This window comes from Trifolium pratense, linkage group LG7, assembly GCF_020283565.1.
Source record: "Trifolium pratense cultivar HEN17-A07 linkage group LG7, ARS_RC_1.1, whole genome shotgun sequence".
Taxonomy (NCBI): domain Eukaryota; kingdom Viridiplantae; phylum Streptophyta; class Magnoliopsida; order Fabales; family Fabaceae; genus Trifolium; species Trifolium pratense.
Window position 1 is genome coordinate 16,747,485 of NC_060065.1, and position 138,702 is coordinate 16,886,186.

The following is a 138,702-nucleotide window of genomic DNA, read 5'->3' on the forward strand; positions in this document are numbered from 1 at the left end:
ACCAAAAGCTTAGCAAGACCCACCTTTGAGCATTTGATCAGCAAGTTGGGCATGATAGATATCTATGCACCAACTTGAGGGGGGTGTTGGAAAATATTTAGTTTCCTAGTTTGTTATTTCTAGGAGATTCTAAGCTTATCTATTATTTCATTTTATGTTTGTACTCTTCCTATTTAAACCAGCCTTGAGCTGAGGAATAACACCTACCAACTATTTATGCATACAACCAAAAATAGTCACGGAAAATTACCAAATCTGACTTATTACTCATTCAAATTTTAGATGATGATGTTAGAGTTAGACATAGAACTAAATAGAATTCACATTCCTCGTGTAAACACAATTGTACATTGAGCCACAACATGGCTGCAAAAATCATTAGGGTTCAATACTCAGGAAAGCATTGCAAGAGGAGCACGGAGCACCTTTGCAAAATTAATTAGTTTATAAAAATAAAAATAAAAAAAAGCCCCCAAAATTCATAATATGCATGCATTCTCACATCAGAGACTTGGCAAGAGCCAAGTTCATTATTCACACGCTGCTATTAGAACTGTTGTCCAGCTTGATTACCAAAAAGGATACAAGGAGATCTAACACACAATAAAATGATAAACATATCAATCAACCTCTATGTATTAAATTAGATCCGCATTCTTGATAGTTATCACTTCTCCTAATCCAATCTTCCATTTGACTCCTTCTACACAAAGGCTTCGAATTTTTTGAAAATATGATCTATTTCTTTTCAAATTATTCCTTAAATTTAGTCAATCACAGGTTCGTAGATTTATTTTATTAATGATGTCAACACTCTTCATAAATTATAACCATTTACATATAAACATGTCCATCTCTTTCATAATTTCATATATTTTATAACCACAGTCGCTAGCACAAGATTTGTGATAAAAAAAAGTATTGAAAAATTAAGATTGTAAGCCATTGATGAAGGATACCTTGAGAACAGGATCAATAGGTTGTACAGGAGATGTAGTTTTTGCAAATGGAACTTTAATGGAGGCATTGACGGAGCCTCTACTAGAGGGTCCTGATGATTGGAGATTGCCTATAAAATTAGATGCATGGTGTTGAACAAAATTTGCGACTTGCTCAAAGTTATGAAATAAGGCCTGTACCGGATTCTCAGACATGTTATACCTGAGATTCGATTTGGAGGAAAAAAGACAATCAAATCAATATAACAGTCAGCAAAGCTCGATTCAAAATAAAATTCGAATAAAAGAAACTACTCCCTCCAGTCTTAATTATAAGCAAAAGTTCACGATAACTGATGTATCTGGACTATGTATATGGACTAAGTTCAGATACATCATTTATTCAATAAATCTGAAAAGTGAACTTTTGCTTATAATTAAGGACGGAGGGAGTAACTATATAAAAGCAAATAACTACAATGTGAACGCACCCAATAACTTCAAATCATCCAAAGCTTTTTGTTTCCAAGAATAGCTTGCTCACACTGAATTAGGATATGAAAAACACAGAACCTGAAATTATACATGTTAAACAAAAATGAATTTATCACATAATAGAACAGAGCAAAACAGAAGACAAATTTGTATAGCTATCAGTGATGTCAATCGCTGAGCATGGAAAAAAGCAGTTTATTAAAATTTCACTACATTACAGTGCGCATCACAATAGCATTATCTACTTAACAATACTTTGCATTAAACAGCGTATTACAGAACAATAGGGATTTGTTCAAATTTTGCTACCTATAGCGCCACAATAACCACTGTTTGAAAACATTGATAGCTATAACAAGAGCTAAGTTGAACAATTGATTAACCAGAGCATGTATATCATTATTAAATCCCTATCTCTAAATTGAAATTCGAATTTATTTCTTACCGATACTGTTGGCTTTCCAACCGGCGATGAGCAACTCCGGCTGCGTTTTCCGGCAGTTGAATTGAGTGCGACTCTCACTTGTTTCTGATAGACACATAGCAAAGCGGATTTGTCTCTTTGGAAGTTGATTGGGCTTGGGAGTTGGATTTTTTTTTAGAGTTTATATGTTTGACAAAACAAAACTTTGAAATTTTTTTTTTTTTTTACAATACAAAACTTTGAATTTTTTTTGTTTACAAATGAGATGGGATTGAATCCAATTCTATAACATACTACTCGAACTCCTCGTTACTAAATCAAATCTAGTAGCTTCAAAACTTTGAAATTTAAAATATTACTCTCTCCCTCCCAAAATATAAGAACTCGTTGATCATTGCATGTATGTCATTGTCAATACATGATTTTGATTCTGAATATCTTTAATTGTCTATTAGTAAAAATTATAAAAGTTTGATATTTTGAAAATATTCTTCGAAACAAATCAAACAAGATCTTATATGATAATATTTACATTTATATATTTTTAGAAAAATACTATCAAAACAAGACATATAAATAGTACATTTAGTCAAACTATATCTTATAAAATGGGACGCAGGGAGTAAGTGTGTATTGAAATTTGTCAATTTGATATTAAATGTATAATTATTTAATAAATAAAATGTATCATTTTTTCTATCAAAAAAAAATGTATAATTTTTTAATAAATAATTGTTGTTTTTCAATAAATAGTTACTTTAACATGTGCAATATTGTTGTGTCAAAAAAAAAAAACATGTGCAATATTGCACATGTTAGACAAGTCTTATAAAAAATATAGTTTTACTTATCCAACTACTGAACTCTAGATTATTTTGATCTTTTCCCGTTAAATAAGGTTTTTGTTCTTAAAATTCTAGCAATTTTGATTTTAATCCCTACAAATAAAAATATAATGTTTCCTCTCCTACAATTTTTTGTTTTCGTTTTTTTGTCTGTAATAAACATAATTTTTACACGTTCTTGACATTCTTGAACATAATATGAATATAGAGGTTCGATATAATAGATTGATATAACATGGACATATCGTTTCCATAAAAGGGTCATATAGATTGACATTAATATAAACCGGTCATCAGAAACCAAAATCGAACCAAAATTTTTGGGAGGATGATCTATTTTTATTTCTAAGAAACAAAATCAAAACTCGTTATATTTTTAAGGACAAAAAACTTATTTATTTATAATACAAGGATAACAAAATGAAATTTAAGGAACAATCCTAGGGAAAACTATCGCACTCAATGTTTTAAAAATCGGACCGGTGAAGGTACTGGGTCACTGGTTCATTGGTCGAACCACCGGGTCACTGGTCGAACCGCATGACTAAATCAGATCAAACCGGATAAACCGGTGGAATGAACCTACCTTTATAATAAAATTATATAGTTATTAAACCGGTTGTGATGGTGGTCGTGATGTTGGTGTTTCAGAAGATGCCATTTAACATGGTGGGGAGGGAGAGCTAGTAATCAAGGAATTAGATGGTTAGCATGGGATCGTATAACCATTCCAAAAGCTCTTGGAGGTATGGGCTTTAGAGATTTGCATGCATTTAACTTGGCAATGATAGCAAAGCAGGCGTGGAACATCATGACAAAACCACATTCTTTGGTGGCCAGACTTTACAAAGCAAGGTACTTCCCTAATTCTTCTCTTCTTGATTCCCATATTGGTCACAATCCGAGTTATGCTTGGTGTGGTATTCGGAAATCTCGGCACATATTAATGAATGGGTGTAGGTGGATTATTGGGAGTGGTACAAACATAAACGTCATGAAGGACCCTTGGTTGAGAGAGAAAGGTGGAACTTGGATTCATTCGCCGCAAGCACAAGGTGCGTACAATATTAATGTTAATAATCTAATGTTACCAAATATTAAGAGATGGGATAAGGAGAAAATTGAAACTTTATTCACCGATGAGGTTGCAAAATGTATTCTTGATATTCCATTGGTTGATACGGTTGAGGGAGATAAATTGATTTGGATTGATAATAATTATGGTCAATATAGTGTCAGAAGTAGTTATAATTTGGTGATGAATAATATAGGGAAGATGAAGAACACGGTACAACAAGAAATTGGAATCACATTTGGAAAATTCATGCTCCACCGAAGGTCAAGCACCTACTTTGGAGGATTTGTAAAGAATGTCTTCCAACACGTGTTCGTCTTCATGAACGGTGTGTTCCTTGTATATGTCCACTTTGTGATCTTTGTAATGAGGATGATTGGCACATACTATTTTCTTGTAATGTCAGCATGCAGGCGAGACATGCGGCTGGCCTTGAACTCTCTGTTTTAAACCGTATACAACAGATGAGTTCTGCCAAAGATATCATTCTTTCCATTGTACAAACGATGATGCTGACACTGCTGGAATGTTTGCTATGTTGTTATGGGTTCTCTGGAATAACATAAATAATAAGGTTTGGAATGATTCACAGGAGATAGGGCGCAACCTTGGTTATCAAGCACGACAACTATGGCTGAAATGGTTTTCTATGCAGCGTTTACAGCAGGGAAGCACGCATAATGTGCAACAACAGGTTCTCTCTTGGCAAAAACCTCCCACAAGTTGGCACAAATGCAATAATGATGCAGGTTTCCATAATAATTTGAATAAAACTAGTGATGGGTGGTGCTTGCGTGATCATTTAGGCAACTTTGTGCTAGAAGGAACTAATTGGAGGGAAAGACAATGCTCAATAGTTGAAGGGGAATCACTAGCACTTCTTGAAGCAATGAAGGCCATAGAGCATCGAGGACTCACTCATGTTATTTTTGAAACGGACTCCCAAGATTGTGGCTGATGTGATTCATTAAAAGTGAGCTGCGATGATGTGCAACTGTTATAGGGTTTAGCTTTTCTATTTCTATCATTTATCGGACACTGTTTGTTTTAGTTTAGTTTTTTCTATTTCTTTTTTCGATTTTTAGCGGTTCGCTCCGGTCTAACTACATTTGAATCAGAACAACGACCCCTCCGGTTCGCAGTTCGACCGGTCGATCCAGTCTGGTTTTTAAAACACCGATCACACTACAATCATCATCTAAAAGACCTTTTCAAAAAATCATCATCTAAAATAAACTTTAAGAAATGAGGAAATTGAGACACTTCCGTGGTACGACGATGAAAAAGGAGTACTGTAATGCAATGAGTTGAGCAGGAGGTCGTCGAAGTGGATGGCAGTTATAGTGGTGATTGTTTTTTAACAATGGCAGCAGGTGGGAGAAGGCAGATGATGCTTTTCGTTCTTACCCTTTTCATCAATATCTTTTGAAGAAATAAGACACATGACACCATTGATCTAAGGGCTCATAAACATGTAAAGTCACCTGCCTTTTGTGCTCAAACGGCAGGGAATCTGTACCCCCATCTATAATACAATGACTTATTCCATAACACGTTTGGTCAACAAAAAAAAAAACTTATTCCATAACAAGTGTTTTAAAAATCTTGGAAAAAAATTAATGATAGACTCGTTTATATTTTTGGTACAATGATAGACTCAAGTTATTTTCAACTTACATAAATAAACTTTCCAAATAACTTAGTGTATATTTGGTTTCAATTCTAGAGCGGCCATAATTAATTCTGGACATGTAGAATGAATTCTGACTTGTTTGGTTCCTCAAAAGTAGAATTGATTCTGCCTCCAGAATGGATTCTGCTTGAAGCTAGAAATTGTAGCTTCTCATTCTAAAATTGATTTTTACACTCAAATTCTTTGTTCAACTCACTTTTGTATGAATATATCCAAACATAAATCAATTCTATCAAACTTAATTTTATCAAAATCAATTCTGTCAAACTCAATTCTATCAAACTTAATTTTATCAAAATCAATTCTGTCAAACTCAATTCTATCAAAATCAATTATATCCACCGCAGAACCAAACACATACTAAGTATAGTCTCAGACACAGGTATTAACAAATCCAAACTAAATATATAACTTGTTGTATACATTCATTCTTCACATACATTACTAGTTACTAGATGAGTACAGGGTAGCAAAAATTGTGTCTATATGTGATGCAAGCCTTTTGCATTCAGAAGTCATACCCCTCAATAAGTGTAACAAATTACAAAACTTGTGCCACTGGCCTAACTCTACCAAATCAAACACATTGAAACCTTTGGTTGAATTCCATCTATATAAACAAACAACAAAACGTTTCCAAGCATGACCAAATTAATCATATTTGTACAGCGATAGAACCCACCTGATTAAAATTCGCTAAGCAATTCTAACTTTAAAATTGAGGCAGGCCCAGGGGAAGAGAGGGAAGAGTGTGGCAGGGAACGACAGTGTCGTGCAAGAATTAACAAAAGTAAAAAAAGATTGAGAAGAAATTACTAAAATGTATTTTTAGATAAAATAATTTACAAACTTCAGTTACTCGTCAGAAAGCTCATCATAATAAAAACCATTACCATTACTCTCATCAAACAAAGATTTACTTTTGGTTTTTGACGATTTGCTGGATTTTGAGGGTTTCTTGACCTTTTCTGCCTGCAACTCCAACACCTTCTCTGATGGTTTCCGCTTTCTTTTAATTCGTGTTCCAACAGCATCATCTGTAAATGATGTTCAAGGTAAAATGTCAAAAATGCGAACACGTTAGTAATGCTCTTAAAATAACAGAATCAATGTATTTCAGAGATGCAACTTCTGAGAACATGAGGAAGAAACCTACACTCAAAAAGACCTGACTAAGTCATTCAGTAGTTCATTTTAAAAAATTAGGATTCTTAAGAATGCAAATACTCTGTTACAAGCATATTTCGCAAGGCGTGACATTACCTTCAACTGGACTTGAGGCATGATTCATCATATGTCCATTTGCTCCAGTTTCTTCTGAAAATGTTGATTCAGAGTTATTGCTGTCCGCCAGCTTTGAAGAACTTTCTAAGAACTTGTCTTGCTGTTCAGGAACATCACGACAGGGAGATGCTGGAAGGAAACATAACTCTTCCTGGGACATATCAGAGTCACTGAAAGCAGGATCCTTCTCCACTGTCACAATGTCAATTTCCTCATCTTCATTGACATCGGATCCTTTTACCTGCAAGGATATGAGCTTGAATCATAAAATGGAAAAGGAAAGAATAATAAGACCTACATGACCATACAACACTAACATACCTTCTCAGACTCGGGAACCAAATCAAATTCATCTTCTCGCTCCACATACTCCTCGTTTTCCTCAAGCTCTTTGAAATCAGGAGCAAAAGCACTCCAGTTCTCAGTGTAATCTTTGGCCCAGATATAAACTATGCCATTCAAAGAAACAGATACGACAATTGGACGTACAGGATGCCATGCTAAATCAATAAGGGCTTCCTTAGGCCCTTCAAGGATTTTCACAAGATGTCCAGCTCTATCCCATATGTAAATCTTGTGCTCTCCTTTGCTAGCAGAACCACCAATAACCCACTCACCATCACCACTGAAACAGGGTGCTTTCCAGTGCACCTTTGTGATTGCATCTTGAAACTCACGGAACAAAGTTAAACATTTTGATCCTAGAGCCGTCAACTTCTCAACACCATTTAGATTACTGAGGCTCTCATTCAGTTCATTTAGTGCTCTAATTTCATCTTTTGGGGGAAGAAGATTTTCATAGATCCTGATAACTCGATCATTTGAGTTCGTTAGAAGATATTGTCCGTTCCTGCTGAATACAATGTTCTTCACTACTGAACCACCAGAGATGGGAACCATGGCACGCACCTCACCATCTTTACTGTCAATTACAAGAATTTCCCCTTTTGAGTTTCCCACGTAAACCAGGTTTCCATGCTTACTAAAACATGCTGCAGTAGGCGTGAAAGATGTACTTCCATCAGAACACTTGTTACGTGAGGCAGGGTTTGGTTCAGTTGGTTTCTCAGAGACAGAAACTTGAAGATAAGTTGTATCTTTGGTGTTTAAGTCAACAATCATTGGAGTACATGAGAGAGGACACGCCAAGCAGATAGATGGTTTGGAGGACCCTGGATGGAGACGAGCTTGTAAAGGGGTTTGCTGCAAAACTATTCTTGTTATCCTCTTACCACTCAAAACATCCCACAGGGATAACAACTTGTCAGCAGCAGATACCAGAATTCGATTACCACACTTTGACCAACATATACTGGTAATGGGAGAGGAACAATCATTATCTCGAAGCTCTTTAGCAATGCCCCTGGTTTCAAAATCCCAGATAACACAACTTCCATCATTGCAGCCAGCTGATTCAATTTATCAAATCAAGTATCATGAGTGAGAAAGTTGATAATGTAAAATATCTCAAATGAATAATTCATAAAAGATCAATACTTGCTATAGTTTCAAAAAATAAATAAATAAAGGTTATATGCTTCAAATGCATATATAAAATAACTGTAATATAAACCAGAAAGAAATACACAAAGAATAACTCCTGAAATCTAATCCCAGAAAAAACATAAATAAAGTACACTCAATATTTTTAATGATAAATACTTGAAAGTATTGAATTTTTCTTTTACATTTAGATTATATGCAGCACAAATACATGTTGACCGAACTCATCCAAAAAGAATTAGGTAGTTGACAAAAAAGCAATAGGAAAATTAAAAGTCAAAACAGATTTCCCTCTGTAAAAGAATGGACAATTAAAAGTATGAATTCCACTTATAAAGCTATACCATGATACCATCATAAACTAAAGGTTGAAACAAGAGAGTGAGAACATGGAACCCCATACATGATCTCCCAAAACAGTGTCATGTATTATAACCCCTTTCAAGAAGATCACCTGTTGTACAAGATAACTTTACATTATCCATGTATGTTTACCATCGACCAATAAGTCCAAGCATATGAGCTTCATAAGATAAATTTTAATAACGAACGCTTCATCACATCACTGTTGAGTCTCTCGCAAATTGCAAAACAGCAAAAGTAGAAAGAAGAAAGCAAAGAATCACATGCTTTAGCAACTGGACCAGAAAACAAGATGAAGGTATAATCCTTATTGCTAAACAATCAATCTCTGTCCTAGTATCAATGTGGTATAGAGTGGATATCAATAAAGAAACAAATTATCCCATGCCCTGCATATATCCGGGAGACATACACTCTCCCTCCTTATACATACTATACAAACCAAAAGAGCCCTCCTTATTTTTCCTTTGTTGCCTGTACTCCACCTTTGCACTACCCACATGGAAGAATTTCATCCTCTTCTTCAACTTCATCAAACATTTTCAATCTAAATGGCCATTTAGAACATGTGGTCTTTGACATAACATGGTGACCTCCATATGATCTAGATGCGCTGCTTCAGGGACTGGCCAGTTTGGAAGTTCCAGTTATGATCCTGGTGGTTTTTTGATCAAAAATTGACTCATATGATAGCCAGAAATTGAGACCTTTCAGGGAAATTGGACTCAGGGCAGAGGATTAGGGATTTTCGGTTGGAAACAAGCCTAATTCATCATGAAAACTGAAAGTGTGCTTAATCCGGCATCAATTATAGCCATTAATTACAAGAGTATTAATCTGTCATAGGCAAACTTTTCCAAACATTGTTCCTAATAAGGTCAACGAATCGACCTTAGATATACAAATTAATTAAATACCCAAACATTCTTAGATCTATGTAGTCAAATGAGGGATAGTGGAGTGTAAAAGCAACCACCAAAATGCTATAGCTGTATAGTGGGTAGCAGTATGGCCGCTACTTTGAAGTTTAAGGAAACAATACAAGAAATTTATACTGTTAGAACACATACATGAAAACTCAAAAATAGAAGAATACACAAAATTAAAGACATTCATAACTAATAATCAAACTTCAGTATTATCAATATTCAAATCCATTATAAAGTCAAAAACGTTTTAGGGTAAAAGGGCCAAGAAGTCCAAATAAAAACAGAGTGAATGGCAATAAGATGATGGCATATTTGGGTGTTCACAAGAACTTCACTGTAGCAACTGCTCCAACTGTTATTCATCTGCTATGCTATTTAGTCGCTGCTGAAAAACGCTACACAACGCCGCTAGTGGCCGCTGCAGCCACTATATACTACATAGCTAAAGATAGGTCAACAAATTACATCATTCACGCAATTCTTTTCCAAAAAACAGGCAATAAAAATTTACAAAACCACAAAAAATCATACATTCAGCACAAAAAAACATACCAGGTTGCTCTATTTGCCAGAACAGGAAAGCAAAATACAATAAAAATTAACTTCAAAGTTCTAACCAAGTCAAACTTCCAGAATTTGAAACACACTCATCATCCTTGGAACAACCCAGAGAATCCTTATGCTTCTACAATCGCAACGCTACTGCGATCGCAGCCACATCATTTGCCCTAATTCTTTACAATATTAAGAATTGCAACAAGACCACAATATAAAACCTCGGAAAAACCCTATATATCAAATTGTGCATGACTACTACTTACAACTAAACCTATTTATTTTCTAATCACAACACCACTTGGATCGCAGCCGCATCATTCAGTCATTAACATGTGCAATTTTTTTAAAACAGCATTATTTGCTTAAAAAAAATAGGGTAAGTGGCAGTTACCAGCAAGAAGGGTACCGCGACGATTGAAAGCAATACATTTCATAACCCCATGTTCAAGATACTCTTCTATAACTTCAGGAAAATCACCCTGCAACGGATCTTCAATATAAAACAGTATAATGTTAATGTCAGAACTTAGAATAAGAATAAGAAAAATATGAACTAAAAATTAAAGTGACCTAAATAAACATTAGGGTAAACTTGTGAAAGTTTAATTAAATGTTCGTTGAAGAAACAAAAAAGTGTGTAGCAAATTATAAAGGAGTTATTATGACCTAAATAAACAGTAATGAGGTTAGTATCGTAATAATTTGATGAAAAGAGTGAAGTGAAGGAAAAGGAAGATAGTGAAATCGGAAGAAGAAGAGTAGAGAACTAACCGATTATGGATGTGTTCATCGTTTCAAGAAACTGGAAGGGGTTGGAAATTATGGAAAGAGGAAAGGGGATGCAGTAGAGAAGCAAATGAGAGAGGGGGAAGCAGAAAGGTGAGAAATATAACAACTTTAACTCTCTTCGGGTTAGTTTCTTTATTTAAGTTTTTTTTTCTAATTTAAGTTTATTAGGTATGATAAAAAAAATTTAAACCAAATGTATTTTTCGCGCGCAACTGCAGAGTATGACTATTTGAATAAACTCGTTTGAATCTAATTCGCTCTTTTTTTTTTCCCCAATGGCTGAAGTAAGGAATCATGAATTCGAACCCCAACCTTAATAATTGTTGGGTCGCGAGGGGGCAGCGGGGTATCTATCTACATTGGATTCAGAGCAATTATACAAGTGAATTTGACATAACATCTTAACCCAAAACCTTAAGACATTAGTTTTATGTGTCATCTCACTTATAAAGTGTCCAACCTCCACTTTTCTAAGCAATGTGATACTTAATTCATCTCACACTTCCCACAATAGTAATAAGATTTAAACTATTTTTAATGTTTTCATAACAACTTTTTAGTATGCATGCAAAACATTTCAAAAATTCATTTCACTAATTGATTCGAAGATACAGATAGGAAAACCATAGTTCGATCCTACTGCTAATGTTTTTCGTTTTCCTTTAAACAATATAGCTACGACCAACATTTTTTTAAATAAATAATAAGGATAACCATATTGAAATTAATTAAGTACTTAATAACTTGTTAAAGGAGACATCATCATCATTCTTAAGTAAATAATGTTAGAAAAATATGACATAGAATTATTTCAATACAATAAATCAAATTAGTACAAATAAATATGATACATCATAGAATAAAATTGATAACATAGTAAAATAAAATAGAGAAGAAGAAAAACTTATCGATTGACTGAGGCGTGCAAATGCACTGGGCTTAAGAGTATTTCGCCACCACAGGTAAATTATCTGGTGCAGTTGGTCTCATAGCTAATACCCCAGGATACAACAGTCACTTCTTGCTAGCACTGCACGTGAATTAGCAAGGTCTCATAGAACTACTTTTGGATGCTCGAGGGAACTTAATATTATATTATTTTAGTAATAGAATTTGTTGTATCTCTTATTCATCTTCTTCTCTTCACTCTCCTCTCACTCACCCGAGATCGTCCTTGTATGTATACTATTGCCAATCAATCTCATCAGACAAAACCATAATTCTTAATTATTAGGATTAAAAAGCAACGTTACAATGTTCTTTAAAAGCATAACTGAAAACCCACCCTTTTAATTAGGAATGATAACAATACAAAGGAATAAATAAAAAACGTGAGATAATTAATTCAAAGTTAAATTAATTATATAATAATTAACTTTAAAATAAATTATTATATGAAAATATCCTACAAATAAAACACAGTATAACACCATTCTAGACTTTGATCACTATTGATACCATAACACTTCATTTTTGACATAAAAGTTGAATAAGTACTAGTAAAACAATGATAATTAACTAAACTCTTGGTCACTTGTAACGGATGAGATTTGAGGTAAGGATATTTTGGCGAGCGGTTATGGTGCATAAGCGAATTCCTTATACAACATGTATAAATAACACACAAAACCATTTCACAGCAAAATGATTTTAGATTACAACCTTCTGAAACCATTCCGCAGACGGTTATGGCATGATTAAGTACATCTAATGTGAAACCATTCCACAGTAAAAATAATTTTGGCATGATTTTAGTTTAAAACTAACTACGAAGCAATATGATGACGTTCAGGGATTGTTGTTGTTGATTTGGGGGTGGGAAATGATGCGTTTGGAGATTTGTTAGATTCAATTTGATGGTAGAGATTTGTTTATACACCATACATAAGTTTATTCCTTGTGCATCATAATAACTCATGCCGATATTTTGGTATATTTCTAGTTAAACGAGAGGTAGCAAAATGAAATAAGGAGGTGGCAATATAACATTTGGCTAAATCATAATATCAATCATGTATATTTAGTAAAGGAAGATACATATGTAATGTTTATACTACCCCAACTCTATGATGTTTTCTCTTCCCACCTCCCATGAATCTTTTATACCCCTAATATTCCAATTTTGTCCTTGCAGAAAAATTCGGTTCGCAGAAACTGAATTTTTTCTAGTGCAAATTCAGAGTAAATTTCGGTTTTTAAAAACCGAAATTTGTTTTCAAGGCAAAAAAAAACTTCGGTTTCTACGAACCGATGTTTTTTCAAGAGCAAAATTGGAAATTCAAGGGGGATAAAAGATTCAAGGGGGATGGGAAGACAAAACATCCAACTCTATTTTCTTCATTTTTTTTTTTTGATAAGATAAGGAATATAAAAAAACTAAGGACCGACTATTGAGGAACAAGCTCCCCTTAAGTCTTTATCAAAAAGCAAATTAATACTAGGACTAATAACATCTAAAATAGAAGGGGAAAAATCCGCTTGATGACCCCTTAAAGCAAGAGCATCGGCACAAGTGTTTGCTTCACGATGAATGTGATTTATACGAATAGTCGACCCTGAGAGGTTGATAAGGTTTATAATCTCCTGGAGTATAGGTTGGAGATGAAAAATGGAGGTATGACGATTCTGGATCATATTGATGGCATGTATGGAATCTGTTTTAAGAATGACATTTGTAAGTTGCATCTCTCTCATTATCTGAAGACCAAGGAGAATTCCTTTTAATTCTGCAAAGAGAGCATTTCCTAACCCAAGCTTACACATGAAACCTTTAACAAAGTTTCCATTGTGATTTCTGATAATTCCTCCGCAAGCCGCTTGACCGTGTACATACGATCCGTCTGTATTTATTTTGAAAAACTCAGGAGGAGGCTTTGACCAATGCATGTATTTCCGGCACGGGTTTACAGATCGAGATGCAAGAGGGGACTTCATCTCTTTTTCAATCTGATAAACTATGTCTATTATTTTTGAAGTGAGATGCGTTGCAAGCTCTGTCTCTCTAGAAAATACTAGTTTATTGCGATCCTTCCAAAGAGACCAAACCGAAACACCAAAAAAAGTAGGCCAATCCGTGTTGCTAGCTCCAATATGTTTAGTAGTGATGTTCCATTCCAGCCAACCGTACAAGCCAAGACTGAAAAACTTGGCCCAATTATCTTCTGTGATGAACTGGTTCCAGTAGTTTTGAGCGTCCTCACAATCTCGAAGCATATGCATTATGGTTTCCGGGTAAGATTGACATCTGGGACATGTATCATCTGTTGTCATCTGGCGGTGCGCTCTGACTGCATTTGTCAGCAATGATCCATGGGCTAGCTTCCAAAGAACAGCGCGAATCCTATTTGGACCTCGCCACTGCCAAACCTGATCAAACAAAGGACTAACATTAGTATTATCATTATCATTACTACTAAGAAATTTATAAGCTGAATTTGTACTAAAATTTCCATCCGTGGATATATTCCAATTGGGAATATCACTATTTCCAACAATAGGTGGCTTCAATTTTGCAATCAAATTACAAATAGACTCTGGGAGATGAGTGGCCAACATATTCCAATTCCAATCCCCGTCTATCACATAACTAGATACAGAATACTCGATTTCACCCATAGGAATAAGGTTTGAGTATTGATCCTCCAAGACACCACAATTTGGTATCCAAATGTCCTTCCAGAAACGAGTTCCATGACCATCATTTATCACCCATCTGATGTGAGGGTTGACATGCTCCCATGCTTTAACAATAGCTTTCCAAATGTTTGAAGAGTTACTTCGAGCAATAATATTAGGGGTAGACAGGAAACCACAATTATATTTGGCTCTCATAACTTGAACCCAAAGCTTATCAGGATCCGCAACCATTTGCCAAGCCAATTTATGTTTATAAACTTGGTTCAAAATCCGGAGATTTCTAAAACCCAGACCACCCTCCTCTTTGGGACGACAAATCTTCTCCCAAGAAATAAGATGACATTTACGGTGTTGATTGGTTGAACCCCAAATAAAGTCTCGACAAATTTTCTCCGCTTCTTCACAAATTGAAGCGGGAATATTTGTTGTTTGCATGACATAACCTGGAATACAAGACAAAGAAGACTGCGCTAAAGTTACTCTTCCTGCAAAAGAGAGACACTAGTGCAGAAAGGGGATTCCACTACCGGCCAAATAGGGATTCCACTACTGGCCGCGGCCGGTAGTAAACACACTCGTCGTTGTAAGTCAATACTTTCCACGACGGGTCTTTTTATACCCGTCGTGGTATGTCAGGTTTCTACTGTATTATTAATTAAATTTATGAGGATTCCACGACGGTTTTTACAAATACCGGTAGTGGTATGTATGAGATTCCACTACGGGTATTTTCAATATCCGTAGTGGTATGTATGGTTTTCATTTTTTTTTTTTTAGAGTCTGGGATTCCACTACCGGTATTTGTAAATACCGGTAGTGGTATGTATAGAATGAAAACGAATGAACAAGAATGAAAATGAATGAAAACGAAAACGAATGAAATTTGGAGGAAGTTTGATTTATTCATACCTTTACCGAATAAAAACGAAGAAATTTGGAGGCGATTCAAGCATTCTAGGGTTTGGAGAATGAAACCGAATGAAATTGGAGAGATTGGAGAATGGAGAATGGAGAGATTGGAGAATGATTGGGAAATTGGAGTGTTTGATTTGAAGAACTTGGGATGATTTGGAAGAACTTGGGACGATTGAGAATGGAGAGTTTGCAGTGGGAGGGAGATTGAACGCGTATGAAAATTGGGAATGAAAATGACAATATGAAAAATATAATAACACTATTAGGATTCCACTACCGGTGAATCCTAGATCGGTAGTGAAAAGTGGGAATATGAAAAAAATAATAACACTATTAGGATTCCACTACCGGTGAATCCTAGATCGGTAGTGGAAGATAATTAAAACAAATTTGTACGTAATTACGACATTGCCACCGTGTCTACTTTCCACTACGGATTTAGCAAAGCCGGTAGTGAAATCCCTTGTCTCTGAACTTTCCACTACCGTTTTAAAAATATCAGTAGTGGAATCCTTTGGTCAAATGTATTTCACTACTGGTATTCACATACCGGTAGTGGTATCTCCAAACCAAAAGTCATTTTTCTACTAGTGAGATTATTAGCTTTCCAAGTAGATAATTTCTTTCGCATTTTATCAATAATAAAAGTATAAGAATTGCGAGAAATTCGTTGATGTATCATAGGGGCACCTAGATACATTCCTATATCACGAGTTTTCTCAATTCCTAGACCATGGCTAAGCATAGTAGCAGCAGAATCAACGATATTCCTAGAGAAGAAAACTTTAGATTTATTAAAGTTAATTTTCTGACCAGAATTTAAGCAAAATCTATCTAGAGTATCTTTGATAAGAATGACTTGATCCATATTTGCTTCAGCCACCAGGACTAAATCATCGGCAAAACATATATGAGAAAGTTTAGGACCTCCTCCTCTACCAAAATATAATGGTTTCCATCTACCTTCATTTACCCTATCCTGAATAAAATGATTCAATCTTTCTAAAGCAAGAACAAAAAGATAAGGGGAAAGAGGATCTCCCTGTCTAAGCCCTCTAGAGGAATTAAAACTAGAAGTGGGTTCTCCATTCCAGTTTATACTCATAGAGGCGGATGAAATACAATGTTGGATCAATTCTCGAATATTATTAGGGATATTTAGAAGAACCAGTGTTTCTTTGATGAAGCTCCACTCGATCCGATCATATGCCTTCTCCATATCAATTTTTAGAATCATGAATCCTTTTTTTCCATGCATCTGATTCAAACTATGTATAGCTTCCTGCAAAACAAGAATATTATCATTAGTACTTCTACTTGGAATAAAGCTACTTTGATTATTAGAAATAACATAAGGAATGATAGATCTAATTCTCTGAGCCACCACTTTAGTTACAACTTTGTAAATAACATTGCAAAGAGCAATAGGACGTAAATGTGTAACTTTAGCTGGTTCGTTACACTTGGGGATCAAAGTAATGAGTGTTTGATTCACTTCTTTGATCTTGCTTGGGTTGCTAAAACAATCAGAAACAAATTTTGTAATTGAGGTTCCAACAATATCCCATTTGCTCTTAAAGAATAAAGGATGAAATCCATCGGGTCCTGGGGACTTGTAACTTTTCATACTAAATAAAGCTTTACGAACTTCTTGAGAGGTAACAATAGAGCCAATATGCTCAAAGTCTCCTTCTCTAATGACAGGGAATGTAGAAATAGTTGTGAAGCTTGAGTTATTCAGCCCCTGGCTTGTGTAGAGGCTATTATAAAACTCCACCACATGTTGTTTCAACGTATCTTCATCATAAATCCAACTATCATCATTTTCTTGGAGAGCCACAATTTTGTTTTGGCGTCTTCTCACTAAGGTAGATTGATGAAAGTAACGAGTATTGTTATCACCCAAGGTTATCCATTTACTCCTCGCTTGTCTTCTTCATTTTTTGACACTTAACCAAATTAACACCGTAATTGTCAATTTTGAACATTTTCATACCTATAAACAAACTATGTAAACAAACTATTAAAATAATCAACTATATTCATTCATTTAAAAATAATAATCAACTATATTTATTTACATTTATGGGAATGAATCCAATAAACATGAAAAAATAGCAATTCCAATTTCTTTTTATAGTACTAATTTGTGCGGGGACCTATATTTATACTCATATATTGATATGCGGGAATTATATCTATAGAGAGAGGTAATAATTTCTACGCGGACCTATATTTCTACTCATATATTAATATGCGTATCTATTTTTTTTTATAATTTTTATGTGGACCTAAATTTCTACTAATATATAAATATGTGTGTGTAGTTTTTTATAATTTGTTGTATTTCTATTTAAAAAATGTTCTGTTTTAATTAAGAAAAGAAAATGTATTTTTGTTCCAATTAAAAAATTATGTTCCGTTTAAACAGCAATACAATTTTGTTCCAATTAATAAAAAATTATGATCTGTTTAAACATAATTTTTTAATAGAAATACAACAAATACCCCCCCCGGCTTGGTCTTGGGAAATCTCAACAGCATTTCCACTTCATCGGACTTTAGGGGGCAACTTTATTCTTGCCCACCCATAACAAATTCCACTTTCGACGTAATGATCTTAAACAAACTTCTTAACAACTTCAGTTGGTTCTTCCAAGTGTACGCAACTTTCTACTACTTATCAATGAGTCTTGCATTGTCGTGTACTGTTTGCAGACAATTTAGCTTGGTTCTAGGGTCCCAAGACAGTCACCACCTCCTTAATAAAGGGAATGCATCATGTACCGTACGCGGCAGAAGGGGTAGAAGCGGAAACCTATTTGCATAGGGGAGATTATGAATGTATCCCTGTTTCCTAGCCGCAACACAAAAATACTTCGAGTCCACATACTCTGGCTACACATCATATAAGAATCTAGAAATGGTCTACCAAACACCTTTCGATGCTAATGCCACATTCTCATAGTAGAAGTATAGCGGGCCGATGACATTTTCAGGCAATCTCCTACGTGTTGTTGAGGCAAAATGCAAAATCCCAATTTGATGTTTTAAAGATAACAAACATCTTAATTATATTTTAAATGTAATTCTAATCTCATTGTTATCTAACAAGTGCTCTTGAGTGTTTTAATTAGTCAGGAACAATTAAGCTTCTAATCTCAATGATATTCATTATGTTTTGGCAAAAAGAGAAGCTTCAGGATCAGTCTGAGAATGATCTCTGGTTTAATTGCAACATTCTCCTCATGAACAAGAATAAATGCAAAAGCACTTATTTCATTAAGTCAACCATATACAAGACAAAGAAGCACTTTATCTTGGTTTTAACTCACAAGATCACAACAGTTCATGAACAATTAAGGCAAGGAATAATTGGAAGAAAAGTGACTTTCCTCTTTGGACAAAGTTAATGATCAAGCATGTGCAACATGATAATTTCTCAAGGCATCATCTAATCAGGTGTATCAAGAGTGTTTGGACAAGAATTACATAGACCAATAAGGATGAGACAACACACACTCAACTCATAGTTGTCATGTACCTTCAATGTCAATATTTAATGAACATTCTCCAAGAGATTAATTCTTAATCAAGAAAAGGAAGTACATGGAAAGGACAAGTGAATAGTTATGCAAGGACATCACAGCTGCATTCCCTTCACACTACAGCTGGCCACAGTTCTGCATCATTCTCCATTTGAAGATCAAGTGCAAAATTCGCCCAGATTGGAGAACGATCTCAGAATGATGCTGAGAATGACTGTCCTTTGCTTTTGAAGTTGCAAGCTCATCTACAGCTGGCCAAAACGTGCCTAAATGGTCTATAACGGATATACTTGGTGAGGAAGCAATGAACAACTATCTACAGCCCATTGCAAGCTGTCATTTTGGCCCTTTTAAGTGAAAATATGAAGAACAGCAGGGAGAACGTTCTGAGAAAGATCAGTTTGAGCTTATCCACTCAACAACTCAGCATGAGCTGTCTTTTTTGAATCAACTAGCCGTTGGAGAACTTCCTTTAGGACCAAGGAACTGAAGACTCAAGGTTCAACTATAAAAGGAAGGCTTTGGCAACATTGAAGAGCAAGAGTTTAAGCTACAACAATCAATCTACTTGTCTTTGTGATACAAGTTTTCAAGCTCTTCTTTGAAGATCTCTTTCACTCCATATATTGTAATATCATACTAGGATCAGTATCCATTTTGAGTGAACAAAGAGAGATTTTATTGTAACTAGCTTTTCAACTTAGTTTGAGTGAGAAAGCTTTAGATCCAAACCATTATCAAAATTGTAAAGATTGGCTCAATTCAATACGTAACTATTGATTGAGTGACACCTCATAAAGTCTAGGAAGACTTAGGTAGATCAAGCAAGTGAAGCTTGGAAGATTGTGATCTTGGATTAGATCAAAGAAGAAGTGTATCTTGAGATCGGTAGAATCTCTTAGTGGACAATCTCACAGGAGCGTGGGGACTGGAGTAGCCCATACTATTAAGGGGTGAACCAGGATAAATTTATTGTGTCTCTTCTCTCCCTTAAACTCATATTAATTTTATGCAAACACAAACACACACAAGTCACTTATTGTTTTGTTTGCAGCTTAGAGATCGTTCTAAGATCATTCTCCTAACTTATACTATTTATTCTGAGATCATTCTAACTTATGTTTTGATATCTAATCTTTAAATGGACAATTTTTAAAGGTTCACAATTCAAACCCCCCTTTCTTGTGAAAAACTTTGCTACTTCAATTGGCATCAGAGCTCTGCCTCTAAGGTTGAGCATCTAACAAGTGCTAGAGGAAAAGATTCAGGAAGGAAGTAATGAATAAAAGCGCAAAGTTTATATCAGAAGGAGGATCTTCACATAGGCCACCACTATTTGAAGGAGATGACTACTACTATTGGAAAGACAAGATGGAACTATTTCTTAGATCACAAGATACGCACATGTGGACAGTGATTGAAGTTGGTGACTATACTCCATTAGTAAAAGACTCTACTACTCCAAAGACAAAAGATGAAATGACAACTCAAGAAGCAGATAGGGTACTTCTAAATACTAAAGCTCAATTATTTATTAAAAGTGCTTTGTGTAGGGAAGAATATGACAGGATCATGGAATGCAAAACGGCCAAAGAAATGCGGACAACACTCCAAACTCACCATGAAGGAACAAGTCGTGTCAAGGAAACAAGAATTGACATTGGTGTTAGAAAATTTGAGCTATTTGAAATGAAGGAAGATGAATCAATTGATCAGATGTATGGAAGATTTACAATTATCATAAATGAACTTAACTCATTAGGGAAGAAATTCTCTATACATGAAAGAGTGAGAAAAGTGCTTAGATGTTTACCAAAGAGTTGGAGACACATAGTAACAGCAATCACAGAGTCAAAAGATCTCACTGAGGTTAAATTAGAAGATCTCATTGGATCTTTAAAAGCTCATGAGTCCATTCTCCAGGAAGACAAACCTATGAAAAACAAGATGATTGCATTAGACTCACAGACTAAAGAACGTTCTAAGAACAAAGAAGCAGTGGAGGAAGATAACAAGTTTCTTCAAGAAGATGATGAAGAAGAGTTAGCATTCTTATCCAGAAGGATACAAAAGCTAATGATGAGAAGAAATCAGATTAAGAAAAACTTTCCACCAAGAAGAAATGGATCTAAACCAGAAGTGGATATCAGCAAAATACAATGCTATGGATGCAACCAATTTGGACACTACAAGAATGAATGTCCTAAACAAAAGAACTCTCCTTACAAATCCATGATGGCAACCTGGGATGAGTTGGATGAAGTACAAGAAGCAGAAGAAGAACAAGAAGCTAATGTATGTCTCATGACAAATGCAAACATTGAAGAGGTAACTCTAGATCCTTGTTCATCTTGTCAAAAAACTGAACATCTCTTTGATAATCTTTTATATGACTCTCAAATTCTAAATTCTAAAAATGGTCAACTTAGAGATGAAGTCACTAAGTTAACTAAAGAAAGAGATGAATATAAATCTGATAATAATATAATGAAAGAGATAATCAAAAATATGCAACTTGCACATGATGGACTTTCTAAGCAAATTAAAGAACTTAGAGACAACAATAAAATGAAAGAATGTTCTATGATTCAAAAAGAGAATATCATTTTAAAACAAAAAGTGTCTAAACTTGAAAAAGATTTAACAAAGTTTGTCAGTACCACAGAAACTTTTGAAAATATATTGGGATCACAAGGTAATTCATATAATAGAACTGGATTAGGATACAAACCTTTTCAAAATAAGAAACTAATTGAAAATGTTTTTGTTCCTCATAAAGAAAAAAGATTTCAAAAATATAAATGCTCATTTTGTCATAAGGATGGACATCTTGAACCATTTTGTTTTAAAAAGAAATCTCTCTATAGATCAGAACATTCTCAGAACAATCTAAAAAGAAATTTTTATTCAAAACCTCCTTATAAGAGATCATCTTATCAATATAAGAAGATGCCTTATAAGAGTACTAACCTTCAAGGACCCAAAAAATTATGGGTACCTAAGAATTTATTAAATTCAAATACAGGAATGTCATCTAGCAATGAAGAAAAAGCCTTGGTACTTGGACAGTGGTTGCTCAAGACATATGACAGGAGATAGACAAAGCTTTCTTTCATTTGACAAGAAGGAAGGAGGAACAGTTACCTTTGGAAACAATGAAAAAGCAAGTATAAAAGATAAGGGAATATTCTTAGGTTACTCTCTAACCTCAAAAGCTTATAGAATATACAATTTGAAAACACAAGCTCTAGAAGAAAGCATGCATGTCAAGTTTGATGAATATGAAGATATATCATATACCAACACCTTTAATGATGAAGAAGAAGTAAGAAATGAACAAAGTAATAATGAGAATCAAGAACCTACAGCTCAAGGACCTCCAAAGACTTGGAGAACTGTTGGTTATCATCCACCAGAACAAATTATAGGAAATACTGAAGATGGTGTAAGAACTAGAAGGGCTTTACTGAACAAGGAGAATAATCTGGCAATGATCTCTCAGATAGAACCAAGATCAATAAATGAAGCTATCACTGATGAATCTTGGACTGAAGCCATGAAAGAAGAACTCCTGCAATTTGAAAAGAATGAGGTTTGGAATCTAGTACCACTTCCACAAAATCACTCAATCATTGGAACAAGGTGGGTCTTCAGAAACAAACTTGATGAAAATGGTAAGGTAATAAGAAATAAAGCTAGACCTGTAGCTCAAGGATATAATCAACAAGAAGGTATTGATTATGATGAGACTTTTGCTCCAGTGGCTAGATTAGAAGCCATTAGAATTTTACTTGCATATGCTTCACATAAATGTTTTAAACTTTTTCAAATGGATGTGAAAAGTGCTTTTCTAAATGGTTTTTTAAATGAAGAAGTTTATGTACATCAACCTCCTGGGTTTATTGATCAACATAAACCTAATCATGTTTTTAAATTAACCAAAGCTCTTTATGGACTAAAACAAGCCCCAAGAGCTTGGTATGAAAGATTAAGCTCATTTTTACTTAAAAATGGTTTTTCTAGAGGAAAAATTGATACTACACTTTTTTAAAAAATTGATAAACATGATTTACTTATTGTACAAGTATATGTTGATGATATTATATTTGGTGCTACTAATGAAAAGTTATGTGAAGAATTTTCTGAACTTATGCAAAGTGAATTTGAGATGAGCATGATGGGAGAACTTAGTTTCTTTCTTGGCTTGCAAATCAAGCAACATGAAAATGGAATCTTCATCAGTCAAGAAAAATACATAAAAGATCTTCTCAAGAAATACAAGATGAATGAGGCCAAGATAATGTCAACTCCAATGCATCCATCAACAAGCTTAGACAAAGATGAAAAAGGAAAAGATGTATCTGAAAAGGAATATAGGGGAATGATTGGATCACTCCTATATTTAACTGCAAGCAGACCAGACATTGTATTCTCAGTGGGTCTATGTGCTAGATTTCAAACATCACCAAAGGAATCTCACTTAACTACAGTAAAAAGGATTTTCAGATATCTAGTTGGTACACCAGATGTTGGTCTTTGGTACCAAAAGAAATCACATTTTGAGTTAAAAGCTTTTTGTGATGCTGATTATGCTGGTGACAAAGTTGAGAGAAAAAGCACAAGTGGAGCATGTCAATTTCTTGGAGAAGCTCTTGTAAGTTGGTGCTGCAGAAAACAAAACACCATAGCACTTTCAACAACTGAAGCAGAATATGTATCTGCAGCAACTTGTTGTTCTCAGGTAATATGGATCAAAAATCAACTTGAAGACTTCTCATTAAGGTACACAAAAATCAAAATATTATGTGATAACACTAGTGCTATTAATTTGTCAAAAAATCCTATTCAGCATTCTAGATCAAAACACATTGAAATCAAACATCACTTTATTCGTGATCATGTCAACAAGAATGATGTTGAATTAGTTTTTATTGATACTGAAAATCAGTTAGCTGATATTTTCACTAAGCCTTTGGTTGAGGAACGTTTCAATGTTATCAAAGAAAAATTGAAAATCATCAAAAATCCAAACCAAGTGTGAAAATTTAATTTTTTCATTCTTTAAAAAACATTCTGAGAACGTTCTCAAATCTGGGCTTAAGGAAGTTTTTTTAAAATTTTCTTTCAAACGGTTTTTCCTTGGTTTTAGCTTTTTAAATTAATGATAAGCATTAAAGAAGATATGTTCACCTTCTCCTCATTGGCTTACCACGTTCAGTTTCTCTTTCTTCCCTTTTCTTTTCTAAAACCAAGTACATTAACTCACTATTCATCTCTACCCTCAAGTACACCTAGTCTACTACACTCTTCCTCCTTCCCAAGCTTCCACCTCTTTTTATACTCACCTAAACTCATCATTTCATCACATCACTCTCATCCAATTATCTTTTCTTCTTCTCCAAAAATGGCCCGAACCAAAAATCCAGGAAGAAGAAGTACAAGAGTTTTACCTCAACCTCAACCTTCATCCTCATCAACTCCTCCATCTTCATCTTCACAAAGAAACTCTGATTTTTCAAACCCTCAAACTTTTGATCAATCAAATTTCTATGATTCATCCGAACCCCTAGATCTTCAACCTCTTTCTCAAATTTTTCCACCTAAATTGATTGAACCTCCTGTAGAACCTGTTGTTGAACCTTCTGAGAACGATCTCTCAGAAGAAGAAACCATCGAACTTACCCTGAATCCAAACCCTAAAACTGATGGTACCACCACTCCTAAACCCACCATTGCTGTACCAAGTCAAGCTGAAACTCCACCAATCATTTTCAAATCTAAGAAAGCCAAATCCTATGATTCCTCAAAAATTAGAAGATCATCTCGCATTATGTCTGGAATTGGTACAGGAAAGAAACCTGTTGTTGACAACACTGTTCACACCATTCATGATTCAGATTCTGACAAAACCATTTCAGATTCCGAACTTGAAAAAATTGTGCTTGAACCTCTCACCTCATCAAAATCTGTACCTGCAAAACATTCACCTGTTTCAATCAAGAAGGGTTCTGCTACTGCTGTCAAAGCTCCTAAGAAAAAGAGCTTACCTAGAAGGAAAAGACCTCAAGAAGAGCTGCTTGAAGTTCCACTCATTCATCCTGAAGAAGAAGCTAAGTTTGATCAGTATTGGAAAATCAAACCTGTTGCTTCTGGAAGAGTTTATGATTTTGAAGAAATTGCTAAGGGAGGAGTAGACTTGCTCAAGTTTGTGGAACCACAAGGTTGGAGAAAATTTTTCCAGATGAAAGATACCATCATGCCTCTGCTAGTACAAGCATTCTACTTCAATGCCAAGGTGCATCCTGACAAAGACTTGATCATCTCCAACATCAAAGGAGTTGAAATCCATGTTACAGCAGACTCAATTAGTAAGTTACTTGAAGTGAAGAGAAATGGAGAAACTTTGTATGGAAAAGACTGGTATGCAGCTCAAAACATAAGCAAAGATGCTTTGATCGTTGAAATGTTTACTGATGAAGGAGCTCATAGGGAACAACCACCATCATCTCTGCTTAAGAAGGAGTTTAAAATCCTCCACAACATGTCTCAACATTCCTTCTTTCCTAGGACAGGAAGCAAAGATAAGGTAACTGATAATGATTTACTAGTCATGTATCATCTATCTAAAGGTATTCCACTTGATTTACCTTATTTGATTCTTCAACACATGATGACAATTGCCAACTCTGGAATCAAAAAGATAGCTTTACCTTATGGAATGTTACTCACTAGGATTTTTAGAGATAACCATGTAGATGAGTCTAAACAACTCTTTGATAATCAATGGTTTACTTTTGGAACAAAAAATCTGAGTCACATGAAAAGGGAAATCACTCCTGGCAACATCTCTACTGATATTGGAAACAAAAGGAAGAGAATTGATCCTGATAACAACTTGGATATGCTTGCTAGAGCATCTGGAGAACAATCTGAGAATGTTCTCCCAACTGGTGAAAATGTGGATATTCACACCACCATCTCTGATACACAGCCAATCAATTTGAATACATCATTGAATCTAGGACCAACTTTCTCTAATGAAGTAGAAACTTCATCTCAACAAGCTGGAAAGATTCTCCAAGGGTTTCATTCTACAACCGCTCCATTCAATACCTCTGTGTTTTCACCACTTATGTCATCATCTCATGGAAGCCTGCAATCCATGTTTAACACTGATTTTGTAAGGAATTTAATGACTTCCAACAGCCCTGATCCATCACAAATACCTGTTCCCATCTTCTCTGCTGGTACACTACCGTCTTTACCAAACTCTTTTGCAACTTTGGACTCTTTTTGCTCCTCTGCAAATGCTGCTGCTGCTGCTACTTGGTCTATGCCTGCTGGTTTTGAAGGAAATTTTCAACAAGAGGCTGGTACTTCCACTGATCCCAGGCCTCCCAAACGTACCAAGATTGAAAAGAGAGTGTCACAGATGAGAAAGGATTTAACTCAGCTAATGAGAGGAATGTCAATGCAAAATGACATGCTTATGTACATTATGCTTGAGTTTCAGATCATGCGAAATTGGCTAAATGAATGTGTCTGCACTCCTCTTCAGATTGTTCCACCACCTCCCAATCCACCACCACCTGTTGAGCCATTCCCATAACCTGAAAACTCCACATCCTCTGATGATTCCAGCCCCACCATTCCTGAATAACTTCTGCTGCAACCCTTTTTTTTTTTCTACCCTTTTCAATGATGACAAAGGGGGAGAATGATTTGAGAAAATGAGGGGGAGATTGAACTTGTCTTTTTGAATGCTTAATCATGTTTTAATTTACCTGTTTAGAGGATTAGATATTTTGGGAAGTTCCTTTTGCTGCTATAAGAACTTCTCCTACTATGTTTTTTATTTTCTAAACTAGGATTTATGTTTTATCTTGTGCTTGAATCATTATGTGTTAATCATGAACTAGAAATCATGTTGGATTCTCACTTTGTGAGCTTGATGATTAATGAAATCTATTTTCATTCATATTATGTGTTTTTGCTCAATTCTTTATGCTTAAGCAATTATGAAAATTGGATGCTTGAATTGAGGGGGAGCTTGAAAATTAAAACACTAAAACAATTTATTTGTGTTTACTAAATTGATTATATCAGAATCCCATTTTTAAAACATAATTCAAGAAGTTTGTCATCATCAAAAAGGGGGAGATTGTTGAGGCAAAATGCAAAATCCCAATTTGATGTTTTAAAGATAACAAATATCTTAATTATATTTTAAATGTAATTCTGATCTCATTGTTATCTAACAAGTGCTCTTGAGTGTTTTAATTAGTCAGGAACAATTAAGCTTCTAATCTCAATGATATTCATTATGTTTTGGCAAAAAGAGAAGCTTCAGGATCAGTCTGAGAATGATCTCTGGTTTAATTGCAACATTCTCCTCATGAACAAGAATAAATGCAAAAGCACTTATTTCATTAAGTCAACCATATACAAGACAAAGAAGCACTTTATCTTGGTTTTAACTCACAAGATCACAACAGTTCATGAACAATTAAGGCAAGGAATAATTGGAAGAAAAGTGACTTTCCTCTTTGGACAAAGTTAATGATCAAGCATGTGCAACATGATAATTTCTCAAGGCATCATCTAATCAGGTGTATCAAGAGTGTTTGGACAAGAATTACATAGACCAATAAGGATGAGACAACACACACTCAACTCATAGTTGTCATGTACCTTCAATGTCAATATTTAATGAACATTCTCCAAGAGATTAATTCTTAATCAAGAAAAGGAAGTACATGGAAAGGACAAGTGAATAGTTATGCAAGGACATCACAGCTGCATTCCCTTCACACTACAGCTGGCCACAGTTCTGCATCATTCTCCATTTGAAGATCAAGTGCAAAATTCGCCCAGATTGGAGAACGATCTCAGAATGATGCTGAGAATGACTGTCCTTTGCTTTTGAAGTTGCAAGCTCATCTACAGCTGGCCAAAACGTGCCTAAATGGTCTATAACGGATATACTTGGTGAGGAAGCAATGAACAACTATCTACAACCCATTGCAAGCTGTCATTTTGGCCCTTTTAAGTGAAAATATGAAGAACAGCAGGGAGAACGTTCTGAGAAAGATCAGTTTGAGCTTATCCACTCAACAACTCAGCATGAGCTGTCTTTTTTGAATCAACTAGCCGTTGGAGAACTTCCTTTAGGACCAAGGAACTGAAGACTCAAGGTTCAACTATAAAAGGAAGGCTTTGGCAACATTGAAGAGCAAGAGTTTAAGCTACAACAATCAATCTACTTGTCTTTGTGATACAAGTTTTCAAGCTCTTCTTTGAAGATCTCTTTCACTCCATATATTGTAATATCATACTAGGATCAGTATCCATTTTGAGTGAACAAAGAGAGATTTTATTGTAACTAGCTTTTCAACTTAGTTTGAGTGAGAAAGCTTTAGATCCAAACCATTATCAAAATTGTAAAGATTGGCTCAATTCAATACGTAACTATTGATTGAGTGACACCTCATAAAGTCTAGGAAGACTTAGGTAGATCAAGCAAGTGAAGCTTGGAAGATTGTGATCTTGGATTAGATCAAAGAAGAAGTGTATCTTGAGATCGGTAGAATCTCTTAGTGGACAATCTCACAGGAGCGTGGGGACTGGAGTAGCCCATACTATTAAGGGGTGAACCAGGATAAATTTATTGTGTCTCTTCTCTCCCTTAAACTCATATTAATTTTATGCAAACACAAACACACACAAGTCACTTATTGTTTTGTTTGCAGCTTAGAGATCGTTCTAAGATCATTCTCCTAACTTATACTATTTATTCTGAGATCATTCTAACTTATGTTTTGATATCTAATCTTTAAATGGACAATTTTTAAAGGTTCACAATTCAAACCCCCCTTTCTTGTGAAAAACTTTGCTACTTCACGTGTAACTACAGAGCTCGGCTCAGTGGGAATCCCAAACTCCATCATCGGATTAGGCAGATTAAGTGTTTGAGCCTCATGATCCTCTTCACAAAGTGCTCTCTTCTTAATAATCGTTAGTCTCTTCTTTCCCAACACTTAATATTCATAAAGACTCCGCTTTTTTAATTTTGAATGTCTGCCGCTTTGTGGCTTATCTTCAGGAGGCAGAAGGACATCTTCGCCTTTCACTAATTGATCAACACCGATGAAATCGACCAGGTCATCAAGTGAGGCATCTAGACCTAATCTTTCATTGTTTAACAATTTTTCACTTATTCATTTTAAGTTTGAAATTTTGTGGTTGCTACATAACTTGACAATATAAAATAAAATCATGTATACTCACTAGAGGAAGATATATGTAATGTTCATACATGATTTTAAACAAATTAAGGGCTATAATCGTCAATTTTGAACATTTTCATACACTTAATCAAACTATTAAAATAATCAACTATATTCATTCATTCAAAAAAAATTATCAACTATATTTATTTACATGTATGGGAATGAATCCAATAAACATGAAAAATTAGTACTTCCAATATTTTTTTATAATACTAATTTGTATGCATTGACAAGTAAGTATATAACGGGACTAATTTCGTACTATACAATATTCGACCTATTATAATTTACTCAATTAATATTTTTTGCATTATCATAATAGATAAAGTTTAAATCAAAATTAAATTATGTAATGTAACATTAAACATTATTTCAACTTATTTCTACTTACTACAATATCGCTCTACCATAAAAACTTAGAACTATACTGATAAATAAGTATAATATATACTCTTCCTTCAAATACGATTTCATCAAGCTAAAAAAACAATATGTCAGCCAATTCAACGGTTCTTCTAGATGCAGAAAAGAAACATGAGAAGAATCACTTGGTTGAGGATTGGTTGATGAAGCTCCACGATGCGCTATACGATGCAGAATGTAACAACCCGAATTTTTAAAAATTAAATAACCAAAAAAAAGACTTTATTTCCTTAAAAAGTATGACTAAATTTTTTTTATAAAGAAGAACGACTATCTGAGATTACAAGTGATAAAATATCATAGACTCTAAGACTCATTCCCAAGTGTCACAATCAGAGCGGACTTCTCGAACTCAAAAACTTGACGACATGTAAATATTGCGATTTCACAATCGCAGAGTCAAACCAGACAACACAAACAACAAAGGGGTGAGAATATATTCACACAAGGCAACGATATATTAACACAAGCAAGAATTAAAAAAATGAACACAAAAAGAAATTTTTTTGAACAAGGAACACAAAAAGAAATTAAAGCACTCCGAATATTCAACACTAATTTCAACCATTATTTTTTTTATCTTCTAGACTCATTTTTTTGGTTACACTCTTCTAGACTCATTTTTTTCTACCTAATAAATTAATCTCTTGAAAAAAAAAAATAGTAGTGTTTAATCTTTTCTCTTATTTTTGGTTTATCTTTTCTTATTTTAACGGGTCGGGTGAAATAAAATCGACCCCTTTCACTCTCGTTGGTTCTTATTGCAGTATCGTTCATCCACTGTTCAAAACGATTCCCATTTTTCCATTGACGAAAGCAAAACAACAAAACTCGTCGCAGTAACAATCTTCGCATTCTTCCATTGACGGAAACAAAGCATCATCACCACCGCGATGCCTGAACCTCTTCTCTTCAACTTCGCCACCATAACTATTAACTATCGCTTTCTCACTTCAACTTCACGCTCTCTTCAACTCTTATTCACACCATAACTATGTTTTTCTGTCCTATTCAGTTGGTAAGTCAGCTTATCATCCTTTTGGTGCTTATTTGATTCTAATCTTTGTATATATGAATTTGTGTAAATACAAACTTGTTCTTCAGTAAATTTTTAAACTATCTTTTTGGTAAATGTTTCATATGTTAATATAAATTAGAATGCTCTGAATGTGATTGAAAAAACCTTTTAATGAAGAACGGCTAATCTCATCTTTATAGTTACCATCGTAATAGCGGGGCATCATTATAACTTTAAAACTTCAATTGTGTATGGTGAGGTTTCAAGATTTCTAAAATTTAAAATAAAATATATCTTCTCATATTGTTACTGATATTGAAATAAATGTGGATTTTCAGTCTAGTAACTTTTATTTTGTTTACTTCCTTTTGTTGAGTGTGTATATGCCAATTTGGAGGTATGAACACTAGTACTACGTATAATTTCCTTTTTATGCCGGTATCTGATACTGTGCTTCCTGTGTTCTATAATGGCAATAATCTGGTCTGATGCTGCACCATTGATGAGTATCCAATCTTTGAACTTAATCACCTTTTTAGTACCGATAAATATTTAAGTTCAGTACTGTTAGAGAAAACCAATTATCTTTTGCTTTTGTGTTCAGTTAGCAGGGACTGCAAAGTCTAGGTTTTCTGCTAAAGATTAGAGTGATCATATGGCTCTTGTTCGAGCATATGAAGGATGGAAAGAGGCTGAAAGAGAAGGATCAGCTTATGAATACTGCTGGAGAAATTTTCTTTCTGCCCAAACTCTTCAGGCAATTCATTCACTTCGAAAACAATTCAGCTTCATCTTGAAAGAAGCTGGCTTGGTAGATACAGATTCAAGCATTAATAACAAATTGAGCCATAATCAATCTCTTGTCCGTGCAGTCATATGTTCTGGACTCTTTCCTGGCATAGCATCGGTGGTGGTAAGCTATTTCTTTCTTATAATTTTATTTCAGTAGCTATGTGCTTATCTTACTAGTTGAGCCTTCGTTGTTTTATTTACTTATTCGTTTCTTTCAATGTACAGCATAGGGAGACATCCATGTCATTTAAGACAATGGACGATGGCCAGGTTTTATTATATGCAGTAAGTGACAAACCCAAATTTATTTTTCCTATCACCTTCAGTGAATTACTTCATCTATTCCGTGTTAATGTGGTTCACATTTTATGAAATATCCATTTTGCAATTCAGATTATTTTTGAGCAGCTAAATTTCATTTGAAAATGAATACTGAACTATGTCTATTACATGAAAATCATACAACATATAAATACAAAGAGAGTAAAATGAGCAATTCCTCGAGTTAAGAGAATGAAGTGTAGGTATTGCCTATTGGTAATCCTGTCTAATCTATATCTGCTGACAAAACTATGGAATATGTTAGGGAATGAATGGAAATAATATATTGAAATAATAACACTTAATTATAGTGAGCACTCATTTAGTTGGAACATGTATATTATATGTACCACCTTAGTTTCCATATTGTTCATGTTCTTCCTATTTATTAGTTTCTATGATTTTGACCAGAATTCAGTGAACTCACATTACCAGACTATTCCTTACCCATGGTTGGTTTTCGGTGAGAATGTAAAGGTAAATGCTGTTTTTATCCGTGATTCCACGGGTGTATCTGATTCAATACTGATCCTATTTGGCGGCGCTCTAAGTAATGGAATACAGGTGATTTCTTTGTCAATACATATTTTTCTTCAACTAAAAAGACAAGGCTTCTTATATTTCAGTATCAATAATATGCCTTTTTTTTCCCTCTGATGGGTTTAGGCGGGGCATCTGAAAATTTTAGATGGGTACGTCGACTTCTTTTTGGATCCTAATTTAGCTGACTGCTATTTGAAGCTTAAGGATGAACTAGATAAGCTTATCCCAAAGAAGGTTAGCAGATGTTTTCATTTACAATGATATTCCTTGTTTACTTATCGATAAAAGGCACCCTGCATGAAGTTACCTTTAACTGTGTCCAGTAGGAGCTGTTGTTTTATTTTATTTTGAATGATAGTCGATTTATAATAATGCAGCTAGAAGATCCTGGCATTGACATTCACAGGGAAGGGAAGTACTTGATGCTTGCTGTTCAGGAGTTGGTCTCAGGGGATCAGTGTGAAGGAAGATTTGTATTTGGTCGTGACAGCCGGAAGCCTAAGGCCTCTAACGACGAGAATAAATTCACAAAAGATGGGACAAACCCCAAAAGCTTGCTGCAAACACTTTTGATGCGAGCAGGGCACACCCCACCAAAATACAAAACAAGACATCTCAAGATAAATGAGTTCAGGGCATTGATAGACTTTAAAGGAATGCAATTTGTTGGCAAACCTAAAAGGAATAAGCAGCTTGCAGAAAGGGATGCTGCCATAGAGGCACTGGCTTGGTTAACTCACACCTCTGACAATACTCAACATGAAGATGATAAATCTCCTCCTGATGTTACTGACAACATGTTAAAACTCCTAGGGAAGCGTAGAAAATCAAAACAACATTTTGATTGACTTGTTATCCCTTAATGGTTTATCCCTTAGGTTAGTTTATCCCATTCTTTTATCTTCACGGATAAGTAGCTTAGCGCATTGTTGTTTAATGTATGATAGCCGAAAGAAAGAAAGACGTTCAGGAGACCCGTATGAGTTCCTCCCAAGCATTATTTGGTGGCACCGAATTTATCTTTGTGATATTAGATTTCTCTTTGTTTTCTCATTTTCTCCTTTTTTGAGGGGTTTGAAATTGTTCAGGAACCTTTAGTTAATTTAAGGCATCCAGTTTTAGCAGTTGGTTTGTACTTGAAAGGTTGATTGAATATTTTAGCAGTCTCCTTCAAGCCAAATCCAAAATCTTTTGTAACCATTATGTACACTAATGTTATATATATTTTTATTATATATCGTAGGTACAAGTTACTTAGAGCATCTTTATCCCCATATACTTATATTTGTATTGGGTATCGATCAGGAGTGGCATAGCATGTGTAATTTCTTACCGCAGCAATAAGTAAAATTAATGTATATTGTTGGGTGATCTCTATTTATGATGATTACTTAACGTGTGTTTGGTTCTGCGGCGGAGAGAATTGATTTTGGCAGAATTGATTCTGTAAAATTGATTCTGGCCAAAATTGATTTTAAGCTGAAGTGGTTTATGTTTGGATATATTCATGAAAAAGTGAGTTGAACAAAAAATTTGAGTGTAAAAATCAATTCTAGAATCATAAGCTACGATTTCTAGCTTCAAGTAGAATCAATTATGGAGGCAGAATCAATTCTACTTTTGAGAAACCAAACAAGTCAGAATCAATTCTACACGTCCAGAATCAATTCTGGATGCTCCAGAATTGAAACCAAACATACACTTATAGAATAGGAAATTTCTCATCCCGCTTAGAGGCCCCCAATTTTCAATATTATCTAGTAGCATATAATTTATAGGTTTGATCAAAATTTTGAAACGTGAGAAAGAGAAAGGGAAATAGAGAAATTAGATTTGATATGTTGACCGGTATAAGAGAAAAAGATGTGTTTAATTTATAAAAGGACAAAAGTATCCATATATATAATTTCTTATCAAAATTAATCTAAAAATGGCACATGTGGAAAAGTGAGCAAAATATGGTTCAGCCTTCCCTTTCTTCGCAAATCTAGAGAAAATGAAAAGTGGGATCCATGTTTTTAGCCTCTCTTCTCTCTTTCTCCATTCTTCCGATGGAGAGAAATGTTCCCTTTCTCACCAAACTCTCTTTCCCCAAACTCTCACCTCTCACCTCTATTTCTTTCAAAACAAACACAACATTAACATTTAACACACTAATGCAAAACCATTCAATATATCACAATTTTCATGAAATTTATGTTTCAATAAACAAGGTTTAAATGCAGTTTTACCCCATTATTTTGAAAAAAATCGGAATTTTACCTCCTATTTTAAAATCCGGAATTTTACCCCCCTATTTTAATTTTTTTTGGATTTTGCCCCCCTAAATTCTGCACAAAATCTGCTTTCGAGCCTCAAGTTCAAAGTTTCGCACATAACTCAATTTGGATCAATAATTCACCAAAATGATACCGAAATGACCGTAATCGAGTTAGCTTTCCACAGAATCAAACCAATATTTTTTAAATTTTCTACCTTAATACAATGACAAACTTAAATTTTGAATAATTTTTTTTTAAATATTTATTTCTAAATAAATTTTTTGTCTTAATATAATGACAAACTTAAATAAAATTTGATATATTTAAAGAACTAAAAACATAGTTTGACCAAAAAAAAAGAAAAACTAAAATCATATTTAACTCATTTTATTTTATCGCTACATTTTTTATTCCAAATTAAATCATATTTAATTTCTTACAAAAATAAAATCATATTTAATTTAGATTTAATCCGTTAAGATTTATTTAAAGATAAAATTTGTTTTTGTAAAAAAAAAAAAGAAAGAATAGATTCTCTGGTAGAAAAAAAGATTAGATTAGATTTGATTTAAAAGATCTTTACCAAAAAAAAAGATTTGATTTAAAAGATTAGATAAATAGATAGACATAAATAATTAGATTTGTTTTTGAAACTTGACGCCCAAGATTAGATATACATTATTAATAAGAGATTTGGAGTATCTTTCTCATTCATTCTCAACTCAAGTTTAGGGTTTCGTGCTCTGCCTCTCTTTATATTTCAAATTGCAAACATCACTCACATCACAACATTAGCGAGAAAGAATGGTTCCAATTGAAAGCTTTTCATCTGATAAAGGTATCATTTTTCTTCATATCAATTTTATGCTTATTATTGTAAAATCTTTAACATTCTTAATTTGGTTTTCGTGTACGAATCGCATAGTATCACATAAACCCAAACCCTTGATTACGTTCGTAAAAAATTTCTCATAAAAACCAATTGTTTCAAGCATTTATCTACTTGATAACAAAATATAGAGAATTTTAAAATTGAGATGTTGTGTGAGGTGAGCGCGCTGGAATTGTATATATTGTTGTTTATATGGATATTTTATAATTATTATTGTTATTGATTTCCAGATTGCTACGAGGAGTCTATTAACAGTAATACGAATTGGTCGTCCCCGAAAGATAGCAAGATTGATGAGTACTTTGAAGTGGATAGTTTAAGTGTTGCTGCAACTTCTGAGGATTGTATTCTACTATCTGTAGATGTCAATGTGACCGATATGAGGCCGGAGTCTAGTTCGATAGGGCCTTTGAAAGGAACATCATCAAGGAAAAGGAACATAGTGGTGGAGAAGTGTTCTGATGTTCCTGCTACATTGGTTGTAGATATTCCCAGTAACCCTTCCAAAAGACTGAGGTAATTGTTATTTTCTAGCAAATTATAGGGAATTGATCAATGCTAATCTTTAAAGTTGTTGATTCTATCTTTTGATTTTTCAATTATATTATTATTATTATTATTATAATAGTAATCTATCTAAATTAATCCATTAATATGTATGGTGTCTGTGTTGTGTCTGGTGTTTGTGTCAGATGCGGTGCTTCGTATGTTTTAATTGCATTGGGTGATTATTTTGTCACATAAGCTTATTTTTTTATCTTCTTTGATGGTTTCACAGGTGGATCAATGGTGTTGATCAATCTAATGATGAAAATTCATGCGCTAAACTTGAAACTGAAGCTTCCCTAATTCTTGCAAAGCCGAATTTGAAAGGCAGGGTTGATAAAGTTAATGCATGGTTGTCTCATTTAGATCTGAAAAGAAATTTATCAAGCATAGGAAACTATAATGTCATTGGCCGTCCAAAGGCTTTTGAATCATCGAATTGGATTCATTCGAAGACAAATATAGCACGAGATGTTGAATTAGTCAAGAAAAAAATTTCTAGAAAAATGAAAGAAAGCCAGATACGCGAAAGGCAGTGGAGAAGGCTACTTCATATGCAACTAGAAGATAAACTTAATTTGGAAAAAGAAATTGAGATCAAAGAGGCTGATTTTGTAGAAGGGTACAAAATAGAGTTGGCATTATTTCAAAAGTTTCATGTGTTAACAAAAGAAGTGCTCAATAATTCCAATAGTAAACATCATAGAAGACTTGCAGAACTGAAAAGGAAGCATCAAGTATGTCTTCAGGATCTTGAGACTAAGCAGTTAGAAACAAGGCAGAAATTCAAAGAGATTCTTAGGCGCAATTAGCTTCCACGAATGTTTCACCTTTGTGCGATGATCAAGTTCGTAGTGTATCGGAAAGAATGATTGAAGAATCTATCTTCATCTTTGACATTTAGGATTGAATTCAATTATTTGTGCAGTACAATTTATAACATTTTGTGTGAAAGTTGACATATTTTGTATTGTTCCATTTTGAATTGTTAATATATAACTATTCTTTCACTTCATATGATATTATTGTAAAACAAATATAAGCATATAAAAAGAAAAGATGTTTTTGGATTCGTCTTAATGAATATTTTTAAAATATCAAATTATTATGTGATGAAGATATTAATCGTCAAAAATATTCATTTGACATGCATAAAATAGTCAACTAAATCACTTACTTAGGATATAGTATATTCCCATATTTTGTAAATGCATCCAACTAAGGTATTTCACTTAAGTCCTATAACTTTGTTTTTTATTAAAAATAAAAGATATTCATTAATTCAAATTGGTAGAGTAAATTAGATTAAAGTACAAATTCAATACCACTAAAAACGAAAAGAATGAAATCAATGAATCTACGAAGAAAGAAGATGAAGAAAACTTAGAAAGAAAGAGAAGCTTATCTCTCTAATAATTAGGGCCGGCTAACATGAACTTTTAATCTTAACTTAACTTCGAGATAAATGACTATAAAAAAGTGAATAAATGTTTAAGGTAAAATTAAATATTTTCTCTTAACACTTTATTTAATAATAAAATCTCAGTATTAAAACCCATAAACTTGTGCCTCTGAGCTTAGTTCAATTGGTAGAGACATTCAATTATATATAAAAAACCCGAAGGTACGAACTCAAACATCCCATTTATTCACTTTAAAAAGTAAAATTTCTAGCCACAAAAGTATGTCACAGAAGAAAAAAACGAATAAACTTAAATTAATTGACAAAAGACGGTGCATCGGGACCACATCACATTAAAAAAATTGTTAAATTTTACTCCCTTCGTCCCAAAATTTAAGAGCTAGTTTGACTAATGCACGTATGTCAACGCACAATTTTGATCACTAATATCTTTAATTTTCTATTAGTAAAAATTATAAAAACTTGATATTTTGAAAATACTCATAAAACAAATTAAACAAGATCTTATACACTAATATTTGTATCTATATATTATTAAAAAAATATGGTGAAAACTAGATGAATAAATAGTGTCATTTAGTCAAAGTAACTCTCAGACGGATGAAATAATTATTAAACTATGTGGAAAAAATAAAAAAATAAAATAGTGGCAAAAAAAGAAATTTGCTGACTATTGTTGAATGAATTGGTAAGCAAGTGTTGAAGTTGGATAACCTTCCCCATCGTCATCAATGGCTCTCTCTTCTCCTCAACTTTCCCTATTTCCATTCTCTCGTTTAACCCAATTCAACACTTGTTGTTCTTACACTTTCATCACCCACACTTCCCAAACCGTTACTTCACGCCAATTTATTCGCAACAACTTCTCTCTTTCTCTCACAAAACAACAACCAACTCCATCCTTCATAATAACCGCTTCTTCTTCCACTAAAACTCTTCCCATGCTTGCTCCTTACAATGTTTTGATTACTGGCTCAACCAAAGGTTTTCTTTTTTTTTAATTCAAATTTAATTATTGCTATTTTTTCTTGTTCAAACAGCACACTCTGTAACACACGACACTGACACATATGATTATATTCAAATTTTTACAAGTGTGATAGATGATTTGCCTAATGTCACTGACACATGTGATTAAAGTTCAATTTTTTACTAGTGTCACATGTTTGTGTTAGTGTTAGTGTCGTGTTTGGTGTTGGTGTATGTGTCAATGTTTCATACCTCACATTGTAAGTGTTGAAATGGGGAATTGACTAGTGTCGTAGTGTTAGGATACTGATGCATGTGATTACATTCAATTTTTTTAACAGTGTGATAGAAGATTTGTTCAATGTCGTAGTGTCACGATACTGACACATGTGATTAAAGTTCAATTTTTTACTAGCATCACATGTTTGTGTTACTGTCGTGTCTGGTGTTGGTGTATGTGTAAGTGCTTTATCCCTCATACTGTGTAAGTGTTGAAATGGGGAATTGCGGGTTTGAACCTGCATCTAACATATTTAATGTCACTACAATTACTATATGAATTGAACTTATGGGACAAATATTGGTGTTATTATGTGATGATTGAATGAAAGTGAAGTTTAATTGCTAATTTAAACAATTAGCTCAAATCATTTCAATTTGTTTCGATAATTAGGTTGAATAATTTTTTCTATGGTTTAGGGATTGGGTATGCTTTAGCAAAAGAGTTTTTAAAAGCAGGGGACAATGTCTTGATTTGCTCTAGATCAGGTGAGGATAAACAAACTCTTGATATTTCAATGTTTCAGATATGCTATTTGTTTATTTCATGCTATATATTTCAATATCACTGCCATTTCTGTTAATTTTCGCTTAATTCCTTTATGTTGAAGTTTTGGGTTTTAGATAAGATAGGGAGAAGAATGAAAAGAAATATGATTTTGGTGTAATATAATTGATAATGATTTGATACTAACTTGGTTGCTGCATTTGTTTTCAACCCATAATGTGTATCTTGTTAGTTTAGTAATAATCTGCATTAACTCAGTTATAGTTGAGAATAAAAACGAGGATAATTAATCAATCAGTAGCTGAGAAAAAATGACCATTAAACTTATAAGTTGCTTCTCCATTAAAATAATCATTTGCTAATAGGGATACATAGGGAGAAGAATGAAAATAAATATGATTTTGGTGTAATATGGTTGATAATGATTTGTTACTAACTTGATTTAAAAATTTAAACACTAATCGCTATTTATAGGAATACATAGACTAAAACCTAATTACATAGGGAAATCCGGTGTTTCTCATATTAGTCGATCCTTTGGGCCAGATACTGAGTCTTCAAAAAAAAAAAAGTAATCAGGGAATCTAGTCAAATAATCATTTATATGGATTATGCTTTCTCTTTTATTTACCTTATGACTTGTGGCTGGGATTTCAGCCTTATTTATCTGATTCCTATGGCTTTGATTTTCTTTTTATATGTCTCGGTACTCATTTAAAGATGAAAGGGTAGAGACTGCTGTCAAGGGCTTGAGAGAAGAATTTGGGGAGCAGCATGTGTGGGTACCTCCTCTTGAACTTCTTTCTTAGTAGAAACCCATCTATGATCAATCAATATATAGATGACTTTTGCGTTCTCATGCTCACATTTGGTTTCTTGCAGGGCACTCCATGTGATGTCAGAAACGGAGAGGATGTGAAGAAATTAGTTTCGTTTGCTAAAGAAAAACTGAAATACATTGATATATGGGTACTAATGTCTGATTTCTCTTTCCTGTTGCAATTGTTTATTTTGCATATATGGGTAGAAATTTTTTGCTAGGATTTAATTTAAATTGGATCATATTGTTAAAGTCGTGGTCTGATCAACTATGTAAGCTCATGTTCTTACCAAAGTTCTCACCATCTTATTTTTGTAGTTAGATTCACAATCATCTTCACTTACACCTAGCATTAAGCATTTTCCTTCCATCTATTCTTTCCCTTCAACTCTTCATTCTTCCGCTATTTATAATTCGACATTTTCTGGCAGCTATACCATTGTTGTCGATTATTGGCCTTGGTGGATTGCGGTGACGGATTTTTTACCACCATCATGGCTTAGTTGTGAACGATTGCAGCGCCATGGCATTTTATGGTGGCTTAAAATGGTGATGAACTTTTGGCTTTCTGCCATGGCCGTCATGTGCAATCAATTACACGAAGCTATACCAATTTTTCATTTGTTTCAACCCCCTTATTTTATTGAATGTGTTTGTTAAAGTATATAGGACTGATCTCTTTATTTCTCTCCCTATGTTGAGAATGGTGTAGATCAATAATGCTGGATCGAATGCATATAGCTACAAGCCACTTGCTGAAGCATCAGATGAGGATCTTATGTGAGCCACAATAGACCTTTCACCTTAAATGTCATTTTTACATTTTATTTTTCTTTAAAATTCTCAAATCTGTGCATGCAGTGAGGTGGTTACAACAAACACACTTGGCTTGATGATATGCTGTCGAGAGGTAAAATATATTCTCACGTAAGAAGCACTGTAAATAAAGTAGGTGCTCCGTTATGCATGGATGTTTAGTTTCTATTTAGGCAATAAAGCTGATGGGGAACCAACCTCGCGGAGGTCATATTTTCAATATTGATGGAGCAGGTTCAGATGGAAGACCAACTCCCAGGTACTTGTTGACATTATTGTACTACTACGTAATTAGTTGATTGGTGCAATGTCCTGGTTATACTATAAGATTGTTGCGGTTTATCTATTATTGTCTTCTAGGATAGAGTCAAATTAGACGTTTATATTAATGAGTGTAAACTGCTTCATGTGCTCTACAAATCTAAAAGGAACGAGGGATTTACTTTTATTTGGTTTGCACTATGATGTAGTTATCAACATCACAAAAAATAGTTTGCAAAATTCAATAATCAGCCACTATTGGCATACCAAATCATCTTTGGTCGATCATTTGGTTAACCATGAAATATGAATCAGTCTTTTTTGGTCCAAATGATTTTACTAGCATTTTGATGAAAGTCATAGATCATGAGTTCTTTCTTCAGTTTAATAATTGCTTATATTCTTTACCTATGAAGCACGGACACGACACAAACACGTTGACACCGATAATAATTTGAGAAATGACATAATTCAATGTAATCATAGTGTCGGTGATGGACACTGTCGCATGTCCGACACCGGGACACGCTTAATCCGAGCAGTGTCCGTACTTCATAGTTCTTTACCAATATTTGCAAAGCCCAAGAGTTGTTATTTTGTGGGTGGTGTCAATTGAAAGGTAGTTCTTGCATGAAATCCATAAATGCACCTTAGGTTCCACTATATAATATAATCTTTATGAATAGTCTTATACATTCCATGGGGAAAATCCTTGATTTCTTCCCTTTTTTAGGTTTGCTGCATATGGAGCAACAAAGAGAAGTGTGGTGCATTTAACAAAGTCATTACAGGTTGAAGTTTTAGATTTAAAATGTTAGCTAATTGCATCCATTTCCTAATTTATGTAAACTCATATAATAACGTATGATCAAATCTGTGTGTATACAAAGGAATGAGGGAAATTAGGAAAATCTCAACAAATCTTTTTAAGTAATCAATTCAGCTAGCTAACTTTTCTTTGACGTTTATCATTGATTCTTGCTTTCTTTGACTGCTACCTGTGATTATAAATGTAAGACTCAACTCAGTTATCAGCTTGATCATGATAAGAAAAGAAAAATTTAGTCCGGCAAAAATATCTCTTATTTTTCCTTATTCATTGTTTTTCTGTAAGAAAAAACTAGCAGATACTTTTTACGCATGTAACATGGTTAAGAAAAAACTAAAGAATAATTGGAATTATGTGTTAGGCAGCTTACTTAGTTGACCTGCAATGCCAGATAATATCTGTTATAGTATAGCATGTTACAATATTCCGCAAAACTATTTTCCTTCTTTCTGTATAGTGGATTGACATTTCTAGCCATTCATCAAAGCTTTATATTAGATGTATCACATATGAGATGTTTGGCGCTCAGAATTGCACACCAGTTGAGCAGAGTTTCACAGTTTTCCTTGTGTAGTGTGCATCTTTAGTGAAACAGTTTTCTTGAAATTTGACAGGCAGAATTGCAGATGCAAGATGTGAAAAATGTCATGGTTCACAATCTTTCGGTATGTTTTGACTTATTTATCTTTTGATATCATAGGCTTATATCCACCTGGATATTAAAACTTGTGTCTTCTATAATATAAGCTTTGTTATAGTTATATGTTCATATGATAAATTTAATAAACCTGGCTGCAAATAATAAGTAATTTGACATGTTTTTTGTTGTGCTGAGTGATTCAAGTCCATATTACTGTATTTAGAACTGATGAACCCCTTGACATTTACAGCCACATTTTCTGAGTTATAGGCTTAGATATGCTCGATTTGTAATGAACGTATGCATACTTATTACCATATACATTCTGAATAAACTTGTTAGCAATGATAAAAACCTCCATGATTTTCCAACTAGGTGAACTAGTGATATTAGTCTCATCCATTAAAACATGAAGCTCCTGTTTGGTATCATAAAATGCTCTGTTTTTTATATTAATATCAATTACAACACTGCCACCACCTTATTTCAATTTGTTTCCTGTTTTGAAAGATCAGTCATTTTATAACTGTCTCCGAGAGTATTTGAACTTTGTCCCTTGAAGTTACGAGGTCAAACTCTTACTACTAAGCTGACACCTCAAATCTTTGGAAACAAAGATGATAGTTTTGTAATTTAAGTGAAAACAAAATATGTTCTCTCAAACCTAACAAAGTCTAATGTTGAAAAAACTTAGTAATGCAAATTATGATTTGATCCATCTAAAGTGAGGAGTGCACTTTTGGAGACAAATTGCAGAGTTTTAGTCATTGATTGGAAAATCAATGATTGATAAATATTATGACAAATACACACATATAACAAATATGAAGTTCTTAAAATCTCAACCGTGGATTTGTCATCAACAGGCATAAATAACTCTCACTGTAACATCCCCCATTGTGGAGTTAAGCCAAACTAGCAAATTAAGCTTGATTTGTTCTTCTGGATCCCTGATCAATAGAAAGGCAACACATCTACAAAGAAACAATGAAATAGTTAGATTTTTTAGTGACATAAATCATAGTCTATATTACTCTATTATATGCTGATTTTCTACTAAATCAAAATGGTATTATGTACTGGTCTTTTAGAAACTTACTTAAATTATATCTATTAGAAAATTTAAAATTGATTCACAAATTCTTCAAAAAAGAGAATTGATTCACAATGTGGCCAACCCTTCCCTGTAGCTGGAGCACATCATTGTGCGAGCTTTGTATCACCAAGTTGCCCTTTATATCGTGTTATTTGGTGGCAATCCTGTTGCAGATTTTTCATCCCTTGAACAATACCGTGGTTTTGAGGATCTTACTCAAATTATAAAGAACAGATCATACTTGAGAATAATGCGCTGTATATGCAGCTCATGCGAGGAAACACATGGAATTTGATTTCCTGAAAAGTTGAGTGGCTTACTGCCCTTAACTATTAACTTTAATTAGTCATGTGAGCTCAATAGATGCAATGTTAAAGAAAATAAATCTAGAAGAAGAAAAATACCTTTGTGCATGAGCTTGGTTGATATAATTCTTAAAAGGAGAAAGCTTTGAAGAAAACTTGGTCTCGCTACATTAAAGAGAATTATGGTATTAGATCTAAGTGGAAGCTTAAAAATGTGGACAATTATCAAAACCAAATACTTCTAACCGCAATCCATTGCCGGAAAAAGTTATAATTTCTTAAACCTATGTCACTTGCATGTTTCCTTATTAATTTATGGCCTTTTTAGTGTATTCTAATATTTATGCTATTTAATGTTTCACCTTAAAGACCACTTAACAAAGCACATCAAGATGAAATTCCTGTAAAGCTTTAATGGTTGATGCGCTGTTGTTTCATCTCAACTGTTAAGATTTGTTTTCTTATTTTTTACCCCTTTATTTGTGCTGTTGCAGCCAGGGATGGTTACAACGGATCTTCTCATGTCTGGCGCCAATACAAAACAGGTAAATATGCAACTATCTTATAATAAGGACCAGATGGAGTAGTTTCTGCTTAGTTATTTTGACTGATTGACTTCTTTCTTCTTTGCAGGCAAAGTTTTTCATAAATGTCTTGGCTGAACCAGCTGAAGTGGTAAGATTTTCATAGCAAGGAATGGTGGTCGTCTGGTCGATAAACATGCTAACATTTTGTCCTATAGCATTCCATCAAATCATTTTATAGCTTTTATGAATAACATCATTAAAATAAACTCAAGTGGAAAAATGGCATAGACTAATCCGTAAAATAAGTGAAATTCTTCACGGGTTACTTGCATGATTCAACTCTTAAGCTGTTAAGTGAAAGAACATTATTACATTTGTAACATGTCTGAGATGATTTGCAGGTTGCAGAATACTTAGTTCCAAACATTAGATCTATCCCTACCAACAGATCAATGAAGCCAACATACATCCGATTCCTCACGGGATTGAAAGCCTATTCCCAAATATTCTCAGTTAAGAAAAAGCCTAATTTTCAGTAGTCTAAATCTCATACTTCAATGCATCGTCACATTAGTTCAACCGTGTGCATGTCCTAAATTTTCATGTATCATGAACTAGTGACCATAACATAATCCAGAGACCAGGATTGAGTAAAGTCAGAATTTTGCTGCAGTCATGCAAGCAGGTATTTGTGGCCGTCTGATCAAAATCTGACGGTCCTGATTTAACTAGTGTTTTTAGAATGAAAATAAGATATACATTTTTAAACTGTCCGATCTTGACCGAACAGCTACAACTACAAACGCAATGATTGCATGACTGCACAGAAAAACGACATTATCTAATCCATTTCCATAATCTAGCATTTGTATCATGTTCATAACTCAATGCCTTCTATGCTGTTACCGTACAGAGATTTGCATTTGGGGCAAGGAGGAACCGGTACATCATTGAAGATTGAACAACATAAAAATAGGTGCCATGTTCAATTTTTATCAGCCCCTTTTATGATTTTCTCTTTTATTTTTCTCCTTTTGGTAAACCTGAAATGAAGGTGCTAACTCGGTGCTCTTTGGTAAGAGCTTAACCTTGTAACTTTAAAGTGCTGAGTTCGAATCTTGTTAGGACAATTTTAAAATAACCATTAGTATCACGTTAATTGATAAAAATAAAGCTGAAATTGACATTATTATTATTATTATTATTATTATTATTAGGGTCTTGTTAACATGTGCCCTAAGGGCACATGTTAAGATATACCAAAATAGAAATTCAACATTTAATGATACAAGAAATTTAATGCTTTAAAAGTCAAAATGCACAAATTAGCATTTAATACTTTCTATTTTTGCTTCCTTAACATGTGCCTTAAGGGCACAAGTTAACATTCTCCTTATTATTATTATTATTATTATTATTACTACTACTCCGTGAAAACATATTTGCTCTAAGTGGTGACAAGATTCTTTACATTAATGAACCGACTTCAACTCATTAAATGAACTAATGCATGAATAAAGAGAAATTTTCATTAAATGTTGCTAAATTGAAGACAAGTTTTCATTAAATGTTCCTCAATTGAAGACAAATTTTCATTAATTTAAATGCTCCAAAAATAAGTCACGGGTGAAATTTTCAGTGACAAACTGGGAAAAGGAACAATAGTACAGTATCATTTTCTGGTAAATTTCAAGATTCCTCAATCACTGAAATGTGGGTCTTCCTTTCTGGGAAAAGGAACACTAGTATCATTTTCTGGACATGTAATTTGATGGCTAAGCCAAATGATGATTTAAAAAATTAAGCAGACTATAATTATTTATAGTTTTTGTTTTGGTACGCACTATATCAAGTTTTGTGCTGGATTTTTATGTTAAAAATGTAATTGTTTTTTTAAAAAAAGGAGTTGGAGGTCTTAGGAAGGGTGTATTTATGATGAGCTATATTGGTTAATGGTTATTCCCTCCGTCTCAAAATTATTGTCACAATTTGATTGTGTGCACTATTCATACAAACTATTTTGACCATATTTTTTTACTAATGTATAAAGATAAATATTAGCATATGAGATCTTGTTAGATTTATCTCGATGAGTACTATCAAAATATCAATTTTTCATAATTTTTAATAATATACAACTAAAAATAGTAATGATCAAAGTTGTGCATCGACAAGTGTGCAGTAGTAAAATGTGATAATTATTTTAGAACGGATGGAGTATGTTTTTATATTTTATTTCCTGATCTAATATCTTAGTGGTTAAACCGACACAATATAAATATTTTATGTGATGTCATTTCTACTGCGCTTCATTTCAATAACTGATAGTAAAAAAAAATGGACAATTGAGATGATAGACTAGTAGTAGAGCTGTTAAAATGGGCCGGACTAATGGGCCGGCCCATTAGCCCACAGTCTTGGGCGGATTGAGCCTAAGAAAAGATATTTTCTCTTCCCACCCCCTATGAATCTTTTATCCCCCTTGAATTTCCAATTTTGTCCTTGAAAAAACTTCGGTTCGTAGAAACCGAAGTTTTTTTTTTGCCTTGAAAACAAATTTCGGTTTCTAAAAACCGAAATTTACTTTGAATTTGCACTAGAAAAATTTTGGTTTCTACGAACCGAATGTTTCTGCAAGGGCAAAATTGGAATATTGGGGGGTATAAAAGATTCATGGGAGGGGGGAAGAGAAAATATCCTAAGAAAACCTAGCTCAAATGAAATTCGGGCCGGGCTAGCTCAATGGCTTAGAACCGGTCCATTATCGAAAAAATTATGTCACTTTTGTAAAAGTAATATTAATAAAAAACATAAAAATTATTTCATCAAATTGAAAAGTTATTATAAAAAATATAGTTAAATGCTTAAGCATAATAAAAAAAAAATCATATTTACCTAAAACTTTTTAAAAATTTGAGTTTATAATTTATTAATTTGATTTAATTTCTTTTATAAGAATTAAACTTGAGTTTAATTGATAACTAGTGCTGATGTATAAATTATTTACACTTGCATACAATTGTATCTCAACAAAATTGATAATTACAAGGAACTGATACATCAAAATCATGTAAAAAAAATCGGATAAATGAGAAAAAATAAAATAAAATTAGACGGACCGACCCATTAGCCCACATGATCCATACGACTAGCTCAATAATATTTGGACCGGTCCAAGTTAGTCCATATATATCGTCTGATCCACCGGGTCGGACCAGCCCATTTTACCGCTCTAGCAGTACATACAGCAGGATGAGTCGGCATATAGGCATGTAGCTGGTTTATATAGCTTTTCTTCTTTTCATTTACTACTAGTCCCACACCCGTGCGATGCACGGGTGTTATGCGATATTTTATATTATAATGTTGAAAAATCATTCGTATAAATTGAAACAATAAGTATTATGAAAATTATAATAATAACATCAATAAAAACAAAATAATAATAATAATAATAATAAAGTGATGTTCCTTAAAAAAATATAATAAAGTGATGTAAATATAAGATAGATATTAAAGATGTGTTTATACATTTCGAAAAGATTACAATGGATCCTATTGCATCTACCAAAATAAGTTGGTAATCCATAAATTGTCATGTCACTATGAAAACGGTTTATGGTCATACTCATACACTGTGGTTAGATTAGTGGTTGCACAACTATATAGGAATTATATATATCGATACTTATACATTTAAAAAACTTATTTATACATCAGATTTGAAGTTACTTTGGTATCTTCTTCATTAACATTGATTAGCAATATCTTTAACTCATTCTTCAAAATAACTATGGAAATGACAACATATAATTGACCATGGAAAACAATCGATGTTGAAACATAAGTTTTTATTTATATTATAAATCTTATTGGAGGATTCTGAGTTGGATAAACTACTTTATTATCTCTTACAAAAAAACTACTGTATTATCGAATTTGACATTTATATTAATTTGAAACTTATTGGAGCAAAAATAAATCAACTTAACTCATACTCAAATATCGAATATGATAAAAATCATACAGGACATAACAACCATTAGTAAACTTTATTTTATCTATTTTTTTTACTAACATTAGAAAGTAGTCCTGACAATCGACCAACTCCTTATATTTATAAAGATTGGACAAAAGATTATTAGCAAAAACATTAACCTTTTTGAAAAAAAAAAACAATAAAATACAAAAAATAATAAAATGAACAAAAAAATGTAAATGAATAATAACCCAAAATAATAATAATAATAATAATAATAATAATAATAATAATAATAATAATAATAATAATTACAATTAGTACCCCACATTAAATGAATGTAAGTGGATGATATGGCTAAATGAAAAGTTTTCATTGGTTTGTGGATTAGGGTTTAGATAGACAATTCCACAACTATCTAGGATTTATATATATAGATTGAGTGTATATTAAAAAGTCATAAGTTTATAAATGTAGAATATGAAAAGTATAGAGATGAAATAATAAAATAATAATAAATAATAATAATAATAATAATAATAATAATAATAATAATAATAATAATAATAATAATAATAATAATAAGTAGAAATGATGTGGCATTGTAGAGTGGTTTATTTGGATTTAAATGGATGATGTGGCTAAATGAAACAATTTGATTGGTCTAGTGGATTAGGGTTAGGAGAACTATTTAGGAATTATATATATAGATTTTTTGTGTGTTCTTTTATACGAATCTATTTGTTTGTCCTTATTATGTATTGTTTTTCTCGTGAACATTGCTGAAGCAAACCCGTGACTAAGGATAGGTCCCATTGTCATTTGTCCCTTTCATTAATTTGTTTTTTGATAAAATTGTCATTACATTAATCATGCATAATAAAGGGATACCTACATCATATTATTTTGGCAATTCACAAACGTGTCACGAGCTTAACAAAATACCCTCCTCTGTCCACTCGTGAGTGGTGGTGCTATGAATTTCCAAGCAATGGCATAATAGTATATGGCCAAATCCTATGAAAAAAATCTTGATTATATACAGACAGGACATGTTCAGTTAAGTGGATTAATGTCCTATTCAACTAAATTGTATGAATCTTTTTATTTATTTTTAAGTTCACTAATTTACTGTGAATTGTTTGCACTATTATAACATAAATTAATCAACAAATAGTAATTAGGAGGATTATGTAAGTGAAAGTGTAAAACATGAAAAATCAGCTATGACTCGATTTGGTTTGGCATCACATATGCAACTTTTAGGTACTTGACAAAAAACTTTTTTATATGTGTGTCAGATAGTGTAAAGTATTGCACAATTATTTAATGATATATTGATGTAGTTAACATCGTGAATGTAGAATCTCAAATATTTTACTACTATTCCATCATTTTCACTTGCACATGTATAGTTTTTCTTCACAGTTATTCTTTTAGTTAACTTCCTTTACTTTTTGTCTTGTGGTCTTTAATGTTAACTTCTATATGATGAATATTTTGATGAAAATGCATATATATCGAAGGATAATTGTGCAACAAGTTTTTGTAACAGAAAATAACTAAAAGGGTAATGGTGAAACTTAAAGACAGAATTGTTATAGACATGAAACTTAAAAGACTCTTAAATATATTTGGCGTTATTGTTATTTCAAAACAATGGGTATCAATTTTTTTCTTAAAACATATAAATTTAATCATGAAATGGACCACTGTATTAGGTTTCTAAAGTAGACAAGACAACAGAGCAATGGATGCAAATCAAATTTCAGTGAGATACACAACAAAAGTGTACACCATATTTTCTAGAATATAAAATTGACAATTAAGAACTTGAATATGTTTTTCCACCATAACTCTTTAAAGTGCTGCCAAACTAATTGAAAATATCTAAGATCAATAGAAAGTACATTGCAAAAAATGGTAAGGCTGGAATGAGAATGTGGTCCTACTGTAAAAAGCTTATGGTTTCTCATTCCCTAGTTCATGCACTGTATGTAATCCCATCACAAAACCATCAATATAGTGTGTCACACAATTGACAAATTATCGACTTCCTTAAACATGTGATCAAAAGTTCGATTTAAGCCGATCGGTGTGTACAGAAGAACATCTATGTAGCACATACCTCTGAAATTGAAGTCGTGTCAAATGTCTGATATTGACCCATATGATTACATTCAATTATTATATTTTTTAAAATATTACAAGTGTTGAGGTGAAAGTTGTTGTGACAAGTGAGTTAAGTCTCATATTGCTTAGAAAAGTAGAGGTTGAACACTATATAAGTGAGAGGACTCTCTTAATCCCAATGTGAATGATCCCCATGCTGCACCTCGTGACCCAACAATAGTGTCCAGTATTTAAGTCGGTACTTCATAGGCATGGGACTCCGGTCAAAGATAACCTAATTCACCAAAAATAAAAATAATTTCACCACAATACTTACAAAATGTATGCATAAGAAAGAACCAAGAGTGAACAGATAGTTAGTTCATTGATATTGAATGAATGGCAGAAACTGCTTCCTAGTCCTATAACCTTGGTTCATAACCTCTTCTGTAGTGTACTTGTTTATCCAAATCTCTATCTCTTTTCTCCATTTGAAGAGAAAATGGCAAAAAAACACCTACTCCTTCTAATCTTGTTCCTTTCCATCATCAATCTTTCACAACAGTTACAATATTCTCAATCTCAAACACTTCTCAAACTTCAACAACTTCTTGGCTACCCTTCAACATTAACAACCTTAAGCAGCACCAAAGATTTATGCAACATTGAACCTACTCAATATTTGACACTGGTGTGCTATGAAGACAATTTAACACAGTTGCATGTTGTTGGAAACAAAAATGAGTTCACCACATTACCTCAAGACTTCAACTCATACACACTTTTTTCAACACTTTCCACTCTTTCAAGCTTGAAAGTTCTCTCTTTAGTTTCTCTTGGTTTATGGGGTCCTTTACCTGAAACCATAGCTCAATTATCTTCATTGGAAATACTAAACATTACTTCAAATTATTTCAGTGGAGTTATACCATTTCACCTTTCATATCTTAATAATCTTCAATCATTAGTACTTGATGATAATAATTTCAATGGTGAAATTCCAAACTTAGGTTCACTTCAAGGTTTGGTTGTGCTTAGTATGAAGAAAAATTTCCTTAGTGGCAACTTACCAAATTCATTGAATGAACTTGTTACTCTTAGAGTTTTAGATCTATCAAATAATCAATTATTTGGTGAATTACCTCATCTTCATAATTTGGTTAATCTCCAAGTTCTTCACTTAGAAAATAACACATTAGGACCTCACTTTCCTTCTCTTCCTACAAAGTTAGTTTCACTTGTGATGAGAAACAATAGTTTTCGACTCGGTGTACCTTCTAATATAAGTTCTTTCTATCAACTTCAAAAGTTGGACCTTTCTTTGAATGGTTTTGTCGGGCCTTTTCCGCCGTCTTTATTGTCATTACCTTCTATCAACTACCTTGATGTTTCTTCAAATAAGTTCACTGGTATGCTTTTCAAGAATTTTTCATGCAATGATGATCTTCATTTTGTGAATTTGTCTTCAAATTATTTGAAAGGTGAACTACCTAGTTGTTTGAGACCAAAGAAAACAAAGGTTATTTTGTATGGTGGAAATTGTTTATCAAATGTGAAACAAAATCAACATAGTTATAGTTTCTGCAGCAATGAAGCTTTAGCAGTGAATATCACTCCTCATCAAGAACAGAAACATAAGGGAACAGCAAATAAAACAGTATTTGTATCATCAAGTTTAGGAGTTGTTGGAGTATTGATTGTTGCAGTTGTTATCTTTGTTGTTAATGAAGTTCATAAGAAAAGTGTTATGAAAAAAACTTCAATGTCTACATTGGAGGATGTTATACAGAATGAAGATAAAGAGAAAACTACTGCAAGGTCTATAGTGGAGCATATCATCAAGAAGGTTCCTGATAAAGAAGCTGTTAAAACACTGACAAAATCCATAAAGGAACAGATAGTGATCCGAGTCGGTAATAGGCGCCATGTGAGGAGGCCTTCGAGGTCCATCATTGAACATGTATCATCAGTAAACACTGCAAAATTACTCACAGATGCAAGTAAATACACATATCCTTTGCTTTTTTTGACGTGTCGTGTCCCATGTTTGTGTCTGTGTCTATGTTTGTGCTTCATAGAATTAGAACATGTCATTCAAAACCTTTTCCTTTATATTGAGTGTTACACATCACATATAGTTACTTTATATTCATTGTGAACAGGGTGTATATCTGAAACAATGAAGATGGGAACTGGTCTTCCTGCTTATAGGACATTTGCTTTGGACCAACTTAAGGAAGCTACAAATAATTTTGATGAATCAAGTCTCATAAGTGAAGGTCCACTTGGTCAGGTATGTACAGAATCATATTTTTGGTAACTCCACACTTAAATATAGAAACTCCATTGTAGAATCAAATATGTCATACCGTGGTTCGAAATTGCGCTCTGCATCCGCAATTGCGGCCGCAGTATTGCTGATGTGGTAGCCACTGCAACCGCACTGCACCTCAGTTGCAGTGTGGTTTTCAATCGTGTGTACGGCCGCATCGTAACCTCGTTAAGAAACGCATCAGACTATTTTGGCTATATTCGTTCAAATCTTCTCACAAAAACTTAATATTTATGAACTCCAAATCTCAATTTACGTCAGATGCAATGAATAATCTTACCCTTATAAATATGCACGAAACAAACTGTGACTCTACTATAGTGAGTAAATGGTGTAGTGGCATAGTGGTGCCACTTAATATAGTTTGTGAAAATTCACGCCGCAATAGCCACATTGCGCGTCACAGTAACCATAATGACTGCGATCACAGTAACCGTAACCGCAACCGCAATTTAAAACCATGTGTCATACCAATGCACATCACATAAAAGAGTGACAGGAATAATTGAACTTCATGATTCATATATATTTTTGTGAATAAGGATATTAGGGCAACCTTCCTAATTATATGGCCCTTATCTTTTGTTGAATCTCTAGAAGGAATAATGAGACTTGTTGAAAATTATATTTTCTGAGTAGCTAGCCATATATTAGATTTAGTCCATAACTAGCATCAATCCACTCATTTTGTTTGCAATAGCTTTTATCCATTACCTTTATGAATTGCAAAAACTGAATTTCTTGTACTATTGATGTCAGATATATAATGGGGTTCTTTCTGATGGGATGAATATTACTATTAGAGGAATGAAGATAAGAAAGAAACACAGCCCTCAGGCCTATATGCACCATGTTGAGTTGATTTCAAAACTTAGGCATTCACACTTGGTTAGTTCACTTGGTCATTCTTTTGATTGCAACCAAGAAGATTCAAGTGTCAACACTATATTTCTCATATTTGAGTTTGTTCAAGACAAAAGTTTAAGAAGCCGCGTCTCTGGTAAGGAAAATTTTCCGCTACAATCTTCCGTCTAATTTATCTTGGGTACCATAAATCTTAAAGAATGTGTTCTCTAATAACATTTTTGTTTCAATAGTATCAAATGGAGAAAGGCTTTGTTGGACACAAAGAATAGCAGCCACTATCGGAGTTGTGAAAGGCGTTCAATTTTTGCATACTGGGATAGTGCCTGGATTGTATTCAAATAATCTCAAGATAACTGATATTCTTTTGGATAACAATCATAATGTGAAAATAAGCAGTTATAATCTGCCAATCTATGCTGAAAACAAAAGAATGGTAAATGGATAAAATATCAGTTTCTATATGTTCTCCTCTTCCTATTAATATATCTTCACTTGTTTTATGAAATTTCTCTTTATAATTTGTTTTGCTCAAAATATTCAGGTCAACAATGGAACTTCTGTTGGAGTAAAAGGAAATCTCCAAGCAAGGTACAAAAAATGTGGTTCCTTGATATTACAATGATACCTAATCTTAGCTACTATACTTATGTAGAGAACGCCATATTTGTCGATAACTAGGTAGACCCTCGAGGGTAGTCAAGCATAGCGAGTGGTTTAAGGATAAACTAGTAATATGCACCATAGTTTTAAAGAAAGTGTTATACTTTATAACTCTAAGTATTGTATACAAGAAATACTATAGCAGACACTTTGCTGTCAGAGACGTAGGCATAATTGGTCAAACTCTAATGATTGATTGTTATGTTCTTTTGTGCGTTTAACCCTATGATCAATCATTTGTGCAGGATAAATGATGGAGACAAGAATGATGTGTATGATATTGGGGTAATCTTGCTAGAAATCATTCTGGGACGACCAATAATGTTCCACAATGAAGTTGGAATATTAAAAGATCTTGTGAGTATTATTTTCAAGTTTCTCATTTTCCATTAATCAATTTGTTAAATTTATCTAAGCATGAGCCTAGTTATAGAATCTAACTTTACTGTGTTAAGCACAATATGATAACATAAGCGTTTCTATAATTGTTTGAAAGAGCTTATGAAAACACAAATGATCATCATTTCAGCTTATGCAGAGATTATCATCATTTCCTTTTCGATGGTAGAAGCAGCTTATACGATAAGTTTTTATTCGATAGGAGTGTGTTTGGATCACTAATGAACAGTTTACCTACTAGCATAAACACTTAATAAGGTGTTTCGGAGAGCTTATGAAAACAACTTATAACACATTCTTAATTTGCTTTCAGCTAATTGCGATAAGCTCTCCATGATAGCTAATGACAAAATATTCATAGCTTATATGAAAATATTTTGGCACGCCTCTTTTTTACTATAGAAATAGCTTATATATAAGAGTTTAATTAAGTTGTTTATCTAAACAGGCCCTAGATGCTTATTTCACAAAAGCATAATTAAGCTGTATAGCCAAATGTCCGCTAATCCTAACAATGTTTTATATGTATTATTCTTATGCAGTTGCATGTAAGCATCAAAACCGACGATATAGCTAGAAGGAGTATTGTTGATCCATTTGTTCACAAGGAATGTTCAGATGAATCATTAATGAAAATGATGGAGATATGTGTAAGGTGTCTCTCTAGTGAACCAAATGAAAGACCTTCTGTGGAAGATATCCTTTGGAATTTGCAATTTGCAGCACAAGTTCAGAATTCATGGAAAAGAGAAACAAATGATCATAGAGACTCACCTAAATCATCCTCAAGAGAGACATAATTGTTGCTATGAAATTAACATAAAACTGATACGGTGTATGCTATTATGTACAAAAAGTTTCATTTTTTTATATGAAGATTGTAATTTGTAATAGATTGAATGAGCATGATTAATCACCCTTTTATTTATTTTTATTTTTTGCATAAAATTAGTGTTGTATTTTCCTTGAAATATTAAGTTCAGAAACAGGTTTTTCTACTGCCCCCTGCGCTAGGCGCAAAGCGCGCGTTACTTCTAGCCTTTGGTTCTTTCAGTTGCGCGAGGCGCAGAGTGCGCACATCTATATATATAGTGCTGCATGTTTCTGGTTCTTTTAAGGGGATTTTAGGGTTTCTGAAGCCAATTCTTGTAACTCTTGGAATTTCTTTGTAAATAAGTAATTTATTTGGTAGTGGAACAGAGAGCTGCTCTCTCCTCCAGAGTAGGTCATTTTAGATCGAACTGGGTAAAGAATTTTTTTGCGTTCTTTATCGTTTTCACCGTTTAATCTTTTGCGTGTGATTAATTGCTGTTCTCGCTTATTGGTTGCTTAACTCTATTTGATCCTTGCTCGTAAAAATGATATATGTCAAAAAATGTTTAGCCAGTAGCAACCACACATCACGACCATGATTAATCCTTGGTTGAAAGCTTTGCGATACACGGGATCTTGGATTAAAAAAGCTGCATTTTTATACGAGCAATGTTTCTTAGAAGAAAAATTTGTGGTTCAACAGTTATTCATTGTTGACGGATTAATGAACCAACAAGTTCTCCCAGATTCAGGGCTCAACATTTTTGACGGACAATTTTAACAAAAAAAATCTTGAAGATTTTAAAAGATTTTATAGGATTGTATAGACTTTTAAGACTTTTTAAAAGACTTTTTTACAATCAGGATTTTCCAATTTGGATTTTAAAAGACTTTAATGGATTTTATAATACAGATTTTTAAGATTTCAACTGACTTTATGAATTTTTAATATTGAAAAAAACTTTCCATTCTTGGTGAAAAAGAAAAAGAAGTGAATGAAAAAAACAAATTAACGTGAAAAAAACCAGTTGAATGATAATTAACGTGAAAAAAACAAGTACATCCCTTCCTTTGATTTGGAGATACAGGGAAATTTTTTTTTGAAAGGATCATAGATTCATAATATATAAGAAAGAAAGAAAAAAAACAACAATAAATTGAAAAAATTAAAATCGATCATAGATTCATAATGTATAAGAAAGAAAACAACAATGAATTGAAAAAATTAAAATCGATGGGCAATAATATATATAAACAATATTGAGTACACTTGTATGCATGTCCATTGTCATTCAAAAGAAATCACCATGAAGAAATTTGAAAGAGATTGAACGGGAGTTGATGGTGAAAAGAAAATCAGAATATTGATAGTGTTCTATTATGTAGATAGGAAAAAAAAAAGTCTTGAAATATTATAAAAAGTCTCATGGGTTTGGGTGAGATTGTTGGAGGAGTGTTTTGTGTGTATTTTCAACTAAAAAGTCCATCAAAATCCATTGCAAAGAAGAATCCATCAAAATCCATAGACTTTTGAATACCAATAGACATTTTAAAAGTGGTAAGAAATCTCAATTGAATACCAACAGATTTTGTTGCCCTGAAAAAAAAATCATAATTGTCTTAATTGAATACCACAAGATTTATTTAACTTTTCTAAAAGTCTTGATTGAATACCACAAAATTTTTTTATCATAAAAAAGTCTTTTAAAATCCTATGAAATCCTAATCCAATACACCCCCCTTATAGTAATCAATCGCAAACAGTTATGATCAAGTGAAAATGATCATCAAGTGGAATCACGAATGAAAAGCTTGATCTACTTTAAAATAACTCTAAATTCAATGGATTGATGGATTTTTGTTTCCTACATCTTTATGTTATTGGTGTAAGGCACGAAGTGTGTCATTTGATTCTGTCTCTTAATTCGATAAACAAAAACACATTGTCTATTGTGCTCTTAAATATGCATTGATGTCTTAAATAAGTTTGTATATTATTAGCCTATCGCGATGAAGATCATTGTTTGACTTCACCTAAGAGAAATTTGCTACAGAAATAAGCTTGAGGATATTTCTTTATGCTATAACTAACTCAAGAATCAGATATACAACATTCCAAATCTTTTGGAAAAAAAGGAACAGAAAACAATAAAATGCATACCTAAAAATTCTGAAAAACAATATACACAAAAGTATGTAACGCGCACAAATGATTGTAAGCTTGAATGGATAATGATGAAACAAATGAAGATTAAATGAAACAAAGAAATAACTCAAAAGAGTTAATATCATACCTCAGTCAGGATTCATGAACTTCCATGACTCTCTTTATTGTAATGAACTCAACTGCAAACTCGCAGACCGGTCTTATTTTACCATGCAGCAATTGTTGTCACAAAATTGAAATTCTTATTGATCAGAGAACATCCAATACATGGAATTAGCTATCTTATTAAACATCAAATACATGGAATTAGCCGTGACAACAACAATAGATTTGTAGAAATCCTTAATGCCTCATCGAACAACAAATGCTACTAGCTAGTAGGACTTGGTTAGGATATTACATGCTTTCCTGAAAAGATCCCGAGCGAGAGAAAGCAGCAGGGTTTGCTCTTAGAATTTGATTATCGTCTAAATCACGAGAACTTGCATTTGACTTTGGTTCAAATGATTTAAAAACACTTCCTTTCATAACAGGTTTGTTCTGTTTAGATTTTGTTGCTAAAGTTGACCATATCGAACTCTTAGCAGCCTCTTCTGGATCGTTAATTCTGATAGTTTTAGGCACCCAAATATTCGGCTTCATTGTATCTTTTTCTTGTGTACTTCCATCTCTACAATGTTTTCCTAAAGTTGGTGACCTATTACCGGAACAAGTGCCGCTGCTAACTGAAGATGAAGGCGATGGAATGCCATTAAATTCTTCCATTTGGCCAACCCAATTTGGCATACAACTCCAATATGATGAAGGTGTCATCGGTATTTCTACTGCCATCATGTTCGCAGGAGTTGAAGTTATGTTATCAGGCTTAAACGCCGTAGGATTCCAACATGGATTCCATTGCCATGGAGGAGCAGAATAATAATGAAGTGCATGTAAAGGAATTAAGCCATTGTATTGAGTTGTCAAACTAACATGCTCTATTCCGTTTTCTGAATACTCCATTTTGCCGGATTCAGCAGCTTTTACAGAAGAGCAAGAAGGTTCATCAATATCCTCTTTGATAGTGGACAAGTCGATTTCAATTTTTCGATGGCCCTTGAGATTTAACACTTCTAGTGATTCACTAAGAGGAACTTCCTCATTGAGACTAGCAGGGTTGGAATCTGTGTGTATGACAGGTACAACATCAAGGGTAACAGGAACTTCACAGTTCTGCAAAGGTGAATGCTTATTTCTACGCTTACCGGCTCCGATAGGAACATTCCTAATTGCTCCACCAGCTGTCCAATACCTCTGACATTTTTTGCAGAAATGTCTTGGTTGATTAACATTGTAATTGTTGAAATAGCAAAACTTTGTCTCCAAACTATTGCACCGAGGACACGGAAGAACCTTGTCTGGCTTCTTGAAAGCTTTCTCTTGATTGTCAGTATCTCTTTTGGCAGTCCTGTGTTCATTATTTCTATGAACTGCTTTGGTCACCGGTTTCGAAGTGCCAGTTTCGTACATATTTGGAAAAGCATTAGCATCTTCTTGAGGAAATGCATTAGCTTGTTTGCTAGAAACTTCACTCAAAGGAACACCAACATCAGCATTACAGGATTCTTCAATTCCATTCTGCAATTGAGTACCAAACTGTGTCAGTTGACATACTTTGAATAGACAACTTGCATTAGGACCAAAATTTATAACCTATTGATAAAATACAAAGGGTGGCACCGCAACGTGGCACAAAATATGCATTTCTGCCAGTATTGTCAATCGTGCATCGCTGAAAATAGCAATTTGTTCAGATTTTACTTAGGAGCAGCGCTACAGTACTTCTATAGCATATCATAGAAAATTAGTGGTTTGTTTAAATTACACTACGCTGTAGAGGCGCTATCTATGAAGCACAGACACAGAAAATGACACGTCGACACCAATAATAATTTGAAATAATTTACAATTCAATATAATCATGTGTCATTGTCAGACACCAAAGCGTGCCCAACACCAAGACACGCCTAATCAGAGGAGTGTCTGTGCTTCACGGGCTGCTGTAGCCTATAGCCACTATTTAACAACACTGATTTCTACACACAAAAATTATACATAAAACTACTCACAGATTAAACACATAACATAACAGTATCTCATGATTTTACTCCAGCAAAGTAATCAAACAGTAAATTAAAGAATTGAACATTAAGAATCAAGTTGAAATTCCATAAACTTCTAACATAACAAAAGAAGATAAAAAAATCTTCTTTCACAAAACCTATGCCATCTCTACACTAGATAAAACACACCCCAACTAATTTTGTCTAATGAAAAATTAATTTCATGTTAATTACCAGTTAAACAGTTATGTCCAAATTAAAATCAGATTCAAATACATATAATTAAAATTTAACCCCACCACTTAATTTTTCATAGTAGCACTCAAAACTCAAGTCTCACTAACATCAGATGCCTAACTAGAGCATAAATATTCATTATGAAAAAATTGGGAGATTCATTATACAAGTGTATATATATATATAGTCATAAAAAAGTACATATGCTTGAATATGAATAATAAAATTTCCAAAAAAAAAAATATATATATATATATCATAAACATTTAATAGAAATAAAATTCTGGGTTTTCATTTTTCATAATAAAAATGCAAACTTTATGATTAAGTTTAGTGAAAAAATTGAATAGAAAAGAAAAAAGTGCAAAAACATGAAAAGGAAAGATGAAAAGCATAACCATGATAATGATGGGTTGTTGTTGTGGAAGAGAGTAAATCTGAGAGTGTGAATCTGTTGAGTTAATGGGAATATGAATTTGAATATCACTTCCAAAAAGCTTGATTGAAGGATCTTGGAACATGCCTCAAATGGAAGTTGGTAAGTTACTACTTAACTTAAGATAGAAAAAGAGAAAAGAAGGAAAAGGACTTCAAAAAGTGACTAAAGAAGAAAAGATGGCGCAACAAAGAAAGAAAGAAACCCAAAACCATGGGAATTGGAAATCAACTCTTTACTTGCCATAACAAGAATTAAAACACTTTTTTAATTATTTTCTTTTACTACATCATTTTCAATTATTTTTTAGTTTAATAGATATGTTCCCTAGTGTATATTAATTAACCGCTAACATGAATCAAATATTTATTTATGTCATACAATTGAAGTGAAGTTAGTGTAGTGAGATAATTTAGCCAAATAACTATTTGATACCGAATGTTACATCTCTTAATAACGATTAAAATATTATTAAGAGGTGTAACATTTAGTGTCAAACTAATTTGTGTCATTTGATAATGACTCATATATATATATATATATTAACTACTCACTAACGATGTATTTTTATGTCATTTGTACTTATAACAGTTATCAACTATAAGTTAATTTTTCAGCTATCATCTAACTTACAACTTATTTTTACTAAGAGCCTAAAAAAAATCTATGAACGAGATAGTTCATTTCTATTTTTTTTTGTTTGTGTTAATCAACCGGTTCCAAGAGAAAGGGGTCCCGATAATTCAGAGGTCGATTACAAAGTAACTAAAGTGTGGCCAAGAATTATTCCCTCTAGAAATCGAATTCGGATTCTCCCAAACAATTTCGTCCTAATAAAACACATTAACCAGTTGAACTTAATGTGTTTGTAACTTTGTTAGTACATTTCTACACTTGATCGGTTAGCTAGGTAGTAAAGATTATCATTGTAATGTAACTTCAAGATACACACTTCAAATCTCCTCGGATACAATTGTAAAAATATTATTATTGTTACTTTAATTAATAAAAAATATAGTTTAATTATTAGTTTTGAACTGCATATAATAAATCAGATACCCTCTACACACAATGCTAAATGTTAATCTCTTAAGGTGGAGTTCAAATTCCCCGGCACCCCACTTATTATTCACTTACTGGAATGATTAATTACACCTGAGATATTAGTTTCCTAGGCGTATTGGGCATTTTGCCCTATGCAGCGGGTCGTACCCAAATAGAAATTGGGAGCTCGCCCAGTCCACAATCCCTCCAACCATGAGGTATGTAAGGGCGAAATGCTTCGGATACTAGTATGCAACAAGGACCTTTACCAAAATAGTATTATTTTTCCATGTTCGTTGTATTTCCAAGTGTATGTAATTCATATGGGTGAGATAATGTATTTGACGAAGACGACTTGACATTTATATTTCCTTTTGGCGTGAATATCAACCGCCCAACTATACATTGAATTCTCTCGTGTGGAACTTGTGATTTCTCTGATTTATGTTTGTTAGAGGCGGACGCCACTCGCTTCGAGACCCATATTAGATTTTTTTTTTATTTTTTAACCAATTATAGCAGTGCATAGTCCCCCAAGTATAAGTCTTTGTAAAGAGCAATTGTGACTTAACTTATTGCGCCGGATATAATGATCAACGATGGCGAGATGAACTCAACTTTAATATTTAGAATTGGCGATGTGTGCTCTATTTGCACAATGTAGTAAGTTTCGGGAATATAACAACACTTTCCGTAATATGATTTGTATTAACACGATTATTAAAACTTTTATAAACGCTTAGCGCCTTTTTGGTATCAATGGCACAACCCTTTACACTTGTTCAACAAAAAACTATATATGGGGCAAACAGGGGCGTCTCCGAGTTTTTGGAGACTTTGTGCAAAATATAAAAGTGGCCCTTTAATTAAAAAAATGCTTAACTAAACATTTGGTCCCTTACGTTTATTTTAAGTTTCAATTTGGTCCCTTACGTTTAAAAAGTATCAATTTGGTCCCTTACGTTTCCATTATGTTTCAATTTAGTCCTTTCCGTCAATTTTGTCACGTGTGGCAGTCAATTCGCATATGTGGACTGACACATGGACACTTTGACACAGTGACACATGTATAGTTCAAACGGTGTTAGTGACAAAACTAACGGAAAGGACTAAATTGAAACCTAATGGAAACGTAAGGGACCAAATTGAAACCTAAAATAAACGTAAGGGACCAAATGTGTAGTTAAGCCTAAAAAAACGTAAATTTTTTTATAAAAAAAAAACCTCATTGATTTAAATTGCAAATAACATAAAAATATAATCATTCTTGTAATTAACATACTCCCTCCGTGACAATATATAAGCAAAAATTAACTTTTTAGGTTCATTACATATTTAATATATCTATCTTATAATATAGACCAGATACATTAAATATACAATGAACCTAGAAAGATGACTATTGCTTATATATTATCACGGATGGTGTAAAAAAGATTCATAGTCTAACAACAGGGGCGTCTCCAAAAAGTTGAAGACTATGTGAGATTATTAAAAATAGGTCATAATAAAAGAAACAATGCAAAATTAGCTATAAAGCATCTAAGAAACAAGACAATCTCTATTACACGTCTCTTCATTTGATAAAACTATAGTATAACAATTAACTATAAAACGTCTAAAAAAATTATTCACAATAGAAAAATCTCTTTTATGACATTTTGTAACTAATAAATCAATCAGTTTAGAATAAAGAAAATCAAATATTTGAACTCAACAATCTCTCATTTGGAAGCCTACGATCCTTAGTTTTATATCTCTCATTTATTAATACTACTATCCTATATAAAAAAATTTAAAGCCCCATATTTTTACGAGACCTTATGCCGTCACACATGTCGCACACCCCAAAAGTTGCCTCGGGGGCAAAGCTTCTCGCCCTTTACATTTTGTATTTTTGTATTGACGAGATGGTTAGCAACATTTTTTTTTTCTTGAATATTCACCTAAAGCAAGAATAAGGCATAGCAAAAAAATAAATCACTAATGAGGCATTAGGGTCCACAAAATATAAAGATCAGACAAAGACACTTTCTGCTCCTTTTGAAGAGTCCGCTTGTGAATTGTGATGCAGGCAAAAATAAAAGGAAAGGACCAGTTGTGACATTTTGGTTTTTGTGTACGTAGTCTTTTTTATACTAGTATTTCCAAAAAAAAAAAGAAAGTTACTACATTATATACAAAAAAGTAACACTGACCCTTGTCAGGTTACATAAGAACAATTACTGGTCATAGAGAATTTATTCCATGAAACACACTCGTTTGATAGATAAATTATTTTAGATAAAATTCATTTTTGAAGTAAAATTGGATTTTATTTTGAAATTAATAGTCTGAAAATAAATTTGATGTTAAGTTTGGTAAAATAAAAATTCAATGCAAACACTACCTTTTCTTATCATATATATATTTAATTAAATTAGAGAAGGCAACTGCATATTTTACTTGAAATTCTATTTTGAAAACTCTGAATTTGCTTAAGGATGGTTTTAATTTTTGAGATAATGGTGATCCCTAATATATGGTTTCGTGAATTGGATTGGATCCAGTGCAGTTATTTATCATGTAGTCAAGTTGCAGTCGACAGTCTATGGCTGTCTGATTGAAATTTGACAGCACATATTTTATTGCAGTTTTAATTTTTTAAAACATTTAAAAATTGACTTCAAAATCTAACCGTCTGATTAGAATTAGACAATTAAGATATCACCGACTGCATGCAGTCAAGGCAATCGACTGCACTCTATCTGCATCGCACCCTGGGATTGAGAAAAAAACTTATGTGTGACATGATTCAAGATATACCCCCCATCTAATATGGGACTCAAAATTAAAAAATTTATGGGATGGTAATAGCTAGAAGCTTGACACTTTGTCTACAACAATTTATCCCTTCAAATCTTACTATGACTATTAAAGAGCTGATTCCTTGTTTTGTTAATTCCATTGAGGACACATGGGTTTGGCAAGGTAGTTTGAATATAAATGACTCATTTCTCCCCCATCAACCTCCTACCTCTCTAGACATGTGGTCATGGATTTGGAAGATGAAAATTGTTAGATAATATAGTTATTATTAGTTAGTTGTAAGGGTAGTTTAGACTTTTCTATTTCCATATTTCTCTAGTATATATTCTTATTGTAACTATGCATTTAAGCTTCGTCAATTGTAATGAAACCCTAGGCACTTTTTATCTTGTCTCTTTGTATTCCTCTTCTCTTAACATGGTATTAGAGCAAGGTTTGATCCGCCTTAAATCTTTTGTTACTCCCGCTTTGAGTTCTCAATAGTTTGAGAATATGTTTGATCTGCTCTTTGATGATTAGTGGTCTGGTTAGTTATCTTGATTTGTTGTTTTTCTTAGTTATTTAGTTGATTTGATTAGAAGCTTGTGGTTGAATTAGGTCAAGTTGCAGCATTTTTTCATTCTATGGGATTGTATGTTATATTTTTTTATGGGTCATGTTTGTCGTTTCAGTGTAGTGCTTGTTCTGCTGTTTTTGTGCTTCGTACTTGTCTATGGGGTATGTTTTGCGAGCTTGTGAATTGTGTTGGTGGGGGGATAGGCTTTTGTCTTTTTCCCTTCAATTGGTGTTTGGTCTATCTCCCTGTTTGTGTTTGGGAATGCTATTTTCTTATTGATTTAAGTGTTGTTGGGTTCTATTTCTTGTTTTTCCATTTTGATTCTCGTGTATGTGGAATTATGTTTGATTGGATTGCTTAGATTGGTTTTGTTTGTTTGGTGCCTTAAGTTAGTGCTTACAAAGTGTTTGTGAAAAGTTCTCATTGATGGAAGATTTGAATATTTGGCCACCACTCCTCTCTTTTGATTGTTTCTTCTTTGTTGTTGGTTTCTCTCTTTAATTGGTCTCTAGTGTAATTCTTCTTCCTAGTTCCTTGGTTCATTCTATTAGTTTCTGGTCAACATTTGATTTCTATTGGTTGGTCATGGAGTGCTGTTGATATAAAGAGTATTTCACACAATTTTTGTTGTTTCGGTGTTATGGTGAACTTGTGAGGCAAAGTAGTGTGTGTAGGGTTTATGGTTTGTGAAGTGAGGTTGTTGATGGTACTTTTTATTTGATGTGTGAGAGGCACGGTGGTAGGCTTTTGGAAATTTTGGGCGAATTGTTGGGTAAAAAGAAAAATAAAATAAAATAAAATAAAGGTGTATGGTGGTTTCCTGAAAGTTCAAGCAGAGCTGCCAATTCTGTTTCGGTTTGCAACTTATGTTTGCTGCCTGGTTGTATTTCATATGTCGACGACGTTGATTGTTGCTGATGCACTTTTAAGGTAAAAGCATTGTATGAGTTGTTGTCTCTATGCTTCGGTATTGGTTCTTCAATTTGTGTTTGGTTCAATTTAGTTTAATTTGGTTTTGTTTGGTTTGATTTGGTTCTGTTTGATTGGTCTTCTCTCTGATAGTTTCTCCCGTTTGCTTCTTCCTGATGATTTTTTGGTGTGAATTCTGTCTGATTGCTTCTTTCCGATGATTCCTCTTTTTTTGTTGCTCCTCTCTTTGTTGGCTCTTCTGTTTGAAGTTTCTGTCTCTGATGATTTCTCTCTTTTGTCTGGATGATTCTCTCTAATGGTTTCTTTTTTGTCTGAATACTTCTCTGTGTGTTTGACTGTCTCCCCCCTATTGATTCTTTTGATTGGTTGATCTTCTTCTCCCAGTCGAATTCTTCTGATTTATTGCACTTCTCCCCCTATTGATTCTTCTGATTGCATTGCACTCCCCCCTATTGATTCTTCTTGTTGATTGCACTTCTCCCTATCGATTCTTCTGTGTGGTTGCTTCTCTTTGCCTGTTCGTCGATTCTTTTGTTTGATTTTGGTTATCTTGGATTGTATTGGATGATGGATTGGTTAGTTTTGGTTTGCCTCTATCTGATGATCTATTTAGATGCTTCTATTTGATGGTTTCTCTCTTTGGCTGCTACTTCTCTCTCAGATGGTTACTCACTTTGGTTGCTTCTCTTAGTTGGTTACGCTATTAGTTGGGTTCATTTATTTCCAGGGTTAATTTGTAACAAGTTTAAAGCTTAGTAAACTTTAACTTGATGGGTAGTATTTTAAGTTTATATTATTGATTTTTTTTTTTCGTTTGTTGTTCGACAAACTCTTGATGCTTCCTATTGTTGGATCGTGAGTTTGATGGGAGATGTTAGATAATATAGTTATTATTAGTTAGTAGTAAGGGTAGTTTAGACTTTTCTATTTCCCTATTTCTCTAGTATATATTCTTATTGTAAGACTATGCATTTAAGCTTTGTCGATTGTAATGAAACCCTAAGCACTTTTTATCTTGTCTCTTTTTATTCCTCTTCTCTTAACAAAAATATTTGCCAGTATGCAATTCGTTATTTGGCAAATTTGTCATAATTCTTTACCTACTCGAGCTATCCTTTTTTCGCAGGGGTATTATGGTCCTCCTTCGTGTCTGTTCTGTGTTAATAAAGAGGAATTCATTCTTCATTGTTTATTTTTCTCTTGAAAGTTATGCTTGTAGCATCTATATTTAATCAATTGCAAGTAACTATGCAAGCATATGACGAACATTATCTTCCCACTTCTCGTCCTATTCCCAAAGTTTGCTAGTAAAGTGGAGACCAAGATACTATGATTTAAAATGTGGATGGTAGTGCATTAACAAATATAGGGAAATCAGGATTTGAGGGTTCGGTATGAAACCAAGAGGGAAACTTCCGCTTAGAATTTTATGAGATTCAAGCTCTTTTAATTGGCATCAAGTTGTGTTGGCAAATGGAATTCAAAAAGGTTATTTGTTACTCGGATTCCCTTCATGTGGTCCAACAAGTGACTATGGGAACACGTGTGTATATATATACCATCATTATGATAATATGTTGGAGATTATAAGAGAGTAAATGAAGAAGGATTGAAATTTGGTTTTGAAGCATACTCTTCATGAATGCTTGTATAATGTGTTGACTATATAATTAATGAGTTTTTTCCTAATATGTCTTAGGCGCTTCTAGCGGACACTCAAGAAGTGTCATTTATGAGGACCAGTCTTTATATTTTTATTTTTATTTTTTCTCATGTAACAAAAAAAAATAGAGTTGCTTATATATAAAGTTAAATAGGAGATAAGAGGAGTGGCATAATAGCCAAACTATATTTATGAAAAAAACATTATTTGTGCAAGTGAATGTTTCATTTTAATTTGTTAAAAAAAAAAAAGTAAATTAAATATCAAATATATTAATATTGCCATGTTAATAGAATCAGAACTATATTGTCTTCATGAACATCATTTAATTGGTGGAGATATTACAATATAAGAGGACCGAGATTCAAACTCATAACTCCACACTTATTCACCTTAAAAGATGAAATTCTGATCACTAAATTACTTGAAAAAAATAAAATCAAAACTATATTTTGTTAGTGCCTCTATGTTGCCCGGGTGCGGGTACGGTACCGGTACGGGGTACGTCATTTTTAGAAAAACTAAGGTACGGGTACGTCCCTATAAATATTTTTTTTTAAATATAATTATATATATCAAATAATATAGTTATATTGTTAAAACAAATAATTAATATAAAAAAGATCACACCACACTTTAAATGTAATTTAAATTGTTCGAAACATCAAAATATGAAATTAAAAACCAATTAGCTCAAAAAGAGTCAATTATTTCTCTCTTCATCATCATCACTAAAAAGAGTGACATCTAGTTAGGTTCACCGCGAGAAAGACTAGCAATTTCAAGAATATCAACTATATATTAAATAAATTTCATTCATCACTACGAATATCCCACATTTTTGTTGCACTTTCATTATAAGTATTAATATTTTTCTTTCTTGAGAGAAGACGAAGATTGGTATGAATAAAAACTAGATCTTCACCTCTCTTTGAATTTAGTCTATTCCTTTTCAATGAATGAGTGAATAATTCCGGCGGCTACTTTGTTATTGTTTTTTAGCAATAGTTGCTACTTTATATTATAAACAAATAAAAAACGTAAATCTTCCTATAAAAAAAAAACTAATAATAAAAGAAAAAGGAGAAAAAAAACCGTGTTTTTTTGGATTGGTGTACCACGCGCGTATCTGACGCAGTACGGAAGCGCTAGGTTAGCAAAACGCTAAACCTAATGGATAAAGACAAGCCGCAAACACAAACTTGTCAAAATAGGGTTTCGGAGTCCACCGAAAGAGTAATTTGGAGTCCACCAAATTTGAGAAAATTCTCTATAATTTTATTGAATGAAAAAAAAGTTGCCTTCAAGGCTACAATAGTTTACCTTAAATAGTAGTGAAAAATAAAAATAACAAATCTTCTAAAAGATTGTAAAAATAAAAATAACAAACCTAGCTAAATAAAAATAACAAATCTACCTAAAATATAAAAATAACTAATCTAGGTGAAATATAAAAATAAGAAATCTACCTAAAATATAATAAAACTAAATCTAACTAAAATAATAAAATACTGAAGAAATCCTCCTACATCAGTCTCCTCTACCTCAAAAGAACTCGACCCCGAGTTCTCATCTTGATAAGGAGCTTCCCTTGCAAGTTGATTCCTCCAATGAACAAGAGACCACCCTCCTGGATCCCATTGAGTGAAGTGAGAGGACCCGTCTTGTGCCAACACATCCAAATTACCACCGGGGTCCCATTCCTCAAAGATGGCATACAAAGTTGGAAATTTATCACAGAAGGATGTTTGACCCACCTTAGTTAACATGTATGAGTTAGTGTCACTAACATCAAGTTCACTAATTAGGTAATAATAATGGTGCTGAATGAGGGAAGTTTGAGAACTCCAAGTATCAACTTCAAGTGGCTCATTCTCACTTATTTGAGTCTCGGTTGCTGCATCCATGATCCTTTCAAACGCAACCATTGATTCATTGTGATATTTAGACGCTGGTACTATGCAATCTGTGACTGTCGTCGCCTCTGTTTGGACACAGATTAAAGGAGCAGATTGCACATTGGGATTGATGACGTTTGAAACCATAGCTGATTTGGTGTTATCGATTTCAAAATCCACGACTTCATCGTGTTGGGAATCTCTAATAACATCGTGAACTTGCTCGACTTCATCGGCCTCTTTATTTTCATCTTTGGATTCTTCACCTTCAACTGAAACATCTGGTTCAACAACTACTTCAGTTTCTTTCGGTTTGGATTTATCAGCAGAATCGTCAAGTTTCTCGGGATGAGATGGTTGGTTATCATCTAGGGTTTCATTAGCTATGTGACGTAGTTGAAAATTGTTGGCATGATTGTTGTTGTTGGAATTATTGAGGAGGCTCCATGCTTCATCGAATTTAACCTTAACATACCAATTAATATACGTTATCAAAACAGAATGTTTAGCAATATCTTTAATCGTCTTACGCAAGTTACCTGACATTCTGTAAGCATGTCTCAAAAGGTCGGACAAGGAGTAATCTTTGTTGCAACAAAACGGACAACGATATGTCGAATCAGAGATTTTAAACGTGTAGTAATCATCCTTCAACCTTTTGTAGTATCTACGCTCATAGTATTCCAAATCAGATTCATCACGCGTATGTTCTGATTTTATGTAGGTAACAATAGTTTGGTTGTTATTACGAACCCTAATAACCGGAATTCGTTCTCCTCCCCTATTCGGATTGATTCTGTTGTTGTTAACGTTGTTGGATAACGTCGTCATCTGTGTTGTCAGAGCGGTGATGGCCCCGGTTAAACCCGCTATGGCACCGTCAAACTCTGTTTTCGTCACCGGTTGATCTCCCATCTGATCACGTTAGAAAAGAACAGGAGAAACCTGCTCTGATACCAACTGACGCAGTACGGAAGCGCTAGGTTAGCAAAACGCTAAACCTAATGGATAAAGACAAGCCGCAAACACAAACTTGTCAAAATAGGGTTTCGGAGTCCACCGAAAGAGTAATTTGGAGTCCACCAAATTTGAGAAAATTCTCTATAATTTTATTGAATGAAAAAAAAGTTGCCTTCAAGGCTACAATAGTTTACCTTAAATAGTAGTGAAAAATAAAAATAACAAATCTTCTTAAAGATTGTAAAAATAAAAATAACAAACCTAGCTAAATAAAAATAACAAATCTACCTAAAATATAAAAATAACTAATCTAGGTGAAATATAAAAATAAGAAATCTACCTAAAATATAATAAAACTAAATCTAACTAAAATAATAAAATACTGAAGAAATCCTCCTACATCAGTATCACAGGTGTACCACGCGTGTACCCATTGCAAAAAACGAAAGAAAAAAAAAAAGTACGGCGTCGGTGCGTACCGAGGGAGTACCATACGCGTACCGATACCCGGTACTCGGTCTAAAATAGAGTACCCATGCAACATAGCTCTTGGTAGAAATTCCTTCTGAAAAGTAATATATCCAATATTGTACAGTACCATAAACTAATATGTTCAATATTTTGTGGTGTGCTAGTTAAAGATTGCAAAGTAACTACTTTTAAATTTATCAAACGAAAAAAAGTTTGCAAAGCAAATAGTTACATAAAACAATATGTTGCAGAGACCTTTTTTTTTGTCTCTTTCTTAACAAAGAGCATTTTTCTTTTTAATGTTTTATCTCTTCCTTCAACTTTGCTTTAATAAAACCACAAGTAAAATAACATATGATAGGACTTGTATATTTCAACCTTTAATGAATGACTAATGCAGAAAAATAAAATCATAACTAGCAAAGTTGATTGCATCAAACTAAAAACATTAAAACCATAAAAGAGGCAAGAAAGGAACACTTCATATTAAAATTTGATTAGTAACATATAATCAACTTTTCATTTTTCCTACTAATATAATCAATGTAAATTTACAACAAGCTAATTTATCAATACAAAAAGAATAAAAATACAACCTTCTTTTGTATGAAACAAAAACTCTATCTACCCTTTGGATAGTAAACAATGAAATCATGGCAACCAACAGCAATAATATTCTGACGTAGCGCCTAAAGAATGAAGAACTTTACAAAAGAAATAATACAGCAAAGGAACAAGATCATCAATCACTAGTGTTATCTTTGTGGATTTGAGATGTGAAGCATTTCTATGTGTGTATCTCCATTGACCCTTAGATTCCTAGCTTTCTTCTCAACTTCTCTTGAAATCTGAATATCGTCGGGGCAATAATATTGATATACAAATTTTACAACAAAACGTGGAAGTAATGCTGCTATTAGTATTCCAAGCAAACATAACCAGAACAGTGCCGTGCCTGCTGCATCAAAGATAGCCCTGCAAAGTTTTGTATGAATGTAAAGATCAGATTTTATGTATACAATTACAAAAACAACTTAGGAATGCTCACTTATAACGGACTATTTAAGCCATATCATATCACTATCCAATCTGGAACTTTCAACACATTCCTCTTGCCTAAGTTTGGACATCTAGAAAGTGAAAGTGATTCAGGTGGCCCAACATGTCTCGGATAGACACTGGTACCATCTTAGAATTTGAGTCGAGTCTAACTCAACCCTACAGAACTAACTTGTAAGATAAGAGTTTATCACTCTCCAATGTACAAAACTCAACTCAACCGTTTTTTAATTTTTATAACCATGTTATAAGTATGAAGTATCCACCACTGTTTAACAGTGACTAATCTCCGTCAGGGAACCTATTAGACACACAAGGTGGGTCCTCCCCTCTCAACCAGGATTTCTACATAAGACAAGAGATAGAAATCGAACTCTAGACCACTTGCTTAAGCAACCTGAGCCCCTTACCACTCAGACCAACCACATATTGGTGACTCTCAACAATTCTAAAACATAATAAAATGACTAATTTTTAATAGCCTAGAAAATAATTTATCTTATTGAATATATCAACAGACTTAACATGCATGTATGAAACTCGAGCATATTCATTGAACATTTGCAATTGCAACATGGCTATCCTCATAATGCGATGAATTGAATTCGTCTGTATAAAAACATAAAAATTATAAAAAAATTGGAAAAAGATAGAACATACCAGTAACCACGGAGTGATGGTATCGCATCAATAATCGTGACACATATGAAAGTTGCAATGACAGACCCCCAAATGGAAGCATGAGTAATCCAAGTCCATCTGATTACATCCATGGCCAAGTGCAAATTGACCAAAATAACTACTGAAAGGGTCCAAAGATCCCCTATGCTTGCTATATCTACGGTGCTTCCCCAATATGCAAAGAGAGGAACAAAAAAGACAACAATGCTTTGCCATAAAGTATCGGCCATTGTCAACCAGAACAGTTTTTTGTTGTAGGCCTCTTGTCTTTGTCCAGCCCCATAAAGTTGAGGATTATCAAGGAGAGTCCTTTTACTAAGATCCTTGTCAAGAATACCAACAACAATAGTTGGCACGGCAGTGTAGATTATTGAATACAACATGCTGCTCCATTCATTTATAGCAGTTGTCAAAGTGAAGGCAGTGAAGAGCACATACCTGGTAGACAGACACACACAACAAGATAGAAAGATGTCAAAATTTGGAAACTGGCATTTTAAAATCCAGAGAGCTATGCTCATAGTTTACGCAGAAGAGCGTTTATAAACACATTTGACCTAGAACTATATAGTAGTGCATTAATCAGATTTATCAGGTCCAACAAGAAGAACTTAAGAATTAGACACGAATGCAAGTGCGAACACATGCACATATAGAAATAAAATGGTTAAAGCGATGCTTGTATCCTACTAGAATAAAAAATTGCACGATGAAAGCATCGATATATATGTGTGTGTGTGTGTGTGTGTGTATATATATATATATATATATATATATATATATATATATATATATATATATATATACACACACACACACACACATAAGATGAACTTTAACTTACCAAAATAGAATTAAGACAAAGACGGCATTTCTGTAAAAATTATATAGCACCATGTAGCCTAGTCGTTGGTAGTTCCAGTGTCCGTGTATAAATAAGAGAGGTACTAAAAACCTAAACTGCCCCATTGCAAAATCTGAAGCCATTACTGCTTGCCTACCCTCCTGACCACTGATGCCAACCCCAACATCAGCCATTTGGATCATTGATACATCATTAGCACCTATAACACATGAATGATAAGAGATTAATTAGACAACATAAATCAGGAGAAGAAAATCTTATCTTTATTTTTAACCAGTGATTTTTCTTTCTTTTTCATTTTCTTTGTCCTTGTGTTTTGTTCTTTTTTTTCCGAAGGGAAATGATAATCTGAAACGAGTAAACAGAAGATATCATACCATCTCCAATGGCTAGAGTCATGTCAGCCGTCCTTTTTTTCACAAGAGAGACAATCCCAGCCTTTTGCAACGGAGCCACTCGACAACAAAGAACAACGGAACATCGTCGTGCAAGTTCAAAGAGCTAGAATCAGAAGCAATTGGCAAAGTCAGTGCATATGAGATAAGCATGAAATGAATTGTAAACACCTATAAGATATGTCAGCACATACCTCTTCTTCAAGTTCATTGTCAAGAATATATACAAGGCTGGTACCATCAATAATCAAAGCCATCGGAGTTGAAACAACACCGTCGGAACTTCCTTCAAAATAGTTGCCAACCTCAGGTGCAGCCATATTTTTTCTAGACATGAGAAGTGCATCTTGTAAACGTCTTCGACACGACTCTCTATTATTGCTCTTAATTCTAAATTGAGTCATGCCGCTTGTTAGTAGCCTTGAGGAGTAGCCAATTGATATCGCAGTTTCCTGTTTGTCACCAGTCAATACCCATACTTTAATACCAGCTTTCCTTAAGGACTCAATAGATTCTGGCACACCTTGCTGCAATTTATCTTCAATAGCGGTAGCGCCCAATATGCAAACGTTGTTCTCTACATTGGTTGCAACTTTGCGAAGCAAAGCAGCCCTACCGATCATAGAAGTACTTGCTGCCTCAAAGGCAAAGTGCCATTGATCAAATTCTGACGCATTCAAGTCCCGCATCCCAATAACAAGTGTCCTCAAACCCACGGATGAATAAGATTGAATATGGGTTTCTGTTGCTTGTATTATGTCTGTATTCAATGATTTATTGATCACACTGAACATTGATGTATCTGCCCCTTTGACAAAAAGTTTAAATGAATTGTCGCTGTACCCCAATATAACTGACATCCTTTTCCGATCACTATCGAATTCATGTAAACCCAAGACATTGAACCTGCATAGCCCATAATGGGAACATTCATTAAAAAGAGGGCTACCCTGTGACCTAATTCAAGGGTTAAGGAGTTGAAAGAGTTAAAGGCCAGGATTCAAACCCCGACGAAGGAGAAAATACTAACATAACTAATGTATAACAACTAATATACCAACATTTGTGTATCCATAAATAAAATTTCAAGGCAGTTTCATGCTATTTTGGCAACAAACAAGACTTGTAAGATTTACTATGCACAATATATTGCTATTGACACATGGAAGAAGAAATCGAGAACATAATATTTGTATGTACTCTTCCAATCTGCTTTAAACATCATTAATACAAAACCATTAACAGAAAAATGTATGTTTGAGTTTGAGGAAGAAAAAGAAGCAAAAAGTAAGTATTAAAAAAAATAAACATACCTTTGTCTTTCTCCATGAATATCGATGACTATGTGACCTGAGGTTCGTTCAATAAGCATAAAACCATAGGCAGCGGCAGCATATGTTAATGCTTGTTCATCTGGTGATTCCCCTTGATAATCTATCAGCTTGACTGTAGGGTCAGATGTGTCAATAACAAGAGGCACAATAGTATTGCATGCTGCCAATGCAAGAAAGAAATCATAAATCCGTTTTCCATCTTTGTTTGCAAATCCATTTTTTGTTAATCTCAAAAGCTCTTGATTAACTTTCACCTTCATCTTTGGCTTCAAGACCTTTCCTTCCACTGAGACCAAATACCGACACAAAAATAAACATGTGACGTTAATTAAAAAATATCAAATGCAATATCAAACGCTAAAACTATGTTAAAACAACAGACAACCATATTTGAAGAAGAAATTGCACCTTGAAGAGAGTATTCAACTTGCTCATTCTCCAGGCTGGTTTTTGCAGAACTGTAATCAACACCCCAAATACTAGCGCATTGAAACACCATCTTGTTCTCGGTCAGAGTACCAGTTTTGTCCGAAAAGACATATTTAATTTGCCCTAAATCTTCGTTGATATTCAAGGCCCTACACTGAAATCTTGAATTTGTTGCCTCATCGTACAATCTGGAATCTTTGATCATGAAGTACGCCTGACCAACACGGACAAGCTCCATAGAAATGTACAACGAAATCGGAATCATAACCTGATACACTATAACCGACATAAGGAACGTGAAAAGCATTTCTATTCCCCATCCATAATATTGATAACTTTCCTCTTTTCCCTTTGAAACATCCAATTTCCTATAATAAGGCAATAGATTCAAATCATTCTTGTTTTGGTTTAACCAAACAGCAGCACATACTGAAGTGACCATACACAAAGCTACAAGGAAGAAAGAAAGCATGATGATCTCCGAGTTCATTTGAGTCTCGAGACGACTCCTCTTAGACGGAGCTCCTGAGTTGTTGAGCATAGCTTTAGTCTCACGACCACAATACACGGCAACACCAACCACACAATTAGTATTCTTGAGTTCACATCCTCTAAGTACAATATTCGAGGAACCAAGTGACAGTCTCTTTCCATCAACCTCCATAGTAGCCTGAAATCCATATATATTCCTATTCGGTTTCTCACACTTAATCAAACCATTAAACCTCTCCTTTTCATGAAACTTGAATTGAGTCTCTTGTTTCGCATACCTAGTCTTCAAATTAGACTCGCCGTCTAGATTAAGTGTCTGAACATAAGCAACACCAGTAGGGTCACTAGTTGACAACAAAACAAAATCACACGGAATCGGTTCATTTGCATTGATTTTAATGATCTCACCAACTCTAATATCCTTCCATTTCTTCTCAATAAATTGACCATTAACCAAAACCAATCCTAACCTATTGTTCTCAACTTTATCAGACCTATGTCTCCTCCAATCCTCATATGCATCTTTCACAGCAGTAACAAGAAGAACAAAAGCCAATGGCAAAATCGAAACACCTCTTCCAAAAACAGCTAATTGAGGTAACTGATTAAGAATAGCAATTATAAGGAAATAAATATAAGCAACTCTATGAAATTGTTCAAACAAATTCCTAGGAAGAAAAGTTATGAAAGAGTACTTTCCGGTTCGAACCGAATTCCCTGCAAATTCAAATCTCTCATTTGTCTTAACAGGATCATCAACATAAATCAACCTAGCATCTTCATCACTAATTTCTTTCTGAGACATACTAAAAGCTTCAGAATCAGCACCCTTTGACCCATACCTCACAGAAGGTTTTGACTCTGAGTGACTAAAAGTCACTTCTCTTGTTGAATTCCTACCAAAACTTCTTCTTGATGATGAATTATGCATGAAAGTTTCAAAATTTGAAGAATTCCCAGATGGGTTTTTTGTTTCCATCATAGTTTTTCAACAATAGTTGACTTTTACTTAACTAGATCTTGAAAAAACTAAAATTTCTACAACTATAACCTTTATTAAGGTTTTGGGGTGTTACTAAAGATGAGATCAGAACATAATAAACAAAGTTAAAATTCATGATCTAATCATTAAACAGACATAAAAAACATTAGTTTATTCAGACCACACACATGTTATGTTATGTTATGTTACAACGTTGTTTGTACAACACACACATGTTTGTTGTTTCTACAGAAATAAAAGAGAAGAGTGGGAGGAAAAAAAGATGGAAAAGAAAACAAACCCAGAAATTGAAATCTGGTGAGGTGGAAAATGTTGGAGTTGAGGTGGCAGAAGAAATGGGTTAGAAACTTTGGGGGAAAGGGTTGTGCTTTGTTTGGTTGAAGAAAATAAAGAAGAAGCGCGATGGAGAGAGAGAGAGAGAGAGAGAGAGAGAGAGAGAGAGAGAGAGAGAGAGAGAGAGCTGTGAATGAGCACGACACAAAGGTCAATGGCACTGTGTGTCTGTAGAGAGAGAGAGAGAGATGACGGCAATTAGTAATAAGTGGGCTAGATTATGTAATAACACAGATTTAAACTCATCGTTAATAATTAGTGATTTTACTAATCTAATGGTATTTTTTTTTGGTACAAATCTAATGGTATGTTAAAAGTTAATTCATTTCACCAAAAAAGAAATTCTTAATTCAACGCCAAAAAAAAAAAGTTTAAAATTTCTTATTAGTAAATTAATTTTGTTTGTAAACAGAATGGTATCATAATAAAAATTCCATTCACACAAATTGGAGATATCGAGTTTGAAATGGGATACTACAAATATTTGAATACATAATTAGGAATATAGAGCCTTATTGGATAAATAATTTTTTCTTTACTACCAAAAAAATTTATTTATTCATTTTTATAAAAAATTTAAAATTATTTAATTAACTATTTTTACAAATTTAAAATCATATTTCTTTTTTATAAGCCAAATGTATCATCTGCACGCAACTGCACAAACTAATTCTCTCGAGGTAACTGAGATCCATTTAAGGGGTTGACCTCTCCCAACAAATGCTTCTCCATACGGATCGGCCGGCGATCGAACTCAGGATCATATGGTTAAGGGACCGAAGTATCTACCACTTGTGTTGTGCAATGTTAATTTTAAAATCATATTTCAACTTTACTTGAATAGAGCTTAAACATGAGTTAATTGAAGTTAATAGTTATTTAATACGGTAACATTTAAAAATATGGTTAATTGTTTCAACAATATTGTTTTTGTTATAGTTTTAACGGTAAATTTTTTTGTCAGATAGTTTAGTGACAAAAAATTTCATTTTCACGGTTCGTTTGATGTGCAGGATAGAATAAAAACATGATAAGATAAGAAGCTTGATTATGATATGATAGGATAGTGCACATATCATATCATGTGTTTGGTGCACACATGATAAGAAATATGATATCATTATTTTATCTTATCTTGTAAAATAAATACATTTGTTGTATTAAAAAATTTATATTTTTAACTAACATAAAATAAAGTAATGACAAAATTATCATTGTGAAATAATTTCATATAACTGTAAAAAAAAACATTGATAAATTTAAATTGTTATATATATATATATATATATATATATATATATATATACTAAAATAATTTTTTAAAAAAAAAACATAAAAAAATATATTGCCAAAACTTAAATTGTATCAAATTAAAATTGTCATACACATAAGTAGAAAGAATTCAACGAAGTAACAAAACAACAATATATTGTCAAATATTTTTATCAAAATTTACTTAAACTACCTTATCAAACCGGCAAACTCTATGGTGCACAAGTCCCTCAAGTTGTGCATCATGCACAAGTCACCGAAAACACTATAACGAATACGTATTTTACAAAATCCACCAATGGATTGAAAGTTTATATCGTATAGATCAATCATAAATATTTAAAAAAAATTGAAAATCATTTGATATGTTATTGAGACCTATCAAAATTAACGGTTTATGGATTTTTATTAAATACCGTTAATCTTGATGAGTCCCAATAACATATCAAATGATTTTCAAAAAAATTAAAAAAATTTATGGATGATCTAAACAATATAAACTTTCCATCCAACGGTAAATTTTGTAAAATTCGTATTCATTATAAAAATATCGAAGACTTGTGCACCATGCACCACTTAGACAAAGCCTATCAAACAAAAAAACAAAAATGAAAAAAGTAGAAAAAGTTACAGGAAAATATAAAAAGAAATAAATAAATAATATAAAGCATAAAAAGACAATAATCCACAGCTAAAAGCTATGGAGTGTTTTTTTGTATAATGTAAAAGCTATGGAAGCTTTGGATGCATAGCAGAACAAGTTCGAATTTTATAAACAAACAAACAACGATAAGATCGTCGACGACATGAATAAATAAAATGGAACAATAAACGATGACAGGGTAGATGAAAATAGTGAAGTGGAGGAGGCGTTTGTAGAGTATGGATGAGATTGGAACCAATAGAAACATCATGAAACAGGTTGCATACAGCAGGAATCGAAGAAGGTATACTGAATAGAGAAGTACGCGTGTGCGGCAATAGTTATTCTATCAGGTTTTAATAGTAGGTTTATTTTATTCTTTCCTATTGTTGCACCAAACACCTGATTTAAGTAGGATATGATAGTTTTATTTTATTTTGTCTTCCTATCCTGCGCACTAAACGAATCCTTAAGGTGAGCAAAGCTCCCGAGATAGCTTCATCAGTATATAATTAATGAATTGTGATACTTATTTGCCGATTCATTGATAATCAATTAAAAATTTAAACACAATTTTTGGTTACGGGGAATAATATCTCATGATCAAGGCAACACACAACTTTTAGTTCTAACGCATCAACACGTTTCTCCATTCGGTGATTGGATTTTGGCTTGTATGCTCTAAACTTAATTGGGGTCCAAAGCCGTTTAAGTTTAACAATTGTTGGTTAGAACACCCGAACTTCATCCCATTTGTGACAGAAACATGGAAAAAGATGCAGATAAAAGGTAAAAAAGCTTTTGTTCTAAAGGAAAAATTGAAACTTTTGAAAGAAAACTTAAAAGTATGGAACAAGGAGGTTTTTGGTCTCATTGATCTTAACATTGACAAAACTGTCAAGGAGTTAAATGAGGTGGAGGAGTTGAATGCAAATGGAGATGGTGACCCAACCATTTTCAAATCCAAGGAATTGGTCAAGAAGTTTTGGGAGCAGATTCAACATAAAGAAAGTCTCCTTCATCAAAAATCTAGAACAAAGTGGATCCAAGAAGGGGATGCTAATTCTAGATTTTTCCATGCTAGCATAAAAGCCAGACGACGCAGAAATCAGTTGGTGATGTTAAAGAAAGGGGCAGAATGGATCCAGGGGGTCGAAAACATTAAAAAAGAGGCGAAAGACCACTTTTCAAAGCACTTCTCAGAGGAGTGGAACAACCGACCTTTCTTACAAGGTATATTGATTTCAATATGCTCTCTTCTGATGATAATGATTTTCTATTAAAACCTTTTGAGGAAGAAGAGGTAAAAGAAATTATTGTTAATTGTGACGGTAATAAGAGTCCGGGCCCGGATGGTTTTAATTTCAATTTTTTGAAGTCTTGTTGGTGCATTGTTAAGAATGATGTGATGGCTTTTCTAAAAGAATTTCATGAGAATGCTGTTTTGCCTAAAGCGGTGACCGCCTCTTTTCTGACTCTTATACCGAAAAAGGATCATCCCCAAGATCTTTTTTGATTATCGTCCCATATGCTTAATTGGGTGTATTTACAAAATTGTGTCTAAGCTACTGGCGAATAGATTAAAAACAGTTTTGGGGAAGCTAATTTCGAATTGTCAATGTGCCTTCCTTCCTAATAGACAAATTTTGGATGGAGTTGTAGTACTTAATGAGATTATTGACTTAGCCAAGAAAAGAAAAGATAATTGTTTTCTTTTTAAGGTTGATTTTGAAAGAGCATATGACACTGTTAATTGGCTTTTCTTGGAGCGTATGATGATCAAAATGGGTTTTTCTGAAGGATGGTTAAAATGGATGCGAGCTTGTATTTTTGAAAGTTCAATGTCTATTCTAGTTAATGGAAGCCCAACAGAAGACTTTATTGTTGGAAGAGGATTAAGACAAGGTGACCCACTTTCACCTTTCTTGTTCTTAATTGTGGCTGAAGGTTTAGCAGGTTTGATGAAAAGAGCAGTTGAGATTGGCAGGTTCAAAGGTTTTAAGGTTAATAATAACATCCAGTTTCAGATTCTTCAATTTGCAGATGATACTATATTGATGGGGGAAGGCATATGGGAAAACTTATGGACCATTAAAGTTCTTTTAAGAAGTTTTGAACTAGTATCAGGCCTCAAAATTAATTTCCTGAAAAGCAAGTTTTATGGTGTTAATGTTGATACTAGATTTCTGGATGCTGGATCATCTTTTTTATCTTGTCGATCAGATGTTACTCCTTTTAAATTTCTCGGAATACCAGTTGGGGCCAATCCTAGAAAGGAGAGAGACTTGGAAACCTGTGGTTGAGGCTATGACAAAGAGATTAAGCTTTTGGAATAGCCGTCATTTATCTTTTGGTGGACGTGTCACTTTAATCAATTCAGTTCTAGCAAGTATCCCTCTTTATTTTTTTTTCCTTTTTCAAGGCTCCTAAGTGCATACTAAATCAGTTAGTGAGGATCCAAAGGAACTTTCTTTGGGGAGGTGGTTCGGACGATAAGAAGTTGTGTTGGGTTAAATGGGACCAAATTTGCTTACCTAAGGAGGAAGGAGGGCTAGGGATAAAAAATCTAGAACTTTTTAATGTGGCTCTTTTAAGCAAATGGAAATGGAGGTTTTTAACCGAAGGAGAAGCAGTGTGGTCTGAATTGTTGAGGTTTAGGTACGGTCACTTACCATCGAGTTTATTGACCAGGGTACTTTCGGTGAATGGCAATAAGGAATCAAATTGGTGGAAAGATGTTATTGGCACGGCAAGGGAGGGGGAGGTCGACTGTTTTATGTCAAATGTGGGTTGTTGTGTTGGCAATGGTAAGAACATTGGCTTTTGGAAGTTTAAATGGTTCGGTAATCATTCTTTTAGTGTATTATTTCCTAATCTCTTCATTAAAGAAGCAAACCAAGAAGTTATGATTGCGGATAGATTGCTTTGGAATGGCGAATCCCTCGTGGGGTCATGGCAGTGGCGTGCCACTCTATCAGACAACGAACAACAACAACTTCTTGAACTCCAAAATTTGATAACTGGTTTTTCTATACAACCAAATAAAGATGATAAGTGGAGATGGATGTCGGGTTCCATTGGTCATTTTTCCGTAAAATCATGCTATACTTGGTTGTTTCAATCACGAAATTCTATTATCGTGGATTCAAATGTATTGGTGGCTGTTGAAAATCTTTGGAAGAACGATATTCCTTCTAAGGTTAGCATTTTTGGATGGAGATTATTATTACAAAAATTACCCACAAGGGCAGATTTGCATCATAGAGGTATTTTATCCAATTCACATGATCTTTCTTGCATTTTCTGTTTTGTGGATAGTGAAAATTGCTCCCACCTCTTTTTCCATTGTCATGTTATTAAAGGTGTATGGGAAAAGGTGTTTGGATGGTTAGGACAATATCTGCCGCAAGGTTTGGAAGGTTGGAACCATTTTCTTTATTTTGGGAACATGGTTAAATCAAAGAAAGGTAATCGTGTCCGGCACTTAATTTGGTTAGCCACTACTTGGTGCATTTGGAAGCTTAGAAATAATGTGGTGTTCAATGGGATTATCCCTGATATCTCTTCTTTATTGGACAACATTAAAACTATCTCTTGGATATGGTTCAGTGGTCGATCAGGTCGTCAATCCACTTATTCTTTTTATAATTGGTGTATTGATCCACTCGTTTGTCTTCAAAGCATATAATTTTTTGCTTTGTATATTGTAAGGGATTGAGTACCCCTTGTACTCCCTTATAATATTTTCTTTGCTTACCAAAAAAAAAAAAAACTTTTAGTTGCGGAAAATGATAAGACATAATATAAGATTACCCTAAATACATTATTTGAAGTACAAATTAGAAAATTATTCGATTAAAAATCTAGAATTTAATGCTTTCTAAAAATGCATTCGATTCAATTTTCTACTATTGTTCTATTTTTTTAGTTTTTTCATTTTATTTAAACAGCCAAATATAGTAATTAATTAATTGTTAGATTAATATTTTTCTTTTTAGTAAAATTTAAACGTTGAACTTCCTACACATTTAACCTTTACCTCAAACTCATTATCAAGATTTGAACCTTGAATCTCACATTTTTAACTTTTAACTCAAATTATGTCTTTTTTTTTTTTTCTTTCTGAAACAACTCAAATTATGTCTTTATATTTGTTATTTGGGTCAAGTAGAATTTCATCTTTAAAATAAATAAGTGGATGTATCAGAGTTCGAACTTTTATCCATACATGTTATGTCTCTGTCAATTGAGCTAAATTCACAAAAATTAGTTGCTTTTATTTTTTATTTTTGCGGTCAAGAGTTGCTTTTATTTTTTAATCCTATGGAACTGTGATTTTATTAAAAAAATATTATTTTTTATTCAAAACTTTCTTTTCTTGGTTTCCTTAACCAGTGCCTCAGGGCACCGGTTAGCATGACTCTTATTATAAAAGTAAAATTGTCTTCTTCTTTTTTTGACAATGTAAAACTGTCTTCTTTTTTTTTATAACTAAAAACGACATTCATTCATTCAAATTGATACAATATATCGAATAATATAATTTAAAATCACAAAAAATTTAAAAGGGTAAATATACGAACAAACTCACAGTACTCACGTTAATAGCATACAACAACAACATGTCTATAAGTCATTAGCAAAAAAAACATGTCTATAAGTGTGACAAAGCCTACAAATATGACAAACTTGAAGTGATCGGAATACTCATGTCTCCGAGTCTGCAACGTTGACGACGCCAAAGTCATTGATTGTTGAATATGCACTGAGTCGAATCTAATCTATCAATCTGAACCGGACAAACACCGCAACAAGACGACTACCAACATAACATCGCACTAAGACAACGAAATCAAAAGGAGAAAAACTAAATATATGTGAAAATCACTTATTTAATTGAAGAAGAAAGGAAAACAATTTATACAATTTAGAGGGATGATTTTGGGTCAAAATTTGACCCTAAAACCACCCCTCCTTAGTGGATAAACAAAAAGAGTAAACTAGGTTTAGGGGGGAGGGGGGACGGCGGTAGGCAAAAATAGAATGCTATAAAACTGTCTTTTAAAAGTCATAATTATGATAGTTTCGAATAAAGAAATATCAACTCAATTTGAAAATCTAATATATATGAACCACTTTATAATTTTTATTCAATCAATATCTAAAAAATATTTAAAATTTTAAAGACGACATATGTTGTTGTTCGGAAATATAAGTTATAGTCATCATCATTTGTAAGCTTGAAATAATGAATTAATTGATATATGTGTGATTAAAATAATAAAACATAAAGATGTAACTCATATTGAACTAAAGTTAATCATATTATTATTTTAACTGTGAGAACGAGAATAGACATGATCAAGTTGTAAAATATTATTATTGACAGTTATTAAAATTTCTGATAATTTTAAACATGATGCAATAATGACATGTTGTTTCTCTCTATGCATTTCATTTTTAAATATTTTATCAGTTCATTATTTGTTTTATTTTTAAAAACATTCTCACGTGGCAGAAATAAATTATACTACATATATATATATAAATGAATTTTCTCCTTTTAATTATTTCCATAAACAAAAATCGCAGGTCAATTTTTTGTAAGAGTTCAATATTTTATCTTGAAACAATTCAATTTTAGTTATATGATTATTTATTTAATGGTTCACTGTTTGCGGCACTATGGTCAATTTGCCGAGAATGGATCCTCTTAATTTTTTTCTCTCAATTTTTCTCAATTTTCACATCACAACCATCAATCAACTTTATTTATTTATTTTAAATAGTCTTACATTTATAATTTAATGGACTAAAAGACAACATTATTTTCTCAATTTATTTTTCAACTTGAGAGATTATGGCTCGGTCAGTTTGCCTTCAATCAAACAGTGATGCAGCTTATGCTTGGCTCAGTTGGCTGCTTGTGCTTGCTTGCAATCTTTCTTGTTTGATTTTGCTTTTTTAATTGTATTTTATTATTTCTTTTTTTTTTGAAAAAGCTTGTATTTTATTATTTCGTTTATTGATAAAGCAAGGTTTCCGATAATAACCAAGTCCCCAAGTTGACACTTTTTAATATTTCTTCACTAAAATCTCGTTTAGTTATGCTGGGATTTGGATGGATTAGCTAGATGGATACATAACGAACATATTATATGAGTTAACAAGCTGGCTGAATAATATATCATGGGGATGCCCGATTTGCGATTGAGTTAGTCCATCCGTTCTTTTTTTTTGGTATAGTAGAGGAGGGCTAACGCCCAAAAGAAATGAAACTACATAGTTAAACGAACATTCCTAGGCATGCAAGTCACAGATATGTCGTAAAAAAGAATTCTCTGAAGCTCCCTAGGGGGAGACTCGATAAAATGAACATCAAAAGAACTTAGAGAGTAACTGAAATTAGCAAGCCAATCGGTGCTTCTGTTTCCTTCGCGTCAAATGTGTGACAAGTTGTTGGATATGCCTTGAAATCTCAGTTACAAGAAGTCAGAAAAATCTTTGTTCAATCTTTTTGCATCTTTGATGTTTTGAAGATTTTTTGGGAAAAAAATATATTCTCTTGGAAGACACTCTGACTTGGATTTGTTTTATTTTAAAACAGATTTGTTACTAATTTTTTGGCATATATTTTTCTATAAATAGGGAGTGTTTTATTCATAGAAAAATTGAGAAAGGGAGCAACAATGTAGGGTTTTCAATTAGGATTTGCCGCCGACACAAGGCTAGGGTTTTAGAGAGAAACAAGAGGGGTTGTCTCTTGGTATAACTCTAGGGTTGGGCAAAGGGGATTGATTACACCTTGGGAAACACTTATCAAATTGAGTCTCTTGGCCACGAGAAGAGATTCGGGTTTTGGGTAGAATTAGGATTAATTCTTGTAACGCAATTGGGAATTTCTTTGTAGCGTTACTCTTTGATATAGTGGAACGGAGGGGCTGCTCTCTCCCCCAGACTAGGTCATTATTGGACCGAACTGGGTAAACAAATATCGTGTTCTTTCTTCTCCTTTATCTTGTTTATCGGTTATTATTATTATTATTGCTTATTCCGCTTAATTATTGGTTGCCGTTCTATTGCTCCACACATCAAGTTATTCATTGGTGTGATTTTATAGACGAATTCACAACACAAGTGAACTTGCCAATTTAAATCCAAGAGTTGTCTGATATGACTGACCAAAGTGGGTATGTTTCCTTTAAAGCTGCTTTTCTTTGTCACCATATCAATCAAGACTTTAGAGTCACTTTCAACATGAAGATGCATGATCCCCTCTCTACGAGCAAGGTCTAGTCCCAGGTACATGCCCCACATTTCCGCATGGAGAGCATCACAATTTCCTAGTTTTCGTGAGTAACCCTTTAGCCAAGTACCATCTGAGTTCCTCAACAAACCACCACAACCAGCAAGTCCAAGTCTATCGTTATGAGATCCATCACAATTGAGTTTCACCCACCCTTCCCTAGGACTTCTCCATCCAATGAACGTAGTTTCATGTTGATTATCACTCCACATATTGTGGAGACAGTTGTCAGTCTCTGTAGCCATCTTGAGAATAACATAGCTAGGGTCAGTTGGACGTTGAAAACCTTCTTCAAAAATTTCTTTGTTTCTCCAGTTCCACAGGTTCCAGCATGCTACCAAGAAAGTCGAAGTCCAATTTAGGTCATGAGTTCCATGGAAATTGTTGGTTATATTTTTGAATATCCAGTCCCTGCAAGATAAAGAAAAAAAATTAGAACTCTGATTAGAAGACACTAATCTAAGCCATACCTGTGTTGCACTAATGCAATCTCGTAGCACATAGATGACTGTCTCGTCTGCTGCTCCACAAATATTGCATAAAGGAGAAATACCAATACCCCATCTGCTCCTACGGTAATTTGTAAGGATACGTTCATGCGCTGCCATCCACATAAAAGTCTGTATTCTATGAGGTCCTCTCCAAGCCCAGATGGCATGCCATTCCCCCTCTATAGAATGAATATGACCACGCTGTATGTTGTAAGCACTTTGAATAGTGAAGTGCTTCGTGTTCGTTCCTCCCCACCCTATCATATCTCGACCATCCAACTCATTAGGGGGTGGAATGGCTAAAATCTGGTAGGTCATTCTAGTTGTCAAATTCTCAGTCAAGTAGCTTTGGTTGCAGTCCCCTTTCGGATTCAGAATATCACGCACATTTAGAGTAGTATCAATGATAGTTTGGCTGCTAGAATTAATAAGCGAGGTACCATCTGGAATCCACTTGTCCAACCAAAAGTTGATTGTATTGCCATCGCCTAATTGTCAAACCATATTTTCTTGGAATTTATCCCAAATATATGTTATGGCTTTCCAAAGAGGAGAATCATAAGGTTGAGAATTTATGCTGAATCAGAGGTCTTTATTCCTACCATACTTGCTATAGAGGACTCTACACCACAAATCCTTAGGATTAGTGATCAAGTTCCAGAGCATTTTCATAAGGAACGCCTCGTTCATTTGATGAGGGCTCTTGATGCCTAGACCACCATTCTTTTTTGGAAGGCAACAAACTTCCCAATTAATCAAATGTGGCTTGCGACGTTGATCAGTATCCCCCCATAAAAAGCTTCTTTGTATTTTCTCCATCTCATCACACAGAGTCTTAGGAAGTCTAGCATATTGCATATGATAGTAAGGGATGGATCTGAGAACAGATTTAGATAGAGTGAGTCTACTAGCAAAACTCAGACATTGTTGTTTCCATCCACTTAGTCTGTTTTGAATCTTATCAATAATATGACGAAATTTTCCCCGTCTAGTCCTCCCAGGTGCAATACTAGCTCCCAAATAGGTATCCACTGTAGTAGCCTGAGCAAATCCTGTATGATGCAAAATATCCTCCCTAAGTTGTTGATCCACATTCTTGGAGAAGAAAACTTGAGTTTTTTTATTATTAATCTTTTGGCCAGATGCTTTACAAAAAAGCTCTAGACAATGCATCACACAATGTGCCTGTTCAATAAAAGCCTCTGCAAAAAGAAGAAGATCATCATCAAAAAGGAGGTGTGAAATTTGAGGGCCAGATTTACCTGCTCGCATCGGTTTCCAATACTTAGCCTCTACCTGATCAACAATAATGTGAGACAAACGGTCCATACATATAACAAAAAGGTAAGGAGATAGAGGGTCCCCTTGTCTAATGCCTCGAGAAGGGATAAAAGTATCAGTTTTTTCACCATTCCAAAGAATTTTATATGAGGGAGAATTAATACAATGCTTAATGATGTTAATAACCTTAGGAGGAAACTTACATTCAGAAAGACAATTTTCAATAAAATTCCAATTGAGACGGTAAAGAAATGATGCATGCAATGTCTAGGATGAATGGTAAAAAAATGTTTATGTCTATTAAAATTGATTTAGTCCATCCGTTCTAAATATTTGCTCTTTTAGTTTTTTAGTTTTGTCCCAAAATATTAGTCACTAGTATAACTTACCCGTGCTATCGCCCGGGTTAATGTTCTATGAAAAATATAGATCATTTTTTTTCACACATGAAAAATATGGATTATTAAAATTTTAATATTGTGATTTTTTTAATTATTTGTAAAATTAATTTTATATTTAATGTAATAGTTTATTTAAATATGATAAAAGATCCAAATTTTGGAGATTTTAAGGAGAAATGGCATAATGGAGAGTGATACTCCACTCCCCGTTCCCAACTCACATGTTCATATATTTGTTCTTTTATTTTCATAAAAAAAAATGTCATTATGCAAAAACTAATCTAACGGTTAATATATTTGTTCTTAATCGTCATCTCTCTCCTTTAGACATTTATTTTCTTCAGGAGTATTTTATCTCATGTCCCCGTGTGAAAAAATTTCACATTTGAGAAGCAAAATGGGGCGATTTTAATTTTAATATTATTTATTTAAAAGTAATTAACAGTAGAATTGTTTGTCATTTGTTTGACACAAAAAAAAATTATATAATTTTTTTAAGCATATCTCATTTGTTAATGTGCAAATTTTAAAAAATGTATCTATTTGTTTTTATTTTTATTTGTTTATTTTACAGTGATGTATAGAGAATAAAAATAAAGTAATACATGATATTATTGCTTTTAATTCTTTTTTTATATATATAAAATCATTGTTACTTTCCCTGCTTTCAATTGATATCGTATTTTTTATATAATAAAATCTACAAATGTATGTCTCACCCCATGTAAGTTATTTTTTGCTTAATACCTCCATGTAGGTTATTTTTTTTTATCAATACCCCCGTATTTTAATATTTTGTTTGGTACAAATCACTATGTATTTTTTTTATTAGAAAAACCACGTTAAGGTAAACCATAATTAATAGAATAATAAAATGAAATAGAAAAATAATCTATGAAGTCAATTACTTCATTCCTTTTATATTTCAGACAATGACACCTTTTTCTCTACTTGATAAGTATGAAGTTTAAGAATAATTTTTTTTAAGCATATCAATTTCTCAATTCCACATTTTTCCAATTGATTCTATAGTATAGTCATTCGAGGAGTTTCTATTATTTTATCAGTGTATTTGTTAAATATCACATGAAAAATTAGACAAATAAAAAAATAATGAGTAAAAAAATAGAGTACAACATTTATTTATAAATAATAGTAAAAAAACATTTATAAGCATGATTTAAATCCAATAAAAAATAATATGAACAACAATTCTTTTTTAATAAGTAAACATATGATTAAAAAAAAATGACAATCGTTAATTTGTCAGATATTGTTAATTTGTCACACTAAATATTTATCTTGTACATGATATATCGTTTGTCCGATTGCAGGCTAAAGGAATGAATTATCTCCATTGTCTGAAACCTCCAATCGTGCACTGGGATCTCAAATCACCAAACTTGTTAGTGGACAAAAATTGGACTGTGAAGGTGGAATGAAACTAATTTAGCAGTTTATTGAGTTTTCATAAAATTTTGTACATGTAGGTGATTTCTTTTTTCATTTCAAGCTCAGGTTTGTGATTTTGGATTGTCCAGATTTAAGGCAAACACTTTCATACCCTCAAAATCTGTTGCCGGAACAGTTAAGTCTCTGACTCTATATTCATTTGTGTAATCATATCGGCCTCATGTAGTTATAGTTCTTTATCAATTTAACTCGTGAATTGTCCACTTTTTCTTTTTCTTTCCGTCTTTGTTTGAGAAGCACTCTCAATTTTGAAAGAGTTCAACAATTGAACTGTTGTAGCTATTTGCTAGTGCACCTTAATTCCTATATAAAAAAAGTTGTCACTTCTTAATATAATATTAATATAATATTATGTATTATATTAATATATATATATATATATATATATATATATATATATATATATATATATATTAATGAGATATAATTATTTATATTTGAATTTGAGTTATTTCCTTTTAAAATTATTTTTAATAGGTGCATTAAATACGATTTATAAACAATAATTGAGAAATGATTGAATTTCCAAATGAGTTTAATTGTTGTGCACCGTCGGTGTAAATTATTTTTACACATACATCCAATGACGCGTTGCCACATCATTTAATGAATGTGACATATCATGTGTTTTTAATGACCATACATGATGTGTCGATTTATTATTGGACGCATGTGCAAAATAACTTTACACCGACGGTGCATATAAATTAAATTCTTTCCAAATTAGCCAAAGATTCTAAGTAAAATTATATCATCATGTATTAGAGAAATTGCAAAGGCCTTCATAGTTAGCCACATAGAAATTGGAGAAATATTAGAATGCCACATAAGACATGGATCAATGAAATGGTGCCACATAAGAATAAGACTATGAGAGAGAAACTCCTAAACATATAAATAATAGATTTTAAGAAATCAATGTACAATTAATGATACTTTATCATATTTATCCTTACCAAAAAAGTAAAACATTCATTAATGAATTTTCTCTTTTTTAATAAAGTAAAGGTAAAAATGACTTAACTTATCAATCTTTATTATTTCTTAATTCACGTACAAAACTGTAAAAGAACCCAAATTTTAGAACGGAGAGAGTAGAGCTGTAAAAAGGGCCTTAAGGGGCCGGCCCTTTAAGGGGCAGACCCACTTATTCATGATTATTAATTTTATTTAAATTTTAAACAATTTTTCTAGTGTCGTGAACTTATTCTCTTTTTCTTCAATCAGCACTGTCCACGATCGGCACCCTAAAAAAACTGTGTTTAAAGGGCCGACCCCTTAAGGCCCTTTTTACAACTCTAGGAGAGAGTATCGATTTTTACTAATGGGTTTGAATTTTACTGCTAACAAATTCTAATTTGCTTTAAGCAACTACTAATATTTTTTCTTAAAACTGATTAAGTAAAAATATATAAGAAAAAAGAAGCATGACATACATAGTTTGCTCTGCTAGGCATGTGTAGTTGTTGGATTGACTCTTATAATATCGTTAAGTATTTATTATGGAGAGAGAAATAAGTGGATTGAAATCACAATTTTATTATGAAAAAACTGTTGTTTGATGATATTTTTGGAGTTTGCATGCATCTAAACATCGAAACGTCCTTATAGTTTCGTAGTTTTTTTTTTTTTTTGGCTCTACCCTTCTTCTTTTGTACCAAAAAAGATCACAAACTGTCAAGGGTTGTTGTCAAGCTTAAAAATTGTTAAGGGTTGTTGTCAAGCTTAAAAATAAGTCGAAGTATCACCTAATTGCTATTAGTTGAAGTATCATTTAATTGCTCTTAACTGTAATTCTCTTTTGTTTCAAACAATTACGCTATAGAAGAAACTATGTCTCTTAGTTAAGGATTCCTTAACTCCTCCCAAAAGTGTTAAGTACCAATTTTGGTGTTTTTAGAGCTACTGAATTAAGAAATGCATACATACATGTAAAGTAAAGGACAATGGCAAAATAAAAAATGTTTTTTCGGGTGGGCCACTAAAAGGTTATAATATTACATAAAAAAAATTAATTATTGTTTTATGGTGAAAAAAAAATTAATTCATAATATCATAAAAATAAATAAATTGTATATTCTAAAATAATATTCTACGTGTACCAAGTTATTAAAAATTATCAATAACTGACTTTGAACTAATATTTACACAAAATTGTAGTCAGAAAACATATACTAAAACGATAATGATTATTCTTAATTGAAAATATATATTTTTTTCTTTTTGTTTTAGAAAAAATAGAAATTTTACATTTTTGTCGAATGCTTGTGTTCGAACCGTTCTACTAGGTATTAATTTTTTTGTTGATAAAAACATAATAAAATATAAAATTGCGAGAATTGAACTCGTGGAGGTGGTTGTGGCGCACCCTGACCACCCTAGTTCCAACATTGGTAAAGGAGAAAGATAATGGGATAAATTGCATTAAAAAAAAATGGTTAAATTTTTTTCCGTTATTACTTTTAGTCCTCACAGTTAAAATTTTAACATAATGCTGACTTTTTTTTTTTTTTTTGAAGACATAACATAATGCTGACTTGGCACTTACTTTTATTAAAAAATAAATTTAATTTAACCATAATAAAACCAAAGAAAGAAAGTTGCAAATTAAAATAAAATTCGAAACAACGTGGTCTACAAAATTTAGCCTTGCTCGACTAATTATGCATGTAGTGTGATTTCTCCTTAAATTCGACTGTTTGTCAATTTCAACTAACACGTTATTTATTTTTACGTGTAAACAAAACTATCATAAGAAAAAAAGGACACATAATTCTATCACAATTAACAAAACTTACTATTTTTATTTAGTATGTAAAAATAAACCTAAATCCGCATTAAAAATAATAAGAAGAACCAATGATGAAGGAATGGTTTTGTTTCAAAGAACTTTTTTTTGTTGTAAAATTGGACCTAATTACAATAATAAACAACATATAAATATGAGTATTTAAACAAATTCGAATAAATTAAAATAGAGATTAGTAAACTTATCTTATAATTGTTGTATATTGTTGCCGGCACCACTGCGAAGTAACCAACCACCGAGTCTCGAATAGCGAGAATAGTAAACCATGAAATAATAACACCTGAGGCGTGTTGATCGCACCGTCCTTAAGGATTTATCCGCCTTATAAGCGCAAATATCTCAGGATTTATCCGAGGTGACAAAACTAGCAAGAAATAACTGATATCGGTGATGCAATCCAGGAAGATAACCCCTCAATTTGCTCATAGAGAGTAAAATAATTTCTCTTTTACATATGAAAACAAAGAAAGGGGGAGCTATATATGTTTAAAACATAATTTACTGATTTCAGCTTTTCTTGTTGTTACTGTCTCACTCCCAAAACCACATATCTTCTATACATATCCTCATCATGCTCTAATTAATAGTAATCAAAAGGCTTAATTAATAAAATGGTCCCTTAAAGACATTTTTGGTTTCAGATTGGTCCCTTAAAGAAAAAAAGGTCCAAATAGGTCCCTTAAAGAAAAAAAAGTCCGAATAGGTCCCTTAAAGACATCTCCGTTAATCAGTTTGGTCCCTAAAAAGAGGTCTAAATAGGACCAAACTGATTAACGAATATGTCTTTAAGGGACCTATTCGGACTTTTTTTTCTTTAAGGGACCTATTTGGACCTTTTTTTCTTTAAGGGACCAATATGAAACCAAAAATATCTTTAAGGGACCATTTTACTAATTAAGCCTAATCAAAATTATTTACTATAGGATTGTTGCATAACCATAAATCCTAGTAATTAAGATTCAAAACAAGTAATTGCCGGCATATATAATTATAAAGGAGAACATGCATAAAAAATGACTTATGACTTTTTCAAAGGTAAATTAATTAATTTAATCAATATATAATAATTAACTTTAAAATAAATTATAATTATATTATAAAATATACAACAATCCCCCACAATTTATTTTAAAGTTTAAAAGAGTACTCAAAATCATTTCATGGATTAACATCATTGATGTTATGCCTCAAACTGATGTAGCAAGCTATATAAACCAGTCCTAGACTGATAGTACTTAACACACAATAACATTGGTGTAGCAAGCTATATGAATGATACTTGGCGTATGTTAGCGGTATATCAATCACATTACACCCCACAGTTCTTGTTGTTGCCGCTTTGTTGCGCGAATAGGTCATGTGCGTGCCTAGATTCTTTCATGAGTGCTCTAGAGATTTCGCCAAGATCTCATCCAAGCGGTCCCACTTGACACTCACATAGGTGATTTCATCAAGTGTATGCTGCAAATCATACACCACCCATAAGGGATATGAAATTCATTAAAAGCTTTATAATAAGTTTAACCTCTCAATAATGAGTGTCTAACACTTTCTCACTTACACCATAGGAAAAGGACTAAGACAAAAATCAATTAACTAATTTTTGTGTGCTAGCAGATCTAACAAGTAACTTGTTCTTACCCATATGAACCTTATTCATGGGCTCTTATCCGATTAACATCATTAGGATAAATAAATAAATTCACTTATAAATTTTATATTTTCATCGGCTCTTATCCGATTAACATCATTGTATTATTTTAATACAATGGCTCATCCACTATAAACAATATATCTCATATTGTCAAATCGACATTCATAATATAATTCATCAGGTCTACTTGAAAGACTATCAAGCGACAACACCCCCACATTTGGTAACATAAGTGGATTTTTATTCAGATCTACTTGAATGATTTCTCTAATGACAGTATCCCCACAATTGGGACAATTTATAATTCCGCACAAATATTTTTTCTCATAAAAAAATTTCACTAAACATCATTGTATTATTTTAATACAATGGATAATCTCAATATACCATATTATAGTTTATGATATCTCAAAAATATTTCATAAATTACAATCATATACAGGTCTACTTAAAATATTTCTAAGCGACAACATTTTTATCACATATGTATCTCTATAAATTTCTCAATATCATGAAATTTCTCAATAAGACATCTCCTCAATTTGCTTAAAACTTGTAACATGGAAATACTATTCACAAGAGAATGTGCTACGCGAGAACATAAACCATAAATGTATTACCCATATAACTCAACACATAAGATATATAATATTAGTATGACATCTACTGACTCACTCATTGATGTCATTGCTCTATGATCCCAACACAAAATAAAATCTTCACATTATAATCTTCATTTACCCAACAAGAATGAATAAACAGTAGCACAAAATCTCAAAAATTAAATCACATGATTCAAATATATATCAATACAAATCTATCAAGATAGTTAGTAAACGTACCTCATTTTCATGCTCAAACCAATTAAAGGACACTTCACTTTTCAAGGCCACAATATAGTCAAGCTAATAAATCTTTATTATTAAAAGATATAAACTTCACATAAAAATCTCAAATACAGTAAATAGTGTAAATTTGTACGACTTCTCAATTAAATAGTTAGTAGTGGCCAGAGGGTATTCCCTATGATAAAAGCATAATTCATCAACATTCAACAATGAAGGAAAAAAGCAAAACCAAAATATCCATATCTACCGTTCCGTTAAATTATTCACTGAAGAGAAAATTTAACCCTCAAAGACCGACACCATAGTTCTCAATTTTATTTTCTTCTAGATATTTGTTCTATCACAACAAAACGAGAACCACAATTTCATTGCATAATATTGAAATTCAGAGAAATAAAATTAGAAGTAATATACAGAACCTGTTTCCGCGACGAGAATAAATTAGCACTTTAAAATTCAAATTGGTGAATTCCATTGACCACATCAATTTCTTTATAGTTCTCAAATTGAGATAATTCCGATAAATAACACAAGATAAATTCTGCCAAAGGGCATTAGGTAAATCCTTAAGATTGTTGTAAAATTGGACCTAATTACAATAATAAACAACATATAAATATGAGTATTTAAACAAATTCGAAGAAATTAAAATAGAGATTAGTAAACTTATCTTATAATTGTTGTATATTGTTGCCGGCACCACTGCGAAGTAAGCAACCACTGAGTCTCAAATAGCGAGAATAGTAAACCATGAAATAATAATACCTGAGGCATGTTGATCGCACCGTCCTTAAGGATTTATCCGCCTTATAAGCGCAAATCTCTCAGGATTCAACAGGTCCTTCCCGGATATGAATCATATCCGAGGTGACAGAACTAACAACAAATAATTGATACCGGTGATGCAATCCAGAAAGATAACCTCTCAATTTTCTCATAGAGAGTAAAATAATTTCTCTTTTACATATGAAAACAAAGAAAGGGGGAGCTATATATGTTTAAAACATAATTTACTGATTTCAGCTTTTCTTGTTGTTACTGTCTCACTCCCAAAACCACATATCTTCTATACATATCCTCATCATGCTCTAATTAATAGTAATCAAAATTATTTACTATAGGATTGTTGCATAACCATAAATCCTAGTAATTAAGATTAAAAACAAGTAACTGCCGGTATATAATTATACAGGAGAACGTGCATATATAAAAAATGACTTATGACTTGTTCAAAGGTAAATTAATTAATTAATTTAATCAATATATAATAATTAACTTCAAAATAAATTATAATTATATTATAAAATATACAACACTTTTATAGAGGAGTGCTTACTCATCTTCCAATACTGCCAACTTCACATACTTCCAATACCTTTTATGTATATGATCATTTTTTACTAGAATGTATTATTAAGAAGACTCATATGAATTGCGAGATAGCTCGAACATGTGTTTATAAAGTAGAGGTAAACCTCACATTACAAGTCGGTTTTGTAAGGATGAGTTGGGCCGCCTGTTATAAAGTTCTGATCGAGTCATACACCATTTATATCCACACCCCAAGCCTAACAGTGTTGAGCGAAGTCTCACATCGGTTGCGAGATGGTCTGAACATGTGTTTATAAAGTAGAGACAAACATCGCCTTACAAACCAATTTTGTAAGAATGAGTTAGATCCAATCCTTAATTGTAAGATGTATAAATGATTTTAGGTAAGAAATGTTGTAAAAGCTAGTATAGTAGAATATGTTGTCCTTCTTGAGACGTTTGGGATTATTCTTTGCTTCAAATATAGTAGCTAGAAGGACTAAAGAATAATTAGTTATTAAAGGGAGGTCTCTATTAAAGGAATATATCTTTTGTAGTGTTCATGTACAAATGTATATATATAAAGCATGGTGTTGTTGATTAATTAGCATAATTTTGTACATAATGTTGGAGTTACCATTCAATATGACACTTAGCATCCCTACATTGTATTTCAAGTCCTTACCTTTTGCTCAGAACTTGGAGCCTGAATTTCTTAATGGCGCAATTGCTCTTGTTGCTGTTGGCCTAACTGCTGCTTATATCTACTATCGCAAAAACCCCAAAGGTGTATTCACTACTACTTTAATTACTAGATTTTGTTAACTTATGTGATCATTTTTCAAAGTCATTTCTCATTTTCAATATTTCTAATTTTAAACTGTAATTATATAATCTAAAGGCACTTATATGCGCTTATATGAAATGGTAAAGATCTCTGTCAACCAATGTTTTAAAATTCGAATCAGACCTCGAACCGAAGAAACACCGTTATCATCAGTTCCATATTGTTTTACACGCTCAAACAGGGATGAAATGTCAATTGAATTGCTCAAATAACTAGATTGTAAACAATTATGGTTCATGGTTCAATTGTTTGAACTTTCTGGTTCAGTTTGATTTTGAAAACATCACTTTGAACTTTAGCCTATGGTTTTGAGTTCCATGTTAAACTTAGAGTTTACTGTTTACATAGTTTATTGAGCATGAGGTTCTTTCAATGTGACAAAAAATTTCAGGTTGCTTGGACCCCAAAAATTTCAAAGAATTTAAACTTGTAAAGAAGACTCAGATCAGCCCAAATGCTGCAAGATTCAAATTTGCCCTTCCTACTCCTAAATCAATATTGGGTCTTCCTGTTGGAAAAAACATACTTGTCAGGTTTGAAAAAGATTCCCCATATATTGCTCTGGTAGTGTCATTCAAGAATGAACTATCAATCATATGCTCAGCTAGATGAAAAAGAAACTCAGTTATGCATACATTCCTTCTATTTTTAAGTCTATTTGAAGGAAGGTTAGAGTAACAAAATAAAAGTTTTTTTTTTTTTTTTGGCTTTCACCACCAGTTTAATCTGGTTCGGAGGTCAGTTCTGGCAAAATAAAAGAATATTTTGCCACACATATATAGACATGTCTTAGAGGAGATGAGTGTCATTTTCCATAACAAAAAAGTTTGAGAAAAAAAAGTAAAAAATCACTAATCATTTAACATTTTATATAAATGTTGAGCAGAGGAAGAGATAGTCAAGGAGAGGAAGTTATGAGATCATATACTCCAATCACATTGGATTCAGATATTGGCTATTTTGAATTAGTTGTGAAGGTACAGTTTTTTTTTTTTTTTTTTTTGTGAACAAATCTTGAGAAAATCATAAATGGATTTATCTTTACCATACTTAAATATTATCAAACTTTATTTGTAAAAATAATCATGTACATCAACTATATTATGTGCAATCAGATGTACCCAAATGGAAAAATGTCCCACCATTTTAGACAAATGAAGGAAGGTGACAACTTGGCCGTGAAGGGCCCCAAGGTACTTAACTTACTTTCTGACCTTAACTTACTTTCTGACTCTGAGGCAAAATAAAAATAATTTGAGAAAACAAATTGTTAACCCCAATAAAATTGCAGCTCCAAATGGTGTATAATTTTCATATTCATGTATATACTTGAAAATGTAATAATGGATATATAAGGAGCTTGTAGGGACGATTCAGCTACAAACCTGGCCAAGTTAGGGCACTTGGAATGATTGCTGGAGGTTCAGGCATCACCCCAATGTTTCAGGTACAAAAATGAAGTTGCTATTTAGGCACTTGAAAAGGTGTACTTTGTAACATTAACCGATTCATGTAACATACTGTTGGATATTCCGCCTTCATTGCGGTCCGCCCCCATATGCCTAATTGCGGCATTTGAGTTGCCTTCATTGCAGCCTCCAACACCTTCATTGTGTTGGGTGTGAAGGGGTGGATTTAGTCCCACATTGCTAAGAGATATGGCCTGTGTAGTGTTTATAAGCAAGTGGCAGCCCTCACCTTACAAAACCGGCTTGTAAGGTGAGGGCTGCCACTTGCTTATAAACACTACACAGGCCATATCTCTTAGCAATGTGGGACTAAATCCACCCCTTCACACCCAACACAATGAAGGTGTTGGAGGCTATTTGGGTTAAAGTGTGGTGTCCAACTTACTTGTAGAGTTGTTCTTGAACCCAATGTGGATGATCCCCCTGGCTGCCCCCTCGTGATGACCCAACAGTGGTATCAGAGCCTATCCTACATCCATTTGTTGTTTGTTGTGGAGACCTCCCATATTTGGGCCACCCGTTGTGTTGTTGATTCCACGTTTCAGCTTGTTCAGTTCTGGACGTGAGGGTGTGTGTTAGAAGTCCCACATTGGCTAGAGATGTGACATAGATAGCCTTTATAAGTGTAGTGCAAACCTCAACTCTCAAGCTAGCTTTTGTGGTTGAGTATAGGCCTCACAAATTCTAATATGGTATCAGAGCCTATCCTAGATCTATTGTTGGGCTTCCCGCATCGCCCACGCTTCAGGCCCATTGGGCCTGAGCGTGAGGGGGTGTGTTGGATATTCCGCCTTCATTGCGGTCCGCCCCCATATGCCTAATTGCGGCATTTGAGTTGCCTTCATTGCAGCCTCCAACACCTTCATTGTGTTGGGTGTGAAGGGGTGGATTTAGTCCCACATTGCTAAGAGATATGGCCTGTGTAGTGTTTATAAGCAAGTGGCAGCCCTCACCTTACAAGCCGGTTTTGTGAGGATGAGTTAGGCCCAATATAAAATTTAACACATACTCAAGACAATTCACATAAAATGGCGAAAAAATAATACATATCTAGGACATGTTTGTATTGATTTATTTAAACTTATATAATGACATAAGTTCTAAGAAACTGTTTGGGTAAACTGATTAAAAAACTTATGACAATTTTGATAAGTTTTTTTAGATTATTTTCATAAGATCTACAATATAACTTATGAAAACAACTCGTAACATATATATGAACAATTTTTCTTTATTTTATTTTTTTTCCAATAAAAATAGCCTCATTGTAGTACTTGTGATATAAGTGTAAATAAGTTGTTTATCCAAACAGCCTCAATGTAGCAAAGTAATTAAATTCATCTTATAACTTCTTGAATGTATATAAAAATGATTTTTTTCTTCTCTGGTTTCATCTTTTGTTGCAGCTCATAAGAGCAATAGTAGAAAACCCAAAGGACAAAACAAAGGTGTACCTCATTTATGCCAATGTAACAGTGGACGATATCCTACTAAAGGTAACCTAGTACAAAGATTAAAGAAGACTAAATTGAAATTTAAAAGTTAAATTATTTGGCTAGTTTGAAGCTTGAGTAAAATATGTTTGATGATGCAGGAAGAACTTGATCGCTTTGCGAACACATTTCCTCACAGATTCCATGTCTATAATGTTCTTAACAAGGTTTGTTGCTCCATCCATTCTAACCATTTCAAGGATTCTTATATTGTCAATACCTCTCCATTATTTAAACTTCTTGTCTCATTTGTATGATCTCTAACAACAGGTTCTAAAATTATGTTGCATTAAAGTAAAATAAAGAGTTTTGTGACCACAATTAAAATATTAAAAAAATGTAGAATAAAATGTTTGATATGTTTTCTACACTTGACAGCCTCCAAATGAATGGAATGGTGGTGTTGGATACATATCAAAGGAGATGATTGAATCCCATTGTCCAGCACCTTCCCCAGATATCCAGGTTTAATTGCCGATTAACAATTAATCATTTTCTTTCTTTTTCATATTGACATACTCCCCCGGTCTCAGGTTTATATAACTGATATATCAGATCTATAATATGTAGGGGTGGCAAAACGGGTCCAACCCACCGGGCCGGCCTGTTTACCCCACCATTTTTGCCGGGCTGAGCCTAAGTTTTGAGCTCGGCACCTTTAGTTGACTCGCCCCGCCGAACTCGCTTAAAAAGCGGGGCGGGCCTGCCCGTGAGTTACATAAAAGTATAAAATCTGTTTTTTTAGTAATGAATAGTATAAGATGGTTCAACCGAATAAAATACAAGACTTATTTAAAATAAATTAGTTTTTTTTTCTTCTATTCATTCATACAACAGGTGCCAAATTTAGGATTATTTGTTGCCGCTTTACTCTCTTTATTGTCGTTCTTGCTTCTTTTTGTCTCTTCGGTCTTCATACTCGTTCTTCTTCTTCACCGGATTTCTAGTGTAACTTACTTTTTTTATTCTATTACTTGAATCAACATCACATACGGTGTGATTCACATTTTTTTCCCGGTTCATTACCTTAAACACATAGTCAAATACTTCATTGATGATTAGAGTGACTACATACATGTTTATAAGTATATAATCAATGGACTTATGACATACTACCTTGATGATTTTGTCTCATAAGCTACATACATGTTTTTCGTAACAACACAAGTGTCAAAATAAAAAATAAAATAAAAAACCAAAAAAACTTTTTGTTTGACGGGCCGGCTCACCAGCTCGCTTGTCTGCCATTAAACGAGGCGGGCTGTGATTTTAGACTCGACCACCTAAGTTGGCTCGGCTCGTACCGCTTTTAGGCGGATTTAAGCAGGCCGAGCCTAAACGGGACGGGCTTGCCCGCTTTGGCACCCCTAATAATATGGACCAGATACATCAGTTTGGATCATACACATTAGTTAATCAATGAATCATACATGAGGCCAGAGGGAGTATATGTTAATTTTGTAAGAAAATTCACCACCACCTAGTAATAATAATTTTAAAACTAAATAAATGGTTCCATTATGCAGATACTTAGGTGTGGTCCACCACCTATGAATAAAGCCATAGGAACTCATCTTGCAGCACTTGGATACACATCAAACATGCAGTTTGAGTTCTAATAATAACACTTCAAGTCAATTTCTCAGATTCTTGCAACACTTTTTATTTGCTTTTATCATATATATGTGTCAAATTTAAAGATTAAAAATCCAACAGGGACAAGTAATGTAACTTTCAGCTAAGTTCTTGCTTTCATTTGCCAAAGAGGCAAATTCACAATGCTATGCCAAATTCATATGAATAAAATGGTGTGCCTTCTTTCAATCATTATAATCATATATTCTTTATGGTGATTTTGTTAAGTGTTCTTTACGATGTATATCTAATATTATTGCAGCACATTAAATATGTGCTTTTTTTTTTCCTCCTCTCACGCTCTTGCTGAATATGCATCTATAATAATTAAAAGGAGAAGAATTTACACAAACTACTAAGTCAGGCCAGTTTTACGCACTCAATTTGTCCAATATACCTTGAATTGAGCAAGCTTGCCGCTCTAACCATGGGCAGGGGTTGCTCTTATCCATGAGGCATAAATCCCATGATCTTTCACTCTGCAAAAATGGCATATGGAAAACTCCATATCACAAAACAACTTGTGCATATATAAAATCAATCAATGAACAAAATCATCTTCTATCATTGAAAAAATCAAACTAGAAACCAATAAAATGTAGGAATAGGGATATCAATAACTCTTGAACAACTACCAAGCAGAAAGCTCAACTGCAAGGCCAGAGATTTTCAAATAGACACAATAACACACTATTTGTAAATAACGAGTAGAAAGACTTTTACCATATTATCTATAAAAAGAAAAGAAAAAAAAATAAAAAAATAAAACATCTTGCAACATGAAGCTTCAAATACAATTTCTTGATGTGGAGGAATTCAATGATTGTTTCATTTATAATTTTAAAATAAACACAGCATAGGAAAGATAAAACAGAACATAAGGCAACTGAACAACAAATACTGAACAAACACTGAAAAAGCTGTCTTAGTGCGTATTCATTTTAGCTCAAGAAGGAACATATTTGACCAAAACATCAATAATCCAAAAAAAAAGGCAAAACTACATATCAGGTATAGAAAGTTCACTTACAAATGCATATCATCTCGATCAATTTCTGAGAACAAGTTAATATAAAATCGAAATCCATCAGGGCTTACATCTCTGCAAAGTATACCTGGGAAAGACAAGACAAAATCAGAATAAAGATATTTTATTAAAAGTATTGAAAAAAGTAGTACAGCAGTGTACCCTTGCTCTCAGCAGACAAGAGATGTTCCTTCGCCATTGCTGGGGCAACTCCTAGTGTCATTGCAGCATCACTAGGACTTATCCCAGATCGAAGAGCATCAGGCTTCATAACAAGCACCTTAATTTTAGTGAAAACCTACACCAAACAACAGTTAGTTAATGAAATTGTATTTGACCAGCTTCGATTTCAACATAACAAGAAGTTAATGTCAAACCAAGACAAACTTAAATAAAGATCCACAAGTTTATAAAAATTAAAAATTAAATAAAGTTTTTACTTTACAATATATAAACAAAGTTACAGATTAGAGGAGATAGAAATCATTAATCTAAAATATAATCTCATGTCCAAGTTGATGTAGCAAACTATAAAAGGTAGATTCATTATACTTTATACACATATGATAAACCAAAAATTTTATATGGCAGAGGGAAGAATTAATCTAAAATATGATCTCATGTCAATGTTGCAAACTATTGAAGGCATATTCATTATACACACATCATACCCGAAGAAATTTATATGGAAAATGGAAGAATCGGTTAATGTAATCAGTAAAACTTGGCAAATACTGTGTAGGCAGTTAAACCACAATTGGGAGATCTGAGATCCGAATTTCGAATTCAAATGTTAACATGATATATTAGGTAAAACCGTAAAAAAAAATGATATATTAGGTAAAAGAAAAACAGACGATTTACTTTTATGCATAAACAAATGTAAAAAGCTAAAGAGTCATGCATAATCTAGACCGGATATCCAAAAAGGCAAAAGGTCAGGTCACTGGACCAATGGTTCAGTCACTGGTTCAGTAGTATAACCAGGCAAACAAACAGAAAACAATCAAACTTATGCACGAAGAACTGACAGTTTTGTCCTCTGATGACAGTTAACTTTTTCTGAAAAAAGAGAGCAACCATATTCCAATTTTGCAAGCAAACACAAAATTTTAAGCCAACCATAATTGAGGTCACATTAACTTATTGAAATACAACTGCAATTTATCACAGTCCTAGGTGGTGACTGTTCACCCTCACTTGTGGTATGTTGGACCCACCAGGCTTATTACACTGTCTGGAAAGTACCCAGCAAAAGTCCTTAGTTTAGGGCTTACTAAGAAAACATAACCAGTATAAATACAAGCTATTCTAGACAATTTTACAGTGTCACAATTAGGGCACAGCATAAAAAAAACCAACATAAAAATGGTTGCATATGAAAAGATAAAATGAGCATACCTCCTCATCACTGTGGGACTTATTTTGTATTACCATGACACCACTATCAAACTTCCGCAGAACAATTGGGCTGAAACAATCAAATAACATAGTCAATGCATGGAAATATAACAAATCCCAAAGGGGGTTGCGTCAAAGGATTAAACAAGTTAGAATCCTAATGAACTAAAGTACTCTACTCATTGGTTCTATGCTATGACCACAATTTACAACAATGCAGTAGCAGAAATAATTGAAATAGAAGATAATGCCATACATACACATCAAACTTTTCCCACAGAGAGCATGCTTGCAACAAATCATCGGGTGAGATCAACTCTGTTTATTAGACGACCAAAACAAGGACAGTATTAATTCAAGAATCTACAACTTGAAAATTAATCATTTCTAAGGGAACACAGATGGCAGAGTATTGAAACCTGTCCCACGAGCACGATTGAAGAGACAATAAATGTCAATTAAATTGATAATTCCTCCAGCTCTATCTAGTGGAACTTTAACAAAATCTGCCAACTAAGTATAAGCAAGGATAGATTAGAATAATTTTAATAAACAGAAACTAACAAATTGTAATCAGTCAAGTAACCATTAATTAACTCCATAACTTCAGTAATACAGATCAATGAGAGTAGATGAAATAGCAAAATATAAATAAATAAATAAATAAATAAATAGAAAACACTCAAATCTTTCTCCCTAGGAATGAGAGAGCATGAGTAAGAGAGCTCTTCTAAGACTCTCCTACAACAATTAACTCAAAAGATCTTAATTTGCACTGCAAAGAAAGTGATACCCTGTCTTAATATCCTCTCCATGCATATTGATGTAGTGTACATGGAGAAGATCTTCTGTATTCTAATTCTAATAGAAATATCGTCTACTGGCTCAGCTTATGTTATCCCTTTTAGCCTGGTTTCTAGAATTTTATATGTTCCTCTCCAATACCATCTGCCACTGATACTAGCTCTATAAGTCCTTAATTGTCATCACTAATGGCAAAGAGAAATTCATCCTTAACGTGTTCATCAACATATGGTCCAACACTATAATCACATTTCATGAATGGTTTTATATTCCTTTGGAAGTTGGAACTAAAGAAACTAATGTCCCCAGGAGCCTCAGAAACCATAACACGATTTAATCAATGAACAATCAAAAGCCTCAACTGAGAATTCTTTACATAAAAACAGTTTTATTGTATGTGTTAAGGCAAAAAGGCCAAAACTATACTGAAGACTTTCTTAAAAGCATGTCTTACAAAAAAAAAACGTTACAATTTGCACGATCTTTTGATTACTAAGAAAATAGTGAATGATTGTGGAGCAGAGATTAGATAGAACCTGGCGAGATAACTGTTGATGATACAAAGCACCCGCAGACTCTTTTGTAACGGGGGATATTATACCAACACTCAATAACAATTCTTGCATCTCTTCCTTTGAACCCATCTCCTCATCATTAGTTGTATTTGTTTGAGAATTTGAGCCTGACAAAAGTTTTTGCCTCATTTTTTCCGCTAGCATCACCATCTCTTTAGCCTTGCTCTGCAAATCCATCATTAATCCAAAACTTAAGTCAGTTTAAGCTTAACACAAACCAAAACAAAACTAGTTAAAATATGACAAATTTCTTCTAGACCTAACTACAATTCTCACAATCAAGTCAGAGAAACAAAGAGTTCACATCTGTTTGGACATCATAAATGCAAAACTTACTACATCAGATTTCATTTGCATGATTAATCTTTATCAATCAAAATCAAATTGGAGCATGTTCACCTTTATTTAACTAAACCTAAAATGTAAAGGAAACACATTTTCCATTCATTATTCCACGTACACAAACTAACAGTGTAAACTTCAAGACAAACAAAAATAAAATTTCATAAATGCACATTATGAGTTTACAGAGATAATGCACATTATGCACTTGGGGTTGGTCTAGTGGTCTTGGCTTGGGTCCTTGGAGTATGCTCCTCTCAAGGTCTCGGGTTCGATTCCCCCCGGTGCGAATTTCGGTGGGCTAAGTCCATATAGAGCAAAAAAAACTCTGGCTTTAAATGGGGCCCCCGCAAGTGGGTTGTGGGATTGGTCCCCTTGGATTAGTCGGTCCTAGGGCCGGATACCAAGTTTTCAAAAAAAAAAAAAAAAAAAAACCTTTCCTAGCATGAGAAACATGCTGCTTATATCTACAAAAATAGAAACAACCACCTAAGGCCCCATTTACTTTGTGAAAACATTTTCAATTTTCATTTCCTAAAATTTATTTGTTAAAAGAGAAAATATACTTTTAAATTGAGTCATTGTGACGGAGAGAATATAAAATGTTAGCCAGGAATGAAAATGACTATTTTTGGCATTTGCATTGTTTCTAGAATTGCAAGACAATTGTTCACTTCAATAGTGTTTTTTCTCCTTGTTAACAAGCAAGTAACAGAAAATTTTATGAACTGAAAACAGAAAATATTTTCACAAAGTAAACAGGGACTAATATTTTCTTATAACTCATGGCCAAAGCAAGTAATATAACAACAAATAAATCATTTTCCACCAAAAAGAAGTCGGATACATAGATCAAACGATAAAACATGAATATTTGGAAAATTATGCACTAGTGAATTCTGTACAAATTCCTATTATAGCCATAATAGTTACAGCTTTATCAATCACAAAACCAACTAGACGATTGGTAAAAGAATGCAATTCAACCTATGAAGCATTCATACAAATACATACATGACATAACATCCACACGGACAGGTAGACACTGCTTGTTTTGTTTTCGGAAACTGGGTATCCGGTCCAAGAACCGACTAATTCGGGGGACCAATCCCACCATCTACTAGCGGGGGCATAATTGAAGCCAAAGAAAAGCCCTGTATGGACTGCTCCAACATAGAAATTGGCTCAAGGAGGATTCAATCTTGAGACCTAGAGAGGAGCACACTCCGAGGTCTCGAGCCTACACCACCAAGCCTATCCATTGGGATTTAGACACTGCTTGTTATTTGACAAAACAAAAGTGATTGAATGGAACTACATTAGTCCGACACTAGGACAAGCTTTCGGTGCTCTATAGAATTCAACTCAATTCATTCCATCAAATTTTTTCCTCCTTCCAACAAAACCTAAGCATAATCCTCATTTGTTCCAATATAATCATACCAAATTAACAAAATTTACAAAAAAGAAAAAAACATTAGACAGAAAGACATTACCATAAGAGCATTCAAATCCTGAAAAGCATCTTGCAAACTCTTATCAGTACTCTCCCACATTTCCTGTTCTTTCCTCAATATCCCCGAAACTCCCACCATCCGCACCGTCCCATCACTCGAATAAATCCCACTCGACGAAGAACCTGCCACAGCCGCCACATTCGAGCTCGAACTCATAGCCTTCTCTGACTCCTCCCACGCTCTGGCTCTCCAATTCTCCCAAAACTTCGCCACAAAAGCATCACAATCCCCTTTTCCCCTTACCACAACGGTCACAACTACCGATCTCGATCCCGCCGTAGCAACTCCACGCTCCGGCGATGGCGATACCTGGAAACGAACCCTTGGAGAGGCGAATACCGATTTTAGGGACTTCTTGTGGGGGAAAATGTGGGAGATCGAAGCAAGGGGGACGGAAGAGGCGGAGGTAGAGGCATCAACGGCGGCGTCTGGAATCCAAAGGAGACGGTGCGTTGTGAGGATGAGGAGGCCGGATTTTAGGTGAGGGAACCATGTGTTGGGTTCATCTTCGCAGAGAAGGTCTACGCCGGAGAGGAAGAAGCACTCGATCTCGTTCGGTAACAGAACTGGTCGGCCACTGTCGGTGAGCTTCACCGGCGGTAAAGAGTTTCCGGTCATCAGTGAAGTCGGAAGGTTAGAGTTGAATTGAATTGAACACTGATGCTTTGATAGTCGTCACAGCGCAGTTCGAAACAGACTAGTTTATTTTTATTTATTTTTATCAAATAAAAATTATAAAATTATTGTTTCAAAATAAAGAAGGCTTATTATTACAAAAAAAAAAAGGTTTAATAATTACAAAAAAAAAAAGAAGGCTTAATTACTTTTACTCAAAAAAAAAAGAAGGTTTTTTTTTACAGAAAAAGAATGCTTAATTACTACTCTTTTACACTTATTAAAAAAATTAATCTTTTACTCCTTTAATTACTTTTATAATAAACAAACACAGAATAAATTTTACATTTTTATAAAATCTCTAAATTATTGAAAGTCAAAATCACTAATTTTTTAATTTGTAACAAACGAACCCTGAATTGAGAAAGAGATAAAGTGTGAGAAGTGATTAATTCCGTTTGTTATAAATTAAAAAAAAAATAGTAATTTTGAAATAAAATAATTTAGAGATTAATTTTTAGAGATTTTATAGGAGTAGACTTTATTTTTTGTTTGTTTATTATAATAAGAATCATTAAAATAATCTTTAGTTTCAACATGGAAAAGTGTTTTGATTGTTAATGGCATGCAGGTCTGCTTGGGTTTGTTTAATCCTCTTAGTAGGAATTTCTCCGAATTTTGGTTTTCCCCAATTGTGCAAATTAGCAAGGGTGTGACTAAGTCTGCGGGTAATATTGGTGTGTTGATTCTTCCATGTGTCTTGGACAATCTGGTAGTATTCTTCGTCTCTAAGCCAAATTTGTTCAAACTTCCTACACACATAGGACCCTTGTTTTTCCTACAGATGTTATTTGGAGAGAAATCTAGCAAAATCGGGCAGTGGTCAGAGCTATATCTAAGAAGGTGCAAATTATTAAAATGAGGTAACATAGACAACCAGTTTGAGGTAGCAAGGAACCTATCAAGCCTAACTTGACTACAGTGATTCCCTTGTTGCCTATTATGCCAAGTAAAAATATTTCCGTTAAAACCAAGATCAATTAAATTGCACAAATCAATTGTATTTCTAAAGCTATTAGTTATATTATACTGTAATCCATAGGGCCACCCCCCCTCTTTTTCAGCAGAAGATAAAATGATATTAAAATCTCCAAAAATTAACCAATTAGGATTAGCATCATTTTCTTATAAATCATTAATTAGCTTGCAAGTTTGAAATTTTTGGAGTTGGTTTTAGTACCCATAGATAACACTAGCCCGCCAAATCATGTTATTATAATTGATAAGCAAATCAATATAGTTTGAATCATAACTTTTTATTTCCAAATCAAAATTACAATTATTCTAAAGTAATGTTAAGCCTTCAGCCATACCTCCACCAGCAGTGGAGCAGCCTACAATCTTAGCACTATACTTATCCATAAAGCTAGATAAAAAAAAAACAAGGATTAGAACTTACCTGTTTTGTCTCCATCAGAAAAATAATATTTGGCTTTTGGGTGGCAATGAGCTTTTTAGAGCTCTGACTGTCTTGGGATTGTCATTCCCTTGACAATTCAAAGATAGAATTCTCATGTTGATTGGTTGGCCTGCCCTGCAGGTCCTGCCATTGTGTTTCCTGTGCTTTTTACCAAGTTATCATCCATTCTTAGCCTCTTCACCATACTCTGTGGGGCAGGGTTGTTGTTGACTTCTATGGGAGTCTTAACTAGAGCATTGTTTCTGGTTGTTCTGTGCCATAATCTCCTGCCATCTCCGGCTTGTATCTCTTGAGTCTCATCCATAATATTGTTAGAGGATCTAGAGCCCTCCTTGTTAGCCTCCTCTTGGATTTTCATGGCTACCATCTGAGCTAACATACTTGCAGGTATTTGTGGACTGTACTGTCCAAATGTCCTCGAATGAGAGGGGTTGCTATGGAATTTATTATCCTTTTCTTCCATAACTCTTCTTGTATATTGGTTAGATCGTATCAATGGTCATATGGGTGCTGGTTCCTCCATATGCATGGCCTCATTCTGACAGAGTTTATCGTTATGGCCTAGAATACCACATTTAAAGCAAACTTGTGGTAGTTTCTCATACCGAAAATCAACCCATGTGGTGTCATCCCTGTGATTTCCAATTAATATTCCTGTTTGTATAGGTTGATAGACATTCATAGTAACCTTGATTTTGATTATCATCTCCTTACTAGGATATTCATAAAATTTTGCAGCTTCTACCTTACCAATCAAATTCCCAATGCTTTCTCCCATTTTCTTGGTTTTGCAATGTGGGGGTAGCCCCCAAAGTTGAATCCACATAGGGCAATAGTGAAATCCTTTCTTTTTGCGTCAGTTTGTCTATCCCAAGCCTTCACAATTAACCAAGAATTTCTAAAGATCCATGGGTTGCATAGTATGATTCTTTCTTAATCTATATTTCTTTCCATGAAAAATTGCAATAATTCACCTTCAATTTCTTGGGTTTTTAGGCCCGGTAGTGCTTCCCATATACTATCTAATCATTTTAAATAGAACTAACATGAATGGGTTTTTCAGTGATTATCTTACCTAGTAAACTTCTTTTGCAAGCATTAATAGCTTCATGGATATCTGTTTTAGGATAGACAAAGAATCCAGATCTGGTAGCAGATGATGTTGCTGGAGAATCAGTGGAGTGATGTTGTTGGTGTTGTTCCATGACTGGTGCTTGAGGAATCACCAATCTTGTGCTTCAGGAATCACAATTCTTGGTCTGGTAACAGCTTGGGGGTTTTATTTGGAGTGGTTTGCTTGAATTTCAATGGTGTATCACACAAAACAGATAGTATTGCAAAGATAAAGGGCGCAGATAATTCACAAAGACCAACAATGATTAGAGCACTTCCACAAAGGAAATAACTACCAAGTTGAACCAGCAGCTGACAAACAGAAAAAAAGGATGGGTAAAACAAGTCAGGAAAAGGAAGGATAAAAAAGAAGGAATGTTCAAAGTGTTGAGGCAAAATCCTAATTTGATGTTTCAAAGATAACAAACATCTTAATTATATTTTAAGTGAATTTTGATCTTTTTGTGATCTAACAAGTGCTATTGAGTGATTAATATTGACAAGAATAAAAGCTCATTCATTATATATCACTCTACTTGAAATTGTTGAAAACTGCAAGTTTATAAGAATGATCAGAGAACATTCTCAAGTCTGCACTTTTTCTCACGTGCAAAGCTATACATCAACAATAAACACTTAATTGATATCATCTGAACAAGAGACATATAAGCACTTTTGCAAAAGACTTTATTGAAGAGAATCTCTACAGGATATAAGTTATTTAAGGCAAGGATTAAATGATAGCAAAAGAAAGGTTCCTATTTAATCATGTTTAAGGAATAAACATGAACTTGTCTTGACAATTTATTTCTCAAGCTCACATGCTCTCATAAGAGATTTTTTGAAGACATAATATGGACCAATGAGATTTTGACAACAAATTTGAAAATGGTACTTCTCAAAAGGACTCATCAATATATTCTATTATGTCCATGATTCAACAAAGAAGCTAAATTGTACTTTCACAAGTACACTTGAATAGTAAAAGGAAAAGAAGACCAGCTATCATCTTTTTGATCTTCATGGATACCTTGAGGCCCACGCAACAAAACAAGCAAATCACACCTCTCTATTTGATCTAGGCCAAGTATTAGTAAATTTCTGGAGAATGATCTGAGAACGTTCCAAAATCAAACAAACTTTCTGCACATTCTTTAAAGATTCGATCCAGCTGTATCCAACTGTTGTTTTTGATCCTACAAGGCTTCTACAGTGCTTGTTCGTGGAGAACAAGTTCATACAACTCTGAGATGCTCAAACTCACGCTCCTCATGACGTCATCATTCTGAGAACATTCTTATCTCTCTCATCAAATATTATTTGATTAATATTTGATCTGAATTTTAAAAAGACTAACGGCTAGTCTTTGGCTCCACTTCAACTTACTTGGAGACCACGAAACTCAGAGCATACAACATCTATAAATATCACACTTGGGTGCTTTGAAGATTCAAGAGTTTCTACTACAACTATCAAGATCTACACTTGTCTTTTTCGAACAAGTCATCAAAACTCTTCCACTCTCACTCACAGCTCTCCAAATCACATACTTGGATCAGTATAATGTCGAGTGAACTGAATGCATCTGTTATAAGCTTCTCAACTTGATTGAGTTTTATTTGTAAGCTTGTGATCCAGACAACTCTTTGTAAAAGAAAGATTGACTCAAGTCAATACGTAACTATTGATTGAGTGACACATTTAGTCTGTAGGACTGAGGTAGATATTAAGCTTGTAGGGCTTATGATTATTGATCTTGGTTTAGATCAAGGAGGTTTGTAATTTGAGATTACTAGTATCTCAAGATTATAGTGGACACTCACGGAGCGTGAGAACTAGACGTAACCCATACCATTCGTGGTGAACCAGTATAATTATTGTGTGTTGATTCTCTCTTTCCTTATCTTTTATTTTGAGCAAACACTAAGCACACAATTCACTTTGAATTCGTTTTACTGCTAACCAGATCATTCTAACGTTTTCTGTTGAGTTACATTTTTAAAAGGTAAATTTTAATAGGTTCACAATTCAATCCCCCCTTTCTTATGAAAAACTTTGCTACTTCACAAAGGAGAGGGTTCAAAAGAGATGAATCTTGGAGAGTTCTTTACGATTCTTGATGAATCTTGGAGAGATGAAGGTGAAAAGGATGATTGAAGTGTTTTAGGGATGAGAGTTGAAGAGCATAAGATGGGTGATTATGACTGTCCGTAGTTCATTTTCTTTGAAAAGGTGGAAGAAAGAATTTGCATACCATGGAGAAGAGGGATTATAGTGAAGATGCTAGGAAGGAAGATTGAGTACAAGGATCTTGAAAACAAATTACAACAGATGTGGGCGTGGACCATTGCGATTAGTATAATTTTTTAGGTAACATATATGTCTTTAAGTTTTTTAGGTAACAAATAGATCCCTTAAGTTTTTAAATTGTTGCACAGTTATCCTTCCCGTTGTCTTCCGTTACAAAAACTTGTTTCACCGTTATCCTTTAAATTTACTTGTTGCACTGTGGCCATTAACGTTGACTTTCACCATGGTGGATGTTTTGATAAAAAAAACACATATATTGTAGGAGATTAATTGAAAGGGTAACGTGTGCAACAAGCTAGAAACTTAAAGGACCTATTTGTTACTTAAAAAACATAAAAAACTTAATTGTTACAAACATGAAACTTAAATGACCTTTGAATGCATTTAGCCTAACAAAAATGACAAAGTTACATAAACATAAATCTCTTTTTTGAATTGGTTTAGCTGACTTTGGAATAAGCTGCTTAGGTTTTTCGAGATTGTAGTGTCTTGTGGACTTGTATATATTTCTCTTAATTGGTTCCAGAAGCATTGATGTGTATACAGTGTTGTTAAATATATAGCGGAGCAATACGCTATTTAGTACAAAATATTGTGAAATTGCGACGCGACATATGATGTTTTTTATTGTGGTGATCAATATTGAGGAAATCTACCAAAAATCCCTTTGTGTTTTAATGATAGCAAACTTAATGACTTAAGAATCATTTTATGATGCTAATATATTTTGTTATCTAATATGTTGATTTGAGTGTGATAGATCACATGAATATTTGTCTCAAAGACTCCAAAGTCTCATTCATATGTGAGAAACACTCAGGATAAGAAGCATTTAAACTTCACAGAAAAGAAGCATTCATCATGAGAAACATTTATATGCTTCTTGATATGAAGCAATCAACCATGATTTGGAAATCATATGATCAGATGCAATTAATCAAAAGAACACTTTCAAATTAGTTTGAAGGTTTACAAGATTCAATAAGTAAGACTTATAAAAGGGAGACAAAATGTCTACACCGCATGAGAAACAAATTCTTGAAAGGATAAAATGCTTATGACAAACATCACTTGAGAAGCAACTATATCAGAAGCGTCATCAAAAACAACATGAGAAGCAATATCAGCATCATTGATAAACATCAAAGGCCTCTGTGCTTCTTAATTGAAGCCTTGAGAAGCATAATCAAGCATGTAACGGGTAGTTCATGGCTTGTTCAAGAAGAATGATAAAAAAGTCAACAATGATAGCTAAAGAGACTTCTTTTGCTCAAGTACACAAACAAGAGACTTCCTTTACTCAAGAACACAAGCAAGAGACTTCCACTAACTTAAAAGAATTTAAGAAAGTTTGTTTTGTACACTTGATATACTATAAGAGGTGTACACAAAATACAACACGGTTTAAAGACTTACGAGATAAACTAAAGACTTCTAAGATATACAATTGATAAGAAATTGACGAGAAATAAGCAAGTGTACTTATTCGTCACAAGTAGTAAAAGGGATATCGTCCATAGGGATTGTCTCAATCAACAATAGCAATTCGGACTAGTTTTAGTGTAAAAAGTAATAAAGCGTGGGGGAGTTTGTTCATTCTTAGCAAAATATTTGAATTAGTGCAATGTAAATTGAATCGTAAAATTTGAGATAAAAGAAGCGATCAGATTGTCTAGATCAAACACTTGATTGGTGAAATGTGTCAACCATAATGAAATAATGAGCTAGTTTCAAGTTGAATCAACAAATTGATCATATCCTTTGTAATATGATCCACTCCCTCTATCACAAATTGCCTAATCTCTTAGGTGGATTTATGATTGAGTGATGTTTCAAGCACGTTGATTCTATGAACACAATTACCAATTCAATATGTCTAAAGTGACTAGTAATTGTTCAATCATCCACTCTCATGATAAAATCAATCAATTAAATCAATTACACAATTGACCAAATTATATGAAGCAATAAGCATAAAAGATAATCAATTGAAACTAATTCATCATTCAATTAGAGGAAATAAATTTACATGATCCAATCAAGGTGACCTAGATTCAGCTAAAGATCCAATCTAAGAAAATTTTGAAATCCATGAAAAGATGGAAGGAATCAATGGATCATAGAGATGAATTCATCATGGATTTAACTTGGATCTTGATTCTTCAATCGAAATCTTTGGTAGCTAAGGATTGGAACACAACTTTTTCTCAAACTTCTGTAAAAATTCGCAACCTTCTTCAAGAAAATGAGTTTGCTTTATATAGAATTCCCGCTGGCGCCACGCGTCAGATCTGTCGTGCCATGTATAGGCCAAATTACGAGCAAGGTGCCACGCGCTACACTACAACATTTGTTGTCTTTAGCAACACTTTTAAATGCAACTCGTATAAACTGTTACCTAAAAGTGGCTTAGCTAACACGTTATGACTGTTGCCAGGGCCTTTTAGGCAGCGCTAGATAATTGTTCCCTGAAATAGAAAAGGGAACATTTTCGGACTGTTACTATGATATTTCTTTTGCAATAGTTAACAACTGTGCCTATAGATATTTGTGGGGACAGTTTTAAGGCGTTACATTATTTATGACAAAAGGCAACATTTATCAACAATTGCTTTAAATGTTCAACATTAAAAAATACTTTACTCTATTACTCCCTCCGGTCCTTTTTATAAGGAACACTTTGAAAAAATCACACAGACCAAGGAAACACATTTAACATAGTTATTTTCATTTAATACTCTTATAAATTTAAATTTATTCCATGTTTACCCTTATTTAATTACTTTTTATTCAACTAACTTACTTATTTTTAAATTCTCTTTCATAATAAATAAGGGCATAAGTGAAATTGAACATTTAGAACATTTGAAAATTAGTCAAAGTTTCTTATAAAAAGGACCAAATTTTTTTCCCAAAGTGTTCCTTATAATAAGGACCGAAGTATAAAATTAATTAATTTTATCTCACTGGTTCAATTAAAAGACTAATCCCATCCACCCTGACCCATCACACACAAAACAAGTTTGAGAGTTAAACCCGACTGCGTGGCTCCTTCTCCTCCGTCTCCTTAAATCGAAAATCCACCTCAATTCATAGCTTTATAAATTCTCCCACTGCTCAATCCCTAGATTTTTAGGGTTTCCAATTTATTCTGTCACACCATCCAATCCCTATCTTTCTAGGGTTTTTGATCTATTCCTCTTTCTCGTATTTTTTTTCTGACCAGAATTAATGGCTTCCATCCGGAGACCCTATATCAGTGGCGTCATAGTTTCAGAGATTAGTTAGCGGAGTTGGTGGTTAGGATAAGGGTTTCATGAGTGATCTGAATGCAGATCTGGATTTGTTGAAGGATTTTTTCTGGTATGTTATTCTGGGTTTGTTCTTATTTTCTTCTAGATTGTTTGTTATTGTTGCTGTGGATGAATTTTTTGTGATGTTTAGTTATGAGATTGTGGATGTATTTTGCACAGTGTTGAGCAACATTAACTTCTTATATCGTGAGTCTCTTTATCAACTTCAACTTAGATTGAGTTTTCCCTAAATTGTGCCAAAACCCTAACATCATCTTTCATCCCAAACTAAATTTCTCTGTTCTTGGCTCAGTTAGAAATTTGATGTTAATTTGTCTGATTATTAAATTTGCATGTTTTTCATATTCTGTTCAACTTCAAACCTAACAAGATTTGGTCATATTTGAATGGCACTTTGTTGGTTTTTGGTATGTATAGGTTTTTTATAATTGTTTATACTTTCTAGATTCGTGTTTTGTGTTTGCCGGATTTTGTGAAATATAGTGATTACTAAATTACTAAATATTAATTACTAGTTAATACTTAGTATGTAGAGGATAGTGGTTTTATGAATGAGCCAATTCATCTTGAGTGAAAACTCATGCTGAGTATGAATGAACCAATTCATCTTGACTAAAAACTCATGAAAAAAGATGCAATAATGTTGTGTATGCTATACATTTTGGTAATGCACTAAGAAATATAAACCAATGATGGGGGGACTTCTTTTCATAAATGGAACTGAGATGTGAAGTTTTTGATATGTAATATAGGTAGTTGTTGCATTCTTCACAATAATGAGGATAATATTGAATATGAAATTGATATTGAAATGCCAAATTACTTGTTATATCTGGTTGCTCTTTTCCTTCCAAAAGAAACCAATTGATGATCAATTGTATGAAATGTTAACATTTGGTGTAGGTGAATAATGCAGGACAACTAAGTGAGAAGAAACTGAAACATGCCTTAAAACAAACTACTTTGGTGTAGGTGAATAATGCAGCACAATTACTAACTGGTTAATTTTGATTGTGGTGCAGGAAGCAATTTACTCTTAACAAAGTAATTTTGATTAGAAACTTCACTTGTCTGATTGTGAGTTATTTGCAATTCAATTTTTCACTGCTAATTTCATATTGTCTACATTTTTTAAGTTATTCCTAACTTGTGTATCTGATCTTAAATTATTTAAACCTATCTAATTGTTTGATTTTAGCTCTTCTTTTATTTAATTTCATTATTCAATTAGCTATGTAGACACCACTGTGTTTGGTTTTGCAGCCCTCTACCTTCTAGAGGAAATCTAGGTATTGTTGTTTGTATTTAAGAGTTGTGTGGGGCAGGTTAAAAGGAACCATCACTTATTCTCATAATCCTAAGAGATAGTTCAAATATGAAATTGAATTTTCAATGAAATGGCTAGATGTAATTTGGTACATTTACATTAAAGATGACAGTGATACTCTAATTTTGTAATGGCAATATGCATTCTAGTGCGTATAGGGTGTGTTGTTTGCATAATTAGTGAGATTGTAGTTCAGATTTTGTTCAACTATTGATTAATTTGGTGTAGCAGGTTTTATATTGGAGCAATACGATTAAAAAGGATTATGATCAAAGAAATGTTGGAATTGCTAAAGATCATTGAAAAGTAACAGAAGGCATGTTAGAGCTGCTTCTTCATATGATTATGCAACCAAGATAGTGGGGGCAATGAAAGGAAATTTACTATTTACACCAAAGGTGTCCAATTTTAGTTGTATTATGGTTTTGAGAAAACATTGTCTTAATTTTAGTTGTATTATGGTTTTGAGTAGTAACCATGACTTTAGGTGTTATATAGTAACCAGTACATGTTGCTACTTTTAGTACCCATAGAAAGGAGGTACTCTGTTATGCAATCATGTAATACTACAAACAATTGAATGAAGGAGTTCATATATTTGCCTCACTTTTATTTCAAATATATAATTTGAATATTAAATTTGGTTAAAATATTTTCAAAATTATTATCTTAATTACAAACGTAATGGCTACACCAAAAAATGTTGCCAATACGTAATGGGGACATTTGATAATTGTTCCCTTTGCTTAATCTTTAAGGCAACAATCATAGACTGTAAATAAATTTGGCAACGGGTAATAACTGTTGCCTAACATTTTCCGAATAACTGTTCCCTGTTCTTTATAACTTAGGCGACAGTTTTAAAAAGTGTGCCCAAAACGCGAAAAAACTGTAACCTTAGACAATAGGTAACGCTCGCTTATAAAACAGGTGAAAACTGTTCCCTATACTTTTAGACAACAATTTTCATGGTTTAGGCTACACTTTTGACCTGTGGTCGAAAAGCAAAAATGTTGTAGTGCTAGATGAATATGAGCCACGCGCCGGATGAACAATCAACACGCGCCACACGCATAAAACATATACTCCTCAAGACAATTCCTCACAGCCCGGCATCGCGCGCCACCAAACCATGCGCCCCGCGCCGCGCACAAAGAACATATCTAATTTCTTCAAAAACTCTTCAAATCTTCACCTAGTTTTATAAGAGATTTGAAAGAGAGAAAAATATTGGTTCTCATAAACCAAGATCAGAAACAATCTGACCAACAAAAGAAGTTGAAGCAATTGTCTTGCACTTGCATACAAGAAACTCCAAATATCTCTTTGCACATATATGATTTCTCACTAATCTAATTGTTGTGAATTCTTTAATAATCACACCAATAATCTTGATGTGTGGAGCAAATCGAATAAGCAATCAAAAACGTGGAAATAACAATAATAATCACGAACAAAAGATAAGCGATAAAACTGTAAAGAACACGAAGCAAATGTTTACCCAGTTCAGTCAAAACGACCTACTCTGGGGGAGAGAGCCACTCTCCGTTCCACTATCAATGAAAAGCTTGATTACAAAGATTCAATACAAGAGTTGCAAGAATTTAGAGTTTTCCTAAATTCTACCCTTTTCCCGAATCTCTCCCCGTGACCAAGAGATTCAATCAATAAGTGTTTACAAGGTGATGAATCAATCCCCAACCCTAGAGTATGCCCAAGAGAAGTTCTCTAATAAACCCTAGTCTTTTGTTGGCTTTAGAAACCCTAAAATCACCTTAAAAAAACAGAAAAACGCAAGCAGCATCATTATATAATCGCGCCCGCGCCCAGCTCAGGGGGGGTTTGCGCCCGGCTCAGATGGCAGTGAGCAAGGCTTCATTTTTCTTCTTCTGCTGAGCCCAGCTCAGGCTTGCTACGCCCAGCTCCAACACCAGATGCAAAACTCTGTTTTTTCTGCTTAATTTGAAGGCATAATCCAACACTAATAACAGTTATTATACAATTTGTTGTCTCTAGTTTAGAGCTGAGAAGCAACTTCCTCCTTTTTCCGATTTTGTTGTAAACACCTTTAATCTTCTTTAGGCTTGAGGAAGGATTACTAGGTTGCTTAATTAGTTGGTGTAGTTAGATGATTGGGTTTGTGTGCACAATTTGAGAGGGTATCTCAGACACATTGTAATCTATCTAGATCAAAAAGGTTGTGCAGGATTTGGGAGGATATACCAAACACTAGTGAACTCTCACAAGTTTGTGAGGCCCGGAGTAGTTCACCTTGAGTGAACTAGTATAATTTGTTGTGTGTCTCAATCTTCTTTCTATTCTCTTTTATTTTCTGTAGATTGACTTAATCTACACACCAAGCATAAGTTTTCAGTTTCACACCTCAAAGAATCATATCTATCAATATTGATAAATTTTGATTATCAAAAAAAAATATCTATCAATATTGATTCGTTTCTTTTAGAGAGTAAGAAGCAATTTTAAAAAAGGTTACAATTCAACCCCTGCCCCTCTCTTGTGACTAGCACACACAATATTTTTACTTCAATCGGGACAATAAAATTGAACTTTATTAGTTGAGAAAAGAATTTAATTTTGAAAAGCAAAATTCTAGAGTGCAGTCACGAGATTGATTGCACATAGAAGTCTCCCCTTATTCAAAAGACAACTTTGAAGGGGAACATTCTTTTTTTTTTTTTGTGGTGAGCAATTTGATTTCAAGACACCTTTCATGGGGACCATTTTTATCTGTTAGTAAAGAAGGCATCTTCTAGCGCAATTGAGACATATCCAATAAAGAACACATGCATATACATATGAACAGGGCCGGTTTCGAGATTTTGGAGGCCCAGGACAAATAATAAAAATGGACCCTTAATAAAGTAAAAAATTAACAAGAACATTATTTATTTAAATTGTAAATAGTATCAACAACATAAAAAATAGTCATTTATCTGTGTAATTAACATAAAGAAAAAGTCATTACACATTGTTGAAATTGAACTGATAAATAAAAATGAACCGATAATTATTAAAAACGAGTAAATCTTTTATTTAAAGAAATAACAAAATGTAGTTTTCTAAAAATAAAACAGTGAAGTTTTTTTTGGAACAATAGCGAAGTTATTTATAAACTAATAGAAATATTTTTTTATAGAAAAATTCATCATATTTAAAAAAAATTGAAATAATTTGTGTAATGTTCGGACCTTGACATATATTATTAAAATTCTCTAATATTTATTTGTTGGTTGTAAATGGATGGCAATGATTGAACTCGCAACCCCAATATGTTGGTCCTTTAAGCCTATGCACGCGCCACTATGCCAATGAGTGTTTCATGTAAAATTATTTCTAGATAAATACTTAACCAATTATTTGTGTTGTGGGCCTAAAAAAATTTTGAGGCCCCAAAAAAATTGAGGCCCTAGGCTGTGGGCCTGGTTGCCCACCCTCAAAACCGGGCCTGCATATGAAATTTTGTGTTGTTTATATTCTTTAACAAAAAGAACTCGGACAGCGCCGTTCATTTCTGCAGCTTATTTGACTTTTATGTGTTTGAATTATTTGGACTAAGTAATCACAGGTTATTCAGAAACTCAGAACAGATTTTATCACAATTGCTGGACAAGGTCAAACTTTATTCATACCGATGGTTGAAACCTACAAATTTTAATTTTATTATCAATTACTATAGCCTGTGATCGAGTCCGTTTCCATGTTTGGTCCTGTTGTAACTTTGCTTTCATGATTATTATCTGGTTGTTGTATTTGTAAATTTTTTTATAGTCTTTTTCATTACACCTTGTGCGGGTATCTCATTTTTTCTTGTTAAAAAGAATTATTATGCAATAAATGCAACGCCTTGGGTTTGAATCTAAAATCTCTCATATATATATATATATATATATATATATATATATATATATATATATGCACGAATTTTATGTGATATTAGCCTTCGTCTACAAATAAAATATAATTTGTTTCAAATATTATAAGGTTAAATATATTTTTGGTTCCTATAGTTTTCTAGAATTTTCATTTTAATTCTTGAAGATTTTTTTGACACTTTTTAGTGCCGAAAGTTTTTTCCGTCAATGTTTTTAGTCCCTACATTCATTCAACTCGTGCATACCATTTTAATTTTTTTTTTTCTGCGGTCATGTTTAGTACATTATATGAATCTTTGTTACAAAAGTTTAAATTTTTTTAACAAAAGATGAATTAAATATGAATTTTTTAGTTTTTTGCACATAAAAATTCATAAATAATTCATCTTATCTTAAACAATTCTAAATTTTTATCGAAGATGTTATTATAATATTATAAACTTGAATACAAAAAATCATTCAAAAATGTGAAAGTATACACGAGTTGACTCAAAAATGTGAAAAAATCTTTATAGACTAAAATAAAAATTTTAAAAAACGACTAAAAACATATTCAAGACAACATTAAATCATATTGATTGGAACTGCTTGTACAGTTGTACCTTGCATGTCTGAGAATGTTCAAGGTAACAAGCTGCGGCCGAGATAAATCTAACTGTCAATTGTAAAGCGATTTGTGGGCCGTTCCTCATGATTAATAAACAAACAAATAAATAAATAAATAGTATAAAATAGTCCATGCATAGCACGAGTACATGCTTGATTACTAAAATTCATAGTGCACACTAATATATTTTTTGGTAAAAATAGTCTAGAGTAATATATACAGTGCTCCATATGGTCTTAAATATAAAAAAAAAAAAAATTACATTTTAGATTTGTTGAAAATCTAATATATTTGGGTCATATTATAAACCAGATATATTAAATTCTTAATAAATCTAAAAAGTAATTTTTTTTGTATATTTAAGACTACAGAGAGTAGTAACTAACTAGTGTGCATTTTTGGGCTTTTCCCTTTTATGTGCAAAAACAAAATGGTGTGCATTTTTTAGGCCTGAGGATCGGTCGGGTTCGAACCGAAAATCACCAAACCGATAAAAACCACAACTATTTAATTTGGACCCAATTTCGACCGTCTGCATCTTCAGTTTGCTCGAGTGTCGGGTCGTTCGGTTGGCGGGTAGAACGGATCGGTTATTATGGGTTTGATTGAAATTTTATTTACATCTAAAACTCCATTATAAAAAAATTCATAATTTTCAAATAGTTCAATGTCTCGTACATAATACAACAAATGATAGAAGAACATACTAAATGAAAAAAACAAAAAAAAGGTGGGATGCATTCACTTTCAAATTTATAGATTTAAAGACAATAATAGATCAAGTAAACGAGAAATATAAATTTAAAGAGATTGAGAATATATTAGAATGTCTTTCACACATTCTTCATCAACATATTATAAGTTTGTAAAATATAATATTCATCTCCTACATAAAAAATGGATAAAAACAACAAAGTGAAGAGTATATGAGATTGTGAGGGAGAAAAGAAAAAAAGTTTTTGTTATTATAAATGTATTGTTGCCCCATAACACTGAAAATATTATTAATTTATTCATGCACGTTTCACGTGGCTGTATTTCTAATCATAATTTCATTTCAAGTCCAACTAAAAAAAGGGTTTACACTTTAAAGTGACCAAAATATAAAATAACAATCTTCTAAGTTTAATCTTTAATTTGTTTTTATTATACTTTTAATCCCCGAAAAATTATCATACACTTAGTTTTGGTTCATATTGTTAATTTAACGTGTATTTTTGAATGATTTTTTTGTAGGTATGTTTAGAACATTATAAAAAGTTTTTCTTAAAAAACGAATTCAAAATTTGATTTCTTGGTTATGATTTTCGTTAGTTTTATCTTGAAATTTTGATGTTTAAAAAATTCATAAACAGTGGAAGATGGGTATTGTTGTCCAAGATAAAAATGTGTACCTTGCTAATTTATACTTTCATGTTTTTAGGTGCGCCTAAATTATCAAACACATATTATATATATATATATATATATATATATATATATATATATAGACACACACACAACTCTGTTTCATAATAACCAATAGACCAAATACCAATTCATCAGTGGAAAGAAAAACGTCAACTCCTCCCATCAAAACCTTTGGCAGAATTTAAACCAAAACTAGAGATTCTGATGGAATCCTTTGGTATCAAAGTTGAAGCTCAAGAAATGCTAAATGCTGTTTTTCTCCCATTCATATCAAAAAGTCACCTCCTTTTCGTAGTAGACATAGCAAGGCTTTTCGCCATGCATGGTGTAGATGTCACCATAATCACCACACCATCAAATGCAGCCATTTTTCAAACCTCAATCGACCGCGACTCAACTCGCGGTCGTTCCATTAGAACACATGTTGTCAAGTTTCCACAAGTACCTGGTTTGCCACAAGGAATGGAAAGCTTCAATGCTGACACTCCTAACGAAATACGTTCCAAAATCTATCAGGGATTGATGGTTCTTCAAGAGCAATTCAAACAACTGTTCCGCAACATGAAACCTGATTTCATAGTCACAGACATGTTTTATCCTTGGACTGTTGATATTGCTGATGAGTTGGGAATTCCAAGGTTGATTTGTATTAGTGGAAGTTACTTTGCTCATTCTGCAATGAACTCTGTTGAAGTATTTGCGCCTCATGCGAAAGTTAATTCGGATAGTGAGAGTTTTCTGCTTCCTGGGTTGCCTCACAAGGTGGAAATGACGCGTTTGCAACTTCCGGATTGGCTTCGAGCACCAAATGATTATACTTATTTGATGAAGATGATTAAAGAATCAGAGAGAAAAAGCTATGGATCATTGTTTGATAGCTATCATGAGATTGAAGGTACTTATGAGGACCATTACAAAACAACAATGGGAACCAAGAGTTGGGGTGTGGGACCAATTTCTTTGTGGGTGAACCAAGATAATTCGGATAAGGCTAGCAGAGGGCATAGTATAGAACAAGATGCAGAAGAAGACGAGGTTCTTAAGTGGCTTGATTCTAAAGAAGAGGATTCTGTTCTCTATGTTAGTTTTGGTAGCATGAACAAGTTCCCTAGTTCTCAACTTGTTGAAATAGCTCATGCACTTGAAGATTCGGGCAAAGATTTCATTTGGGTTGTAAGAAAAATCGAAGATGGCGAAGATGGTGGTTTTTTGAGGGAGTTTGAGAAGAGAGTAAAGGAAAGAAACAAGGGCTATTTGATTTGGGGTTGGGCACCACAACTTCTGATACTAGAACATGCTGCAGTTGGAGCTGTGGTGACTCATTGTGGGTGGAATACTATTATGGAAAGTGTGAATGCAGGTTTGCCATTGGCTACTTGGCCTCTTTTCGCCGAACAATTTTACAACGAAAGGTTGTTGGTTGATGTGTTGAAGATTGGTGTGGCAGTTGGAGCAAAGGAATGGAGGAATTGGAATGAGTTTGGAGATGATGTGGTGAAGAGGGAGGATATAGGAAAAGCAATTTGTTTGTTGATGGGAAGTGGAGAAGAGTGTTTGGAAATGAGGAGAAGAGCCAAAGCACTTAGTTGTGCTGCAAAGAAAGCTATAGAGTTTGGTGGTTCTTCTCACACCAAATTAAAGGAACTAATTGAGGATCTCAAGTTATTCAAACTTGAAAAGGTTAAGAACAAATTGGAGGAAGTGGCTTAGGGAGAATTAATTGCAATTTTGGTATGAACTTTCTAAGCATCATTCTACAATGGAACTATGTGTTAGAACTCTTATTATAGGAGAGGGCAAAGTTAGTTATGCAGTTATGTTTTTTAATTTAAATTATGTGTGTCAGTTATGTGTGACAGTTAAGTGTGTTTTATGTTTTAAGAATAAAATAGGGAAAGACAAGGGTAATTGGTTATTGTGTAGTTAATTAAGTGGTTATTGGGAGAACCATGATAACCTAGTCATTGTTTAGCGTGCCCTTGTTCTGTCTTTCCTTTGTAACAGTGTCAGTGTCAGTGTCTATGTAAACATATTGTGTTTGTGTTTGTATGCATCTATGACTAAGAATATCCCTTCTTCAGATGTTAGATCAATGATATTATGTTGTTAATTCATAAATAATTTACCTTTGCTACCAGTTTCTAACACTATTATGTTGATCAGAATATTCAGAATTTTGTGTCATTGAATACTCTACAACTTGTGAAAATAGATTCTCATTACTTCTTGAACTAGTTTAGTTGAATCATGAAGCACAGACACAAATACGGACACGAAACAAACATTGAGACGTCAACAAGTATAATAATTTGAGAAAATGACATAACTCAGCGTAATCATACGTGTCGGTGTCGTGTCAGTATCCGACACTGACGCATGTTCGACACCGGGACACGCCTAATTTAAGAAGTGTTTGTGCTTGAAACATAAACTTATAATGTATTTATACATATACATTCATGTACTCTAGACATGTATATAAAAGCACCATCTATAATTTAATCATGGAAAATTCTATGGTGCATTCTTTATTTGGGCTGTTTTGATACATTCCTAATCTGATTAATAAGGATACAGTGTTGACTTAGTTATTGTCAAATATAATTATATGGTACAAACCACTTACCATGTATCCTAATATGTATTAATATTGCAATTAAGTCCTTATCATATTAAAATTGACAAAATCATCTTAATCTTTATATTGATTTATTAATTTCAATTGTTATTGTGAAAATCAATTAAAACAACATCACAACAACATCATCATTGTTCAGTTCAAACAATAGCTTCTTCCATTCATATTAAAAAAAAAACTCTTGTTCTTCTATCATAATCGTCGATCTGGGTTCACAAAATAAATCAAAAAAATATTGCTTTATCCTTCTCCTGAATTATTGGATCTGATTTATTAAAGGAAGTTCATGGTGTAGATGTATGAATCTTAATGAGTTATCTTCAAGTACAATAATACAGAAAAAATTACAAAAATAATAGATCTGAGTTAATATATATGGATTTAAATGTTGCAAAATAAGAACGAACATATCACTTCATCAACGAATCAAATGCAACAGTTTTGTTGATGCTTGGGTAATTGTTGAACTGTTTTCAAGCTTTTGAAAAATATGATTTTAGGTTTTTTGTTTTGAACCATTTGAATCAAAATTAAAATTGGTTTTTGTTATCTTTCTGGGTAATTAATTGCTATTCTCGACGTTTAAATAGATCTGAAATCGTCGGATTTAAAGTTGGATCGCGGGTCTGAAACCGGGTCGGAATGACCCGGCTGGAGGTTGAAGAGGATGTTATATATTTCTATTGACGATCGGTTTATATATACGACATGCTGCATACATTAATAATATGTATTCTTGCGGCTGAGTGGTTCAAGTCTTTGTCCGTTGCTACCACGTCAGGGGTTCAATCGCCTTTTGCAACATTTTTTGAATTAATTGTATATAGAAAAGCCTTCTACAGAAAAAAAAAAAAAAAAAAACTTTTGTATGTAACCACGGTTTCGAGCACAGAACCTTTAAGCCTTGGATACTTCAATTAACCACTTGGCCATGATCATTAATCAACAGGTGTAGCACTCTATATGTATAATATATAGTTCTGTTAGAGTTAATACATTATAGTATTTATCATTTTAATAATATAATTATCTCAATTAAAGTTTTTTTTTCTTTGAAGGAATATGAATTAAAGTTAATTGTTTAATGTTTATGCAATTTAATTATTTTGAATTAAACTTCAATGTGAGATATATAATTTTTATTGAATACAGAATAGCTGCAACATCTTTAATTAAGTAAAAATTATTTTGAATCACAATTAATTATGATCTTTGACAGTGAATAATTCTACTCTTAAATTTAACATGTGCGCTTATGGCATACGTTAGCAAGACCTTATAAATATTATATATGAATCTATGCATTAAAATAAAAATAAATCAAAAATAATAATAAAAAGTTTTATAGAAAGTTTAGTCAATTGATTGACTATTTTTCGGCCCACCCACGATATTTTTTCTAGTTCTGCCACTGGATGCAATGCTCGCATAATTCAAAATAATTTAGAATTGTTCAAAATATTAGCAAAAAATTTAGAATGAACATTATGAAACGAATACGTTAAGGTATATAATATAGAATGAATATTGTATTTAAAATAATTTAAACTATTCAAATTAATTTTTGAGTTGTTCGCTACGAAAATATTATAGTCACGTTTCAATTACGATCTTTCTATTATTGAAACATTTGTATTTCCTTATTTTTTTCCTAGTGAGTTATACTCCAATTTAACCGAAGGACTATATTAACCCAGTTTTTGGCCGATGGATATACTCCGGTTGAAGTTAATCACTAAAAAATTATAAAAATAAAGTAAAATTAAAAAATAAAGTATAATTTGACTTAAGAATATACTCCGGTTAAACTGAAGCATTATTAACCTTAGTATTTAACCGAAGATTATACTCTGGTTCAACTGAAACACTATTAACGTAGTCTTTGGCTAAGTATTTTACTTCGGTCGAAGTCAATGACTTAAAAATTATAAAAAAGCGTTAAAATTTAAAAATAAAGTATAATTAGACTTAAGATTATACTCTAGTTTAACTGAAGTACTATTTACCCTAGTATTTGTGTGAAGATTATACTCAGGTTCAACTGAAGTACTATTAACCTTTGTGAGTTATACTCTAGTTGATGTTAATGACTTAAAAATTAAGTAAAACATATAAATCTTAAAAATTAAGTATAGTTTTACCTAAGATTATACTCGCGTTGAACTGAAACATTATTAACCCTAGCCTTTTAACTTTTAATTTTTTTAAAATATCCTTGTTCAAAATTTTTTTTTTAAAATATCGAAAATTAAGTATAGTTTTACCTAAGACTATTACATTTTAATTAATTATATTTAATTTTTTACTTTATTTATAGAATTTTTAGGTCATTAAATTCAACCAGAGAATAATTATAAGTCAAAGACTATGATTAATAGTACTTCAGTTCAACTGAAGTATAATCTTAAATAAAAAAAAATGGTTAATTGTGCTTTAGTTGAATCAAAATATAATCTTAAATTAATCTGGACTATATTCTTAAGCATGGCATTTAATTCGGAATAATCAAATTGCATACTGGTAAGCAATTAATTCGAATCCATATAATAAAAATTATTACAGGCAATAACACGATATATTTAGGGAGTCAACTATTAACATGAAAACAATGTATAGCCTTGGTTTTTTGATTTTGTAACACCTACTGCTACTGGTCCTGCATTCGAAACCCGTTAATTCCACTATGTCTTATTTTTCTTTCTGTATTTTGATGGGTTTTAAAAAAAATAGTATAATTCAAAAATATGCATCAAAGGGATTCAAACCCAAGACATGTCAATGACAGATGAAGTCTTCAACCATTACAACGCATTATTAAGTAGTGACTAATTTTGTGTTTTATGCTATTTATAAGAGACGTGTTGATAAAAATATATTAAATCAACCTTCATCTTCAACCTTCGACCGGGTCACATTGACCCGGTTTCATACCCGCGATTTCTAGCGTAAAACCCGACATTTTCAGCTCATTTAAACGTCGAAAATAACAATTAGTTATCCATAAACATCACAAAAACGATTTGCAATACATTTATGATTTTAATTTTGATTAAAATGGTCTAAAACAAAATAGCTAAACTTAAAATTTTTAAGAACTTGAAAACGAGATTTTAGATCTGGAATTGATTCTGGAATTCTTTAAATTAATTGAAACGAATTGAAGAAGTAAAATTTTAGATCTGGAATTCTTTGATTTAATTGAAACGAATTGATTCTGAATAATGCAATTTTTTTGTTTATGTTGACTGTTCGTGTTCATAAGTTAACTCTGGTGTTATGTTGGTCTTTGTGTCTACTAGTTTGATGAGATTTAATTCAGGATGATTAATTTTTGATTATGTTTAATGGTTGTTTTTCAAGTAAGAGAACTTAATATTAACTTAATGAGGGTTTAGTGTGCAATAAATAAAAGTTTCATAGGGTTTACCATGGACTTGCGCTGATATGGAATTAATTGATATTCTATTGGTCAATTGAAGGGAATGCACCAAAACAGTCCAAACAAAGACTGCACCATAGAATCTCCCTTTAATCATATATGCTTTTATTGTTAGTGAAATCAGTGCAGCGAGGCACTACTAGACTTTGTAATCAAAATGAATGAAAAAGAAATAGGAATGGGAGACTAGAATTTAATATTTTCATTTGATAATAGTCATTTTAAATTTTGAAACTCACGTTCACGGGCGAGACATGATGAAATTGTTGGGGAGTCTGGGGGAGCATTAGAAGAAATAATAGGATCATGCTTTAGGACCACAAGAGAAGAACCTCAAAATCTTAAGGCATTAGCTATATGGATCAACTCTCTTATATACCCAATATTTTCTCCATTCATAGTCAATATGAGACTTAACCACTCAACATTTAAACTCAACTGAACATATGAGTACAACAAACAACTCCCTCCGATTTTAAATACATGCAAAAGTCGAAACGTATTTGAATTAGACAAACGGTTCGCATGGGCATATTGGGTTTAGGCGAATGGGACCCGGCATTTTGCCCGGGGCCAGCTCCGAGACTTAATGACCCTTTGACCTGGCGCACCCCAATACATGGGGTGTTCTACTGCCCATTGGGCGTTGGAAAAATTTCCCAGTACATTTGCCAAATTAAATCATCACTTAAAAATAAAAAGAGACAAATATTTGTTGAGATATCTGTGTCAAATTAAATCATTATTTAAAAAATAGAGAAAAAACGTGGAGTTAACATGTGACACAAGGGTGGCAAAACGGACTAGGAACTGCCGAGCCGATCCGTATGACCCGCTATTTTTTATTGATCGGGCTAAGATTTTCGACTCGGTACCTTAAGTTGGCCCGCACCCCGCTTAAAAAATAGGCATTGGTTTTTTATTTTTATTTTTTACCTAAATGAAAATTGGGTAGTGCATTGAGGAGACAAATCCACTATTTTTTTTTCTTGTCTTTATTGGTAAAAAACTGATCTTTCCCTCTTCCTTATATATTTATGTATTCCATATACTTCTAAATCTATGGTTTCATGTTTTTGAACCAGGTGAATAATTTTGGTATTTTAATGTATATTTGTTTTCAGTTTTTGGTGATATAGTTAAGTTGTTTTGTTTATGTTGTTGAGGAATGATATTGATATTAAGATTTCTTGAAGTTCTATTATGCGTTGTTAAAAAATATCTTTAGTTAGCCTCTTTCGTAATGATTAATAATTTTGTAAATTAGGTAGTAAATCAAACTGTAAAAAAAGAAAGAAAAAAAAAGTGTTTAGCCGGCCGACCCGTCAACTCGCCAATAAACGGGGCGAGCTTGAGTTTTGAGCTCGGACACATAAGTTGCCACTGTCCCTCGCTTTTGGGTGAGCATAAACGGGGCCGGACGGCCCACTTTACCACTCCTAATGTAACATCAAAAACCTTACTTTATAGTATCTCCGTCCCAAATTATAAAGAAAAAAAACTCAATTTTTTTGTCCCAAATTATAAGAGAAAAAAAAAAATTCTCTTTTCCAAGAATTATTTTTACTTATTCTCATAAAATTTAATACAAATTGCATTTAATTTTCTCTCTACTTTTATTAATAAACAATAACCACCGAAAATGACTTATACATCTTCCCATGAAATTTATTTCAAAAGGAAAATTCAAAAATACATATTCCAAATTATTATATTTTGGTTTTTTTTAATAAATGTGATTTTTATTTTTTTTCTTTTATAATTTGGGACGGATAGAATATTGATGATGAGTTGCCTTAGGTTATTGTGGGTGTGGGTTTTATTTTGCCACCCAAATAGCCTTTGAGTTTGATTTCGAGTTTGGTTGGTGGTTTCGGTGCGGGTTTGGGAAGTGTAAAAAGGCCCGTGGGGGAAGTATGTTGAAGAAGTGTACCGATCAATCTCCACCGCACCGTCAACAACGCCGGAAATCATTTGGATATGCGAAAACTTAACTTATGGGGCGTTCCCATGATTAATAATACGGGCGAAGTCTATTGTGCAAGAGCAACACAAGTCTTGCACCGTGCAAGACTTTATTTAATTCGTTAGATGCATTAAGATCTATCAGAATATCCTACAGCCTCAACACCAAATAATTTTCAATATTTTTTCTTTCTCTCTCATCTAATTGATTTTTTTTCTCTCTCATCCAATTAACCGCACCTCTATCTTTGTGCCTCCTCCACTCACCTGCAAAACAACACCTCTCACCACCATCATGCCTTCAACTTCCATAGTAAGAAAAAAATATTTTAAATCCTCTTTTCCTATAGATCCAGCAGTGTGTAACACTGCATTTTTATTTTATTTTGACGCAACACTACAATTTTATACATACTGAATTTGAAAAATAGTAAGAAAATTGTTTTGATCTGCGTTTTCATGATCATCAAATAATTCCTTAGAACTTGACAAAGTGATATTGTCTTGCTGATGAAAGCACAAAAGCAAGTATTTTCGTTATATCGTATCCACAGGGACTAGTGTGATATCAATTGTAAATGCACAAATTCCATGATTCTAAGTATGGGTTTGTTTCGATTTGGTTTCGTAACATAAAATTGCAATAAAAGTGCGTGATAAACTTTTGAGATAAAAAATTGTTGGAATTGGATTCCATCAAATCATTTACATGTATCAGTTAACTATTGATATATATATTTCATTTACCAATCAATATCGTCACGTATTACTCGTAGATCATATCCGTGTCCGGAATATGTCTTGAAATCTATTGTATCTATCAACTTTCCGATGTCTCGAATCATTAATCGATAAAATAGCATTAAGCTCTAATACTTTAAGTGACTATTAAAGCTCAAGATCTATGTCTAAACTTTGAATTTTAACAAGTGATTATCCTACCTTTGATTCAAATAACATATGTCTATATCATTTAAATCTTTTAATAAAAGCATGAAAACAAGGACATCACTAATATTGATTGATAAATAAAACACATATAGCAAAGTTAAACTAGATTCATGATCATAATTCAATTACATCCAATCCCAACAAAAGAGATTTAGCTATGAATAGCCATGATAAACTTACAAAAGAGTGAAGATGAGAAGGATTGAAAAACCATTGGGCTTGATTTCTCAAGTTGTGTGGAATCCACCTTCAAAACCTCACTAACAGGATATATCTATGAAAATAGTGTTTTTCTATCTGATATTAACTAACTTGATATCTTACAAAATGATCTGAAATGCTATTTATAGACTTTTGGAAAAGGCCTATTCGCTACGCGAATCCTTGTTCGCTGCGCGAAGAAATTGCTTAGTTGAAGAGGTTTGCTGACACGTGTATTTAGCTGTGACTCATCCTTTGTTCGCTGCATGCTCGCTGCAGCGAGCTTATTCGCTGCATGCTCGCTGGGTGTTCGCCAAGTACCTTGGACTCCCTGCCTTCGTTCGCTGTGTGTTCGCTGTGGCTTCGCTGTAGCGAGTTTGTTCGCTGCAGGTTCGCTGGGTGTTCGCCAAGTACTATGAACTCTCTGCCTTTGTTCGCTGCATGCTCGCTGCAGCGAATGCTTCAGAATTTTGTTTCTTTTCTTTAATATCAGCATGAACCTAACAAAATGTTTGGATTTGATAATTCTTTGCACAAATTCTTAGTACACACTATATTTACATCAAAAGTGATTTATATTCCAAGGATTTGTATTCAATAAGTGCTTTTTAAACATGCATTTTAACCAATATTTAGCACTTATCAAATCTCCCCAACTTAGGACTTTGTTTGTCCTCAAACAAAAGGTATTTTAACAAGCTCAATATTCATTCAAAAGAGTGGGTTTGTAATCAATCAAAGTTTTCAAAATCTCAGAGCACAAGTAAAGCAATGTCATCTCAAAGACTAGTTCCCAAAACATTCAAAGAAAACAAAGCATGATCATGAAATGATTCCTATGCCTAAGCAAAATTCTCAACATTCTTATCAAACAATCAAAACTCAAGTGTTATCTCAAATTTCTCACAATTATTTCTCTCAAGGGTAAGTGTTTAACTCAATCCAAGCAACGTGCAAGCAACAATTCAATTCAAACATTTATCCAAGCAAAATCACAAAACATGCTATCAGTTGTGGATCACTAAGGACTTTATCAAGCTTGTAATGGGGCTGGGCTACAAAAATTCATTGTTTTTCTATGGATTCAAAAAGTCTCAAGGATAAGAGAGCACAAAATCTGCAAAATTCATCTCATGATTCATTCACTCCCTTTCTTTTTCCCCCTATTTCCATTTGTGGTGATTCTTTTGTTTTGACACTTTTCACAAAATTTTGTTTTCTTTTCTCATTTCCTTTTGACTTTCAATTGTGTCAAGCAACTCTTTTATTTTTTTTTCACAAATTTTCTTTTCTTTTTCAATCACCACAACACTACCTTTTTCAACCAATTTATTTATCTATTTTTCAACCTACTTTTCCCCCACTTGAATCTTATCAAATAACCCTTATAAAAATACACTTGCTCTCCTATCCTAAGACAAGGGTAGAGTAGTTGTTTTTCTTTTCTTTCGGTTTCAGGGTTTATAAAACAAACAAATTTCAAATTTTAAGGCTCAAATGGGGACACAAAAGATCACTATCTCACAGGGTAGGTTAAATTTGGCTAAGTGGTTATCACTCAAAAAGAAACAAGGCCTTGATCATATCCACAACATCAAACACATTAGTGACAGCAAGATTAAGCTAAAATCAAATGAGCATACACAATTGCCGGCACTCTCATATTTATGTAAACAATGGAAAGTTCACACATTCTCACTTGGCTAGATTGGATAACACAAGTTTCAATCATGTTCAACAAAAATAGTGAGAATCATCTTAGGACAAGTAACACATTTCAAAAACATGTTAAGTTTCTAAGCCTATTTTGAACACTAATCAAAGAAGATTGACAAATATCTCTACAAATTGACTATCATGCTCAACACATTGATTTATCACAAACCTATCTTTCGATTTCAAACATATGTGAGCTTGTTCTTCAAAATGCTATTCACAATATTTCACATTACTAGACTATCATACTACTATATTAAATTACTAATTATCATGCATTAAACTTCAAACATTCATCATATGTTCACAACAAAACACAAAACAAGTGACACACATTCATACTTCCACATGTTCCACATAGTCAATACAAAAGATAAACTACTAAAACTTAAACATTAAATGACTGAAAGCTTTTAAAGTTCACTCATTTTGGCGTGCTTTTCAGCCATCTCCTTGCTTTCTTCACTCGGATTCAGAACCGGCTTCCGAACCAGATTCGGAGCCAGCATCACTTTCATCTTCTTCTTGCATAGATGCATCAGAACCAGCTTCTCCTTCACTTGCATTGTCTCCTTCACTAGCAGCTTCAGCATCTGCTACATTACCCCCTCCGAGAAAAGTAGGCCTGACCTCAGGCCATGCAACATAGGCTTCGAAATCTTGTGGTGTCATCACCGACTGCCCGGTATGCTGATTATAGAAAGATTGCTGCATTGCACTCATGGCTCTATATCCTGCATCATTCTGATCATACAAATAAGTAAAATGGTTATAAAAATTCTGATCATGAACAGCAGAGGTGGAGGCCTGGGGTGGTGGGGGTGGTGGTGGTTGTTGTGCAGCTCTTCTTTTCTTCGGTTTGCAATACCGATCCACATAATTATCATCAATCTTCCCAATCTCCTCACGTCCAATTTCAGGAATGTGTATCCTATTAGCTGTACACAATCCCATAATTAAGCACGGGAAACCCAAAGGACTGTCGGATCTCACAGCAGTGGACTTAAGGTTTTTGTCAGGGTGGCCACACAAGGTAATCTCTTTCATCCAACCAGAGATGATACCGGCCAAATCCACTTCAAGGCCTTCATTTATGTAATGAATGAGGCCAAGTATATTCATGACAGCATCAGAAGTGTGAGAATTAGGTTGGATGTTATATAAAATAAGTAGGAAAAGGAGTAGGGTGAAGGTGCGCATATCATCTCTAAGGGCCCTCAAAGGTTTGTTGGTTGTGCCATATACGAAGTCATGGTTAGGCCTAAGAAGTTTCCTTCGCATGGTGTCAATGTCCCAAGTCTTGCGGGCTCTTTGCTTCTGAAAATCACACAAGGTTTCATGGGCGGGTAGGGTGAAAGGGTTGCCAAGATACTCATTGATGGCATTGCGGTCAAAACGGATGGTTTTTCCGCGTACCATAGTGGTAAAAGAGAATGGCTCACCCTCAGATGGGTAAGCATTTGCATAAAATTCTCTCACAAAGGTAGTATTGAAATATTTTGGTGGGTCAATAAGTCTACCCCAACGCCTATCATTGATGATTGTTGCAAACTTCTCATAGCTGCCATGCTCAAAAATCTCGAATTTCCTTTCATTCCAAATCTTTTTCTTTTCAAGTATTTGGTACCGCTCAAATTGCTCCGGTCCAAGAAACCTGCTGGGGTCAAAGGCTGTGTGCGATGAACTTGCCCCAGTCTTTTGCTTCTTTCCGGTGCTTGCTGCGGGTCTTTTTGGTGCCATTCCTGAAATTACTTCGAAAAACCACATAAGTCTTTTGCTCAGAATTTTAGATAATTCATATGACAGAGCATGAATTTCAACTTTTCACAGTTCAATTGATCGAAAATTTTCGGGTTTTTGAAGTAAAATATAACACAAGGATTTTCATTTTGGCAAACCACAACTATGCACACACAAAGGGTTGGAGTTAGGGTTGACAAATTCAATCTTTTGAAACAAATTTGTAGCATGAGTGAACAAATTTACACAAAAGAAATTCAAAAGCAACTTATTTATTCACAATTGTTCACAATTTTGTCAAGAAGAATTTCAACATGAAGAGATTTACATTTGTGTACCCTAATTCATTGAAGAACATACATGGCTACCCACAATTTCATCAAAATTTTCAAACTATCTATACAATTATGCATCTTTCTACCTATAATATCATGCATCTTTCACTATGAACAAAAATGATAAAAATTGAAAATTGAAGTTTAAAATTCTGCATACCTGAGTGATGGAGATGCACAAACTGAAAGTAGAAATGAATGGGGTAGTGGGTGTTGTCTTAGATTTGAGATGGTGAAGGATGGAGATGGTGGTTTTGAGAATTTTGTGAGAAGATGGAGTTTAGAAAAGTGGAATTAGGGTTGAAAAGGGAGAGATTCGTACTCCCCTCTGATTTTGTGGAAGTGGGGTGTGAGGTGGCATGTGAGGTGGCCAAAAATGGCCAGCTGTCACTTAATTATAAAACTGCAGATTTCGCACTGTTCGCTTAGCGAATGGATTATTCGCTTAGCGAACACACACCAGAAAAATTTTTCTGCATAATTGGCCTGCTGTGTCTGGCCAACTTGCTTCCTTCAAAACAAAAGTGTTTAATGCATGCTAAAACTCATAAATACTTACAAAATTGGGTTGCCTCCCAACAAGCGCTTGTTTTACGTCATTAGCTCGACGTTCTTTTTGGAGCTTCAAGGATCGGAAAGTGGGATTTTGGTAGTGCCACGATCAAATTCACCACCAAAATAGAGCTTCAATCTTTGACCATTCACAGTCCATGTGTCATTGGTAGCTGGATCTTCCAACACAACTGCACCATATGGTTTCACTTCACGGATTTTGAAAGGACCGGACCATTTGGATTTAAGCTTTCCCGGAAATAACTTCAATCTTGAGTTGAAAAGCAAAACCATTTGGCCTGGCCTGAATTCTTTGTTGACAAGCCGTTTATCATGATAGCTTTTGACCTTCTCTTTGTACAGCTTAGAAGATTCATAAGCTTGGCATCTCAATTCATCCAACTGTTGAAGCTGAACTTTTCTTTGCTCTCCGGCTTGGCTTTCATCAAAATTTAAAAATTTCAAAGCCCAATAGGCTTTATGTTCAAGTTCAACCGGGAGATGACATGCCTTACCATATACCATTTGAAAAGGTGTAAGGCCTATTGGTGCTTTGAAAGCAGTACGATATGCCCATAATGCCTCGTCTAACTTCAATGACCAATCTTTTCTTGATGCAGACACAGTTTTTTCAAGAATTTTCTTTATTTCACGATTCGAAACTTCTGCTTGTCCGTTGGTCTGAGGATGGTATGGTGATGCTACTTTGTGCTTGACTCCATAATGCTCAAGTGCTTTGGCTAGTTGAGAATTGCAGAAATGTGACCCTCCATCACTAATAAGCACACGAGGAGTTCCAAAACGAGTGAAAATGTTTTTTTTGAGAAATTTTATCACCGTTTTGCCATCGGCTTTTGGTGACGCAATTGCTTCCACCCACTTAGACACATAATCTACTGCCACAAGAATGTATTCATTT

The 138,702-nt window shown here is 33.4% G+C and overlaps 12 protein-coding genes and 1 long non-coding RNA gene across 15 annotated transcripts in view; 8 read left to right on the forward strand and 5 right to left on the reverse strand.

Moving 5' to 3' along the window:
• Positions 1–2,028, reverse strand: part of LOC123894488 (FAD-linked sulfhydryl oxidase ERV1-like) — a 20,113-nt gene extending 18,085 nt beyond the window's left edge. Inside the window, exons 1-3 of one of the 2 annotated variants that reach the window (XM_045944500.1) lie at positions 1,879–2,028; positions 1,430–1,511; positions 960–1,161 (exon numbers count right to left, since the gene is read on the reverse strand). In XM_045944500.1, coding sequence (XP_045800456.1) covers positions 960–1,154 — 195 coding nt within the window. In that variant the 5' untranslated portion in view covers positions 1,155–1,161; positions 1,430–1,511; positions 1,879–2,028. The remainder of the gene's footprint in view (positions 1–959; positions 1,162–1,429; positions 1,512–1,878) is intronic. The other variant, XM_045944501.1, reaches the window with a different exon arrangement.
• A 1,422-nt stretch (positions 2,029–3,450) lies between these two features.
• LOC123895962 lies at positions 3,451–4,735 on the forward strand. Its single transcript, XM_045946426.1, has 2 exons — positions 3,451–4,105; positions 4,242–4,735. Exons 1-2 carry the CDS (start codon positions 3,451–3,453, stop codon positions 4,733–4,735), a joined length of 1,149 nt encoding a protein of 382 aa, XP_045802382.1.
• Positions 4,736–5,855: 1,120 nt separating this feature from the next.
• On the reverse strand, positions 5,856–11,028 carry LOC123894489 (protein RBL-like). The gene is made up of 5 exons (XM_045944502.1): positions 10,879–11,028; positions 10,499–10,597; positions 7,076–8,163; positions 6,734–6,995; positions 5,856–6,507 (listed from the first exon to the last, which is right to left on the reverse strand). Exons 1-5 carry the CDS (start codon positions 10,895–10,897, stop codon positions 6,326–6,328), a joined length of 1,650 nt encoding a protein of 549 aa, XP_045800458.1. The 5' UTR covers positions 10,898–11,028; the 3' UTR covers positions 5,856–6,325.
• Positions 11,029–30,443: 19,415 nt separating this feature from the next.
• On the forward strand, positions 30,444–33,636 carry LOC123894490 (DExH-box ATP-dependent RNA helicase DExH3). Its single transcript, XM_045944503.1, has 6 exons — positions 30,444–30,725; positions 31,330–31,638; positions 31,743–31,802; positions 32,250–32,402; positions 32,505–32,615; positions 32,759–33,636. The coding sequence occupies exons 2-6, from the start codon at positions 31,381–31,383 to the stop codon at positions 33,227–33,229; spliced, it is 1,053 nt and encodes a 350-aa protein (XP_045800459.1). The 5' UTR covers positions 30,444–30,725; positions 31,330–31,380; the 3' UTR covers positions 33,230–33,636.
• Positions 33,637–35,316: 1,680 nt separating this feature from the next.
• LOC123894491 lies at positions 35,317–37,157 on the forward strand. Its single transcript, XM_045944504.1, has 3 exons — positions 35,317–35,480; positions 35,765–36,050; positions 36,313–37,157. The coding sequence occupies exons 1-3, from the start codon at positions 35,447–35,449 to the stop codon at positions 36,890–36,892; spliced, it is 900 nt and encodes a 299-aa protein (XP_045800460.1). The 5' UTR covers positions 35,317–35,446; the 3' UTR covers positions 36,893–37,157.
• A 999-nt stretch (positions 37,158–38,156) lies between these two features.
• LOC123894492 (chlorophyll(ide) b reductase NOL, chloroplastic) lies at positions 38,157–45,742 on the forward strand. Its single transcript, XM_045944505.1, has 13 exons — positions 38,157–38,487; positions 39,172–39,240; positions 39,980–40,041; positions 40,142–40,228; positions 40,792–40,859; positions 40,941–40,989; positions 41,069–41,154; positions 41,890–41,947; positions 42,600–42,650; positions 44,521–44,571; positions 44,660–44,701; positions 44,955–45,065; positions 45,467–45,742. The coding sequence occupies exons 1-13, from the start codon at positions 38,235–38,237 to the stop codon at positions 45,512–45,514; spliced, it is 1,035 nt and encodes a 344-aa protein (XP_045800461.1). The 5' UTR covers positions 38,157–38,234; the 3' UTR covers positions 45,515–45,742.
• A 4,916-nt stretch (positions 45,743–50,658) lies between these two features.
• Positions 50,659–55,836, forward strand: LOC123894493 (probable inactive leucine-rich repeat receptor-like protein kinase At3g03770). The gene is made up of 7 exons (XM_045944506.1): positions 50,659–52,644; positions 52,807–52,937; positions 53,736–53,976; positions 54,074–54,276; positions 54,385–54,431; positions 54,749–54,860; positions 55,445–55,836. The coding sequence occupies exons 1-7, from the start codon at positions 51,147–51,149 to the stop codon at positions 55,700–55,702; spliced, it is 2,490 nt and encodes an 829-aa protein (XP_045800462.1). The 5' UTR covers positions 50,659–51,146; the 3' UTR covers positions 55,703–55,836.
• Positions 55,837–57,985: 2,149 nt separating this feature from the next.
• LOC123894494 (cyclic dof factor 1-like) lies at positions 57,986–60,996 on the reverse strand. Its single transcript, XM_045944507.1, has 2 exons — positions 60,620–60,996; positions 57,986–59,499 (listed from the first exon to the last, which is right to left on the reverse strand). The coding sequence occupies exons 1-2, from the start codon at positions 60,740–60,742 to the stop codon at positions 58,279–58,281; spliced, it is 1,344 nt and encodes a 447-aa protein (XP_045800463.1). The 5' UTR covers positions 60,743–60,996; the 3' UTR covers positions 57,986–58,278.
• Positions 60,997–71,473: 10,477 nt separating this feature from the next.
• LOC123894495 (phospholipid-transporting ATPase 1) lies at positions 71,474–77,816 on the reverse strand. The gene is made up of 7 exons (XM_045944508.1): positions 75,730–77,816; positions 75,301–75,607; positions 74,182–74,893; positions 73,970–74,093; positions 73,572–73,791; positions 72,707–73,165; positions 71,474–71,962 (listed from the first exon to the last, which is right to left on the reverse strand). The coding sequence occupies exons 1-7, from the start codon at positions 77,222–77,224 to the stop codon at positions 71,743–71,745; spliced, it is 3,537 nt and encodes a 1,178-aa protein (XP_045800464.1). The 5' UTR covers positions 77,225–77,816; the 3' UTR covers positions 71,474–71,742.
• A 19,844-nt stretch (positions 77,817–97,660) lies between these two features.
• On the forward strand, positions 97,661–102,706 carry LOC123894497 (NADH--cytochrome b5 reductase 1-like). Its single transcript, XM_045944511.1, has 9 exons — positions 97,661–97,854; positions 98,306–98,447; positions 98,801–98,891; positions 99,030–99,107; positions 99,281–99,361; positions 100,790–100,879; positions 100,978–101,043; positions 101,255–101,341; positions 102,403–102,706. Exons 1-9 carry the CDS (start codon positions 97,692–97,694, stop codon positions 102,493–102,495), a joined length of 891 nt encoding a protein of 296 aa, XP_045800467.1. The 5' UTR covers positions 97,661–97,691; the 3' UTR covers positions 102,496–102,706.
• On the reverse strand, positions 101,618–110,263 carry LOC123894496 (vacuolar protein sorting-associated protein 36). Of its 2 annotated transcripts, XM_045944509.1 has the most exons (9): positions 108,157–108,890; positions 106,280–106,483; positions 105,359–105,452; positions 105,200–105,257; positions 104,940–105,009; positions 103,701–103,836; positions 103,542–103,626; positions 102,909–102,990; positions 101,618–101,902 (listed from the first exon to the last, which is right to left on the reverse strand). In XM_045944509.1, exons 1-8 carry the CDS (start codon positions 108,793–108,795, stop codon positions 102,933–102,935), a joined length of 1,344 nt encoding a protein of 447 aa, XP_045800465.1. In that variant the 5' UTR covers positions 108,796–108,890; the 3' UTR covers positions 101,618–101,902; positions 102,909–102,932. The 2 variants fall into 2 exon arrangements, with proteins under 2 accessions (XP_045800465.1, XP_045800466.1); XM_045944510.1 differs by lacking the exon at positions 101,618–101,902 and having other exon boundaries at positions 102,674–102,990; positions 108,157–110,263.
• A 6,420-nt stretch (positions 110,264–116,683) lies between these two features.
• On the forward strand, positions 116,684–118,942 carry LOC123894498. The gene is made up of 3 exons (XR_006803830.1): positions 116,684–117,058; positions 118,032–118,086; positions 118,568–118,942. It is a non-coding gene; the product is annotated as an uncharacterized LOC123894498 (long non-coding RNA).
• Positions 118,943–124,322: 5,380 nt separating this feature from the next.
• LOC123894499 (soyasapogenol B glucuronide galactosyltransferase-like) lies at positions 124,323–126,333 on the forward strand. Its single transcript, XM_045944512.1, has one exon. It carries the CDS (start codon positions 124,451–124,453, stop codon positions 125,954–125,956), a length of 1,506 nt encoding a protein of 501 aa, XP_045800468.1. The 5' UTR covers positions 124,323–124,450; the 3' UTR covers positions 125,957–126,333.
• The last annotated feature ends 12,369 nt before the right edge of the window (positions 126,334–138,702 follow it).

Excerpts from the sequence above, each read along its gene's own strand:
- LOC123895962 (XM_045946426.1), top strand. The coding sequence starts at position 3,451 with ATGGGCTTTAGAGATTTGCATGCATTTAACTTGGCAATGATAGCAAAG. Across the intron at positions 4,106-4,241 it reads CGTGTTCGTCTTCATGAACG|ATGAGTTCTGCCAAAGATAT; the intron begins GTGTGTTCCTTG and ends CGTATACAACAG.
- LOC123894489 (XM_045944502.1), bottom strand. Across the intron at positions 6,996-7,075 it reads TGGTTCCCGAGTCTGAGAAG|GTAAAAGGATCCGATGTCAA; the intron begins GTATGTTAGTGT and ends ATATCCTTGCAG. Across the intron at positions 6,508-6,733 it reads TGCCTCAAGTCCAGTTGAAG|ATGATGCTGTTGGAACACGA; the intron begins GTAATGTCACGC and ends CATCATTTACAG.
- LOC123894490 (XM_045944503.1), top strand. The coding sequence starts at position 31,381 with ATGGCTCTTGTTCGAGCATATGAAGGATGGAAAGAGGCTGAAAGAGAA. Across the intron at positions 31,639-31,742 it reads CTGGCATAGCATCGGTGGTG|CATAGGGAGACATCCATGTC; the intron begins GTAAGCTATTTC and ends TTCAATGTACAG. Across the intron at positions 32,616-32,758 it reads ATAAGCTTATCCCAAAGAAG|CTAGAAGATCCTGGCATTGA; the intron begins GTTAGCAGATGT and ends ATAATAATGCAG.
- LOC123894491 (XM_045944504.1), top strand. The coding sequence starts at position 35,447 with ATGGTTCCAATTGAAAGCTTTTCATCTGATAAAG. Across the intron at positions 35,481-35,764 it reads AAGCTTTTCATCTGATAAAG|ATTGCTACGAGGAGTCTATT; the intron begins GTATCATTTTTC and ends ATTGATTTCCAG. Across the intron at positions 36,051-36,312 it reads AACCCTTCCAAAAGACTGAG|GTGGATCAATGGTGTTGATC; the intron begins GTAATTGTTATT and ends ATGGTTTCACAG.
- LOC123894492 (XM_045944505.1), top strand. The coding sequence starts at position 38,235 with ATGGCTCTCTCTTCTCCTCAACTTTCCCTATTTCCATTCTCTCGTTTA. Across the intron at positions 41,155-41,889 it reads GATGGAAGACCAACTCCCAG|GTTTGCTGCATATGGAGCAA; the intron begins GTACTTGTTGAC and ends TCCCTTTTTTAG. Across the intron at positions 42,651-44,520 it reads TCATGGTTCACAATCTTTCG|CCAGGGATGGTTACAACGGA; the intron begins GTATGTTTTGAC and ends GTGCTGTTGCAG.
- LOC123894493 (XM_045944506.1), top strand. The coding sequence starts at position 51,147 with ATGGCAAAAAAACACCTACTCCTTCTAATCTTGTTCCTTTCCATCATC. Across the intron at positions 52,645-52,806 it reads AAAATTACTCACAGATGCAA|GGTGTATATCTGAAACAATG; the intron begins GTAAATACACAT and ends CATTGTGAACAG. Across the intron at positions 52,938-53,735 it reads GTGAAGGTCCACTTGGTCAG|ATATATAATGGGGTTCTTTC; the intron begins GTATGTACAGAA and ends TATTGATGTCAG.
- LOC123894494 (XM_045944507.1), bottom strand. The coding sequence starts at position 60,742 with ATGTTCCAAGATCCTTCAATCAAGCTTTTTGGAAGTGATATTCAAATT. Across the intron at positions 59,500-60,619 it reads AACAACCCATCATTATCATG|AATGGAATTGAAGAATCCTG; the intron begins GTTATGCTTTTC and ends ACTCAATTGCAG.
- LOC123894495 (XM_045944508.1), bottom strand. The coding sequence starts at position 77,224 with ATGATGGAAACAAAAAACCCATCTGGGAATTCTTCAAATTTTGAAACT. Across the intron at positions 74,894-75,300 it reads ATTCATGGAGAAAGACAAAG|GTTCAATGTCTTGGGTTTAC; the intron begins GTATGTTTATTT and ends TGGGCTATGCAG. Across the intron at positions 73,792-73,969 it reads GACTCTAGCCATTGGAGATG|GTGCTAATGATGTATCAATG; the intron begins GTATGATATCTT and ends CATGTGTTATAG.
- LOC123894497 (XM_045944511.1), top strand. The coding sequence starts at position 97,692 with ATGTTGGAGTTACCATTCAATATGACACTTAGCATCCCTACATTGTAT. Across the intron at positions 99,108-99,280 it reads TGGCCGTGAAGGGCCCCAAG|GGACGATTCAGCTACAAACC; the intron begins GTACTTAACTTA and ends AGGAGCTTGTAG. Across the intron at positions 100,880-100,977 it reads TGGACGATATCCTACTAAAG|GAAGAACTTGATCGCTTTGC; the intron begins GTAACCTAGTAC and ends TTGATGATGCAG.
- LOC123894496 (XM_045944509.1), bottom strand. The coding sequence starts at position 108,795 with ATGACCGGAAACTCTTTACCGCCGGTGAAGCTCACCGACAGTGGCCGA. Across the intron at positions 105,010-105,199 it reads CTGTGGGAAAAGTTTGATGT|CCCAATTGTTCTGCGGAAGT; the intron begins GTATGTATGGCA and ends TGATTGTTTCAG. Across the intron at positions 103,627-103,700 it reads CTTGTCTGCTGAGAGCAAGG|GTATACTTTGCAGAGATGTA; the intron begins GTACACTGCTGT and ends TGTCTTTCCCAG.
- LOC123894499 (XM_045944512.1), top strand. The coding sequence starts at position 124,451 with ATGGAATCCTTTGGTATCAAAGTTGAAGCTCAAGAAATGCTAAATGCT.